This window comes from Dendrobates tinctorius, unplaced genomic scaffold (assembly GCF_039654945.1).
Source record: "Dendrobates tinctorius isolate UK_male_01 unplaced genomic scaffold, ASM3965494v1 ptg000237l, whole genome shotgun sequence".
Classification (NCBI taxonomy): domain Eukaryota; kingdom Metazoa; phylum Chordata; class Amphibia; order Anura; family Dendrobatidae; genus Dendrobates; species Dendrobates tinctorius.
Window position 1 is genome coordinate 2994397 of NW_027361904.1, and position 132234 is coordinate 3126630.

The window sequence follows — 132234 nt, forward strand, 5'->3', positions numbered from 1 at the left end:
ATCCTCCATCCCATAGTCCCGTGCCCATATACCCATCATACATATCCTCCATCCCATAGTCCCGTGCCCATATACCCATCATACATATCCTCCATCCCATAGTCCCATGCCCATATACCCGTCATACATATCCTCCATCCCATAGTCCCGTGCCCATATACCATCATACATATCCTCCATCCCATAGTCCCGTGCCCATATACCCATCATACATATTCGCCATCCCATAGTCCTGTGCCCATATACCCATCATACATATCCTCCATCCCATAGTCCCGTGCCCATATACCCATCATACATATCCTCCATCCCATAGTCCAGTGCCCATATACCCGTCATACATATCCTCCATCCCATAGTCCCGTGCCTATATACCCATCATACATATCCTCCATCCCATAGTCCCATGCCCATATACCCATCATACATATCCTCCATCCCATAGTCCAGTGCCCATATACCCATCATACATATCCGCCATCCCATAGTCCCATGCCCATATACCATCATACATATCCTCCATCCCATAGTCCCGTGCCCATATATCCATCATACATATCCTCCATCCCATAGTCCCATGCCCATATACCCATCATACATATCCTCCATCCCATAGTCCCGTGCCCATATACCATCATACATATCCTCCATCCCATAGTCCCGTGCCCATATACCCGTCATACATATCCTCCATCCCATAGTCCTGTGCCCATATACCCGTCATACATATCCTCCATCCCATAGTCCCCTGCCCATATACCATCATACATATCCTCCATCCCATAGTCCCGTGCCCATATATCCATCATACATATCCTCCATCCCATAGTCCCATGCCCATATACCCATCATACATATCCTCCATCCCATAGTCCCGTGCCCATATACCATCATACATATCCTCCATCCCATAGTCCCATGCCCATATACCATCATACATATCCTCCATCCCATAGTCCCGTGCCCATATATCCATCATACATATCTGCCATCCCATAGTCCCGTGCCCATATACCATCATACATATCCTCCATCCCATAGTCCCGTGCCCATATACCATCATACATATCCTCCATCCCATAGTCCCGTGCCCATATACCATCATACATATCCTCCATCCCATAGTCCCATGCCCATATACCATCATACATATCCTCCATCCCATAGTCCCGTGCCCATATATCCATCATACATATCTGCCATCCCATAGTCCCGTGCCCATATATCCAAACATACACACACACACACACTTTGAGCTTTAGATATTGATACACAAGCCATGAAAAATTTATTTGTTTTAAATAAAAATAAATGCAAAAAAAGCAACAAACATCGAAAAAAACCATGAAAATTAAAAAAAAATACTTTAAAAAATACCAAAAAAAAAAAAGAAAATAAACCAGCCTAGAAATTAAGTTTAAAAAAAAATCTGTAACCAAAAAAGCAGCAAAAAAAACAAGGAAAATTACCAAAAAATACTAATAAAAATTTACCAAAAACATTAAAAAAAAAAACACCTGAAAGAATTTTCAATGCAGTTAAAAAAAAAAGAAAATAAACCAGCATAGAAATTAAAAAAAAAAAACAGTCCGTCTGTACTTACATCACGTCTTCCCGCCCGCACTTGGCCTTGCTGCTCCTGCCGTTCCTCCGGTGGTGGTGGCGTGGTGGAGGATGAGGTCTGAAAATTAAACAAAAAAAATTAACCACATGTGTATATTTTTACCAATCCATACGGAAGCATGGTACTCACTTCTTCTGCCTCTTGCCCTGTCCCGGGGACATATTCGTCACCAGATGAAGACATGCTGCAATAAAAAAAAAAAGATACATAAGTACATAGAAATGTATTGAAATTTCAGCCAGACATTAGGTTTTTCATACTTACATTGGTGCAGCTTGTGCTTTTAGCTGTGTGTCCACTCGTTGAGCAGTCTGTTAAGTATTGTGGAATCCCAGTGCCCACACCATTTTATCACCTTGTTTTAATTTTTTTTTTTACTGTCTAGACCACATTCCAGACGTGTTTATCTTAGAAACGCATGCGCATAAAAACGCAAGCGTGCGCAAGACCATGCGCACGTATGCGCTCCCATAGGCTCCAATGTGGTGTTTTTGCGCATTCCGTGCGCAAGCGTGCGCATGTGTTTTTTTGACGAGACAGGGCGGAACCAAAAATGCAACATGTTGCGTCTGACGCGCCTGGCGCGAAAGACAAAAAAACGCATGCGCACGAAAGCGCAAATATGTGCAAGACCATGCGCAACTCATGTTAATATAGGTGCGCATGCGCACTGGTGCGCACGATGCGCTGCGCACAAAAGCGCAAATGTGAAACCAGCCTTACACACGCGGCTCCACTCACATTACACACGCGGCTCCGCGCACATTACACACGCAGCTCCGCTCCGCGCACATTACACACGCGGCTCCGCTCCGCTCACATTACACACGCGGCTCCGCTCCGCGCACATTACACACGCGGCTCCGCTCCGCGCACATTACACACGCGGCTCCGCTCCGCACACATTACACACGCGGCTCCGCTCCGCACACATTACACACGCGGCTCCGCTCCGCACACATTACACACGAGGCTCCGCTCCGCACACATTACACACGAGGCTCCGCTCCGCACACATTACACACGCGGCTCCGCTCCGCACACATTACACACGCGGCTCCGCTCCGCACACATTACACACGAGGCTCCGCTCCGCACACATTACACACGAGGCTCCGCACACATTACACACGCGGCTCCGCTCCGCGCACATTACAGACGCGGCTCCGCTCCGCACACATTACACACGAGGCTCCGCTCCGCACACATTACACACGAGGCTCCGCTCCGCACACATTACACACGAGGCTCCGCTCCGCGCACATTACACACGCGGCTCCTCTCCGCACACATTACACACGCGGCTCCACTCACATTACACACGCGGCTCCGCGCACATTACACACGCAGCTCCGCTCCGCGCACATTACACACGCGGCTCCGCTCCGCTCACATTACACACGCGGCTCCGCTCCGCGCACATTACACACGCGGCTCCGCTCCGCGCACATTACACACGCGGCTCCGCTCCGCACACATTACACACGCGGCTCCGCTCCGCTCCGCACACATTACACACGCGGCTCCGCTCCGCACACATTACACACGAGGCTCCGCTCCGCACACATTACACACGAGGCTCCGCTCCGCACACATTACACACGCGGCTCCGCTCCGCACACATTACACACGCGGCTCCGCTCCGCACACATTACACACGAGGCTCCGCTCCGCACACATTACACACGAGGCTCCGCTCCGCACACATTACACACGCGGCTCCGCTCCGCGCACATTACAGACGCGGCTCCGCTCCGCACACATTACACACGAGGCTCCGCTCCGCACACATTACACACGCGGCTCCGCGCACATTACACACGCGGCTCCGCGCACATTACACACGCGGCTCCTCTCCGCACACATTACACACGCGGCTCCGCTCACATTACACACGCGGCTCCTCTCCGCACACATTACACACGCGGCTCCGCTCACATTACACACGCGGCTCCGCTCCCCGCACACATTACACACGCGGCTCCGCTCACATTACACACGAGGCTCCGCTCACATTACACACGCGGCTCCGCTCCGCTCACATTACACACGCGGCTCCTCTCCGCACACATTACACACGCGGCTCCGCTCACATTACACACGCGGCTCCGCTCCGCTCACATTACACACACGGCTCCTCTCCGCACACATTACACACGCGGCTCCGCTCCCCGCACACATTACACACGCGGCTCCGCTCACATTACACACGCGGCTCCGCTCCGCACACATTACACACACGGCTCCTCTCCGCACACATTACACACGCGGCTCCGCTCCCCGCACACATTACACACGCGGCTCCGCACACATTACACACGCGGCTCCGCTCCGCACACATTACACACGCGGCTCCGCTCCGCGCACATTACACACGCGGCTCCGCTCCGCGCACATTACACACGCGGCTCCGCTCCGCGCACATTACACACGCGGCTCCGCTCCGCACACATTACACACGAGGCTCCGCTCCGCGCACATTACACACGCGGCTCCGCTCCGCGCACATTACACACGCGGCTCCGCTCCGCGCACATTACACACGCGGCTCCGCTCCGCACACATTACACACGAGGCTCCGCTCCGCGCACATTACACACGCGGCTCCGCTCCGCACACATTACACACGAGGCTCCGCTCCGCGCACATTACACACGCGGCTCCGCTCCGCGCACATTACACACGCGGCTCCGCTCCGCGCACATTACACACGCGGCTCCGCTCCGCACACATTACACACGCGGCTCCGCTCCGCACACATTACACACGCGGCTCCGCTCCGCGCACATTACACACGCGGCTCCGCTCCGCGCACATTACACACGCGGCTCCGCTCCGCGCACATTACACACGCGGCTCCGCTCCGCACACATTACACACGAGGCTCCGCTCCGCACACATTACACACGCGGCTCCGCTCCGCTCACATTACACACGCGGCTCCTCTCCGCACACATTACACACGAGGCTCCGCTCACATTACACACGCGGCTCCGCTCCCCGCACACATTACACACGCGGCTCCGCTCACATTACACACGCGGCTCCGCTCACATTACACACGCGGCTCCGCTCCGCACACATTACACACGCGGCTCCGCTCCGCGCACATTACACACGCGGCTCCGCTCCGCGCACATTACACACGCGGCTCCGCTCCGCGCACATTACACACGCGGCTCCGCTCCGCACACATTACACACGCGGCTCCGCTCCATCCTCCTCTATAATACTAGACATCATCCAGCACAGCAACGTCCTGCAGACACTGAGACACCTGGAGCTCCGCCCCTGATCATGTGACTGCTCCCATGTGACTGATCACATGATTGTGACGTCACGCAGGTCCTGTCCGCACACGGCGGGGCCGCTCTGCAGGTGGAGGTATGTGTGTGCGCTGTGTCTCCTCACCCTGATCTACAGGGGTCGCCCTATTTATAGCCGCCGCCACTCTGCACTGTAGATGGGGGGAAGACAGACTCTGGTTTAGTGATGGAGGACAGATAGTGATAGTTGCTGCAGTTTACGTCCCGTCCAGCGGTGGCGGTAGTGAGTGCAGGTGGTTGGAGTCTGGTCCCGTGTCGGATGACTCTGTACGGAGACTGGAAGCTCCGGGGTTGTGTCTCCTGTACAGAGGAGCACGGCCCTGATACTGAGCGGCTGCAGGGGCCGCTCCTGACGTCAGACATTGCTCACAGGTTTCTACCTTATTGATGGTGGTGACTTGTGGGCTGCAACCTCCCCCGGCCGTGACTAACGCGCCCTCTGCCTTAGTGTTGGCTGTATGTGGGGAAGGGGGTGTCACACCATGGACGCCGCCCACATGACTGAACCAGCCCCGCCGCCATGACTGAACCAGCACCGACACCGCCGCCATGACTGAACCAGCACCGACACCGCCGCCATGACTGAACCAGCACCGACACCGCCACCATGACTGAACCAGCACCGACACCGCCGCCATGACTGAACCAGCACCGACACCGCCCCCATGACTGAACCAGCACCGGCACCGCCCCCATGACTGAACCAGCACCGACACCGCCGCCATGACTGAACCAGCACCGACACCGCTGCCATGACTGAACCAGCACCGACACCGCCCCCATGACTGAACCAGCACCGCCCCCATGACTGAACCAGCACCGACACCGCCGCCATGACTGAACCAGCACCACCCCCATGACTGAACCAGCACCGACACCGCTGCCATGACTGAACCAGCACCGACACCGCCGCCATCACTGAACCAGCATCGGCACCGCCCCCATGACTGAACCAGCACCGGCACCGCCGCCATGACTGAACCAGCACCGACACCGCCGCCATGACTGAACCAGCACCGGCACCGCCCCCATGACTGAACCAGCACCGGCACCGCCCCCATGACTGAACCAGCACCGACACCGCTGCCATGACTGAACCAGCACCGACACCGCCCCCATGACAACCAGCACCGCCCCCATGACTGAACCAGCACCGACACCGCCCCCATGACTGAACCAGCACCACCCCCATGACTGAACCAGCACCGACACCGCCGCCATCACTGAACCAGCACCGGCACCGCCCCCATGACTGAACCGGCACCGCCGCCATGACTGAACCAGCACCGGCACCGCCCCCATGACTGAACCAGCACCGGCACCGCCGCCATGACTGAACCAGCACCGACCCCGCCGCCATGACTGAACCAGCACCGACACCGCCGCCATGACTGAACCAGCACCGACACCGCCCCCATGACTGAACCAGCACCGACACCGCCCCCATGACTGAACCAGCACCGACACCGCTGCCATGACTGAACCAGCACCGGCACCGCCGCCATGACTGAACCAGCACCGGCACCGCCGCCATGACTGAACCAGCACCGACACCGCCGCCATGACTGAACCAGCGCCGCCCCCATGACTGAACCAGCGCCGCCCCCATGACTGAACCAGCGCCGCCCCCATGACTGAACCAGCACCGACACCGCTGCCATGACTGTCCCAGCACCGGCACCGCCGCCATGACTGTCCCAGCACCGGCACCGCCGCCATGACTGAACCAGCACCGACACCGCCGCCATGACTGTCCCAGCACCGGCACCGCCGCCATGACTGAACCAGCACCGACACCGCCGCCATGACTGAACCAGCACCGGCACCGCCGCCATGACTGAACCAGCACCGGCACCGCCGCCATGACTGAACCAGCACCGACACCGCCGCCATGACTGAACCAGCACCGACACCGCAGCCATGACTGAACCAGCACCGACACCGCCGCCATGACTGAACCAGCACTGACACCGCAGCCATGACTGAACCAGCACCGACGCCGACGCCATGACTGAACCAACACCGACGCCGCCGCCATGACTGAACCAGCACCGACACCGCCGCCATGACTGAACCAGCACCGACGCCGCCGCCATGACTGAACCAACACCGACGCCGCCGCCATGACTGAACCAGCACTGACACCGCAGCCATGACTGAACCAGCACTGACACCGCAGCCATGACTGAACCAGCACCGACGCCGCCGCCATGACTGAACCAACACCGACGCCGCCGCCATGACTGAACCAGCACTGACACCGCAGCCATGACTGAACCAGCACCGACACCGCCGCCATGACTGAACCAACACCGACACCGCCCCCATGACTGTCCCAGCACCGGCACCGCCCCCATGACTGTCCCAGCACCGACACCGCCGCCATGACTGAACCAGCATCGACACCGCCGCCATGACTGAACCAGCACCGACACCGCCGCCATGACTGAACCAGCACCGACACCGCCGCCATGACTGAACCAGCACCGACACCGCCGCCATGACTGAACCAGCACCGACACCGCCGCCATGACTGAACCAGCACCGACACCGCCGCCATGACTGAACCAGCACCGACACCGCCGCCATGACTGAACCAACACCGACACCGCCGCCATGACTGAACCAACACTGACACCGCCCCCATGACTGAACCGGCACCGACACCGCCCCCATGACTGAACCGGCACCGCCGCCATGACTGAGCCGGCACCGGCACCGCCGCCATGACTGAACCAGCACCGGCACCGCCGCCATGACTGAACCAGCACTGGCACCGCCGCCATGACTGAGCCAGCACCGACACCGCCCCCATGACTGAACCGGCACCGGCACCGCCGCCATGACTGAACCAGCACCGGCACCGCCGCCATGACTGAACCAGCACCGGCACCGCCGCCATGACTGAGCCAGCACCGACACCGCCGCCATGACTGAACCAGCACCGGCACCGCCGCCATGACTGAACCAGCACCGGCACCGCCGCCATGACTGAACCAGCACCGACACCGCCGCCATGACTGAACCAGCACCGACACCGCAGCCATGACTGAACCAGCACCGACACCGCCGCCATGACTGAACCAGCACCGACACCGCAGCCATGACTGAACCAGCACCGACGCCGACGCCATGACTGAACCAACACCGACGCCGCCGCCATGACTGAACCAGCACCGACACCGCCGCCATGACTGAACCAGCACCGACGCCGCCGCCATGACTGAACCAACACCGACGCCGCCGCCATGACTGAACCAGCACTGACACCGCAGCCATGACTGAACCAGCACCGACACCGCAGCCATGACTGAACCAGCACCGACGCCGCCGCCATGACTGAACCAACACCGACGCCGCCGCCATGACTGAACCAGCACTGACACCGCAGCCATGACTGAACCAGCACCGACACCGCCGCCATGACTGAACCAACACCGACACCGCCCCCATGACTGTCCCAGCACCGGCACCGCCCCCATGACTGTCCCAGCACCGACACCGCCGCCATGACTGAACCAGCATCGACACCGCCGCCATGACTGAACCAGCACCGACACCGCCGCCATGACTGAACCAGCACCGACACCGCCGCCATGACTGAACCAGCACCGACACCGCCGCCATGACTGAACCAGCACCGACACCGCCGCCATGACTGAACCAGCACCGACACCGCCGCCATGACTGAACCAGCACCGACACCGCCGCCATGACTGAACCAACACCGACACCGCCGCCATGACTGAACCAGCACCGACACCGCAGCCATGACTGAACCAGCACCGACACCGCCGCCATGACTGAACCAACACTGACACCGCCCCCATGACTGAACCGGCACCGACACCGCCCCCATGACTGAACCGGCACCGCCGCCATGACTGAGCCGGCACCGGCACCGCCGCCATGACTGAACCAGCACCGGCACCGCCGCCATGACTGAACCAGCACTGGCACCGCCGCCATGACTGAGCCAGCACTGACACCGCCCCCATGACTGAACCGGCACCGCCGCCATGACTGAACCGGCACCGCCATCACTGAACCAGCCCCTGCTCCGCCCCCATGACTGAGCCAGCACCTGCTCCGCCCCCATGACTGAACCCAAATGCCACTGGGGAGAATACAGCTGCTTTTCTCCCTGCAGCGATCGGTCGTGTGCAGTCACCGGGCAGGATGGTAACGCTATTAAGAACCAAAGAAAACCGGTAGGAATGTCAGCGATGGAATATAGACCCATGATTACACCCCAGCAGGTGACGGTGACATTGGTGACGTGGATAAGTGCAGAGTGACACCAAAGACATACGACTGTGAGCGGCAGATCGGCCCCCAGTGGCCCCCGCTCCAGGAGTCACCGGTGCAGACTGCTCCCCGCTGAGGCTCTGACTTCACCCAGGCTTCTTTTCCTTTGTGTATTTCGTCCCTGCTCGTCCCCTTATAAATCTATATATTCCATCCTAGTGTGAGGCGGCGTCTCACAGCTGACGCCCTGCGCCTTGTTAATGAGTGTCATCACCCTGCTGGTACTTCTCACCGTAGTTTTCAGTAGCACAGTGTCGGCCGGAGCCTTCCTTCTGCTGCCGGTGGTCACGTGTGCCGCTACTTAAGAGAAATGAATATTCTGAATATTAAGTATCGGCACACGTGACAGGAACGGTGGCTGACACCGCGCTACTGAAGAGCGATGAATAATCCCGGTGAGTATTCGGGCAGCTGTGCTCTGCTGCTGGCAACGGAGCAGGACGCTGCGAGGAAGCGGAGGAAGGTAAGTGTAATGGTTTTTATTTAATCTTTTCTGATGGGGCCATAGCAGGACCAGGATGGCGTAAATCATACCAGGATGAGGATGGGGCCAATCATACCTGTTGTGAATTCCCTTGCTCAGACTTCTGAGCCAGAGCTCCCTCTGGTGTTTACTGGGAGTAGTGGAGCTGGCCAGTCTGATGGAAGTTTGCCACCTGACGATGATGATTGGGAATCTGGGATTACTGGCTAGGAGCATATAAGTGAGCAGCCTTCCCTTAATGATTGCTGGTGATTTCCTGCTTTTGCATTTTGAGCTCCTCAGTCTCCTGCCTGATCTGAATGGTTTAGTTAAGTGGTTCTTTTGCTAAACCTTTGCATCTGATTTGGTTGCACCTTTTTTTGCTTTCTGCTTTGTTGCAAGGGTTCAGCGTACTCCCTGCTGGGGGCAGCGCTGGGCCCTGCTCCATATGTTAGAGCTTGTGTTAGTTTGTTCAGTCCCCTGTTATATTAGTATCTTTTTTATTTGCTTCCAGTTCATACCAGAGTGCTGATCTAGCGGGAGTGAGGTCGTGTGGCCTCAGGTTTTTTGCATATCAGATGTGTTGGATTTTTTAGGGTTTTTGCGTGATTGCAGACAGTATCTTTTCTGTCCTGTCCTATCTAGACAGTTTGGGCCCCATCATTTGCTCAGTCTATTTTTCTGCCTGTGTTTGACCCTCATCTGGTCTCACCGACAATATATGTTTGGGGGCTATCTATTATTTGGGGGTCTGCTCTGGGGCAATTTAGATTTCACCTTTCTGGCTTTAGGCTTAGTTAGTTCTCCAGCTGTGCTGAGGCATCTAGAGCATCGTAGGTACGCTCCACGGCTGCTGCTAGTTGTGTTGTTAGGATCAGGGGTCTGCAATCTGCTGAGTTACCAACCTCTCTGGTTTCCTGGTGGCTTAGCCTGTTCCTGCCATCCTCCTCGGTGACCCAATCATAACACATACCAGGACCAGGATGGGGCCAATCATACCAGGATGAGGATGGGACCAATCTTACCAGGACCAGGATGGGACCAATCATACCAGGACCAGGATGGGGCCAATCATACCAGGACCAGGATGGGGCCAATCATACCAGGACCAGGATGGGGCCAATCATACCAGGACCAGGATGGGGCCAATCATACCAGGACCAGGATGGGGCCAATCATACCAGGACCAGGATGGGGCCAATCATACCAGGACCAGGATGGGACCAATCATACCAGGTCCAGGATGGGACCAATCTTACCAGGACCAGGATTGGACCAATCTTACCAGGACCAGGATGGGGCCAATCATACCAGGATGAGGAAGGTGTAAATCATACCAGGATGGGACCGATCATACCAGGACCAGGATGGGACCAATCATACCAGGATGGGACCAATCATACCAGGATGAGGAAGGGGTAAATCATACCAGGACCAGGATGGGACCAATTATACCAGGACCAGGTTGGGACCAATCTTACCAGGACCAGGATGGGGCCAATCATACCAGGACCAGGATGGGGCCAATCATACCAGGACTAGGATGGGACCAATCATACCAGGACCAGGATGGGGCCAATCATACCAGGACCAGGATGGGGCCAATCATACCAGGACCAGGATGGGACCAATCATACCAGAATGCCAAAAATAAATGAATATTCATTTCCCTCCATGCCCATGGGCGTGGAATGCAGTGAATATTCATTTCCCTTTAGCGGCGGGCACAGGAGTTAGCCACAGTGTCAGCTCCTGCCTCTTGTGACCCGCTGCTCAGCCAAAACCGCTCCCCACCTCCCTATCACAGCCAGAGCCAGTACATCCGGACTATAAGACGCACCCCCCCCCCCCCCCATTTTCCTCCACATTTTGGAAGAAAAAAAGAGCGTCTTATATTCCCAAAAATACGGTAATATATCACAATCTTTTGGATATGTGCCTTTTGCTATTGATGGTTTATTTATGAATTACCAAATCATTTGACTTATCCTGCCCCTTCCTACATCTGTTGTGCTGTGTTTTGTTTTTTATCCTCTTCTTGCAATCAGGTTTTATGTTTCATTTGTTGTGTAATCATGTTTTTATGTTCAATAGTAAAGTCTTATATTTGTACCTGTTTTATTTGCTTACTTTCTTTGGTTGTGATATTGGTTATGGTGTTCATTGTATGGTTAATATTTATTTTCTATTTCTTTTCCATATAGGTTATTGGTAATGCTATTAACCTGCAGATTAAATGCACCTATATTATCTATCCTATTGCATAGGCCATAGACTGTACATGAAATGCAAAAAACAAGAAAGAGCAACTTACTGTAAGGCCAGGTAAAACTGCCAAAACTTTATTTAGACAATTAAGATAAAGCCAAAATATAAGTATATAAACGATAAAAGGAAAAAAATGCAGGTTAAGGAATTGGTGAGTAAACCTGGACCGTAAGATATATAAAAAAAAAAATTACATGTACAACATATGTGTCAGAGATTAGTGCAGCACGGTGGCTCCATGGTTAGCACTGTACTATACAGCTCTGGCCAAAATTAAGAGCCCACTGCCACAGTGTTATAAAAATCAGCTTCTCTCCGTGTCCGGCAGCCATTCCATTCCAGTGTCAGTTGAATTCCAACCAGAGTCCACCACATTCTACCTAATGTACTTCTGATTAGGTGATCACCTGAACCAAATCTTATTTAATGAAGGAAAGTATAAAAACCCTGCTGTGGAGTTCACAATCCTCCTGCAATAGGACAAGCTGGATGGCAAAACAAGTGCTAGTAATATCCCAAAAGTAATAGGAATGAAAAATAACTTTTAACCATGCCAAAGGAGCTGAAAAGAAAAGTCTTGAGTGAGGAAAAGAAGGGCTCAATTCTGGCTTTACTAGCAGAGGGATACAGTGAGCGTCATGTTGCCTCCATCCTTAAAATTTCTAAGACGGCATTCCATTACAACAAGGTCAAGCAGAAGACATTGGGGACAACGAAGCTACAGACCGGCAGAGGGCGAAAGCGACTCTTCACTCACCGGGATGACTGTCATCTTATTCGAATGTCACTCAGCAACCGCAGGATGACATCAAGTGACCTGCAAAAGGAATGGCAAATGGCAGCTGGGGTGAAGTGCACGGCAAGAACAGTTTGTAATGGACTCCTAAAGGCAGGGATCAAGTCATGTAAAGCTAGAAAAAGCCTTTCATCAATGAGAAGCAAAGGAAAGCCAGGCTGAATTTTGCCAAACACCATAAGGATTGGTCCATAGAGGACTGGAGTAAGGTAATCTTCTCTGATCAGTGTAAGTTTCAGCTTTGCCCAACATCTGGTCTTCTAATGGTTAGACGGAGACCTGGAGAGGCGTACAAGCCCAGTGTTTTGCACCCACTGTGAAATTTGGTGGAGGATCGGTGATGATCTGGGGATGCTTCAGCAAGGCTGGAATTGGGCAGGTTAATCTTTGCGAAGGACGTATGAACCAAGCCGCATACAAGGTTATCCTGGAAAAACAGCCGATTCCTTCTGCTCAGGCAATGTTCCCCAACTCTGAGGACAATGCGCCATGCCACACAGCTAGGTCAATCAATGTGTGGATGAAGGACCCCCACATCAGATCCCTGCCATGGCCACCCAATCTCCAGACCTGAACCCCAGTGAGAACCTCTGGAATGTAATCAAGAGGAAGATGGATAGTCACAAGCCATCACACAAAGAAGAACTGCTGACATATGTCTACCAGGAGCGGCATAAGGTCACCCAAAAGCCGTGTGAGAGACTGGAGGAAAACAGCCAAGACGCAGGAAAGCTGGGATTAACAATCATGGGGATTCCACAGAATATTGATTTCTGAACTCTTCCTGAGGTAAAACATTAGTATTGTTGTTTCTAAATGATTCTGAACTTGTTTTCTTCGCATTATTTGAGGCCGGCATTTTTTTTCTGTTATTTTGACCATTTCTCATTCTCTGAAAATAAATACTAAATTATTGCTTGGAAATTTGGAGACCTGTGGTCAGTAGTTTATAGAATAAAAAAGCAATTTACATTTTACTCAAAAGTATAAAGAGAAAAATCAGACAAAATGAAAATTTTGCAGTGGTCTCTTAATTTTTGCCAGAGTTGTATGTAGGGCAGCACGGTGGCTCGGTGGGTTCAAATCCAACCAAGGACAAGATCTGCAAGGAGTTTGTATGTTCTCCCCATGTTTGCGTGGGTTTCCTCCGGGTTGTCCGGTTTCCTCCCACATTCCAAAGACATAATAGGGAATTTAGATTGTGAGTCCCATCGGGCTTACTGTCCAGGTTTAGAATCATAGAATCATAGAATGGTAGAGTTGGAAGGGACCTCCTGGGCCATCTGGTCCAACCCCCTGCTCAAAGCAGGATTCGCTAAATCATCCCAGACAGATGTCTGTCCAGCCTCTGTTTACTCACCAATCCCCTCATCTGTAGTTTTTTTTCCTTTTGAATGTCTCTATAATTATATTTTGGTTTTATCTTGATTTTCTAAATAAAGTTTTTGCAAATTTTACCTGGCCTTATAGTAAGCTGCTCTATCTTGGTTTTTGCATAACCTGCAGATTAATAGCGTTATTTCTGGTGACCGGTTCCCTTTAAAATCCCCCCATGTAGCATTGTCATTGGAGTTTTATACTATCATGTAACATAGTTTCATAGTCACATTATATTTAAGGTTGAAGGGAGACTTTAAGTCCATCTAGTTCAACCCATATCCTATCCTAACTTGCCCTAACACGGTGATCCAGAGGAAGGAAAAAAACCCCATGTGGCAAACACGAAGCTCCACATTGGGGGAAAAAATTCCTTCCCAACTCCACACACGGCAGACTAGCTCCCTGGATCAACTCCTCTCTCATGAACTGCTCTCCTCAGGTCATTCCACAATATTCCTGTTGGATTTAGGTCAGGATTTTCACTTGGTTATACTAAAACTTTAATTGCTGCCGATCAGCGGCTGCTTATGGTCCACGTCATATTTATTTCCTTCAGATGAAACTGTAGTCAGAAGGAAATAATAGCAAAGCAGCAGTACAGCCCTTTTACATTAGCTAATGTGAGAGAGGCCTTTAGTTGCTTAGACGTTACCTTGGGTTCATTTATGAATACGTATTATACTCCTTGCTGTTGGAGTGTTCTTGTAATTCTCAAAGTTCACATACTTTAGCAACTCGCATACATTTGATATTGGATTATTTTGCTCATATAATAAAATGACACATTCTAATATTTTTGACTTATTTGGCTGATTTGGTTTTTATTTGCTTTTAGGGCTGAAAATGTTGTTTAGATTTAGGTTAAACACTAGATCTCTCAAATCTTTCCATTTCTTATCTCTAGTTAATTTTTGTGGGTTTTTTTTTTTATAACTGATTCTCTTTACAGGATATGAACTTCGTTGTTTTTTTCTAGATATATTTTTCCTGTTTGACTCATAAAAGATGAATAAGGACAGATACAAGATAGTGGAGAGAATATTAAACCTCACCCTGGAGATAATCTTCCATCTTACTGGAGAGGTGAGAGGTTCTGATGTCATCACATGACCTCATTATCTATGGGAATAACAGGGGATATGACCGGAGAGGTGAGAGGTTCTGATGTCATCACATGACCTAATTATCTATGGGAATAACGGAGGATATGACCGGAGAGGTGAGAGGCTCTGATGTCATCACATGACCACATTATATATGGGAATAACAGGGGATATGACCGGAGAGGTGAGAGGCTCTGATGTCATCACATGACCACATTATATATGGGAATAACAGGGGATATGACCGGAGAGGTGAGAGGTTCTGATGTCATCACATGACCTCATCTATGGGAATAACAGGGGATATGACCGGAGAGGTGAGAGGCTCTGATGTCATCACATGACCCCATTATCTATGGGAATAACAGGGGATATGACCGGAGAGGTGAGAGGCTCTGATGTCCTCACATGACCACATTATCTATGGGAATAACCGGAGATATGACCGGAGAGGTGAGAGGCTCTGATGTCATCACATGACCCCATTATCTATGAGAATAACAGGGGATATGACCGGAGAGGTGAGAGGTTCTGATGTCATCACATGACCTCATTATCTATTGGAATAACCGGAGATATGACCGGAGAGGTGAGAGGCTCTGATGTCATCACATGACCTCATTATCTATGGGAATAACCGGAGATATGACCGGAGAGGTGAGAGGCTCTGATGTCATCACATGACCACATTATCTATGGGAATAACCGGAGATATGACCGGAGACGTGAGAGGCTCTGATGTCATCACATGACCACATTATCTATGGGAATAACAGGGGATATGACCGGAGAGGTGAGAGGCTCTGATGTCATCACATGACCACATTATATATGGGAATAACAGGGGATATGACCGGAGAGGTGAGAGGTTCTGATGTCATCACATGACCTCATCTATGGGAATAACAGGGGATATGACCGGAGAGGTGAGAGGCTCTGATGTCATCACATGACCCCATTATCTATGGGAATAACAGGGGATATGACCGGAGAGGTGAGAGGCTCTGATGTCCTCACATGACCACATTATCTATGGGAATAACCGGAGATATGACCGGAGAGGTGAGAGGCTCTGATGTCATCACATGACCCCATTATCTATGAGAATAACAGGGGATATGACCGGAGAGGTGAGAGGTTCTGATGTCATCACATGACCTCATTATCTATTGGAATAACCGGAGATATGACCGGAGAGGTGAGAGGCTCTGATGTCATCACATGACCTCATTATCTATGGGAATAACCGGAGATATGACCGGAGAGGTGAGAGGCTCTGATGTCATCACATGACCACATTATCTATGGGAATAACCGGAGATATGACCGGAGACGTGAGAGGCTCTGATGTCATCACATGACCACATTATCTATGGGAATAACAGGGGATATGACCGGAGAGGTGAGAGGCTCTGATGTCATCACATGACCTCATTATCTATGGGAATAACAGGGGATATGACCGGAGAGGTGAGAGGCTCTGATGTCATCACATGACCACATTATCTATGGGAATAACAGGGGATATGACCGGAGAGGTGAGAGGCTCTGATGTCATCACATGACCTCATTATCTATGGGAATATCAGAGGATATGACCGGAGAGGTAAGAGGCTCTGATGTCATCACATGACCACATTATCTATGGGAATAACAGGGGATATGACCGGAGACGTGAGAGGCTCTGATGTCATCACATGACCACATTATCTATGGGAATAACAGGGGATATGACCGGAGAGGTGAGAGGCTCTGATGTCATCACATGACCACATTATATATGGGAATAACAGGGGATATGACCGGAGAGGTGAGAGGTTCTGATGTCATCACATGACCTCATCTATGGGAATAACAGGGGATATGACCGGAGAGGTGAGAGGCTCTGATGTCATCACATGACCCCATTATCTATGGGAATAACAGGGGATATGACCGGAGAGGTGAGAGGCTCTGATGTCCTCACATGACCACATTATCTATGGGAATAACCGGAGATATGACCGGAGAGGTGAGAGGCTCTGATGTCATCACATGACCCCATTATCTATGAGAATAACAGGGGATATGACCGGAGAGGTGAGAGGTTCTGATGTCATCACATGACCTCATTATCTATTGGAATAACCGGAGATATGACCGGAGAGGTGAGAGGCTCTGATGTCATCACATGACCTCATTATCTATGGGAATAACCGGAGATATGACCGGAGAGGTGAGAGGCTCTGATGTCATCACATGACCACATTATCTATGGGAATAACCGGAGATATGACCGGAGACGTGAGAGGCTCTGATGTCATCACATGACCACATTATCTATGGGAATAACAGGGGATATGACCGGAGAGGTGAGAGGCTCTGATGTCATCACATGACCTCATTATCTATGGGAATAACAGGGGATATGACCGGAGAGGTGAGAGGCTCTGATGTCATCACATGACCTCATTATCTATGGGAATAACGGGATATGACCGGAGAGGTGAGAGGCTCTGATGTCATCACATGACCTCATTATCTATGGGAATATCAGAGGATATGACCGGAGAGGTAAGAGGCTCTGATGTCATCACATGACCTCATCTATGGGAATAACGGGATATGACCGGAGAGGTGAGAGGTTCTGATGTCATCACATGACCCCATTATCTATGGGAATAATAGAGGATATGACCGGAGAGGTGAGAGGTTCTGATGTCATCATATGACCTCATTATCTATGGGAATAACGGGATATGACCGGAGAGGTGAGAGGTTCTGATGTCATCACATGACCTCACTATCTATGGGAATAACGGGATATGACCGGAGAGGTGAGAGGCTCTGATGTCATCACATGACCTCATTATCTATGGGAATAACAGGGGATATGACCGGAGAGGTGAGAGGCTCTGATGTCATCACATGACCTCATTATCTATGGGAATAACAGGGGATATGACCGGAGAGGTGAGAGGCTCTGATGTCATCACATGACCTCATTATCTATGGGAATAACGGGAGATATGGCCGGAGAGGTGAGAGGCTCTGATGTCATCACATGACCTCTTTATCTATGGGAATATCAGGGGATATGACCGGAGAGGTAAGAGGCTCTGATGTCATCACATGACCTAATTATCTATGGGAATAACGGGGTATGACCGGAGAGGTGATGGACTCTGGAGATGTCTGTAGTGATATTATTAATGTCTCCACACTCAGGGTTACACAGTAGTGAAGACCTCTAGTGATCGCTGTCAGGCCCCTGTGTCTGAAGAACGGGGAAGAACCCTGAGCCCAATCCCGGGGCCTCCACCTCACCCCCGAATACTTGAGGACATCAATGACCAGAAGATCCTAGAACTCACCAACAAGATGATTGAGCTGCTGACTGGAGAGGTGACGCTGCTGGGAATGCTGGGACATTATACAGGACAGCACTGGAGAATTCTGGGTGATGACGGTATCATTGTGTGTGTCAGGTTCCTATAAGGTGTCAGGACGTCACCGTCTATCTCTCCGTGGAGGAGTGGGAGTATCTAGAAGGACACAAGGATCGGTACCAGGAGGTGATGATGGAGGAGCACCGGCCCCGCACATCACCAGGTAATAGACAGGACTAAATACGCACGGCCTATAATTCTCTGTATGTAATAATGATGTTAGTCCTGTCTGTGTCTCCTCAGTTCTCTCCAGTAAGAGGACAACCCCAGAGAGATGTCCCGCTCCTCCTCCACAGGACCATCAGGTAGATGGAGATCTCCCTATGATGTGTAGAAGGCTGTGACGTCCTTGTGGTCAGTCTTGTTTTCTCCTCCAGTATTATATGTTTTATACTTGTGTAATGAGAGCGGTGGAGACGGCAGGATCACAGCTGACCACAGACATCACATGTCCGGATCTTCTCACCTTTATTCCCGGGGACTTCTCCGATCATCGGGGACTTTTACAATATTTGTTTTGCAGCTTTTGGATCCAGATAAAGATCTGAACAATATTAATGCTCCAGAGAGAAATGTGAGGGGCGATCAGCGGTGTAAAGAGGAGACCCCTAATGTGAGGGGCGATCAGCGGTGTAAAGAGGAGACCCCTAATGTGAGGGGCGATCATCGGTGTAAAGAGGAGACCCCTAATGTGAGGGGCGATCAGCGGTGTAAAGAGGAGACTCCTAATGTGAGGGGCGATCAGCGGTGTAAAGAGGAGACCCCTAATGTGAGGGGCGATCATCGGTGTAAAGAGGAGACCCCTAATGTGAGGAGCGATCAGCGGTGTAAAGAGGAGACCCCTAATGTGAGTGGCGATCAGCGGTGTGAAGAGAAGACCCCTAATGTGAGGAGCGATCAGCTGTGTAAAGAGGAGACCCCTAATGTGAGGAGCGATCAGCGGTGTAAAGAGGAGACCCCTAATGTGAGGGGCGATCAGCGGTGTAAAGAGGAGACCCCTAATGTGAGGGGTGATCAGCGGTGTAAAGAGGAGACCCCTAATGTGAGTGGCGATCAGCGGTGTAAAGAAGAGACTTGTACAGGTAACCGCCCGGGTGAGTAGTGACTGTGGGATAAGAGGAGAAGTCATAGATTCCTTTCCTTCTCTAAATAAATACCTAGTCCTATTTCCGTTTATCCAGTGTCAGTATGTTTGAGTCCCAGAAATATATTGTGAAATTAATGAAACTGGGGGTGAGAAGTTTCTAGAATGATTGTCCTGCTTAAGTCATTTCATCAGGGGAATGCACAGGACATGAGGTTTGAAAATAGGAAAAAGGATACAGTATTTCCAGGATTCTATCATTGTTTTTGTGTAGATGTGAAGACTCCTTTTTAATCCCAGGGAGATTAAAAGTGTGAAATATCTGCTTGGTTGTACAGTTCTGTTGCTGACTCCTCCATCCTTATATAGTTTTAGACACGTCGTTTCTGGCATTATTCCTCTTACTTGGCCGTATGTAGGGCAAACATTGACACTCTTCTTGGTGTACCGACTGTGAGACTATAATCCATATTTTTATCTACTAGTTTTCTATGTGATTTCCCTTTGGAATTGTAGAGGGGTTATTTTGGTAAGACGATAAAAAAAAACAGGTTCTTAACGTTATCTTGTTTGAAATTAACAAAATCTGTTTTTTGGGGTTTTTTTTGCAGATGATTGTGGTGTTACACTGCATCCATATGAAGAACATGCTGTTATCGCAGATTTGCCTTCAGCCGTTAACATTCAAGATCTGTCGTCTGATGCCTTTAAGCATGTCCTATCTTCTCATTCACCTCTAAATGTTGAGCTAAATGAAAGTCATGTACACGGTGTTAAATGTGAAAGAATTCATACAGGGGAGCAGCTATATTCATGCTCAGAATGTGGGAAATGTTTTACTGAGAATTCGTCTCTGGTTCACCATCAGAAAAGTCACACAGAGGTGAAGCCAATATTGTGTTTAGAATGTGGTAAATGTTTTACCCATAAATCAGATCTTCTTACACATAAAATAATTCATACGGGGAAGAAGCCATTTGCTTGTACTCTATGTGGAAAGTCTTTTAGACAAAAGACAACTCTAATTGTGCATCAGAGAACTCACACAGGGGAGAAGCCATTTTCATGTTCAGAATGTGGGAAATGTTTTACTTCGAAAACTTGTCTTGTTAACCATGAGAGAATTCACACAGGGGAGAAGCCATTTTCTTGTAACATGTGTGGAAAGTGTTTTAGGCAAAAGGCAACTCTAATTGTACATCAGAGAACTCACACTGGGGAGAAGCCATTTTCATGTTCAAAATGTGAGAAATGTTTTACTTGGAAAACACAACTTGTTAAACATAAAAGACTTCACATGGGGGAGAAGCCATTTTCTTGCACCGTGTGTGGAAAGGGTTTCAGGCAAAAGTCAGCTCTAATTGTACATCGAATAATTCACACAGGAAAACCATTTTCATGTCAGGAATGTGGGAAATGTTTTATGCAGAAATCAAAGCTTTTAAAACATCAAAGAGATCACACAGGGGAGAAGCCAATTCCATGTTCAGAATGTGGAAAATGTTTTAATTATAAATCACAGCTTGTTACACATCTAAAAACTCACAGTGGGGAGAAGCCGTTTTCTTGTTCAGAATGTGGAAAAAGCTTTGTTCACAAATACAATTTCGTTAGACATCTGAGAATTCACACAGAGGTGAAGCCATTTTCATGTAATCTATGTGGGAAATGTTTTACTCAAAATTCGTATCTGATTGAACATCAGAAAACTCACACAGGGATGAACACAATTTTATGTTTACAATGTGGGAAATGGTATAGCAGTAAATCCAGTCTAGATGTACATGTAAGAACTCATCACAAAGGGGAGAAGCCGTACTCCTGTCCAGAATGTGCAAAATGTTTTCCTCGGAAATCAGAGCTTGTTAGACATCAAAAAGTTCACACAGGGGAGAAGCCATTTTCATGTTCAGAATGTGAGAAATCTTTTACCCACAAATCAGGTCTTGTTAGACATCAAATAATTCACACAGGAGAAAAGCCATTTTTATGTACCATATGTGGAAAGTGCTTTAACCAAAAGTCATCTTTAATATCACATCAGATATCTCACACAGGAAAACCATTTACCTGTACAGAATGTGGAAAATGTTTTACTTTGGAATCACAGCTTGAAGTACATAAAAAATCTCACACAGGGGAGAAGCCATTTTCATGTTCAGAATGTTCGAAGTGCTTTGTTCACAAATCCGCTCTTGTTAGGCATCTGAGAACTCACACAGGGGAGAAGCCATTTTCATGCACTCTATGTGGAAAGTCTTATCAGCGAAAGTCAAATCTAATTGCACATCAGAGAACTCACACAGAAAAAACATGTCCATAAATGAAGTGCTTGTAGACATCATTGAACTCACACACAGGGAAGATAGCATTCTTTTTTGACTGAGAAACAGTGAAGGAAATAATACAACAGTTATTTAAATATAGTCACACATCATACAAAAGAAATGATGGTTCTCTGTGCCGTTATCAATAAACATCTGTTATCAGCAAATAGAATCTGATAATATCGATATATCAACCATGTACATAGAATATTACACATTAATGTATAACTGTATCCTAAAACTTGTTACCAATTAATAATAAGCTTTTGAATTGAAACCTATATGTGAGATTGTCTTAATTTTTTCCTCTTGAAGGAGCGATATTGCCTCGAAACCTGGGGAGTTGAAAGACATCTCTTCAGCATATTGTGCATAAATATACGACTTGGTGGAAAAAAAATTACCGTATTTTTCGTACTATAAGACGCACTTTTTTCCTAAAAAAAAAAAAAAATTTGAAGGAAAATGGAGGGGTGCGTCTTATAGTCCGGATGTACCGGCCAGCTCTGCGGTGGGTAGGTGGGGGAGCAGCATCAGGGGGAGCAACGGGTCATAGGAGGCTGGAGCCAGGGCTGTGGCTAATGCCTGTGCCTGCTGCTATACAGAAATGAGTATTCATTGCATTCCACACCCAGGGACGTGGAGGGCAATGAATATTAATTTAACCCCCATCCTGGTATGCATGGCCCCATCAGAAAACATTAAAAGAAAAACAAACCATTACACTTACCTTCCCGGCGCTTCCTCACAGCGTCCTGCTCCGATGCCAGCAGCTGCTTCATGCTAGTAAGCAGCACATGGGAGGGGACATCATGCTCTGCTTGCAAGCCGAAGACCAGCTGCTGGAATACTCACGCCAGGACTGTGCGCGCAGAGCGCAGTGAGTATTCATTGCTCTTCAGTAAGTGCGCACAGTGTCAGCTGCCGGCTTCCTTTCTGCTGCCGGCGGTCACGTGTGCCGCTACTTAAGAGAAATTAATATTCATGTGGAGAGAAGTGACCCCTGGCAGCTGCAGGAAGACTCCGGCTGACAGTGTGCTACTGAAGAGCAATGAATACTCTCTGCTCGCACAGTCCTGGCGTGGAGAGCATTGAGTATTCCGGCAGCTGTGCTCTGCTTGTGAGCAGAACATGACATCACTGCCATGCGCAGCTTAGAAGCATAAAGCAGCTGATGGCAACAGATCAGAACTCTGCAAAGGAGCGCCGGGAAGGTAAGTGTAATGGCTTGGTTTTGTTTTTTAAATGTTTTCTGATGGGGCCATGCATACCAGGATGGAGGTGGGGGTCATTTATAAGGATGGGGCCATGCATACCAGGATGGAGGTGGGGGGAATTTATAAGGATGGGGCCATACATACAAGGACCAGGATGGGGGCTAATCATACCAGAATAGGGATGGGGCCATGCATACCAGGATAAGGATGGGGGGCATTTATAAGGATGGGGCCATGCATACAGGACCAGGATGGGGGCTAATCATACCAGAATAGGGTTGGGGCCATACATACTAGCACGATGGGGGTCATGCATACTAGGAGAGGGATGAGGGGAACCATTCCTACCAGGATATGGATGAGGGGGCCATGCACACCAAGATAGGGATGAGGGATTCATGCATACCAAGATAGGGATGAGGAGACCGCTCTAAAACCTAGGTGCGTCTTATAGTCCGAAAAATACGATAGCTCACTTTCTATTTTTTTAATGTTATTTTTTCATAATGTTACTAGCAAAAGAGTCTTAAGGGCCTTTTACACAGCGATATCGCTAAAGCATCACCGGTTTTGTGACGCAACAGCGATATCGGTAGCGATCTCGCTACATGTGACACCTCAGACCGGCCCCCCGCTGGATATCGCTGATCGCGCGAGATCGTCCTGGTCCATTTCTCATCGTAGGCTTCCTGCTGGCGCCGACGAGCGACTCATGGACGCGGGAGGAAGTCGTCATCAGAGCTGCCGTCTGACAGGTATGTAACGACCCCTGCTGCGTCGCTGGTGAGATCTGCCTGTTTGGCAGCTCACTAGCGATGCACCAGCGATCCTGACCGGGTCGTATCATTGTCGGGATCGCTGGTGCATCGCTAAGTGTGACGGGACCCTTAGAGTGAAGGAACATGGAGCTGGTACTGGAGATCTGGCCACCTCAAAAGAAGGTGTCCAAAAGACACAAATACTGTAAAAGGACAATATCTGATTATTTATTTTTAGGGACTCCATTGATTCCATGGTGCTGTACATGTGAAGAGGGTTTGCATACAAAATATGAATATAGATTACAGTGAACAAAGTAACAATGACAGACAGGTACAGAAGGAGAAGGCCCTGCTCTATCAGGGTTACAGTCTACAGAATAACGGGAAAGGAGACATTAGGTTGGGGGATGCAGAAGCTCCGGTGGTGGTGAGAGGCAGCAGGGTCATTATAGGCTGTAAGATTTATTCTAGAGAGAGTTTTTCAAGTTCGGTTTGGAAGTTTCGAATGTGGTGGATAAACTGACGTGTTGGGGCACAAAATTCCAAAGGATGGGTTTATACTCGGGAGAAGCTTTGGAGGCGATTGGGTGAACAATGAACTAGTGTGGAGGAGAGAAGAATGCCTTGGGAGGACCGAAGATTACATGTGGAAGATCTATTGGGAGATTTTTTGGAGATATATAGAAAAGGGAAAGGAGCGGCTTTGTTGGTCAATGTTAGTAGTTTGAACTAGATACATTGGGGAATTGAGAGACAATTTAGGGATTTCCAGAGGAGATGAGCAGAGGAGGAGATAGGTGAATTAAGGGGGCTTTACACATAGTGATATTGCTAGCAATATCGCTAAAGCGTCACCGATTTGGTGACGCAGCAGCGATATTGCTAGCGATATCGCTATGTGTGATACTTACCTCCGACCGGCTCCCCCGCTGTCTGTCGCTGATCACGCGAGATCATGCAGCTCCATTTTTCATCGGGCGCTTCCTGCTGGCGCCGACGAGCGACGCGTGGACGCGAGTGGGAGGACTAAAGGAACGCCGCGTCTTGACAGGTAAGTAACGATCGCTGCTGCGTCGCTACGTCGCTGTGAGAGCTGCCTGTGTGGCAGCTCACTAGCGACCATTTAGCGATGCACCAGCGATCCTGACCAGGTCGTATCGTGGTCGGGATCGCTGGTGCATCACTAAATGTAAAGGGGCCTTTAGTCTGGCTGCAGAGATAAGGACTTTCTGGAGATGTGTGAGATTGTTAATAGGAAGACCACAGAGATGGATATTGCAGAAGTCAAGGCTGAAGATGATGAGGGCACTAGCATTTTGGCAGATTCAGGGTTGAGGAAACGACAGATTCTGGAAATATTTTTGAGTTGGAGGCAGTAGGAGCTGGAAGAGCTTGGATGTGCTGTTTGAAGGACAAGACAAAGTTGAGGGTTACTCCGAGGCAGCCGACTTCCAGTACAGGGAAAGCGTTATGTCATTTATTGTGATTGATCAGGTAGTAGTCATATGATATGGAGGAAGGCTGATGAGTTCAGGTTTGTCCATATTGAGTTTTATGAAGCGAGAGGAGAAGAAGGAGGATATGACTGATAGACACTCTGGGATTCTGGACAGCAGAGAGGTGACATCTGGGTCAGAGAGGTAGATCTGAGTGTCATCAGCATATACTGTAGATGGTACTGGAAGCCATGGAATTTTGAGTTGTGTCGTGCCAAAGGTATAAATGGAGAAGAGTAGGTGTCCCAAGACGACAGAGCACTTGGGAACACTGGGCACTGAAGAACACCAACAAAGAGAGGGAGAGATGAGGAGGTAGTGTCGGAGTGTCAGAGCGAGGAGTGTGGTTGAAGTGAAGGCCACCGTAACAGCGCAGCAGGGGAGGCTGTGTCGGAGGGTGCCAGCCATGTTTCGGTGAGGCCCAGGAAGGATAGGTTTTCATACGTAAAGAGGTTGTGAATAACGTGGAGCTTCTTACAGACAGAACGGATGTTCCAAACATAGAGGGAGGTGGAAGGTCTTTAAAAATGATTACAGGGAACTAGGAGGAGAGAAGCTGAAGGCCAGGACCTCCAAGGTGGTATTTTAAAATACTGCCAGAGCCACGGGAATTGTAGGCAATAAAAAAAGAAGCCATACCAGTAAGGCCATGTGCACACGTTGCGGATTCTGCTGCGGATCCGCAGCGTTTCAGGCTCTGTGGGTCCGCAGCAGCTTTAGGTGCGTTGTAGTACAGTACCATTGTTTGCAATGGTAAACTGAAAAACGCTGTGCACATGCTGTGGATTTTTCCGCGCGGATTTGCTGCAGGTTCAAATCCGCAGCATGTCAATTCTTTGTGCGGAATCCGCAGCGGTTTTACACCTTCTCCATTGTAGAGGTGTGAAACTGCGGGGCTAAACCGCAGGTCTTTTGACCTTTGGATTTACCTGCGGATTTTTCCAAATCCGTGCGGAGAAATCCGCAGCACCTAAAACTACTTGTGCACATAGCCTTAACTAGGAGGAATTATAATCCGAATTAAAAAATGAGTAGATAGGGCGGAGAGGGAGGGGGACCCCATGTGTATCCTGTCGATTGATGCTGAGAAAGCCTTCGACAGGGTACACTGGGATTTCATGTTTCAAGCTCTACAAGGAATTGGCTTGAAAGGAGTAATGCTCCAGAGGATCTCAGCTTTGTATACATGTCCTAGCGCACGAGTTAAGGTGAATGGTGTTCTCTCAGACGCATTCCCCATTAGGAACGGTACGAGGCAAGGATGTCCACTCTCCCCCTTCTATATATATTAACAATGGAGTACCTTGCCACCGCAATACGAAATAACCCCTCAATCAAAGGAGTTAAATTGAGGTCAGAAGAACACAAATTGGCACTTTTCGCGGATGATGTTCTCTTGTATGTCACCTCCCCCACAATAAGCTTACCAAACATTATTTCAGAGCTACATGGATTTGGCCTATTAAGTAATTTTAAAATTAACTCACATAAATCTGAGATTCTGAATATATCATTACAGCCCTCCGTGGTGGAAAAGTTGTGCACCTGCTTCCCCTTTAAATGGCGTTCTGACTCCATCACATATTTGGGAATCAAAATAACACCTAGGGAGTCCAGGCTATATGACACCAATTTCAAGCCTGCCTTACATAAAGCAGAATTGGAGCTAGAAAAATGGCACAAACTCTCGTTATCATGGTTTGGTAGAGCCAATGTAATTAAAATGGCCTTATTGCCACGCCTTCTTTATTATTTCCAAACGATCCCCATATATCTACCTGCCGCCTTAAAAAAGCGATTTCCCAGTTTGTGTGGTCCCATACACGGGCTCGAATATCATACCACCTATTAAGTTGTCCTAAAAGAATGGGTGGAGTTGGCCTACCGGACTTTCTAACTTATAGCCGTGCATCATTGGGAACTTGTATTCTAGATTTATATCATAGCAGGGATAGTAAGAAATGGGTCAGTTTGGAAAGTGATCTTAATGGTAGTGATCCTCAAATTATACTGTGGTCCACGGGGGGTGGGGGGAAGGGGGGAGCCACCTTGCCTTGCCGGACACATGTTGGAGATGCTTACAGGATAAAGGAACGTATGTTCACATATGGTGGGACTGCCCACCTATAAAGAAGTTGTGGTTGTCGATTTTTGATCTCTACAGCAGGCTATCAATATGTCACATTCAACCTACAGTGGAACTTGCACTTTTATCTTTATGTGATATCTCGATTTCCTGGTTTAAGAAGAATCTCCTCAGGCACTTTCTCACGGCTACTCAGAATCTGATCCTCCGGTTTTGGAAGCAAGAGAAATACCCTTCTCGCTCTGAATTTGTTGCAGAACTCAATGATATTTATAGAATGGAGTATTTGCTGATTCAAACCACAGGGAACCCTGACAGATTATATAACACTTGGGCCTCCTGGCTAGCATTCAGGGAAACCCCGGAATTAGATATCTGGCTATCGGGACCTTGATTCATATATAGGATATAGAGGCGTAGCTAGGGTTTCGGTTCAGGGGGGCGAAACTTCTGAGTGGGCCCCTAACTAGGTAACTGTGATTACAACTCGGTGACGCACCCTAATAGTGGATGTAGGAGATGACTGCGCTGTTACTGAAAATAATCCCTATATAAAGACCAACATGGATATTACCGCAATATCGTCAGTGGTAAATACCAGTCCTACAAAACATATAAGTGATTACTGCACAGGTATAGTTGGTGTCTTACCGCTGACGCTCTTTCTGATGGAATTGGTCACTTTTCACATCTTTTCCATCTGGCCCAGACCGACATGACAACTCCTCCAGCCGGGACTCGGCTACATAGAATACAACAACAACACGTTTCACTTCTCATATTCCAGTCCCATCACCATCTATCCCCAACCTGCATAAACCCATCATCCTGCTGATACCCCAATGCTGAGCCTCTGCTGCTGTATGTGTCCCTATTACTACGCCTGATACCCCAATACTGAGCCGCTGCTGCCGTATGTGTCCCTATTACTACATCTGATACCCCAATGCTGAGCCGCTGCTGCCGTATGTGTCCCTATTACTGCACCTGATACCCCAATGCTGAGCCGCTGCTGCCGTATGTGTCCCTATTACTACACCTGATACCCCAATACTGAGCCGCTGCTGCCGTATGTGTCCCTATTACTGCACCTGATACCCCAATGCTGAGCCGCTGCTGCCGTATGTGTCCCTATTACTACATCTGATACCCCAATGCTGAGCCGCTGCTGCCGTATGTGTCCCTATTACTGCACCTGATACCCCAATGCTGAGCCGCTGCTGCCGTATGTGTCCCTATTACTACACCTGATACCCCAATACTGAGCCGCTGCTGCCGTATGTGTCCCTATTACTGCACCTGATACCCCAATGCTGAGCCGCTGCTGCCGTATGTGTCCCTATTACTGCACCTGATACCCCAATACTGAGCCTCCGCTGCTGCTGTATGTGTCCCTATTACTACACCTGATACCTCAATACTGAGCCGCTGCTGCCGTATGTGTCCCTATTACTACACCTGATACCCCAATACTGAGCCTCTGCTGCTGCCGTATGTGTCCCTATTACTGCACCTGATACCCCAATACTGAGCCTCCGCTGCTGCTGTATGTGTCCCTATTACTGCACCTGATACCCCAATGCTGAGCCGCTGCTGCCGTATGTGTCCCTATTACTACATCTGATACCCCAATGCTGAGCCGCTGCTGCCGTATGTGTCCCTATTACTGCACCTGATACCCCAATGCTGAGCCGCTGCTGCCGTATGTGTCCCTATTACTACACCTGATACCCCAATACTGAGCCGCTGCTGCCGTATGTGTCCCTATTACTGCACCTGATACCCCAATGCTGAGCCGCTGCTGCCGTATGTGTCCCTATTACTGCACCTGATACCCCAATACTGAGCCTCCGCTGCTGCTGTATGTGTCCCTATTACTACACCTGATACCTCAATACTGAGCCGCTGCTGCCGTATGTGACCCTATTACTACACCTGATACCCCAATACTGAGCCTCTGCTGCTGCCGTATGTGTCCCTATTACTGCACCTGATACCCCAATACTGAGCCGCTGCTGCCGTATGTGTCCCTATTACTACACCTGATACCCCAATGCTGAGCCGCTGCTGCCGTATGTGTCCCTATTACTACACCTGATACCCCAATACTGAGCCTCAGCTGCTGCTGTACGTATCCCTATTACTACACCTGATACCCCAATACTGAGCCGCTGCTGCCGTATGTGTCCCTATTACTGCACCTGATACCCCAATGCTGAGCCGCTGCTGCTGTATGTATCCTTATTACAGCACCTGATACCCCAATACTGAGCCACTGCTGCCGTATGTGTCCCTATTACTACACCTGATACCCCAATACTGAGCCGCTGCTGCCGTATGTGTCCCTATTACTACACCTGATACCCCAATACTGAGCCGCTGCTGCCGTACATATCCCTATTACTGCACCTGATACCCCAATACTGAGCCGCTGCTGCTGTATGTGTCCCTATTACTGCACCTGATACCCCAATACTGAGCCTCTGCTGCCGTATGTGTCCCTATTACTACACCTGATACCCCAATACTGAGCCTCTGCTGCTGCCGTATGTGTCCTTATTACTGCACCTGTTACCCTCTATACACACACGGCTCTGCTCCACACCCCCTATACACACACAGCTCTGCTCCGTACACCTTGTACACACACGCGGCTCTGTTCCATACACCTTGTACACACGCAGCTCTGTTCCGTGCACCTTGTACACACGCGCCTCTGCTACGTACACGCTGTACGCATGCAGCTCTGCTACGTACACGCTGTACAAACGTGGCTCCACTCCGTACACCTTGTACATACCTGGCTCCGCTCCGTGCACTTGTACACATGTGGCTCTGCTCACTACACCCTGTACACACTCGACTCCGCTCCGTACATGCTGTACACATGCGGCTCCGTTCCGTACACCCTGTACACACATGGTTCTGCTCCGCACACCCCGTACACACGCAGCTCCGCACCATACACCTCGTACACACACGGCTCCACTCCGTACACCTCGCACACACACGACTCTGCTCCGTACACCCCGTACACATGTTTCTGCTCTGTACACCCTGACCCGAACACACTTGGCTCCGCTCCATACACAAACGGCTCTGCTCCTCTGTACACCTCATACATGCATATCTCTGCTCCGTACACCTTCTACACACAAGGCTCCGCTCTGTACACCTCATACACACACAGCTCTGCTACATCCACCCTGTAAACCCCTCCTGAGCCCACACAGAAACTTACTTCACCTCATCCATCACCATGACAACCAGCACAGCAGAGCCCTGCAGCCGCTGAAGCCCCTGATCATGTGACCCCTTGACTCCGCCCCTCCCGTGACCTCATCACAGGTCCTGTCAGCACAGAATAGCCCAGGACGACATTGCTGGCTGTGAGTGGGGGGCGCACTGCTGGCACCGGGGCCCCCCACCGCCTTCTTAGGGGCCCATAGCGGCTGGGCGGCAGAGTAGGGAGATCGATTCTCCCTGCTCTGTCGCAGAATGTAACTGTATGGGCGCGCTGTGCACGCCGATACAGTTACAGTAGTGTAGCTCCGGTGGGCCCCCTCAGAGCTCGGGGCCCGGGGCGACCGCCCCCTCTGCCCCCCCCCAGTAGCTACGCTACTGATAAGATAGCATCAGAAATATTCTGTACACTTTAGATCTTGTTCACTTGGTTTGACCTCTTTGTCTTTGGCTTAAAATGGTCTTCACCAACTTATTATCCCCTCCGTATGGGACGGAGGACACACAAGTGCTCGAGGGGGGTCTGGATTACTTGACCCTCTACTTCTCCCTTTTTTTTCTCTCCCCCTCTCTTCCTTCCTCTTTCCTTTTTCTTTTCTTCCCTCTGACTTCTTTTTAATTTTTTTTTTCCTGTTCTTTCAATGTTGTTCATCAAACCTCTATTGTAATTTTCATGACAATACACAACACAGAGGTTGCTTTGTGTGTGACAATTTTCTGGACTGAATGGTATTAATAGTTGTTATCCCAATTAGAAGATAATATTGGCATTAAGGACGCAACAATGGAATTAATATGCAATGTGTTTTTCATTCAAGAACCAGACGTGATATTGTTGAAAGCAATGGTTCATTTTAATATTGTTAATTCAATAAACATGATTTACACCAAAATAAATAAGAGTATAAAAACAATAAATAAAAATAAACTGTCTAGTAACAAACCAAAGTAATATATCGAATACTCCAGACACCAGCAACATACCAGCGCACCAAATTGCAACCTGTTGCGTTTCGCGCTGGTCGGCGCAGTGTCAAAAGGACGCATGCGCCGCCAAACGCATACCTGCGCACGGCCTGCGTCCCCAGTGCTAAAGATAGGGGACGTAGGACGCATGCAGCGTCATGCGCCCGTAGGCGGAGCTACTGGCGGAGGCACGGCAGGGGGCGGGGCTTAGCGGCGGCCGTGCGCAGGCCGACGCTGCGGCCTTAAACGCAAATGTGAAACCACCCTTACTTGGAGATCGACCCTATATGGCTGCTTCCCACTGTTTTGGACTTTAGGCTCCCATTTTGGTGAGTATTTCCAATTTTTCATGAACATTTCTTTTTTCCACCTCCCATATCTCTGACTCCTCTTCTTCTCTTTTCCGTGCCTCTTCACTATCTCTTGTAACAGGGTCAGTGCCAGAGGATAGGAGAATGGCTGACGTGGTATCGGTATTTAAGAGAGGTGAGAAGGTGGATATAAGCAACTACCATTCGATAAGTCTGACATTATCTGCAAAGCTTTTAGATCATTATAATCATTATAAGAGATGACCTGCAGAAATACAGTCATGGCCAAAAGTGTTGGCACCCTTGAAATTGTTCCAAAAACAATGAAGTTTTTCTGTCAGAATATTATTGCAATTAAACAAGTTTTGCTATACACATGTTTACTTCCTTTGTGTGTATTGAACAACACTAAAAAACAGAAAAAAGGCAAATTGAACATAATTTCACACAAAACCCCATAAAAAGGCCTTACAAAATTGTAAGCACCTTTCCAAAATTTTGGGTAACCAACTTTGTTTCAAGCATGTGATGCTCATTCAAACTCACCTGTGGCAAGAAACAGGTGTGGGCAATATGAAAATCAAAAAAACAGCAATAATTCCAGCGGATGCTTCCTACTTGGCCATAAAATCCATTTTATTTTTATCTTTTAAAATAGTTCCATGTGGCAGAAACCCAAATATATACAGGGGGTCAGAAGAAAAAAAGGGGCACACTGCTGCTTTATGCGTGCAGACTACGCGTTTCGACCTTACTAGGTCTTCTTCTAGGTCTAGAACCACTAAGGACGTCTAACTGGGTGAGCTGGCTATAATTTTTCTTGTTTGAATATGAAAATCACACCTGAAATCAGATAAATAGGGGAGAAGTTGACTCAATCTTTTCATTGTGTGTCTGTGTGTGGCACACTAAGCATAGAACACAGAAAGAGGAGAAGAGAACTGTCTGAGGACTTGAGAACCAAATTTGTTGAACAATATCAACAATCTCAAGGTTACAAGTCCATCTCCAGAGATCTTGATGTCCCTTTGTCCACGGTGTGCAACGTAATCAAGAAGTTTACAACCCATTTCACTAAAGCTAATCTCCCTGGATAAGGATGGCAGAAAAGTTGCAAGCAGGATAGTCCAGATTGTGGATAAGCTCCAGTCAAGTTCCATAGAAATTCAAGTTGTCCTGCAGGCTCATGATGCATTAGTGTCAGCGCAAACTATCCGTCAACATTTGAATGAGAATAAACGCTATGGCAGAGACTCCGGAGGACCCCACTGCTGTGACAGAGACATTAAAAAACTAGACTGCAGTTTGCCAAAATGTATATAAGCCATAAGCCTTCTGGGAAAGAGTCTTGTGTACAGTTGAGACCAAGATAGAGCTCTTTCACACATCATTCTACTGCTTACCAAAAAAGAATGACGACTACAAAGAAATGACACAGTACCTACAGTCAAATATGGTGGAGGTTCAAAGATATTTTGGGGTTGTTTTGCTGCCTCTGCCACTGGGTGCAAGTCATCATGAAATCTGAAGATTACCAAAGGATTTTGGGATTGCAATGTAGTGCCCAATGTCAGAAAGTGGGCTTTATGTCCTAGGTCATCCAGCAGAAAAATGACCTCAAACATACTTCAAGAAGACTCCAGAAATGGATGGACACAAAGAGCTGGAGAGTTCAGAAGTGACAGGAATGAGTCTGGATCTAAATCCCATTGATCACACAAATTGATGTTGGGAGAAGGCGACTTCACATATGAGAGACCAGGAGCAGTTTGTTAAAAGAGTTGTCCGAAATTCCAGCTGAGACGTGTAAGAAACTCAGTGATAGTTATAGGAAGCGGCTGATTGCAGTTATTTATTCCAAAGGTTGTGAAACCAAATATTAATTTGAGGTTGCAAACAATTTTATCCAGCCCATGTTTGGGGTTTTGTGTGAAATTATGTCCAATTTTCCTTGTTTTCCTCTTTTTTTTGTTGTTCCAACCCACACAAAGTAAATAATCCTGTGTATAACAAAACATGTGTAACTGCAATCATTTTCTGGGAGAAATACTTCATTTTCTGAAACAATTTCAATGGTGTCAACACTTTCAGCCGTGACTGTATATCGCAGAGAATAATATAATAACTGACAACCAGCATGGCTTCATAAAAAACAAGATTAAGTTGGGGCTCAGGAACACCAGTGCTGAGATTACTTTGGTCCAACTGGAACTTGTTTCTTGTAAGGCTATAAATCCTGAAAAATCCATTTAAGAATCAACCCTGCTGATGACACAGGTAGTTTACCGTGACTGGGGTGCAGGAAGACAATTAAAGGAAACTGGGGGTTTCGGAGAAGATTCTCACCAATGTCTTATCAGGAGGTGATCTGGGATGGTCAGTATGCCAGTATGGTGCAGATGACCCTCCGAACCCTGGTGAAATGCCCTAAGGAGACACGGTTATTTGTTTCCCACTGAACTGTGTTCACAACTTTTATTAAACCAAAATGTGGTCTTACATTATGTGCCAAATGGTGGAGAAATCGTGACCTCTGCCTAAGACAGCCATGGTCTCTTCCCTAAAAGTGATGACCCTTCCAGAGAATTACTGGAGATATTATTTCATCTGTGGCCGTGCCCAGTAGTTCTGGGAAGCGATTCATCCTAGCGGTGGTAGATTATGCTACTCAGTACCTAGAAGCCACAACACTGTCATCTATTAGGACCGACAAGGTGACTGATGCCCGGAAAAATGTATGTATAGGATTTCCCAAGGAGATACTCACCGGTCAGGGGACCTAGTTCATACCTGTCACAAGTATGTCATGCCAGCCTGGGAGATCTGGGGGTAGAAAATCACTATATATTGTGAATTGCAGATCTTCCGTTTAGCCTGTGTGTTTGCAGCTCCATTGTCAGCTGCTTCTGATCTGGTCATTACCTCTACCTATAAAACCTGGTCAGACCCTCTCTGTCTTGCCAGTGAAAGCTCTGCTTCCATGCTCCTTGGAGACGCTGTGCTGTATTGGACATTGTGTTGCTTTTGGAGATTGTTGTGTGCTGTTTTGGGTGTATGCCTTCCTTTTTATTTCTATTCCCATTTGGTTAGTACCTACCTATCCTTTCCTATATACCTACCTACTCTTAGCTGAGTGTTTTTGTATGTAAGTTGCTTTTTTTGTTATCCCTGTTTGTCTTATGTGTTTATCTGTCCCATGCCTCCTAGGGGAAGGGGAGAGGACAGCGTAGTAAGGTTGGGACTCCGGCCTCTCTACCTTGTAACATACCCCCCAGGACAGGGATCGCTATGGTCCCAGTTGCAAGGACAGTTTGAGGCCCTCCTTCCTTACCAAAGACGGTAACAGCATGTAAGAGAGGCCCAGGATGGTAGTTGTGGCCGAGGACACCAGAGCCTTGGTGTCCCTGCCTCCACCCACAGGAAAATTTTCAGCTCCAACCGGCGTACCTACTTGCAGTCCTGGTTCACCGTCAGGGATTCCACAGCGGTGTTGCACAGCTCCTGTACACTCAGCTTCGGTGCATAGGGTAGAAAGAACGGACACAGATACCGGTTCAGATGCCAAACAAGCGATTTTACTTTTCAACGGTCCCGGGCACATCAGTTACATTACGGTCCACACAGCATTCCTCCTGCACCTTCCCTTTCCTGCTTTCTTTGTCCTGACGCACATTACGGGGTAGTAGCGCCCTAGGCGGTACCGCAGCATCACTTCTGTAGGTGTTATGATTGAGTCACCGAGGAGGAAAAAACAAAAATGCAAGCTCAGCCCAGAAAATCAGAGAGGTTGGAAACTAGCGGATTGCAGACCCCTAATCCTATCACACAACTAGCAGTAGCCGTGGAGTGTTCCTACGGTGATCCTAGACACCTCGTCACAGCCGGAGATCTAAATAAGCCTAAAGAGAGAAATGGGAAAATCTGACTGCCCCAGAGCAGACCCCAAAGCAATAGGCAGCCCCCAACATATAATGACGGTGAAGCAAGATGAAAACACTAACACAGATAGAAAGGATGAGCAAACGATGGGGCCCAAGCTAACTAAAAAGGACAGGACAGAAAAGCTGCTGTCTGCAATCCGAGAAAACCCTGCTAAAAATATTACCAACACAACTGATAAGCAAAAAGGACCCTGAAGTCACTAGACTTCAAACCCTATATCAGCAATCCGAATATTCTGAAAGCAGAGCAAAAGAGAACACTGATCAAGGAATAAGAATCCAGCACACCCCCAGCCGGGGATGGCTGAACTCCAAAACAAGGTAAACAAAACCAAAACTAATAAGTTCAATAGCAGAGCAAAAACTTATCTTTGGGAAGCAGGAATCAGACTGGTCTCAAAGAATCCAGCAGAGAAATCACCAGTCACTCAGAAGGGCGTCGGCTGCCTTATATCCAGTCGGAAGTTCCTGTTACCCAGTCACAATCCACCTGATCAGGTGTTTGGTTTCTTTCATCCAAATCAGCCTCACTACCTTCCTTCACCAGAAGAGGGAGATCCTCGGACACAAAAGGTGAATGAACAGATGAGCTCACAACAGTAGGACCTCAAGACATAGGAGATCCCGTTCATCCGTTTCACCCCGGACTTATAAGCCTCAGCCCTATTTAAGATCTGCCACATTGTGAATCTTCTGCACCCTGCACGACACTTGGACCACATAATTCTCTCCTTGCATTGCTGCTGTGGAACACCATAACTCCTGGGGTGCTTGGGTCTCTTCCAGCACCCGTCTGACTGTGCCTGTGCAATTTTCTTCCAAAGAACGTTTCGTAGCTGCTATGACGTCCTGGCCCTAGAGCCCTTGTGAACACTTCGGGCGTCCTCGCCCTTCTAACCTATTCCTATCTTCTACACTTACTTAACCCATAGCAGCTCCTCCTACCATTAACTCTATATGAACTTCCTATCGGCTATACCTAACAAGGCCCACTAGTATACCCCCATCTAGTGGCCCACTGCAGAACTACACTTACCCAAATCTAGAAACTCTATAGTCTATACTAATAGTGCCCTCCACTAATGAACCCGAAGGATGCACCAGCTTACCCTAATCTATGCATTAACATGTAGAACATTATATAACACAACATATTTCAATCTTACAGGATGGTAACGCATATATGATGTGGCAGTACCAATAAAGCAAACAATGGTAATACACTATAAGTGTAGCAGTACCAGGAATAATTACATATATACATTAGCACTTCTTAAAGGGAGGTGACATTAAAGGGGATGTCTCACTTCACTCCCCTACATGCATGACACCAACTTGATGCAGTGCTTCTACAAGAAAATGCAGACAAAATCTAAGATAGAAACAAAATGAAGAAAGAAGTGCGGTGTGGAACTGTGGACTGAGCTTGGTGAGTTCTTTATAGTTGCATCCACATGTACAGTGAGCAGGAGAAATTTGTGACACTAGTTAACACCAAAGCACCTACACGGACTGAGATGATGATGTTGGAGGAATTTTCCAAGTTACCTGAGAAAGTCATCCATAAGAGGATGAGGCCAAGGCAGCCGAGTAACGCTCTTCGTTCCAAGCCCCGCGGTGTGCCCAGACACGTATGACACTCCTTTGGTGCTGACAACCTACTAAATATATAGGTTCTGCACCTCAGTGATCACTCAAACATTTACTGAGAATCTCCTGTGAGACCAAAATACTTACTACACCCTAGTATGAATACCTGGAGGGGTGTAGTCTCCAACATGGGGTCACTTTTGGAGGTGTTTCCACTGTACTGGTACTACAGGGCAGGGTCAAGACAAAGTATTTTGGTGCCCTAGGCAGATGAATCCAATGGTGCACCCGCCCCACACTCCAAAGCAAAGAAATGGCTCCAAAACTAAGGTAACAGGACCCCTAATGCACATCCCCCATTCCTCTCCGATGGGTTAGGTAGTAAACTCTGATGGCCATTTCCACTAGAATTGTTTCCTTTTTCACAAAAAATGTTATAAAATGTAAAAAAAGGTGTTGTACTTTAGGGATGTGACTTAACAGGGAGCAATTTCACAGTTAGATACTGAATCAATATTTTTTTCTGGCCATTTACACAATACAGGGGACAACATAGTGATCTTCAGCCCTGATGTCCTATATTTTAAATGTAGAACCCAAGGATAATTAAGGAAACCAAGTGTAACTGTAACTGTTTAGTTTCAATTAAGGTGTCCAGCATTTGGCAAATACCCTAATGGAAAATAAATAGACCCTCATTATAAATAAAGTGATATGTCTGATGGTTTTTGCGTCCGTCATGCGACAAGTACAGCTTGCACAAAACTGATGGTGGTTCTAGTGATGTATTCCGGTTCTAGCGACATATTCATGTAGTGATGGTTGTTCTGGTGCTGTACTCATGCAGTGATGATGATTCTGGTGATGTAGTCATCACCTGAACCATCAAAAGTACATGAATACAAAGCCAAAATCATCATCAGTACATAATTAGAACACCAGAGCCATAAATACTTTAGTACATGAATATTGCACCAGAAATATCACCACTAAATGAATACATCACCAGAACCACCTTCAGTACATGAATACATCAATAGAACCACCATCAGTACTTGACTATGTCATCAGAACCACCATCAGTAAATTAATGTTGCCAGAACCTCCATCAGTACTTGAATACGTAAATAGTGTCACGGACACCGGCGGTACTCACCGGCGCGTGCCTGCTCCCCGGCGCATCGCCGCCCCTCAGCATGTCCCTGCGGCTGCTGCTCCCCTCGGGTCCCGGCGCATTCATGCCCGGCGCATGCGCGCCTGCTCTCTCTCCTCCGCAAGGGTTCCTGGGAGCGTTGACCCGGTGGCTCCGCCCCCAACATGGCGGCGCCCACCGGGTATTTCTGCATGGCGTCAACAAAGGTAAGACGCCTGATTATCACAGCGGGTTAGCACTGGCATCCTTGCGCTTAGCGCCGACTCACACCTCAGGTCCCCTGCCTCAGCCGTGCCTGTCAGCTCTGTGCCTCGTCCGTGCTTGTCTGCTCCGTGCCTCTGCTTTGCCTGTCCGTCCTGCCTCAGTCCTGTGTCTGCCGTGCCTGTCTGCTTGGTGCTTCTGCCTTGCCTGTCCGCCTTGCCTCAATCCTGTGTCTGTGGTGCCTGTCTGTCCTGTGTCTCAGCCGTGTTCATTCCCACTCTGGTATCCCTCGTGGTGGGTCCTTATCCCCGGTATCGTCCTATAGACGCCTCCTTATTTTTGTCCTTATTCCCTTTCATCGTAAAGCCCCCGCCAGCCCTGGTCTCTCTGGCTCCGTTGACCCCCCTGTGCCTTCCGTTCCAGAGTACTGCATCAAGTCCTGCCCTCTCGTGCTCACTCTGTTCTGCCCTGAGTTGCCCTTTGGCTCCGGCTGTTGTGGTTCTATCTCCCTTGGGCCTGCTCCTAACACTCCCAGTATAGGGGGTGGTCTTCACCTGGTCCGCTCGCCCTTGGGGGCTCTGGAGCCACGACCCAGAGGGTCCACTCCCGGGTTTTTTCACCAACCAACCCCATCCCTAACAGAATAATCAGGCCATGGATCCCGCTGGAGCCGCGGCCACACAGAAGGAGCTGATATTTTTGCGGGAGAATCAGACGCGTATGATGTCATTCATGAAGTCCATGGACTCCCGACTCTCCGCGCTACAAACTTCTGATCCTGGGAATGCTTCTCAGTTGGCCGGCCTGCAGCAGGAATTGGCCCAGCAGCGAGACACCCAGGCCCATATTCTTAGTTATATGGCCTCGGTGGACGACCGTCTGCTCTCCATGCAGTCGGCCGCTTCATCCTCTGTCCAAACTGTGACTCCTCATCCCCCTCCCCGGTTAGCGAAACCGCCCCTGTACAATGGTGACCCTAAACTGTGTCGGGGGTTCTTGAATCAGTTTCGTCTCCATTTCGAACTGCTGCCACAGCAGTACCCCACAGATCGGGTCAAGGTGGCCTTCATTGTCTCCCACCAGGAGGGAGACGCTCTAGCATGGGTTAATCCCCTCTGGGAGCGTGACGACCCCGTGGTCTCTCAGCTGTCAACCTTCCTGGAGACCTTTCGTCGAGTATTCGATGAGCCGGGTCGCCTCGCTTCTACTACAGAGTCACTTTTTAGCCTCCACCAGGGGTCCCTAACGGTCTGTCAATATGCCATCCGTTTCCGTACCCTATCGTCTGTTCTGGACTGGAACAACGAGGCACTGGTGGGAGCTTTCTGGCGAGGTCTTTCTGGGCGAATAAAGGACGAGTTGGCAGGCCGCGACACCCCAACTGCCTTGGAAGACCTCATTTCGCTTGCCACCCGAATTGATCTCCACTTCCAGGAGCGTGCTCGTGAGAGAAGAATTCCTCGCTCTTCTCTGCCTACCCATAGACCACCCAGTCCTCGGTCCGGGACGTCCACCTCTGCCTCTGCGCCCGAGCCGATGCAAGTAGATCAGCTTAAGCTATCCGAGCAACGTCGCAAGGAGAGACGCACCCAGGGTCTTTGCTTCTATTGCGGGAGTGCGTCCCATTTGCTCCGAGCTTGTCCTGAACGTCCGGAAAACTCCTTCGCCTAGGCCAGGTAAGTGAGGCCTCAATAGATGTATGTGATACCTCTCTACCCCTCACTATGTTTTGTTGCATGTTGGTGGTAAACGTTTCTCGGTCACAGCCTATGTAGATTCGGGCACAGCGGGGAATTTTATTAGGCTCGAGGAGGTTGAGAGATTCTTGGTCCCTGTGAGCTCGTTAGAAAATCCTCGGATCCTTACATCCATTGATGGTAAACCCTTACAGGAGACTGTTACTCAAGCTACACAGGATATAGAGTTTCAAGTGGGAGCTTTACACAGAGAAAAAATTTTGTTTTATGTGTTAGCAAGCATCTCCCATCCTGTTCTTCTTGGCCTTCCTTGGTTGCGAACTCACGAGCCTACCTTGGATTGGCATAATGGTAATATTCTGCGCTGGGGGGATTCCTGCCAGGGGCGGTGTCTGCGGCCGGTGCTTCCCGTAGGTGGTTCCCGTCCCCTTAACATCCCCGCCGGGTTACCCTCAGATTAAGGATCCTTCACAGATGTCTTTGATAAGAGGGAGGCAGAGAACCTTCCTCCGCACCGACCCTACTATTGCCCCATTGATCTCGTCCCGGGTGCCGTCCCGCCTAGAGGGAGAATCTATCCTCTTTTGCCTGCGGAGACCCAAGCCATGTCTGAGTATGTTCAAGAGAATTTAGCTAAAGGCTTCATTCTGAAGTCCTCCTCACCTGCTGGCGCGGGCTTCTTCTTTGTAAAAAAGAAGGACGGTTCCCTTCATCCCTGTATTGACTACAGAGGCCTGAACAACATCACGGTGAAAAACAAATACCCTTTGCCACTCATCCCGGAGCTCTTCAACCGCCTGAGAGGAACGCATGTGTTTACCAAGCTTGACCTTCGTGGAGCCTATAATCTAGTCCGAATTCGCGCTGGGGATGAGTGGAATACCGCATTCAACACGCGTGATGGTCACTATGAGTATTTGGTTATGCCGTTCGGCCTTTGCAACGCTCCTGCCGTCTTTCAGGAATTGATAAACGATATTTTTCGGGACCTTCTTTACTCTAGTGTCGTAGTGTACTTGGACGACATCCTCATCTTTTCTCCGGATCTATCAGCCCACAGATGAGATGTTCGCCAAGTTCTGCAGCGTCTGAGAGAGAATCATCTTTTTGCCAAGCTAGAAAAGTGCATCTTCGAACAGCACTCGTTACCTTTTCTCGGGTATATCGTCTCGGATTCTGGCCTGAAGATGGATCCTGAGAAGGTGTCCGCCGTCCTTAACTGGCCACATCCTCTTTGGGTGAAGGCAATCCAGCGCTTTCTGGGGTTTGCCAATTATTATCGGCAATTTATTCCCCACTTCTCCGCCTTGCCTAAGCCAATCTCAGCCCTCGTTCGTAAGGGAGCCAAACCCAACCTTTGGCCCTCTGAGGCTGAAGACGCCTTCCAGACCCTGAAACGAGAATTTGCTACGGCCTCTGTGCTTCACCGACCGGACGCCAATAAGCCATTCATCCTCGAGGTTGACGCTTCTTCTGTTGGAGCTGGAGCAGTGCTTCTACAGAGATCCGCCACCAGGCGGTTGGTCACCTGTGGCTTCTGCTCCAAAGCCTTCTCCTCCCCCGAGCGCAATTACTCCATTGGGGACAAAGAACTATTATCCATAAAATTGGCTTTGGAGGAATGGCGTTATCTCCTTGAAGCGGCCGTTCATCCTTTCGTCATATTTACCGACCACAAGAATTTGTCCTATGTTCAGTCGGCCCAAAGGCTCAATCCTCGCCAGGCCAGATGGTCCCTGTTCTTTGGGCGTTTCGACTTTGAGCTTCACTTTCGACCTGGAGACAAGAACGTCAAAGCGGATGCTCTATCTAGGTCATTCCAGCCTGTGGACATAGAGGAGAGACCAGCACATATCATTTATCCACCATGAATTATCACCTTTGAACATAACCACCCCACCACCGGGTAAAACCTTTGTGTCAGACTGTGACAGGATGAGAGTCTTACGTTGGGGACATTCCTCCCGAATTGCTGGTCATGCTGGAACCAAGAGGACTCTCTCTCTTATTTCCCGCCATTATTGGTGGCCATCACTTCGCCAAGATGTCTTGGAATTCACTGCCTCCTGCTCATCTTGTGCCAGGAACAAGATTCCACGGCAGCTGCCTTCCGGACTCCTGCAACCGCTGCCTGTGCCTTCGGCCCCTTGGAGCCACATTGCCATGTACTTTATTACTGATCTACCGCATTCCTCTAACTGTTCTGTGATCCTGGTAGTTGTAGATCGGTTTTCTAAAATGGCCCACTTCGTTCCCTTGCCGGGACTGCCTTCTGCTCCAGAGTTGACGAAGATTTTCCTGCACCATGTATTCCAACTTCACGGATTCCCTCAACATATCGTCTCAGATCGTGGGGTCCAATTCACCTCCCATTTTTGGAGGGCTCTCTGCAAGTTAATGAAAGTAACCCTAGACCTGTCTTCTGCTTATCATCCGCAGTCCAATGGTCAAGTGGAGCGAGTCAATCAGGCTCTGACATCCTACCTTCGCCACTTTTCCAATAATCACCAGAACAATTGGGTCTCTCTTCTCCCGTGGGCAGAATTCACCTATAACAATCATCCCAGCGAATCCTCTTCCAAATCTCCGTTTTGTGTAGTCTTTGGGCAACATCCCGGCATTCCCCTTCCCGTTTCCCCCACCTTGGGTGTACCGGCTGCAGACGCTCTGTCCTTGAAATTTTCTAAAATTTGGGAGGACACTAAGGGAGCTCTTGAGAGAGCCAGGGACAAGATGAAGAGGTATGCAGACAAGAAACGCTTGGACGCACCCCCTTATCTTCCGGGCGATAAAGTCTGGCTGTCCTCGCGTTATATCAGGCTTAAGATTCCCTCCTATAAGCTGGGTCCACGTTACATTGGTCCCTTTGAAATCTTGAGGCGTATCAATGACATGGCCTTTAAGTTAAAATTGCCTGCCTCGCTGCGGATCCCTAATACTTTCCATGTATCACTCCTCAAACCAGTAGTGTTTAACCGCTTCCATTCATCTCCTTCTCGCTTTCTCCAACCAAGCAGTTCTGATGATACCTTTGAAATAAGGGATATATTGGCTATGAGGACAGTTAGAGGAAGGACTTTCTTTCTAATTGACTGTAAAGGATTCGGTCCTGAGGAGAGATCTTGGGAGCCTCGGGAGAACATCAATGCTCCTCGTATCATGAGGAGATTCCTCACCAGCCTTAAAGAGGGGGGGAGTAAGGGAGGGGGTACTGTCACGGACACCGCCGGTACTCACCGGCTCGTGCCCGCTCCCTGGCGCATCGCCGCCCCTCAGCACGTCCCTGCGGCTGCTGCTCCCTTCAGGTCCCGGCATGTTCATGCCCGGCACATGCGCGCCTGCTCTTTCTCCTCCGCAAGGGTTCCTGGGAGCGCTGACCCGGTGGCTCCACCCTCAACATGGCGGTGCCCACCGGGTATTTTTGCACGGCGTCAGCAAAGGTAAGACGCCTGATTATCACAGCGGGTTAGCGCTGGCGTCCTTGCGCTTAGCGCCGACTCACACCTCAGGTAACCTGCCTCAGCTGTGCCTGTCAGCTCTGTGCCTCGTCCGTGCCTGTCTGCTCCGTGCCTCTGCCTTGCCTGTCCGCCCTGCCTCAGTCCTGTGTCTGCCGTGCCTGTCTGCTTCGTGCCTCTGCCTTGCCTGTCCGCCCTGCCTCGATCCTGTGTCTGTGGTGCCTGTCTGTCCTGTGTCTCAGCCGTGTTCATCCCCACTCCGGTATCCCTCATGGTGGGTCCTCATCCCCGGTACCATCCTATAGACGCCTCCTTTTTTTTGTCCTTTTTCCCTTTCAACGTAAAGCCCCCGCCAGCCCTGGTCTCTCTGGCTCCGTTGACCCCCCTGTGCCTTCCGTTCCAGAGTACTGCATCCAGTCCTGCCCTCTCGTGCTCACTCTACCCTGCCCTGAGTCGCCCTTTGGCTCCGGCTGTTGTGGTTCTATCTCCCTTGGGCCTGCTCCTAACACTCCCAGTATAGGGTGGTCTTCACCTGGTCCGCTCGCCCTTGGGGGCTCTGGAGCCACGACCCAGAGGGTCCACTCCTGGGTTTTTTCACCAAACTAACCCTATCCCTAACAACTAGAAACACCATAAGTACATGAATACATGACCACAACCAAGAGTACTTGAATACTCAAAGACAAGTCGAAACGCGCGTCGGGCATGAGCAGGGGTTTGTACTGACTGGTCAGCAATGTGTCACTTTCCTATGCATCAGCACTTTTTATGCACTAGCACCTTGTATGCAATAGCACTTTATTGTGTTGGCTGTTTCTAACATATGTGACCTGGCTATCTCATTCTCTATGGTAATCCTGTGATCCATATCAGCAGTCCCTATTTAGGTTTGATTATAGGCTGTACCTATATAATATTATTACTGCTTCCAGAAACAGTGATTCCAGCAGCTGACCAAGTCATTATTACCATCTAAATATAATCTACAGTTGGCCGCTGTCCCCGAGTCCCATAAGGCACCGTGGCAGTCAGTTGCGCAGGCGCAGTTTGTGGCCTCAAGGCCACGAACTGTGCCTGCGCAAGTGACATACACATCTTCGCTATTCCCACGCAGGTGCAGTAACAGCCGCGTCGTTACTACGCATGCGCGAAAATAGCGGTGACGTGTATGTCACTTGCGCCTGCGCAAGTGACATCACGTCACCACTATTCCTGCGCATGCGCAGTAACAGCTACAACTGCGCGCTCTACCCACGCATGCGCGGTAACGACGTGGCTGTTACTGCGCCTGCGTGGGGAACACCACACTCCCAATGCGATAGTTATAAATAAATACATATCAGTATTGCACACTCCATTTGGGATATCTTTGGTCATATATATGTTTATTTTTATATATTTATAGTGTTCCTTTTAGCACAGCTCATGCTTTTGACTTCTATATTGTTGTGTTCTGTAATTATTAGTAACAGCTATATTTTCTGTATACATATACCCTGTTCTTTGTCCATCTGGTGTTTTTTTATAGTGCTATTACAATTGTTGATTATATTATCCGCCAATAAATTATTTTTTTCCTTCTATGATTTGGTTGTGTATCATATTTGGAGATATTTAATTTCAGTGGATGCACAACATCTGCATCTATTTATGAATTTATGTTACCCATGAACAACTGTATCACATGAACCTACTGGGAGTTGTTGTTACCAGCCATCATCAGACTGCGGACCACGCAGGAACCACAGTACTGATGAGAATTAGTCAGTATCGCAAATGAACCCTTACCCCCAGGTACCTTGTAGGTGACCTCTTCCCTGGAGTCATCTCTTTTCCTCTCCATCTTGTCCAGATGCCATGATGACTTTTCACATCCACATCTGTTCTCTGCAGATCTCTCTTTTCTCCAGTCTTTTGCAGCACATACCGACACCGTGCCCTTAAAAATAAGAGGGTGGTTAAAATGCCCTCTGCATAAAAATATCTGTCCATATGATGACCCTACAATAAGCCTCCTATGGTATATGGCCTCCTCACCGGCTCCCATTATCAGCTATAACCGCCACGCCATCTGCCCTTATAAACCATGGCCTATGCCAGAGATGGCGAAGCTTTTAGAGACCGAGTGCCCAAGCTGCAACCCAAAACCCACTTATTCATCTCAAAGTGCCAACACGGCAATTTAACTTCAATACTGAGGTTTTAGTTTAGAAAAAACAACTCCTGCAGAGAGCAGGCGGGGGCAGCAGAGAGCAGGCGGGGGCTACAGAGGGCAAGCGGGGGCAACAGAGAGAAGGCGGGGCTACAGAGGGCAAGCAGGGGGCAACAGAGAGCAGGCGGGGCAGCAGAGAGCAGGCGGGGGCTACAGAGGGCAGGCGGGCAACAGAGAGAAACCCGGCGGGGGCTACAGAGAGCAGGCGGGGGGCAACAGAGAGCAGGCAGGGGCTACAGAGGGCAAGCGGGGGCAACAGATAGCAGGCGGGGCAGCAGAGAGCAGGCGGGGGCTACAGAGGCAGGCGGGCAACAGAGAGCAGGCGGGGCAACAGAGAGCAGGCGGAGGCTACAGAGAGCAGGCGGGGACAACAGAGAGCAGGCGGAGGATACAGAGAGCAGGCGGGGGCGACAGAGAACAGGAGGGCAACAGAGAGCAGGGGGGGCAACAGAGAGCAGGGGGCAACATAGAGCAGAGGGGCAACACAGAGCAGGTGAGCAACAGAGAGCAGGCAAGGGCTACAGAGAGCAGGCGGGGCAACAGAGAGCAGGCAGGGGTAACAGAGAGCAGGGGGGCAACAGAGAACAGGCGGGGGCAACAGAGAGCAGGCGGGGCAACAGAGAGCAGGCAGGGGTAACAGAGAGCAGGGGGGCAACAGAGAACAGGCGGGGGCAACAGAGAGTGGGGGGCAACAGAGAGTTGGCAAGGGCTACAGAGAGCAGACGGGGCAACAGGGAGCAGGCGGGGTAACAGAGAGCGGGGGGGCAACAGAGAGCAGGTGGGGGCAACAGAGAGCAGGGGGAACAGAGAGCAGGCAAGGGCTACAGAGAGCAGGCGGGTACAACAGAGAGCAGGCGAGGGCTACAGAGAGCAGGCGGGCGTAGCAGAGAGCAGGCAAGGGCTACAGAGAGCAGGCGGGTACAACAGAGAGCAGGCGAGGGCTACAGAGAGTAGGCGGGCGCAACAGAGAGAAGGCGAGGGCTACAGAGAGCAGGCGGGTACAACAGAGAGCAGGCGAGGGCTAGAGAGAGCAGGCGGGCGCAACAGAGAGCAGGCGAGGGCTACAGAGAGCAGGCGGGTACAACAGAGCAGGCAAGGGCTACAGAGAGCAGGCGGGGCAACAGAGAGCAGGCGGGGGTAACAGCAAGCAGGGGGGGCAACAGAGAACAGGCAGGGGCAACAGAGAGTAGGGAGGGCAACAGAGAGCTGGCAAGGGCTACAGAGAGCAGACGGGGCAACAGAGAGCAGGCGGGGCAACAGAGAACGGGGGACAACAGAGAGCGGGGATGCAACAGAGAGCAGGGGGGCAACAGAAAGCAGGTGGGGGTAACAGAGAGCAGGGGGGGAACAGAGAGCAGGCAAGGGCTACAAAGAGCAGGCGGGTACAACAGAGAGCAAGCGAGAGCTACAGAGAGCAGGCGGGCGCAACAGAGAGCAGGCAAGGGCTACAGAGAGCAGGCGGGTACAACAGAGAGCAGGCGAGGGCTACAGAGAGCAGGCGGGTGCAACAGAGAGCAGTCGAGGGCTACAGAGAGCAGGCGGGTACAACAGAGCGCAGGTGAGGGCTACAGAGAGCAGGCGGGGCAACAGAGAGCAGGCGGGAGCAGCAGAGAACAAGTGAGAGCAGAGAACAGGCAGGGGCAACAGAGAGCAGGCGTGGGCAACAGAGCAGGCGAGGACAACAGAGAGCGTCCGGGAGCAGAATAGAGCAAGCGAGGGCAACAGAGAGCAAGCTGGGGCAACAGAGAGCAGGCAAGGGCTACAGAGAGCAGGCGGGTACAACAGAGCAGGCGAGGGCTACAGAGAGCAGGTGGACGCAACAGAGAGCAGGCGAGGGCTACAGAGAGCAGACGGATACAACAGAGCAGGCGAGGGCTACAGAGAGCAGGCGAGCGCAACAGAGAGCAGGCGAGGGCTACAGAGAGCAGGCATGTACAACAGAGAGCAGGCGAGGGCTACAGAGAGCAGGCGGGCGCAACAGAGAGCAGGCGAGGGCTACAGAGAGCAAGCGGGTACAACAGAGCAAGCGAGGGCTACAGAGAGCAGGCGAGCGCAACAGAGAGCAGGCGAGGGCTACAGAGAGTAGGTGGGTACAACAGAGAGCAGGCGAGGGCTACAGAGAGCAGGTGGGTACAACAGAGAGCAGGTGAGGGCTACAGAGAGCAGGCGGAGCAACAGAGAGCAGGCGGGAGCAGCAGAGAACAAGTGAGAGCAGAGAACAGGCAGGGGCAACAGAGAGCAGGTGAGGGCAACAGAGCAGACGAGGACAACAGAGAGCGGCCGGGAGCAGCATAGAGCAAGCGAGGGCAACAGAGAGCAGTCTGGGGCAACAGAGAGCAGCCACAGACAGGCGCAGGGGTACCAGACTACAGATATAAAGGAATATGCTTCCTATCCTGGTATTTGCTCTCCACATCCTGGTATATACACCCAATCCTAGCATATGCCCCCCATCCTGGTATATGTTCCCTCCTATCCTGGTATAAGCTCCCCCATCCTAGTATATACATCCCTGTTATGATTGGGTCACCGAGGAGGATAGCAGGACCAGGCTAAGCCACCAGAAAACCAGAGAGTTTGGTAACTAAGCGGATTGCAGACCCCTGATCCTATCCACAAAACTAGCAGTAGCCGTGGAGCGTACCTACGATGATCCTAGACGCCTCGGCACAGCCGGAGAGCTAACTCAGCCTAAAGCAAGAAAGGGGAAATCTAAACTGCCCCGGAGCAGACCCCAAAGGAATAGACAGCCCCTAACATATATTGTCGGTGAGACAAGATGAAAACACAAACGCAGACAGAAAAATAGACTGAGCAAACGATGGGGCCCACACTAACTAGACAGGACTGGAAAGGAAAGACACTCTGCAATTGTTAGGAGTAGCGGAACGCACTAAATATAAAATAACTTAAAGTGCATTCGCCGCCCGGGGTCCACCGTGCAGAAGGTGTTAACACTGCTGCTAGATAATGGCGGATGAACAATATGGCGGTATATCGCACGAGGGTTGAACGTCACCCGGTGTGCAGAGGACGTACTCTGTTAGTTTCACAGAGATGCAAAAGGATAAACTTAAATGCTAAGCCTGTTTGACTGACAGGTCTCAGAGGAGAGCACGCACGGTATATGGTCACAGGAGCTGGGCCCTAGGCAGAGGGTCAGAGTCCGTCTAGACCTACCGTGCATGCGGCGTCGCAACTGTGATCGCCAGTAAGTGCTGCTAGCTACAGCGCGGCGGCAGATGCGGCCGCTAAGTGATAGTGCCGTGTGAGACGTGACACCATCGGACGCAAGTGTAGAGGTGCGATGTGCACTGTGGCCTATGGCTTGCCACTGACTGGCGCTGATTCTTTCTCTAGTTCCCTGTCCACATGCGTAATATCAGAGGGAGGGGAATCATAATAAGTCAGTCACCAGAATCATACATCCGTCACCAATCACACATATAGCTAATAAAGTCTACACTGTGTTCCAAATTATTATGCAAATTGGATTTAAGTGTCATAAAGATGTTATTTTTTGTTTTTCAAATAAACTCATAGATGGTATTGTGTATCAGGGCTCTTTGGATCACTGAAATCAATCTCAAATTCCTGTGATAATTAGTTTACCAGGTGAGCTCAATTAAAGGAAAACTAGTTAAGAATGATGTTCCATATTATTAAGCAGGGCACAGGTTTCAAGGAATTTAGGAAATAAAAAGGATCTCTCTGCTGCTGAAAAGCATCAAATAGTGCAATGCCTTGGTCAAGAGATGAAAACATTAGATATTTCCCAAAAATTTAAACGTGGTCATTGTACTGTTAAGAGATTTGTGGTTGATTCTGAGCACAGACATGTTTGTGCTGATAAAGGCAGAATGAGGAAGGTTTCTGCCAGGCAAGTTCATTGGATTAAGAGAGTGGCTGCTAAAAAGCCATTACAAACCAGCAAACAGATATTTAAAGCTGCTGGTGCCTCTGGAGTCCCTCGAACCTCAAGGTGTAGGATCCTTCAAAGGCTTGCTGTGGTGCATAAATCTACTATTCGGCCACCCCTAAACAGTGTTCACAAGCAGAAATGGTTGCAGTGGGCCCAGACATACATGAAGACTAATTTTCATACAGTCTTGTTTACTGATGAGTGTCGAGCAACCCTGGATGGTCCAGATGGATGGAGTAGTGGATGGTTGGTGGATGGCCAGTATGTCCCAACAAGGCTGCGACGTCAGCAAGGAGGAGGAGTCATGTTTTGGGCCGGAATCATGGGGAAACAGCTGGTAGGGCTCTTTAAGGTTCCTGAAGGTGTGAAAATGACCTCTGCAAAGTATATAGAGTTTCTGACTGACAGCTGTCTTCCATGGTATAAAAAGCAGAAATGTGCCTTCAGGAGCAAAATCCTCTTCATGCATGACAATGCCCCATCTCATGCTGCAAAGAATACCTCGGAGTCATTGACTGCTATAGGCATAAAAGGAGATGAACTCATGGTGTGGCCACCATCTTCCCCTGACCTCAACCCTATAGAGAACCTTTGGAGTATCATCAAGCAAAAGATCTATGAGGGTGGGAGGCAGTTCACATCCAAACAGCAACTCTGGGGGCTATTCTGACTTCATGCAAAGAAATCCAATCAGAAACTCTCCAAAAACTCCCAAGTTCAATGGATGCAAGAATTGTGAAGGTGATGTCACAGAAGGGTTCCTATGTTAACATGTAACTTGGCCTGTTAAGCTATTTAACTCCAAAATATCCTTTTTGTTCAGTGAATGTGACCTCCTAATGCTGCAAATTCCACAAATGAGCTTTTTCAGTTCTTTAAAACAGATCAAATGTTTAGAAATTCTACTGTGCCTAATAATTTGGAACAGTGCAATTTGAGTTTTTATTCATTTTGGAGATTATACTGTTATCATTGGGAGGTTTCTTCAATAAAATTTGATGTATAATCTAACGGGTGATGACTTTTATTAGACTGACTGTCATTTGTACCGACTATTTAGGAAAATCAGAGAAAAATATCATTTGCATAATAATTTGGAACACACTGTATACTAGCGCATAGCCGTGTGGACGTGCGACCCTTTTATAGCCGGGACCTTCCGGAAGCTTCCAGATCCCTGTGATGGACCAATCAGCTCACAAGAAGGACCTGGGCATGTGACTCCCGATCTCCAATGGGAGATCGTCTCGTGAGCATGCTCAGAGCGACGGAGGGACAGCCTCTGGAGCGATTTGCTGCCCGCATTGCCATTGCTGACCCAAAGGTGGCAGCAATAGCCAGTCCCACAGAGCAGGTCTGGTCAAGGCGTCCGGGAAGCCGGGATTACTGAGCAATCTGCTCTGCGGTCGAGAGGCAATGGGAGACCGCAGAATGTGAGGCTCTGGACTCCTGCAGAACCGCTGCAGGAAGCCGACGCCTAACAGCAATCACGCAAAAAACCCTGAAAAATCCAACACGTCTGATGCTCAAAAAACACTGAAGTCACACGACTTCACCCCCACTATATCAGCACTCTGGTATATTCTGAAAGCAAAGCAAAAAGAGACCAATATAGCAGGGGACAGAACAAACTGACACAAGCAGTAACATATGGGCGGTGATCCAGCACAGCCCCAGCCGGAGCTGGCTGACCCGCACAAAGCAGAGATAGACAAAACCAGATCAAATGCAAAAAGATTTGCAAATGAACCATTTAACTGAACCATGCAGGAACAGAGCAGGAGGCATCAGACCTCAGAAGGCACAGGAAGAAAATCATCAGCAGGGATTGAAGGAAGTCAGCTGTCTTAAATACTCCAGTCAGAAACCCCAGATCTCCAATCGTCATTATCAGGTGGCAAGCCTCTGTCAGTCTGACCAGCCCCACTACCTCCAGTAACCACCATAGGGAGCCCAGAAAGAGAATTCACAACACATCCCATCCTAGCATATGCTCCCCCTTCCTGAAGTATGTTCCCAATCCTTGTAAATGTTACTCCATCATTGTATATCTGCCCCCATCCTCATATATGTCTCCCATTCTGCCGGTGAAACTGTTCAATGCAAAGAAAGAAAAAACACAATAAACACTGCTGCTCACCTTCCTCTCCCCCGAGGAGCCGCATCATCTTCTGAAGCTAGCAGCTGATTGCGTCCCGTCACGTGTACTCTGACATCAGCTGCTGGCATCTGATTGGCCAGCAGCATGTGTTGCAGCGCATGGACCCGGCAAGTTCGTGCGCTGCAGTACACCTCAGCTGGATGTGTCCGAGGATGCAGATCCAGCTGAAGTAAGGGCTGGCGTCGGTCCACTGATGCGGAACAGCGATGACGCGAGTGCCCACAGGGAGGTCTTTGCGTGCCCCCTCTGGCACGCGTGCCATAGGTTCATCACCGCTGGCCTATAACATGGCTGTCCCATCGTTTCCATTACACTTTCTATATATCCACACCGTCCCCCCCACCCTCACCATACTAACCCCTCTTCATATTGTACCTCCATTTCACACAGTCTCCATATCTATTCTGTGGCCCTCTTCACACTATGCACTCTTACTGCCCTCTCCAAACTGTAACCACTCCTCTCACTGTCCCCCTACACAGTATGATGGTCACCACAGCTGCCCATGCACTATGATATCCACAGCAAGACCCCAATATATAGTATGGTCACCACTTTAGCCCCCCATATATAGTATTGTTATGGAAATATATTTGTATATGTATTTCCTCTAGATCTCACTTTCCTGCTATAAGCTATATACTGCTATATACCTATGTACTCTTATATACTGCTATATACTCATATACACCCTATATGAGCACAGATACATATTCACAGTTTGAACCTCGTAACTAGTTGGTGGAAATGACCTGCTACCCAGTCTGGGGAGCTGATGTGATCTCATGATAGCATTGTCTTGTGACATTTGTCCCAGACATACAGAAGAGGAAGTTAGGCCAGATGTGCCAGCCGATATTGGAGTCTTGCTGACATTGTAAGACAAGGGGCAGTATATCATCTGATGCTTAAGTCACCTTAGGTTGGACACCCATATATGTTCATGTATTTAAACTGACCAATTAGATAAGAAGTTCAGCCTTTATGTTAATGAGTAACCACTCCTTTGTACGAACTGATAAATCCAAGTATATTCAATAAACTTCCAGAGTTTTTGCTGGAAAGGATTGCTGCTAACTAGGTTTGGCGTCTTTCTTTCCTTGAGCGCTCAATAAGACTCTGTCTAATTAGGACAGGCCACAGCACACACAAGGGTATATCTACCTAATCAAGAATCTATGACAGTAAGATGTTCAAAACAGCCCCCATGAATATTATGAAGGTCCCCACAAAACCCCATACAATATTATGGCCCAGAAATAACACCCCAAAAAGTATGACATTCACCACAGCCCCCTATCCAGTATGGTCACCATAGTCCCCAGTATAATGACCTCCACAGCCCCATTTACAGTATGGTGACCGCAGCTCCTCATATACTTTGCTATCCCCCCTTCACAGCCCCTCATTTCATGGCCCAAAGCACATCCCCTCATTTTATGGCCCCCGGACAGGCGCACATTTCATTGTCAAGTGCACTGCCTCTTATTTTATGCCTCTCTGCACAGCCCCTCATTTTATTCCCTCATCTGCACAACCCGAATTTTATCCCCTCTCCACAGCCCCTCAGTTTATTCCCATCTGCACAGCCCCTCATTTTATGCCTCCCATCTACAGACTCTCATTTTATTCCCCTTATCTGCACAGCCCCTCATTTTACCGCCCTCTGCACAGTCCCTCAGCTTACTTCCCCATTTGCACAGCCAGTCAGTTTATTCTCCCCATCTGCACAGTCCCTCATTTTATCCCCCCCTCTGCCTAGATCCTCAACTTATTCCCTCATCTGCGCAGCCCCTCATTTTATGCCCCCTCTGCACAGACCATGAGTTTCTTTCCCCTCATCTACACAGTCCGTCAGTGTATTCCCCCATCTGCACAGCCCCTCACCTCATTTGAATTCCCCTATCTTCTCAGCCCCTCCACACACTTTATCCCCATCACCACAACCCCCACCTCATTTTAATTCCACCCCATCTGCTCAGCCCCTCCACTCATTTTATTCCCCCATCACCACAGCTCCCACCTCATTTTTATTCCACTCCAATCTGCACAACCCCTTCACTCACTTTATTCCTCACCATCAGCACAGCTCCTCACCTCATTGTAATTACTCCATCTGCACAGCCCCTCTCCTCACTTTATTCCCCCATTAACAGTCTCTCACCTCATTTTATTACCCTCATCAACACAGCCCCTCACTTCATTTTATCCACCCCAATCAGGACAGCCGCTCCCCTAATTTTATTCCCTGTGTGTGCCTTCTCCAACAAGACGCAGGCCAGATGTGGCCTGCGTTTTGCTGTAGATCCCGGAGGAGGGGAGAATACAGCTCCTGTCCAGGGCAGCGCACACAACTATTGTATTTGCATTCGATAGATGCTGGTGAGGACAAGCTGATGATGAAGCTGATGAGGACAGGCTGTCCGCACAATGCCAACTTCATGGATTGGAATGCTTCTTCCACCTGGGGATTCCACCGAACCATGACCGATTTCCTTTCCTGTAAGAGATCGGTCAAAGGGGACAATCTCCCAGCAAAATCAGGTATAAATTTTCTGTAATACCCGATGATGCCGAGGAACGCTCTTACCTGTTTTGTAGAAAGAGGCTGGGGTCAGGTTTGAATGAACTCGATTTTGTTTATTTGGGGTTTGATAAACCAATGGCCAATTACGTACTCCAAGTACTGGGCTTCCTCGAGACTAAACGCACTTTTTTTGGTTCACTGTCAAGCCTGCGGCTCTGAGCGAATTCACTACTGCTCGTACCTGGGACAAATGGATATACCAGTCAGTGCTAAAGATGATAATATCATTCAAATACGCTGGTGCATACTTCTGATGGGGATCTAACACTATGTCCATCAGCCTCTGGAACGTGGCCTGAGCTCCATGTGACCCAAAAGGCAAGACAACATAGTGATAAAGACCCTCTGGCATTATAAAGGCGGTCTTATCTTTTGCTGACTCTGTCAGAGGCACCTGCCAGTAACCCTTGGTCAGATCGAGTGTTGTGAGTGGACCTGCCCCAATTTCTCAATCAGCTCGTCCACCCGGGGCATTGGATAAAGGTCAAATTTGGACAGAGAGCGTTGCTGTCATGACACAACTGTCTGATAACCCCGGACCATAGGCTCGTTCCCTGTCCCTAATACTAGGGTGCTCCCTAGCTCCTCCTGTTCCGCAGGTTACTTCTGAAGGTGAAGATGCAGGAGCCACCACTCTTGCCTTATCTCCTGAATCAGCCTTCCGTCTGTTCTCTTCCCTCACTGAGGGAAGAGGGGTGATGCCGTGCACTGTAGTACACCAACCTGACAAACAAGGCAACACAAACAAGAGCAACTGAAAATACCAGGCATACAAATATTCACTCACATATAACAGAGGAATGCGCCAAGGAGTGGAGGACGGGGAAAAACCAAAGTAGGAGAAGGAAGGGAATTATCACACTTATAAACCCAAGCAACAGTCACAGATAACTCCTCCAAACTCCTCATATAAATACCTCTTCTCAAAGCCATGCAGCATAAGCTAGCTCTGACAATGTGTTTCAGTCAGGACCCAGATTATATAGGGGATAGGAGTGGCTAACCGAGCTCAGCTGAGAGCCTAGACTCCCAGAGCTCCCAACAAGGCCGATTAACCCCTGTTCTGCCAAAATAAATTAACACCATTTAAAAAGGTAAAGTGCTTATTTTTAGCGCAGAAGTGGGAGCAATCAGACTCTGCAGTCTTCTGGCTCCCCTTTGTTGCAGTAACCCCATGACAGTCACTTCTTTACCTCTCTGTTGGCCTCCTCCCAGGCCATTGTCGGAGTGTCCACAGACGATACGACCAGAGTCGCATAAGTAATCAAATACTCTCAGTCTTCCCATACTTTCAGCAGATTTATACGGTACAGTTGGTCGGATTTTCTCTTCCCGGGCTGGTATATCCTGTAATTCACATCCCCAACCTTTTCCCGGACTTCATACGGCATTACCACTTGGCCATGAGCTTAGTTTCTGCTGTAAGCACTAAGACTAATACCCGGTCCCCTTGTTTAAAGGACCTGACATGGCCTTTCCATTATACTTTTGGCTCTGCGCGGTCTGGGCATCCACTAGATGATCTTTCACTATAGGCATGATGGCCGCGATCCAGTCCTGCATACTTTCCACATGCTAGATTATGCTTTTAAGGAGAGTAGGCTACTGTTCTCACATCTCTTTGGCTACGTCCAGCAGTCCCCTAGGATGCCTGCCATATAATACCTGAAAGGGTGAGAATCTCATTGAAGTCTACGGAACCTCGCTGATGGCAAACATTTAATAGGGCAGTAACATGTCCCAATCCCTTCCATCCTTGGAGACCACCTTTTTTATCATGGATTTAAGGGTTTTGTTAAACCTTTCCACTAGACTATCGGTCTGTGGAAGGTACACCAATGTGTGCAATTGTTTTATCTGGAGCAGCCTACACAGTTCCTTTGCCACCTTAGACATAAGGAGAATCTTACTGGTCAGGGAACTCCTTTTAGGTATCCCAAGGTCGGCAGAACATGGCAAACAGCTCCCAGGAGATAAGTTTAGCCGAGCTGTGGCAAAGCAGAATTTCCTCCAGGTAACAAGTGGCATATGTTGGTGGCCACAGGCGGATTTTAATATTGGCCCCACCAGATCCATAGCAAACCGCTCAAAAGGTACCTCTTTAATGGGCAGAGGTACCAATGGACTCGAGAAGCTTGCGCTAGGGGTGGTAAGTTGACACTCTGGACATGATTCCCTCATCCGCCCACCACTGCCCCCTCCAACTTCCCTAATCTCCACCGAGGACTTTGCCACGCACTTCAAAAATAAGACAGACCAAACAAGTCAAGTCTTCATCATTCAACCACCACAACCCCTTTGTATACCAGACCAATGCCCTAACCCCATAACCTCCCTCTCCAACATCACTGTGTCATGATCCAGGATGGGGTTTTGTCTTTGTCCTGTCCTGGTCAGACAGGGGTTAATTGTTTCTGCCTCTCTCTGGCAGAGGGCGACTATTTAGTTGCCAATTGACCTAGGTCTGGTGTCATTTAGTTGACCCCTTGCGTGCCTTGTGCCTGATATCTTGCTGCTTGTTTGGTTTTGACCCGGTCCGTCTCTTCGTTGTGAGTTTGTCTACTGTCTTGCTACTGTATTTGCCCGTTTACTGATCTCTTGCTACATCCTGACTATCCGTTCTGTCTAATCCTTTGGTACTGTCGTGCTATCTCATGTCTTGACCCGGCCTGATCTGGTTTACGTCTCTGTATTTTCCCCTTGGTACTTTGTCCCGTAATTACCCTTCTAGAAGTTTTCCTTCTGCTCCTAGCTCTCTTTAGGCGACGCCCCCAGCAGTCAGGTGATCCAGGTCCTATCTGGCCTGAAGCAATCTCTCTCTGCTCCTGCTTCCTCTGAGAGACCTGTGGCCGGCTCCGCCCCCAGCAGTCACGTGCTTCAGGTCCTGTTTGTCTGAAGCACGCATCTTCACCGCTGCTGCCCCGCTCCACAGGTATCTTTGAGTGCAGTCTGTCTTACTCAGGACATGCGCATTGGCTCAGTGAGCAAGTGCAGTGCGGTGTTCATGATACAATGAAGGCGTGTTTGCTCATCTCCTCTCCAAATCACACCTCATCACTTGTGCACTTAACCCCATCCCACCTCCTCCCCAACCTCACCACTACAATAATCCCATCTCTTAAACCTATCACTATCTTGTGTTACCTTCCCTTCTGCGTTCAAACATGCCACAATCACGCCTATCCTCAAAAAGTCAACCCTCGACCCAACCGCTATGTCCAGCTATCGCCCCATATCTTTGCTTCCATTTGCTTCCAATCTCCTAGAGCAGAATGTCCACGCTGAACTTTCCTCTCCATTTGCATCTAACTCGCTCTTCGACAATCTACAATCTGGGTTCCTTTCCTCATCATTCCACTGAGCCTGTCCTGACCAAATTTACTAATGACCTACTTACAGCCAAGGTGAATGGACAATACTCTATACTCCTGCTTCTAGACCTGTCCTCTGCATTCAACACAGTTGACCACTGCCTCCTACTACAGATCCTCTCCTCCTTTGGCATCAAAGACCTCGCCCTATCCTGGATCTCCTCATACCTTTCCAACCGCACATTTAGCGTCTCCTACTCCCACACTGTTATGATTAGGTAACCGAGGAGGATAGCAGGGGAATAGACTAGGCAACTAGATAACCAGAGAGCTTGGTAACTTAGCAGATTGCAGACCCCTAAACTGACAACACAATTAAAATTAGCCGTGGGACGTACCTACATTGCCCTAGACGCAGCCAAAGAATTAACTAAGCCTAAAGAGAGAAAGGGGAAAGCTAAACTGCCCCGGAGTAGAACCCCAAAGGAATAGATAGCCCCCAAACATATATTGCCGGTGAGACAAGATGAAGCACAAACACAGGCAGAAAATAGAGTAAGCAAATGATGGGGCCCAAAATGTCTAGATAGAACAGGACAGGAAAGATATTGTCTGCAATCACACAAAAAACCCTAAGAAAAATCTAACATGTCTGATATGCAAAAATACTGAGGCCACACGACCTCTCCCCCACTAAATCAGAATTCAGGTGTGAACTGGATGCAAAACAAAAGATACTGATATAACAGGGGATTAGAAATACTGAAAAGACTGACATGAGCTGTGGCATATGGAACAGAGTCCAGCACAGGTCCCAGCAGGGAACAAGGCTGAACTCACACCAGCAAAGCAGAAATCAGAGGAAAGCAAAAAATTGATCAAATGCAAAAAAATTCAAGCATACAAATAACTTATCTGAAAGATGCAGGACAAAGCAGGAGGCAAGCAGACTTCGAAAATGCTCAGTAAGAAAATCAAATCACCGGCAACAACTAAGGGAAGGTTTCTCACTTAAATCTCTCCAGTCTGTAACACCTGACCTCCAATCTTCCTTCTCAGGTGATTGACTTCTGTCAGCCAGACCAGCTCCATTACCAGCAGCAACCACCAGAGGGAGCCCAAACTCAGAAGCCCGGTCAAAAGTGTTCACAACAGTACCCCCCCTTGAGGAGGGGTCACCAAACCCTCACCCAAGCCACCAGGCCGATCAGGATGGGCCCGGTGAAAGGCGCGAACCAATCTCTCGGCATGAATGTCAGAAGCAAACACCCAAGAATTATCCTCCTGACCATAACCTTTCCACTTGACCAAGTACTGGAGTCTCTGTCTAGCCAGACGAGAATCCAATACCTTCTCTACTTCATACTCCAGATTACCCTTAACCAATACAGGATCAGGGGGCACAGCCATGGGAACCACTGGCTCCACAAACCTTTTCAACAAAGATTTATGAAAGACGTTGTGAATCTTAAATGTTCCTGGAAGAGCCAAACGGAAAGAAATGGGCTTAAGGATTTCCAAAATCTTATAAGGTCCAATGAACCTTGGCTTAAATTTTGGAGACGCAACTTACATAGGAATATTTTTTGAGGACAACCAAACCATGTCATCCACTTTAAAGCGGGGACCAATAGTCCTATGCCGGTTGTCAAACCGTTGGGCCTTCTCCTGAGAGTGAGACAACTTATCCACTACTTGATCCCAAATCTGCTGCATTCTCTCTACCACAGAATCAACACCTGGACAGGCCAAAGCCTCCACCTGCCCTGAAGAAGATCGAGGATGAAACCCGAAGTTGCAGAAAAAAAGGAGACATCAAAGTGGCAGAACTAGTCCTATTATTTAGAGCAAATTCAGCCAAGGGCAAAAAAGAGACCCAGTCATCTTGGTCAGCAGACACAAAACATCTCAAATAGGTTTCCAAAGTCTAGTTTGCTCTCTCAGTCTGCCCATTGGTCTGAGGGTGGAACGCAGAGGAGAAGGACAACTGAATTTCCAGTTTGGAACAAAAAGCTCTCCAAAATCTGGAAACAAACTGGACTCCTCTGTCAGACACAATGTTCTCCGGAATACTGTGCAAACGAACCACCTCAAGGGCACCAACTCAGAAGAGGGTGGCAACTTCGGCAGTGGTACAAGATGGACCATCTTGGAAAATCTATCACAGATCACCCAGATAACAGTCAATTTCTGAGAGACAGGGAGGTTGGAAATAAAATGCATTGAGATATGGGTCCATGGCCTCCTGGGAACCGGCAGTGGCACTAACAATCCACTAGAATGAGAACAGGGTTTGGACCAAGAACAAGTCCCACAGGACTGCACAAAATTCCTGACATCACAAGATAAAGCAGGCCACCAAAAAGACCGACTCACCAAATCTCTGGTACCAAAAATACCACCATGACCATGACCAACGCGGAGCAATGAATTTCAGACATTACTTTTCTCCTCAACTGGTCGGGGACATACAATTTCCCCATAGGGCATCGTTCAGGTTTGTCCTCCTGAAATTCCTCCAGGGCAAGTCTCAAATCGGGTGAAATAGCGGAAAGAACCACACCCTCATTTAGAATGGTAGTACTGTAGGCTCAGTCACATCAAGAGAATCCACAAAGAAACTCCTAGAGAGGGCATCCGCCTTAATATTCTTAGTGCCTGGAAAAAAGGAGACCACAAAATTAAAACACGTGAAAAACAAGGCCCACCTAGCCTGGCTAGGATTCAATTGCTTGGCTGATTCAAGATAGATCAAGTTCTTGAGGTCGGTGAGGACCACAACTTGATGTCTCGCTCCCTCCAACCAATGTCTCCACTCTTCAAACGCCCACTTCATAGCCAACAATTCCCGATTCCCCACATCATAATTAGGTTGAGATGGGGAAAATTTTCGAGAAGAGAAGGCACAAGGATTCATCTTAGAGGTTACCGAATCTCTTTGAGACAAAATGGCTTCTACACTAATCGCAGAAGCATCTATCTCCACCTGAAATGGGAGAGAAACATCAGGTTGCCGTAGAACAGGAGCAGAACTGAATCTCCGCTTAAGCTCCTGAAACGCCGAGACAGCCTGTGGAGACCAAATCACCACATCAGAGCCCTTTTTGGTCAAATCGGTCAGTGGTTTAACAACACCAGAAAAAATACTTATAAATTTACGGTAGAAATTAGCAAAACCCAAAAATTTCTGGAGAGCGTTCAAGGAAGTGGGCTGAACCCAATCATAAATAGCCTGTACCTTGGCCGGGTCCATTTCAATAGCAGACGGAGACAAAATGAATCCCAAAAATTAAATTTTTTGTACGCCAAAGAGGCACTTCGATCCCTTATCATACAGAGAATTTTCCCTCAAAATCCGGAACACAGTCCAGACATGTTCCACATGAGAATCCCAATCACTGGAAAAGATCAAAATATCGTCCAAATAAACGATCAAAAACTTATCCACAAAGTCCCGGAAAATATCAATCATGAAAGATTGTAAGACAGAAGGGGCATTAGTGAGCCCAAAAGGCATCACCAGGTACTCAAAATGTCCCTCCGGAGTATTAAACGCAGTCTTCCATTCATCCCCGTGCATGATGCGAATAAGATTATACGCCCCCTCAAGGTCAAGCTTGGTAAACCAGCAGGCACCTTTCACTCTGGAAAATAAATCAGAAATCAGGGGTAACGGGTATTGATATTTAACAGTGATTTTGTTAAGGGAGCGATAGTCAATACAAGGCCTTAATGAACCATCTTTCTTGGCCACAAAAAAAAACAGCACCTAAAAGTGAAGAGGATGGTCTAATATGACCCTTCTCCAATGACTCCTTGACATAAGATCGCATAGCATCATGTTCGGGTACCGATAAGTTGAAAAGTCGACCCTTGGGAAATTTACACTTGGGCATTAACTAAATTGCACAGTCATAACTCCTATGAGGAGGCAAAGACGCAGAGTTACTCTCACTAAATACATCAGAAAAATCAGCCAAATAGTCAGGAATATCATGAGACTGGGGAGAGGTGGAGAAAACAGGAGCGTCACTAGGAACACATTGACAACCCCAACTCACCACAGACACAGACTTCCAATCCAAAACAGGATTATGAGTTTGCAACCAGGGAAAACCCAGAACAATAGTATCAATCAAATTGTGCAACACCAAAAATTTACAATTTTCTTGGTGGTCCGGGGCGACCAGCATTATCACCTGGGTCCAAAACTGGGGTTTATTCTCCACCAAAGGAGTAGCATCAATACCCCTCAAAGGGATAGGAGTCCGCAGGGGTATCATGGGAAAACCACAACACTTAGCAAAGTCTAAATCCATCAGATTCAAAGCTGCTCCTGAATCTAAAAAAGCCTTAGCGGAAAATGTAGACAAAGAGCAGATCAGAGTAACAGAGTAACTGCCAAAAGGAACTTAGCATCACGCCGTTCTGTCTGTATCTGCTTGTCGGCGTGACAATGCATGTGTTTGCGTTAACCCCTTACTCCTTTCCCCCTAATTGAGCTGGGATACTGCTGGCTGTTACCTGTATGGAGCCCGCTCAGTTCCCTGCTCTGCTGCGTAGCTGCACATGTGGTGTTAGGTCTTTGGTCTGCGGCTTGACCATTTGTATGTGCGGTCCCTGGTCGCCGCTGTGGAAGCTGTCCGCGGGTTGTGAGGTCATTTGCAGCTGGTGCATGACTTTCCACGTGTCTAGGCTTGCAGACAATGCCAGGTGCTCTAAGCTGCAGTTCCTGCACTGATTGTGCTGCATTGGTTTCTGTGGGTGCTTAGGGCGTGCGCAGCCACACCTTCCCTGCTTTTATCATGGTTAGTGTGTGTGCTTGAAATGCTGTCCTCAGCCAATTGCTGAGGGGCAGCCCCTTTATAAACTTACCCTGCCCTATGGGTGGGGCGAGAGCTTTTGTCATGACTGCAGCCGCAGATGCCTCCATGCCGAGGGCGTCCCCCGGGGACGCAATATGGACCCTCTATACCACAGAGGCGGACCCAGGCCTACCCGAACTAGGGAAGGGCAGCAACCGGGATACTGTGGCAGCTGAGCATGTGGACAAGAACACGTAGGACTTGATGACACCGCACAACTTCAGGTATAAATAAAGTTTACTTAAAGTAAAGTCACAGTATATAGACAAAACAGGGCTAAACCAGGCTCCCGATTCCACACCTCCCAGAAGGGTACCACCCAGTGGACCCGAAGGCACCATCGGATCACCGAGGCACTCATAAGCGGGACATCGAGACAAAGGCAGGACGTCAGGACACATGAGGTCATCAGGACATCACGACACACGAGGTCATCAGGATATCAGGACACACGAGGTCATCAGGACATCAGGTACACGAGGTCATCAGGATGCAGGCAGGACATCAGGGTCACCTACAGGACATCAGAGTCACCGGCAGACATCAGGCGGGAGTCGTTTGGTTCCGGACATCCAACACGACCTACAGTCACCACTGCAGTCATCCAGCTCCAGGCAGTGGTCATCAGGTTCCAGACTGCGGTCGTCAGGCTTCGGGCATCGGACCTAGGAAGGAACTCAAGCGTGATGGTGCTATTACTGCAGGATTGCTGGGCCTGCATGGAGCTAGCACTGTATGGTAGTCAGAGCACAGAAAAGTAGATGCTCGGCAGGAACACCAGTTACAAGAGTCTCAGAGTCACTGGGTGCGGGGCACCAAACACAGAGGGATTCCAGGAACATAACACAGCAGACAGTTCAGACATGGTCAGGTACGGGATAGGTACAGGATCAGGGATTCAAGCCCGGATACACCGCCTCTGGGGCAGGACAAGGGAACAGGACAAAGCAGGAATCAAGGCAGGGACTTTGGTAACATAACCGAGACAGGCGAGGTCCAGAGACACAGACACGAGACACACATGGCAAGGTCCAGGAGCGTTGTGAGTAGCTCTGGCCCCACCTATAGGGCAGGGTAAGTTTATAAAGGGGCTGCCCCTCAGCAATTGGCTGGGGACAGCATTTCAAGCACACACACTAACCCTGATAAAAGCAGGGGAGATGTGACCGCGTACACCCTAAGCACACACAGAAACCATTGCAGCACAGTCAGTGCAGGAACTGCAGCTTAGAGCACCTGGCATCGTCTGCAAGCCTAGACACACGTGGAAAGTCATGCACCAGCTGCAAATGACCTCACAACCCGCGGACAGCTTCCACAGCGGCGACCAGGGACCACACATGCGAATGGTCAAGCCTCAGAGCAAAGACCTAACACCACATGTGCAGCTACACAGCAGAGCAGGGAACTGAGCGGGCTCCATACAGGTAAAAGCCAGCAGTATCCCAGCTCAATTAGGGGGAAAGGAGTAAGGGGTTAAAGCAAACACATGCATTGTCACGCCGACAAGCATATACAGACAGAACGGCGTGACACTTAGGTTGTACACTGCCCACAGCAAATGTTTGCGCAAAAGGTTTCTCTCATTTAGGGCAGACAGAAATAGTATGAGAGGCGTCTCCACAGAAAAAACACAGCTTATTACGCCTTCTAAACTCCTGACGTTGCGCCTTAGACAAAACTCTATCACATTGCATAGGTTCAGACACTTGTTCAAAAGGTGGCAACACCTCTCGTGTAATCCTGCGTTCACGTAAACGCCGATCAACCTGAATGGCTAATGACATAGAATCGTCAAGACCAGAGGGAACAGGAAATGCCACCATAGTATCTTTTACGGTCTCTGATAAACCCTTCCGAAAGAGAGCTGCCAAGGCACCATCATTCCATGTAGTAAGGACCGCCCACTTTCGGAATTTTTGACAGTACAATTCTGCAGGATCCTGACCCTGGCTCAATGCCAACAGGGTTCTCTCAGCTTGATCAACAGCATTAGGTTCATCATACAACAACCCCAAGGCCTGAAAAAATGCATCCACATTAGTCAGAATAGGATTTTCAGGTGTCAGAGAAAAAGCACAATCCTGGGGATCGCCGCGCAGCAAGGAGATGACAATTTTAACCTGCTGCGCGGAGCTCCCTGACGAGTTAGGCTTCAATGCAAAAAATAATTTACAATTATTCTTAAAATTCAGAAATTTAGACCGATCCCCAGAAAACACATCAGGAGTAGGGATCTTAGCTTCAGCAGCATGTGAATGAGCAAGATAGGCGGAAATTCCCTGCACTTCAGCAGCGAGCTGCTCCACACGATCAGACAATTGCTTCATCTCCATTAAGAAAAAAAAATCCTCCTACGGCCCCAGAGAAAAAGAGGAAAAAATATAAAAAAAATTCTGACACCCCATTTTTTTTTTTTTTTAATATTCTTTCCTTCTTTAGAGTACCCTAGAGTCTACAGTATGGCTGGTGATTCTGTTATGATTGGGTCGCCGAGGAGGAGAACAGGAGAATACACTACAGGAAACCAGAGATGTTGGTAACTAAGCAGATTGCAGATCCCTAAACTGATGCCACAACTAGAATTACAGGAAAGATGTATATCTTTGTACCGTGTTAGCCAGTGGATAGAAAAATATTCAGGATTGAGAGTCCTCAGTAGTTGATACCTTTTAATGGCTAACTGAAAAGATGGTAACACATTGCAAGCTTTCGAGACTACTCAGGTCTCTTCATCAGGCTAGACTAATACAAAATCTGAAGTCACATATTTATGCACAATACAGCCTAGAAAAATTGCAATAGATAAGACAAGTGACGTGAAGCAGAACTATCAATATGGGAGAGGGAGGAACATAAATATAAACATTGGACCAGTTCATAGATAAGGAGTCTGGATGTTTTATGGTCCTCTGATTGGGGTCTAGTTCTGTGTTGCCCCGCAAGGTTTTAAAAGGAAATTCCTTAATTGATGTAAAAAGACATAAATCCATGCGACACATTCATTCCAGCACTGAGAGTGTCAAAGGTCGTCATAAATTTGTACTCCCAAACTCGTCTCTCTCTCTGAGATGTGAAGTTACCTTTCAATACCAGTAATTTCATATCCATGCTGCTGTGATCAGGGATACAGAAATGTTTTGCCACAGGTAGATCCATTCTTTTTTCTCTTACTGTGTGACAATGAGCATTCATCCTTGTTCTAAGCTTTTGCCCTGTCTCCCCCACATACAGACCCCCAGTTGGACATTTAGTACAAATAATTAAGTACACCACATTAGATGTGATGCAGGTGAAAGTACCTGGGATCTTGTAGTCCTGATGTGAGTTGGGGATCTTTATCTTGTCCGTGGTCATTATAAATGGACAGGTTTTACATTTTTTCTGGTTGCAAGGAAAGGTTCCTGCAGCTGTAGGAGAGGACAGGGAGCTTCTGACAATGATGCTTCTTAGATTTGGGGGCTGCCTAAAACACAGCAGTGGGGGGTCTGGAAAAATGGATTGTAATCGGGCATCTTTTTGTAGTAAAGGTTGTAATTTCCGTGCAGCTCCCCTTAGCACTTCCAGATTTGGGTTGTAGGTGACCACTAGAGGCACCCGGCTATTTTCTTCTTTAGCTTTGTAATGTAGCAGGTGATTCCTTGACAATCTGGTGGCTCTTGTAATTTCCCATGGGGTGTACTTAATTATTTGTACTAAATGTCCAACTGGGGGTCTGTATGTGGCGGAGACAGGGCAAAAGCTTAGAACAAGGATGAATGCTCATCGTCACACAATAAGAGAAAAAAGAATGGATCTACCTGTGGCAAAACATTTCTGTATCCCTGATCACAGCAGCGTGGATATGAAATTACTGGTATTGAAAGGTAACTTCAATTCTCAGAGAGAGAGGCGAGTTTGGGAGTACAAATTTATGACGACCTTTGACACTCTCAGTGCTGGAATGAATGTGTCGCATGGATTTATGTCTTTTTACATCAATTAAGGAATTTCCTTTTAAAACCTTGCGGGGGCATCACAGAACTAGACCCCAATCAGAGGACCATAAAACATCCGGACTCCTTATCTATGAACTGGTCCAATGTTTATATTTATGTTTCTCCCTCTCCCATACTGATAGTTCTGCTTCACGTCACTTGTCTTATCTATTGCATTTTTTCTAGGCTGTATTGTGCATAAATATGTGACTTCAGATTTTGTATTAGTCTAGCCTGATGAAGAGACCTGAGTAGTCTCGAAAGCTTGCAATGTGTTACCATCTTTTCAGTTAGCCATTAAAAGGTATCAACTACTGAGGACTCTCAACTAGAATTAGACACTGAGAAGAAATGTGGAGCTCCGCCCCTGATCATGTGACCCCTTCTCCCATGTGACTGATCACATGACTGTGACATCACACAGGTCCTGTTCGCACACAGCTCTGCTGCTCTGCAACTGGAGGTATGTGTGTGCTGTCTCCTCACCCCGATCTACAGGGAGGAGAGAGAGCGACAGACCCCGCACTACACATGGAGGAGAGAGAGTGACAGACACCGCACTGCACATGGAGGAGAGAGAGCGACAGACCCCGCACTACACATGGAGGAGAGAGAGTGACAGACCCCGCACTACACATGGGGGAGAGAGAGCGACAGACCCCGCACTACACATGGGGGAAAGATAGGGTCAGACCCCGCACTACACATGGAGGAGAGAGAGTGACAGACACCGCACTACACATGGAGGAGAGAGAGCGACAGACCCCGCACTACACATGGGGGAGAGAGAGGGACAGACCCCACACTACACATGGGGGAGAGAGAGTGACAGACCCCGCACTACACATGGAGGAGAGAGAGTGACAGACCCCACACTACACATGGAGGAGAGAGAGCGACAGACCCCGCACTACACATGGAGGAGAGAGAGTGACAGACCCCACACTGCACATGGAGGAGAGAGAGTGACAGACCCCGCACTACACATGGAGGAGAGAGAGCGACAGACCCCGCACTACACATGGGGGAGAGAGAGCGACAGACCCCGCACTACACATGGAGGAGAGAGAGTGACAGACCCCACACTACACATGGAGGAGAGAGAGCGACAGACCCCGCACTACACATGGAGGAGAGAGAGCGACAGACCCCGCACTACACATGGAGGAGAGAGAGTGACAGACCCCACACTACACATGGGGGAGAGAGAGTGACAGACCCCACACTACACATGGAGGAGAGAGAGCGACAGACCCCGCACTACACATGGAGGAGAGAGAGTGACAGACCCCACACTACACATGGAGGAGAGAGAGCGACAGACCCCGCACTACACATGGAGGAGAGAGAGCGACAGACCCCGCACTACACATGGAGGAGAGAGAGTGACAGACCCCGCACTACACATGGGGGAAAGATAGGGTCAGACCCCGCACTACACATGGAGGAGAGAGAGTGACAGACACCGCACTACACATGGAGGAGAGAGAGCGACAGACCCCGCACTACACATGGGGGAGAGAGAGCGACAGACCCCGCACTACACATGGAGGAGAGAGAGTGACAGACCCCACACTACACATGGAGGAGAGAGAGCGACAGACCCCGCACTACACATGGAGGAGAGAGAGTGACAGACCCCGCACTACACATGGAGGAGAGAGAGTGACAGACCCCGCACTACACATGGAGGAGAGAGAGCGACAGACCCCGCACTACACATGGGGGAGAGAGAGCGACAGACCCCGCACTACACATGGAGGAGAGAGAGTGACAGACCCCACACTACACATGGAGGAGAGAGAGCGACAGACCCCGCACTACACATGGAGGAGAGAGAGTGACAGACCCCACACTGCACATGGAGGAGAGAGAGTGACAGACCCCGCACTACACATGGAGGAGAGAGAGTGACAGACCCCGCACTACACATGGAGGAGAGAGAGCGACAGACCCCGCACTACACATGGAGGAGAGAGAGCGACAGACCCCGCACTACACATGGAGGAGAGAGAGTGACAGACACCGCACTGCACATGGAGGAGAGAGAGTGACAGACCCCGCACTACACATGGAGGAGAGAGAGTGACAGACCCCGCACTACACATGGAGGAGAGAGAGTGACAGACCCCGCACTACACATGGAGGAGAGAGAGTGACAGACCCCGCACTACACATGGGGGAGAGAGAGCGACAGACCCCGCACTACACATGGAGGAGAGAGAGCGACAGACCCCGCACTACACATGGAGGAGAGAGAGTGACAGACCCCGCACTACACATGGAGGAGAGAGAGTGACAGACCCCGCACTACACATGGAGGAGAGAGAGCGACAGACCCCGCACTACACATGGGGGAAAGATAGGGTCAGACCCCGCACTACACATGGAGGAGAGAGAGTGACAGACCCCACACTGCACATGGAGGAGAGAGAGTGACAGACCCCGCACTACACATGGAGGAGAGAGAGTGACAGACCCCGCACTACACATGGAGGAGAGAGAGCGACAGACCCCGCACTACACATGGAGGAGAGAGAGCGACAGACCCCGCACTACACATGGAGGAGAGAGAGTGACAGACACCGCACTGCACATGGAGGAGAGAGAGTGACAGACCCCGCACTACACATGGAGGAGAGAGAGTGACAGACCCCACACTACACATGGAGGAGAGAGAGTGACAGACCCCGCACTACACATGGAGGAGAGAGAGCGACAGACCCCGCACTACACATGGGGGAGAGAGAGCGACAGACCCCGCACTACACATGGAGGAGAGAGAGTGACAGACACCGCACTGCACATGGAGGAGAGAGAGTGACAGACCCCGCACTACACATGGAGGAGAGAGAGTGACAGACCCCGCACTACACATGGAGGAGAGAGAGCGACAGACCCCGCACTACACATGGAGGAGAGAGAGCGACAGACCCCGCACTACACATGGAGGAGAGAGAGCGACAGACCCCGCACTACACATGGGGGAGAGAGAGCGACAGACCCCGCACTACACATGGGGGAAAGATAGGGTCAGACCCCGCACTACACATGGAGGAGAGAGAGCGACAGACCCCGCACTACACATGGAGGAGAGAGAGTGACAGACCCCGCACTACACATGGAGGAGAGAGAGCGACAGACCCCGCACTACACATGGGGGAAAGATAGGGTCAGACCCCGCACTACACATGGAGGAGAGAGAGCGACAGACCCCGCACTACACATGGAGGAGAGAGAGTGACAGACCCCGCACTACACATGGAGGAGAGAGAGCGACAGACCCCGCACTACACATGGGGGAAAGATAGGGTCAGACCCCGCACTACACATGGAGGAGAGAGAGTGACAGACACCGCACTGCACATGGAGGAGAGAGAGCGACAGACCCCGCACTACACATGGAGGAGAGAGAGTGACAGACCCCGCACTACACATGGAGGAGAGAGAGCGACAGACCCCGCACTACACATGGAGGAGAGAGAGTGACAGACACCGCACTGCACATGGAGGAGAGAGAGTGACAGACCCCGCACTACACATGGAGGAGAGAGAGTGACAGACCCCACACTACACATGGAGGAGAGAGAGTGACAGACCCCGCACTACACATGGAGGAGAGAGAGTGACAGACCCCGCACTACACATGGGGGAGAGAGAGTGACAGACCCCGCACTACACATGGAGGAGAGAGAGTGACAGACACCGCACTGCACATGGAGGAGAGAGAGTGACAGACACCGCACTACACATGGAGGAGAGAGAGTGACAGACCCCGCACTACACATGGAGGAGAGAGAGCGACAGACCCCGCACTACACATGGAGGAGAGAGAGCGACAGACCCCGCACTACACATGGAGGAGAGAGAGCGACAGACCCCGCACTACACATGGGGGAGAGAGAGCGACAGACCCCGCACTACACATGGGGGAAAGATAGGGTCAGACCCCGCACTACACATGGAGGAGAGAGAGCGACAGACCCCGCACTACACATGGAGGAGAGAGAGTGACAGACCCCGCACTACACATGGAGGAGAGAGAGCGACAGACCCCGCACTACACATGGGGGAAAGATAGGGTCAGACCCCGCACTACACATGGAGGAGAGAGAGCGACAGACCCCGCACTACACATGGAGGAGAGAGAGTGACAGACCCCGCACTACACATGGAGGAGAGAGAGCGACAGACCCCGCACTACACATGGGGGAAAGATAGGGTCAGACCCCGCACTACACATGGAGGAGAGAGAGTGACAGACACCGCACTACACATGGAGGAGAGAGAGTGACAGACCCCGCACTACACATGGAGGAGAGAGAGCGACAGACCCCGCACTACACATGGGGGAAAGATAGGGTCAGACCCCGCACTACACATGGAGGAGAGAGAGTGACAGACCCCGCACTACACATGGAGGAGAGAGAGTGACAGACCCCGCACTACACATGGAGGAGAGAGAGCGACAGACCCCGCACTACACATGGAGGAGAGAGAGCGACAGACCCCGCACTACACATGGAGGAGAGAGAGCGACAGACCCCGCACTACACATGGAGGAGAGAGAGTGACAGACACCGCACTGCACATGGAGGAGAGAGAGTGACAGACCCCGCACTACACATGGAGGAGAGAGAGTGACAGACCCCGCACTACACATGGAGGAGAGAGAGTGACAGACACCGCACTGCACATGGAGGAGAGAGAGTGACAGACCCCACACTACACATGGAGGAGAGAGAGTGACAGACCCCGCACTACACATGGAGGAGAGAGAGTGACAGACCCCGCACTACACATGGGGGAGAGAGAGCGACAGACCCCGCACTACACATGGGGGAAAGATAGGGTCAGACCCCGCACTACACATGGAGGAGAGAGAGGGACAGACCCCGCACTACACATGGGGGAGAGAGAGTGACAGACCCCGCACTACACATGGGGGAGAGAGAGCGACAGACCCCGCACTACACATGGAGGAGAGAGAGCGACAGACCCCGCACTACACATGGAGGAGAGAGAGTGACAGACACCGCACTGCACATGGAGGAGAGAGAGTGACAGACCCCACACTACACATGGAGGAGAGAGAGTGACAGACCCCGCACTACACATGGAGGAGAGAGAGTGACAGACCCCGCACTACACATGGGGGAGAGAGAGCGACAGACCCCGCACTACACATGGGGGAAAGATAGGGTCAGACCCCGCACTACACATGGAGGAGAGAGAGGGACAGACCCCGCACTACACATGGGGGAGAGAGAGTGACAGACCCCGCACTACACATGGAGGAGAGAGAGTGACAGACCCCGCACTACACATGGAGGAGAGAGAGTGACAGACACCGCACTGCACATGGAGGAGAGAGAGTGACAGACCCCGCACTACACATGGAGGAGAGAGAGCGACAGACCCCGCACTACACATGGATGAGAGAGAGCGACAGACCCCGCACTACACATGGAGGAGAGAGAGCGACAGACCCCGCACTACACATGGAGGAGAGAGAGTGACAGACACCGCACTGCACATGGAGGAGAGAGAGTGACAGACCCCGCACTACACATGGGGGAAAGATAGGGTCAGACCCCGCACTACACATGGAGGAGAGAGAGCGACAGACCCCGCACTACACATGGAGGAGAGAGAGTGACAGACCCCACACTACACATGGAGGAGAGAGAGTGACAGACCCCGCACTACACATGGAGGAGAGAGAGCGACAGACCCCGCACTACACATGGAGGAGAGAGAGTGACAGACCCCGCACTACACATGGAGGAGAGAGAGCGACAGACCCCGCACTACACATGCAGCAGAGAGCGCGACAGACCCCGCACTACACATGGAGGAGAGAGAGAGTGTCTGTTGTGGCTCGGTGTCTGCAGGTCCCTTCTCAGTATGGCTCTGTAGAGATGGAGGTTCCTGTGTCGTTGAATCTGCTGTATACACTGAGCAGGGAATGGAGGTGTCCAGGCTGTTGTTTCTTTATCTTTTTACTTGTTCAGGGGGACACATGTGTAAAATCTCCGATGTGGCAGAATACCACGTCTTTTTAGTAATGTTGTATTGTAGTGCGGTGGTTATCTAGTTTAACTTTGTAGAACTACAGTTCCCAGACGTAAACAACACAAGTAGAGCAGGGATAGTTGTGCTCTCTAGTCCCTAAGCCCCTAAATTAACTAGTATGCCCTGTATCTAAGGGCACAGTGTAAAATCCTTTTCTTCGTTGGTTCCACAGTTGAGTTTCACCAGCGGGAATCGGCAGCCATTCATCAGATTTCCGGTGTATCCCAAATAATATGGTCGTGGTGAGCTTTTGTATTTTTTTTCTACATAAGATGATTGTGTCTTAAAATAACAATTAAATGTCCATTCCCCCAGTGCTCCCACACAAGTATCTAACAGGTTTTCCCCAACAATCCTGTATTTAATTACCTCCATCGTCCCATCAAAGCCTTAGATAATAACAAAATGAGCAAATACCCTGCAGTAAATAAATAATTATCAGTGGTGCATGAAAATAATATAGGGGACTTGGTTAACATAATTTTGATTAAAAGAGTGTATAAGCCATCCCACCGTGTCAAGGTGACCTTATTCAGGACGGTCCTAACATCTAGTATTAAAACCTTACCATATGTCAAATGGTGTAAATGTGAGTAAGAGCTCTCCAGATTCCCTGCCCCTGCTGTAGAAAAGCCTCCCCACAGCATGATACTGCCACCACCATGTGGGACAGTGGGGATAGTGTTTTCAGGGTGATGTGCTGTGTTAGTTTTCTGGCTCACATAGAGTGTCGCATTCAGCCAAAAATGTTCTACTTTGATCTAATCTGACCAGAGCAACTTCTTCCCCACCCTCGCTGTGTCCCCTACATAGCATTTCTCAAACTGAAATGTCACTTCTGAAGGCTTGCCTTTAAAATTGCTTTCATTTTGCCACTCTTCCACAGAAGGCTAGATTTGTGGAGCATACAACTGATAGTTGTCCTGCGGACACCTGAGCTGTGGATCTCTGCAGCACATCCAGAGTGATCATGTGCTTCTTGGATACTTCTAATTAGTTTTGTCCTAGTTTCGGTGGATGCCGTGTCTTGGTAGGTTTACAGTTGTGCCATCTTGATGTATTGAACAGTACTCCATGAGATCTTCAGAGATTGGACTATTTTTTATAACTTAATCTTCTTTCCTCTTCTCCACAACTTTATCCCTGACCTGTCTGGTGGGCTCCTTGGTTTTCATGATGCTGTTTGACCTCTATAGTTCTCACACAAACCTCTGATTCCAATTACACCCAGCAGGGCACATTGTAATAATTATGTGACTTCTGGAGGAAAAGTTTGTGGGGTATGAATACTTTTTCAATATACTGTATATCATGTGAGCATTGCTACCACTGTCTGGCTATAGCTGTCATTTGAAGGTGTGACATCCTCTGACATTACTTTAACGTGTAACATGGAGGAGCTGTCTTGACAAAGTTATTGGTCTCCTCATCCCAAGCAGAGAGAATCCATTCTCTACTATATATACAGTGATGTTTTAAAGTTTGTGAACTGTTCAGAATTTTGTATATTCCAATAGTCTGAAAAGTAAATTTGGAAATTAAATGAGACAAAATATTAGAACAGTGTTTCCCAACTGTAGTCCTCAAAGTTCCCACCAACAGATCATGTCTTGAGTATTTACTTAGTATTGGCAATTAATTTTCCCGAGGGTCCACATGAGACCATGACTGTCGTGGAGGGTCAAACCAATAGGCTGAATTTAATTCTACTCACTATTAATATCAATATATTATAATTTATTATATTATTGATAATGATATTAATATTTAATATTGAGCAGAATTTAGTTTGCTGACATCCCCCTATACAGCTCTGGCAAAAATTAAGAGACCACTTCACAGTTGTATAAAAATCCGCTTCTCTCCATGTCCGGCAGCCATTCCATTCCAGTGTCAGTTGAATTCCACCCAGAGTCCACCTCATTCTACTTAATGTGCTTCTGATTAGGTGATCACCTGAACCAAATCTTATTTAATGAAGGAAAGTATAAAAAACCCTGCTGTGGTGTTCACAATCCTCTTGCAATAGGACAAGCTGGATGCAAAACAAGTGCTAGTAATGTCCCAAAAGTAATAAGAATGAAAAAATAACTTTTAACCATGCCAAAGAAGTTGAAAAGAAAAGTGTTGAGTGAGGAAAAGAAGGGCTCAGTTCTGGCTTTACTAGCGGAGGGATACAGTGAGCGTCATGTTGCCTCCAGCCTTAAAATTTCTGAGACGGCAGTCCATTACAACAAGGTCAAGCAGTAGAAATTGGGGACAACAAAGCTACAGACCGGCAGAAGGTGAAAACGACTCTCCCACTGACTGGGATGACCGACATCTTATTCGAATGTTACTCAGCAACTGCAGGATGACATCAAGTGACCTACAAAAGGAATGGCAAATGGCAGCTGGGGTGAAGTGCACGGCAAGAACAGTTCGTAACAGGCTCCTAGCGGCACTTCTCAAATCATATAAAGCTAGAAAAAAGCCTTTCATCAATGAGAAGCAAAGGAGAGCCAGGCTGAAGTTTGCCAAACACCATAAGGATTGGACCATACAGGACTGGAGTAAGGTAATCTTCTCTGATGAGTCTAATTTTCAGCTTTGCCCAACACCTGGTCTTCTAATGATTAGACGGAGGCCTGGAGAGGCGTACAAGCCACCGTGTCTTGCACCCACTGTGAAATTTGGTGGAGGATCGGTGATGATCTGGGGATGCTTCAGCAAGGCTGGAATTGGGCAGGTTAATCTTTGCGTAGGACGTATGAACCAAGCTGCCTACAAGGTTATCCTGGAAAAACAGCTGATTCCTTCTGCTCAGGCAATGTTCCTCATACAGCAGGAGCCCCACACAGCCTCCCCCATACACAGCATGAGTCCCACACAGCCTCCCCATATACACCATCACTTTTGCTGGTGCAACCCCCCAACCTACTGTCTCCTTCCCCACCATCCTGTAGCATGTAAGCCCGAAAAGGCAGGGTCCTCTCTCCCCTCTATATCAGTCTGTGATTGTTAGTTTGTTTACTGTAAGTGATATCTGTAATTTGTTTGTAACCCCTTCTCATGTACAGCAACATGGAATCAATGGTGCTATAGAAATAAATAATAATAATAATACAGCATTAGCCCCACACAGCCTCCCCCATATACTGCATGAGCCCCACACAGCCTCCCCCATATACCGCATGAGCCTCACACAGCCTCCCCCATATACCGCATGAGCCCCACACAGCCTCCCCCATATACAGCATGAGCCCCACACAGCCCCCCCATATACTGCATGAGCCCCACACAGCCTCCCCCATATACAACATGAGCCTCACACAGCCTCCCCCATAAACAACATGAGCCCCACACAGCTTCCCCATATACTGCATGAGCCCCACACAGCCTCCCCCATATACAACATGAGCCCCACACAGCTTCCCCATATACAGCATGAGCCCCACACAGCCCCCCCCATATACTGCATGAGCCCCACACAGCCTCCCCCATATACAACATGAGCCTCACGCATCCTCCCCCATATACAGCATGAGCCCCACACAGCCTCCCCATATACTGCATGAGCCCCACACAGCCTCCCCATATACAGCATGAGCCTCACACAGCCTCCCCATATACTGCATGAGCCCCACACAGCCGCCCCCATATACAGCATGAGCCCCACACAGCCTCCCCCATATACTGCATGAGCCCCACACAGCCTCCCCCATATACAGCATGAGCCCCACACAGCCTCCCCCATATACAGCATGAGCCTCACACAGCCTCCACATATACAGCATGAGCCTCACACAGCCTCCCCATATACAGCATGAGCCCCACACAGCCTCCCCATATACAGCATGAGCCTCACACAGCCTCCCCATATACAGCATGAGCCCCACACAGCCTCCCCCATATACAGCATGAGCCCCACACAGCCTCCACATATACAGCATGAGCCTCACACAGCCTCCCCATATACAGCATGAGCCTCACACAGCCTCCCCATATACAGCATGAGCCCCACACAGCCTCCCCATATACAGCATGAGCCTCACACAGCCTCCCCATGTGCAGCATGATGCCGCCATAGCCCCCATGTGCAGCACAACACCCCTATAGCCTCCCCATTTTCAGCAAGATGCCTCCATAGCCTCCCCATGTGCTGCATTTCACCTCCCATAGCCTCCCCATGTGCAGCCTCACACCCCCCATAGCCTCCCCATGTGCAGCCTGACACCCCCATAACCTCTTCATGTGCAGCCTAACAGCCCCATAGCCTCTCCACGTGCAGCCTGTCACCCCCATAGCCTCCCCATGTGCAGCATGATGCCCCCATAGCCTCCCCATGTGCTGCATGTCGCTCCCAAAGCCTCCCCATGCGCAGCATGATGCCCCCATAGCCTCCCCATGTGCTGCATGTCGCCCCCATAGCCTCCCCATGTGCTGCATGTCACCCCCATAGCTTCCACATGTGCTGCATGTCGCCCCCATAGCCTCCCCATGTGCTGCATGTCGCCCCCATAGCCTCCCCATGTGCTGCATGTCGCCCCCATAGCTTCCCCATGTGCTGCATGTCGCCCCATAGCTTCCCCATGTGCTGCATGTCGCCCCCATAGCCTCCCCATGTGCTGCATGTCGCCCCCATAGCCTCCCCATGTGCTGCATGTTGCCCCCATAGCTTCCCCATGTGCTGCATGTCACCCCCATAGCCTCCCCATGTGCTGCATATCGCCCCCATAGCCTCCCCATGTGCTGCATATCACCCCGATAGGCTCCCCATGTGCTGCATGTCGCCCCCATAGCCTCCCCATGTGCTGCATGTCGCCCTCATAGCCTCCCCATGTGCTGCATGTCGCCCCCATAGGCTCCCCATGTGCTGCATGTCGCCCCCATAGCCTCCCCATGTGCTGCATATCGCCCCCATAGCCTCCCCATGTGCTGCATATCGCCCCCATAGCCTCCCCATGTGCTGCATATCGCCCCTATAGCCTCCCCATGTGCTGCATGTCGCCCCCATAGCCTCCCCATGTGCTGCATGTCGCCCCCATAGCCTCCCCATGTCCTGCATGTCGCCCCCATAGCCTCCCCATGTGCTGCATGTCGCCCCCATAGCCTCCCTATGTGCTGCATGTCGCCCCCATAGCCTCCCCATGTGCTGCATGTCGCCCCCATAGCCTCCCCATGTGCTGCATGTCGCCCCCATAGCCTCCCCATGTGCAGCATGTCGCCCCCATAGCCTCCCTATGTGCTGCATGTCACCCCCATAGCCTCCCTATGTGCTGCATGTCGCCCCCATAGCCTCCCCATGTGCTGCATGTCACCCCCATAGCCTCCCCATGTGCTGCATGTCGCCCCCATAGCCTCCCCATGTGCAGCATGTCGCCCCCATAGCCTCTCCATGTGCTGCATGTCGCCCCCATAGCCTCTCCATGTGCTGCATGTCGCCCCCATAGCCTCCCCATGTGCTGCATGTCGCCCCCATAGCCTCCCCATGTGCTGCATGTCGCCCCCATAGCCTCCCCATGTGCTGCATGTCGCCCCCATAGCCTCCCCATGTGCTGCATGTCGCCCCCATAGGCTCCCCATGTGCTGCATGTCGCCCCCATAGCCTCCCCATGTGCTGCATGTCGCCCCCATAGCCTCCCCATGTGCTGCATATCGCCCCCATAGCCTCCCCATGTGCTGCATATCGCCCCTATAGCCTCCCCATGTGCTGCATGTCGCCCCCATAGCCTCCCCATGTGCTGCATGTCGCCCCCATAGCCTCCCCATGTCCTGCATGTCGCCCCCATAGCCTCCCCATGTGCTGCATGTCGCCCCCATAGCCTCCCCATGTGCTGCATGTCGCCCCCATAGCCTCCCCATGTGCTGCATGTCGCCCCCATAGCCTCCCCATGTGCAGCATGTCGCCCCCATAGCCTCTCCATGTGCTGCATGTCGCCCCCATAGCCTCTCCATGTGCTGCATGTCGCCCCCATAGCCTCCCCATGTGCTGAATGTCGCCCCCATAGCCTCCCCATGTGCTGCATGTCGCCCCCATAGCCTCCCCATGTGCTGCATGTCGCCCCCATAGCCTCCCCATGTGCTGCATGTCGCCCCCATAGCCTCCCCATGTGCTGCATGTCGCCCCCATAGCCTCCCCATGTGCTGCATGTCGCCCCCATAGCCTCCCCATGTGCTGCATGTCGCCCCCATAGCCTCCCCATGTGCTGCATGTCGCCCCCATAGCCTCCCCATGTGCTGCATGTCGCCCCCATAGCCTCCCCATGTGCTGCACGTCGCCCCCATAGCCTTCCCATGGGCTGCACGTCGCCCCCATAGCTTCCCCATGGGCTGTACGTCGCCCCCATAGCCTCCCCATGTGCTGCACGTCGCCCCCATAGCCTCCCCATGTGCTGCACGTCGCCCCCATAGCCTCCCCATGTGCTGCACGTCGCCCCCATAGCCTCCCCATGTGCTGCACGTCGCCCCCATAGCCTCTCCATGTGCAGCACGTCGCCCCCATAGCCTCTCCATGTGCTGCACGTCGCCCCCATAGCCTCTCCATGTGCTGCACGTCGCCCCCATAGCCTCCCCATGTGCTGCATGTCGCCCCCATAGCCTCCCCATGTGCTGCATGTCGCCCCCATAGCCTCCCCATGTGCTGCATGTCACCCCCATAGCCTCCCCATGTGCTGCATGTCGCCCCATAGCCTCCCAATGTGCTGCATGTCGCCCCCATAGCCTCCCCATGTGCTGCATGTCACCCCCATAGCCTCCCCATGTGCTGCATGTCGCCCCATAGCCTCCCCATGTGCTGCATGTCACCCCCATAGCCTCCCCATGTGCTGCATGTCGCCCCATAGCCTCCCCATGTGCTGCATGTCGCCCCCTTAGCCTCCCCATGTGCTGCATGTCTCCCCCTTAGCCTCCCCATGTGCTGCATGTCGCCCCCATAGCCTCCCCATGTGCTGCACGTCGCCCCATAGTCTCCCCATGTGCAGCACGTCGCCCCCATAGCCTCTCCATGTGCTGCACGTCGCCCCCATAGCCTCTCCATGTGCTGCATGTTGCCCCCATAGCCTCCCCATGTGCTGCATGTCGCCCCCATAGCCTCCCCATGTGCTGCATGTCGCCCCCATAGCTTCCCCATGTGCTGCATGTCGCCCCCATAGCCTCCCCATGTGCTGCATGTCACCTCCATAGCCTCCCCATGTGCTGCATGTCGCCCCCATAGCCTCCCCATGTGCTGCATGTCGCCCCCATAGCCTCCCCATGTGCTGCATGTCGCCCCCTTAGCCTCCCCATGTGCTGCATGTCGCCCCCTTAGCCTCCCCATGTGCTGCATGTCGCCCCCTTAGCCTCCCCATGTGCTGCATGTCGCCCCCTTAGCCTCCCCATGTGCTGCATGTCGCCCCTTAGCCTCCCCATGTGCTGCATGTCGCCCCCATAGCCTCCCCATGTGCTGCATGTCGCCCCCATAGCCTCCCCATGTGCTGCATGTCGCCCCCATAGCCTCTCCATGTGCTGCATGTAGCCCCCATAGCCTCTCCATGTGCTGCATGTCGCCCCCATAGCCTCCCCATGTGCTGCATGTCGCCCCCATAGCCTCCCCATGTGCAGCACGTCGCCCCCATAGCCTCTCCATGTGCTGCACGTCGCCCCCATAGCCTCCCCATGTGCTGCACGTCGCCCCCATAGCCTCCCCATGTGCTGCATGTCGCCCCATAGCCTCCCCATGTGCTGCATGTCGCCCCCATAGCCTCCCCATGTGCTGCATGTCGCCCCATAGCCTCCCCATGTGCTGCATGTCGCCCCCATAGCCTCCCCATGTGCTGCATGTCGCCCCCATAGCCTCCCCATGTGCTGCATGTCGCCCCCATAGCCTCCCCATGTGCTGCATGTCGCCCCCATAGCCTCCCCATGTGCTGCATGTCGCCCCCATAGCCTCCCCATGTGCTGCATGTCGCCCCCATAGCCTCCCCATGTGCTTCATGTCGCCCCCATAGCCTCCCCATGTGCTGCATGTCGCCCCCATAGCCTCCCCATGTGCTGCATGTCGCCCCATAGCCTCCCCATGTGCTGCACGTCGCCCCCATAGCCTCCCCATGTGCTGCATGTCGCCCCCATAGCCTCCCCATGTGCTGCACGTCGCCCCCATAGCCTCCCCATGTGCTGCATGTCGCCCCCATAGCCTCCCCATGTGCTGCATGTCGCCCCCATAGCCTCCCCATGTGCTGCACGTCGCCCCCATCGCCTCCCCATGTGCTGCATGTCGCCCCCATAGCCTCCCCATGTGCTGCATGTCACCCCCATAGCCTCTCCATGTGCTGCATGTCGCCCCCATAGAATTGCCATGCCCACCCAAACATCCCATACACATGAAAACAAACAACACCACATACTCACCTCTGTTGTTCCCCCTGGCGCTCTCCTGTTTCTGTCTCCGGTGCGCCGACTCTCTGCAGTACACAGTTGATGCGATAACATGACGGCATCGCTTCAGATGTTTCACGCACTGGTGAAGAAAGTCGCCGGAGGCCCCTCCTCCACCAATTATATCAGCGCAGATGGAAACATCGAGCGGGCGGGCACGGTGCGGCCCGTGGACCTCTGGCTTCCAGCCCCACTGCTGTGTTCGGCCCGCGGGCCGGAATGAAACCGCCAGAGGGCCGGATGTGGCCCATGGGCCTCACTTTACCCAGGTCTGGTCCAAAGGATAATCCCATTACCTGTCCATTTCTAAAGAAATTTTGAAAACCTGATTTGTCGTTGTCTCCTGAGGACTAGAGTTGGGGTACGCTGTATTAGACTGTTAATTTTTTAACTAAGAAAAATGATCCAATATCACGTGTGTGAGTAGTAAAAGTATGTGAACCTCTGCTTTCAGTATCTGTTCAGACCCTTGTGCAGCAATAATTGTATCTAAGTGTCAGTAATTACTGATTAGTCCTGTACATCTGATTAGAGGCATTTTATCCCATTTCTCCTTACAAAACCCTTTAAACCCTGTTATGTTGTTTGTTTTTTCCCCATGATCTGCTTTTTTCAGGTCGTTCCACGCCATTTCTGAACTTTTCCTTGGCCAAATTCTTTAACTAGCAAAAAGGAAGGAAGTCCAGCGAAGCAGCAGGTATATATAAAATCCACGATTTATTAGGGTAGGTTACAAATGAATGGAGGTCCCTCCAGAGGCACATAAACCTACGCGGATCAGAATTGTCCGCAGCATTTCCGCAACTCCCTGCCGCGGGGAAAGCACATGCGGAATTTGCAAGCGTTTTTAGCTTGCAGAATGCTAGCGTTTTCCAGGCAATCTGTAACATCGCTTGGAAACGTGATTGACAGGTTGGTCACGCACAAGCATAATGCTTGACTAGTGTGACCAACTGCCTATGCAGCATCAATAGTAAAAGATAGTATGTTAAAATAAATTTTAAAAAAATTAAAAATCGGGATATACTTACCCTCTGTCGGCCCCCGGAGTCCTTCCCGCCCTCATTGGCACTGGCGGCAACTTCCGTTCCCAGGGATGCATTGCGCGAATGACCTCTGATGACGTAGCAGTCACGCGAGACCACTACGTCATCAGAGGTCATTCGTGCAATGCATCCCTGGGAACGGAAGTTGCCGCCAGCGCCAATGAGGGCGGGAAGGACTCCGGGGCCCGACAGAGGGTAAGTATATCCCGATTTTTTATTTTAATACTATTTTTTGCAGGAATATGGTACCCGGGGCATGTAGGAGAGTCTCCCCTCCTCCAGACCCTGGGTACCATCCGCACTTGAAGAGCTCACTTTACGCATGGTGGGCATAGCCACATGCCTAAAGTGAGCGCTTCAATGCAATCCTATGGCAGCGGAATTGCCGCCATTCCGCAGAAATAATGGACTTTCTGTGGATTTTACCGCTATGTGATTCCGCAGCTGTAAAATCCGCAGCATGGGCACAGCAACTGCGGAATCCCATAGGATTGCATGGGAATGCGTTTTTTAAGCGTTTCAGTGGCAGAAAGGCTTAAAAAAAGCAACGTGGGCGCACAGCCTTATGGTTACACAATGCATGTTGGGAACGCATCCTTACGCAGAATGAAGCAACAATCACATGTTAAGAGTGCGACAATCAAAATGGCATCCTCTGATTGATACAGCTGTATAGCAATGAGTCGAAAAGAGATGCTGAAGAAAAACAACAAAAATTAGAGAATAGAATCATATCCTGTTAACACCTGATGGACTTCTGGTGTTTCGCATAAAAATCCAGAGGGATTCTCTATATTCAGGATTATCCTTCTAAAATCACCTCCTCTAACAGGTCTATGAACCTGCTCTATCCCTTTAAAAATCAAGGATGACGCACCTCCCTTATGTACCTGTCCAAAATGACCCGATACCGCCGAGGTGTTCAAAGCCGTGGCACTTACCGCGTCTGATCGGTGTCTTCTAATGCGATTTTAGTGGTCCGATGGTCCGTCCCACGTCCTGAATGTGGCATCATGTAGAGTCTATGAGATAAATTACACCTCTAGTGCTACAATTAATACATTGTTTTATGTGAAAGGTTAATTATTAGATTTGTGTACATGGTTGTAAGAAAAACATTTAATGCTGCCACGTTTAAAAAAAAAAAAAAAACCCTTTAGAGAAAGCCACGTTTCTGAAGTTTAATTCCAATGATATAGAAGAAACATAGGGTATAAGATGGGGCGCAACGTTGGTGATTTTTTTTTTTTTTTGCCACGTACCATTTTTTTTTGGTGAGGTTTTTTTTTTTTGCCACGTACCTGATATCCGTGTTTTTTAATGTGTCCTGGAGTTTGGAATATTGATTCATGATGGTTACATATTTTATGATGCTACGTCCGACCTCATAATACTGAGAACTGTACGGTGGTGAAGAAGTGATTACATTCTTGTGGTTGTGACTCTGATTCTCACTATTGCGTTACTTGTGAGATTTATTTGTCCTTCTGGGATGGAAATTGTTGATACGTGAGACAAGCAAATCACTTCTGTCCACTGACGATGCTTGGTCTATGGCTTTGTTCTAATCAGATTCTCTGTAGCTTCTACGTTTCAATCTATGGAAAATAAATTCGGGTTCTCTGGGAAAAAAATCCTCTGAACTTGTACAATTCCTCTTGGTGAGAATATGTTGCCCTTTGGGAAAGTTCTTAATAATATGTGGTGGATGTCAGGATTCGGAATGAAGGATAGAGTTGCAATTTGTCGATTCCCGGTTGCGAGAGACAATGATGTGACCACTGCGAACACTGTAAACTCACATCTAAAAAATGAATCCGATTAGAATCATGTACATGGGTATGATTAATGGAAGTGGCGAAATTTCTGATTTGCTCCTGGTTGCCGGACCTGACAAAACAGGAGGTCGTCAATATAACGTCCGAACCATTTTAAATTGTCCCTGAATGGATTGTCCTCACTGAATAAAAATTTCTCCTCCCACTAGTGAAAGATGCTATTCAATAATAGAATTAGGTTCAAGTCCACAAACCTTGAAAGCGGGAGCGCCACCTGAGTGCCCGGGTATTTACACTGGCGCACAATTTCCAACCTACTACCCTCCCCCGATAACATCAGTTCATCTGTACATTCATCCACCGCTAATATACTGGATTTCTCCCAATTAACTTCTAAACCCGAAACAGACCCAAATGTTTTAAGGATATTCATGACACCCAACAATGAATTTCCTGAATCCTCCAGAAAGAGCAACACATCATCCGCGTATAGGGAAATTTTTTCCTCTATTGGCCCATACCTGAACCCCCTAACTGAGACCGCTTTCCTTATTGTCTGCATCAAGGGCTCCACTGCCAACGCCATATCAACCTTTAAATCACAATTGTATCCATCCAATTGTTTCATTTATTTTCTCCATTTTTGTTTTTCACATGCTGATTTTTTTTTTAACACCTTCTAACCCTTTTTACAGTAACAGATCTTTGGTTGATTTTTTTTCTAAATAGGAGATTTTTCCTGTTTAACCCAACAAGAATGAATAAAGACAGAGACAAGATGGCAGAGAGGATACTAAACCTCACCCTGGAGATACTTTTCCAGCTTACTGGAGAGGTGAGAGGTTCTGATGTCATCACATGACCTCATTATCTATGGGAATAACAGGGGATATGACCGGAGAGGTGAGAGGCTCTGATGTCATCACATGACCTCATTATCTATGGGAATAACGGGGGATATGACCAGAGAGGTGAGAGGCTCTGATGTCATCACATGACCTCATTATCTATGGGAATAACAGGGGATATGACCGGAGAGGTGAGAGGCTCTGATGTCATCACATGACCTCATTATCTATGGGAATAACAGGTGATATGACCAGAGAGGTGAGAGGCTCTGATGTCATCACATGACCTCATTATCTATGGGAATAACGGGGGATATGACCAGAGAGGTGAGAGGCTCTGATGTCATCACATGACCTCATTATCTATGGGAATAACGGGGGATATGACCAGAGAGGTGAGAGGCTCTGATGTCATCACATGACCTCATTATCTATGGGAATAACAGGGGATATGACCGGAGAGGTGAGAGGCTCTGATGTCATCACATGACCTCATTATCTATGGGAATAACAGGGGATATGACCAGAGAGGTGAGAGCCTCTGATGTCATCACATGACCTCATTATCTATGGGAATAACAGGGGATATGACCAGAGAGGTGAGAGGCTCTGATGTCATCACATGACCTCATTATCTATGGGAATAACGGGATATGACCGGAGAGGTGAGAGGCTCTGATGTCATCACATGACCTCAATATCTATGGGAATAACAGGGGATATGACTGCAGAGGTGAGAGGCTCTGATATCATCACATGACCTCATTATCTATGGGAATAACAGGGGATATGACCGGAGAGGTGATGGACTCTGGAGATGTCTGTAGTGATATTATTAATGTCTCCACACTCAGGATTACACAGTAGTGAAGACCTCTAGTGACCGCTGTCAGGCCCCTGTGTCTGAAGGACAGGGAGGAACCTTGAGCCCAATCCCGGGGCCTCCACCTCACCCCCGTATACATGAGGACATCAATGCCCAGAAGATCCTAGAACTCACCAACAAGATGGTTGAGCTGCTGAATGGAGAGGTGACGCTGCTGGGAATGCTGGGACATTATACAGGACAGCACTGGAGGATTCTGGGTGATGACGGTATCATTGTGTGTGTCAGGTTCCTGTAAGGTGTCAGGACATCACTGTCTATTTCTCCATGGAGGAGTGGGAGTATCTAGAAGGACACAAGGATCGGTACCAGGAGGTGATGATGGAGGAGCACCGGCCCCGCACATCACCAGGTAATAGACGGGACTAAATACACACGGCCTATAATTCTCTGTATGTAATAATGATGTCAGACCGGTCTGTGTCTCCTCAGTTCTCTCCAGTAAGAGGACAACCCCAGAGAGATGTCCCGCTCCTCCTCCACAGGACCATCAGGTAGATAGAGATCTCCCTATGATGTGTAGACGGCTGTGACGTCCTTGTGTTCAGTCTTGTTTTCTCCTCCAGTATTATATGTTTTATACTTGTGTAATGAGAGCGGTGGAGACGGCAGGATCACAGCTGACCACAGACATCACATGTCCGGATCTTCTCACCATTATTCCCGGGGACTTCTCCGATCATCGGGGACTTTTACAATATTTGTTTTGCAGCTTTTGGATCCGGATAAAGATCTGAACCATATTAATGGTCCTGAGAGAAATGTGAGGGGCGATCAGCGGTGTAAAGAGGAGACCCCTAATGTGAGAGGCGATCAGCGGTGTAAAGAGGAGACCCCTAATGTGAGGGGCGATCAGCGGTGTAAAGAGGAGACCCCTAATGTGAGGGGCGATCAGCAGTGTAAAGAGGAGACCCCTAATGTGAGGGGCGATCAGCGGTGTAAAGAGGAGACCCCTAATGTGAGGGGCGATCAGCGGTGTAAAGAGGAGACCCCTAATATGAGGGGTGATCAGCGGTGTAAAGAGGAGACCCCTAATGTGAGGGGCGATCAGCAGTGTAAAGAGGAGACCCCTACAGATATCGGCCCAGGTGAGTAGTGACCACGGAATAAGAGAAGTCACAGATTCTTCTCAATAACTGAATTATACTTTTGTTATGCTGTTTGCTCTGTCAGTTTGTTCATCAGTATATTAATTCCTTCATCAAGGATACAAAAATAAACCTCAATGATAATGTGATACCGATACAGGTGATAACACAGGGTAGCGCCTTTGTATTATTATAGGATGACATGAAGCCTGCCTATGTGATTGAGGCCGAGTTCCATTTCCCATTGTCCACTGTCAGTATGTTTGGGCCCAGAAATGTGATGAAATTGGGGCTGATGGGTTTCTAGAATGATTGGTCTGCTTAAGTCATTTCATCTGTGGTAGCACAGGATATATTGTTTGAAAATATAAAGTTTTTGGGCACCCTAAAACTATTTTTGTACCGGAAATCTACAGATTTGGGTGTTTGTTTGTTTTTTAAATCCCAGTGTGCTCAAATTTGTGAAATATCTGCTTGGTTGTAGTTTTCTGTTGCTGCTTCCTCCATCCTTATAGAGACTTAAGATACTTCGCTTTTGACATCATAAAACATTATTTAACTTGCGTGTAGAGATGGGCGGACACCTGGAAGTTCGGGTCCGGCGGGTTCGGCCAAACAGTTGCTGTGATCGGAGGTATAAAGCTTACCTCCGGTAACTGGTGTCAGCTGATGGGACAACAGCTCCCATCATCATCTGACACCTGCTAGCGCTAATTACTTTGAGAGCAGGAGCGGCAGATGGGAGTATTCATTAGTCGCTCCTGCGCTGTAAATAAATAATTAAAAAAACAAAACATTGTGGATTCCCCTGTATTTTTGCTAATCACCCAGACAAAACTCACAGCTGGGGGCTGCAACCCTCAGCTGTCAGCAAGGCTAGTTATCAAGAATGGAGGGGTCCCCATGCTATTTTTTTAATTATTTAAATAAATAATATAGAATAACGACTTGTGGTCCCCATCATTTTTGACAACCAGCCTTGCTCACGGTGCTAGCGAGGATGTCACCGAGGTCACGGCAGTTCAGCGAGGCTGGAAATGGAGCCTCAGTGACCGGACGTAACCCCGATGACGTCACCACCGGTCCCTGAGGCTGCGCTCATAGCAGTTCAGTCACGAGTGGTTTTCAGCCTGGACAGTCGTATGTTGGCACCGTCCAGGTTGAAAAATGTTTTTCCCTCAGACCTGGATTACGGCGTGGGACAGAACAACGGGCAGGTATGGTATATTGTTGTTTTTTATTTTACTCTTATTACAGGAGAACGAGGGCTTTGCTGGAATTAGGCGTTTAAATAAAAATGGAAAGGTTTGTTTAGTCTTATTTCAAATAAAGGACTTTAATCTGGTTGTGTCTTTATTTACCATACAACTATAGGATTAGTAATGGATAGGTGTCTTATAGATGCCTCTCCATTAGTAAACTGTGGGCTTGATGTCACCTGACGATACAAAGGTGACATCAGCCCCACAAATATGAACCCCATTTGCCACTGCACCGGAATTGGCGCATCTAATAGATGTGCCTTTTCTGGGTAGCTGCAGGCTGCTATTTTTAGGTTGGGGGGACCAATATCCATGGCCCCTTACCAGCCTGAGTATACCAGCCCTCAGCTGTCTGCTTTAGCAAGACTGGTTGTCAAAAACGGGGGGAGACTCCACGTCCTTTTTTAAAATTATTTATTTAAATAAAAAATACGGCGTAGGGAACCCTCTATTCTTCCTAACTAGCGTTACTGAAGCTGACAGCTGAGGGTTGCAGCCCCCAGCTGTGAGTTTTGTCTGGCTGGTTATCAAAAATAGAGGGGAACCCACGCTGTTTTTTTTCAAAAAATTATTTATTTAAAGTGCAGGAGCGGCTATTGAATGCTCCCATCTGCCGCTCCTGCTCTCACTGTAATTAGAGGTAGCAGGTGTCGGATGATGGGATCAGTTGTCCCATCCTTTGACACCAGTGACCAAAGGTAAAGTTTATACCTCCGATCACAGCTGAGTGCTTCCGCTGTCTTTTGTCAGTGTAGGAACCACGGCTCTCTGACTGTCGGGGATGATTTCTCTGCCGATCTTAAGCGGTGTTTTCCGCGCTGCCATGCACATGACAGTGCAACAAACACCTGGTGTTTGGGCAGCCGAACCCGAACAGTAACACGGACTTCCTGGTGAAGTCCGTGTTCGGTGTCCGTGCCCGAACAGTAGGTGTTCGGTATGGACGCTGAACTTTACTGTTTGGGTTCACCCATCTCTACTTACGTGGTATCATGTAGAGCAGCCATGGACACTGTTCTTGATGTACCAACTATGAGACGCTAATATATATTAGAAAATGAGTTATGATATGTAATTTCATGTTGGAATTGTAGAATAATTATCTTGGTAATAAGACCATCTGACCAGTACAATAATTCTGAAGAGTCAGGGGCAAGAATTTATATTGTTTAAAATATACAAAATCTGTTTTATTTTTTAACAGATAATCATGGTGTTATACAGCATACATATGAAGAGCACCCTTTTATTCCAAATATACTCTCAACTCTTTACATCAACGATCCGTCATCTGATGCATGTAAACAAGTCCTATCTCCTAATTCATCGCAGACTGTCGAGGAGGGGCAAATTCACATAAGTTATGTTCAACAACAAATAGCTCACACAGGGCAGAAGACATATTCATGTCCAGAATGTGGGAAATGTTTTTATGAGAATTCATCTCTGATTGCCCATCAGAAAATTCACAAAGAGTTGAAGCCTATTTTATGTTTAGAATGTGGAAAATGTTATAGTACTAAATCAACCCTTGCCGCACATCTAAGAGTTCACACAGGGGAGAAGCCATTTTCATGTTCAGAATGCGAGAAATCTTTTACCCAAAAATCAGATCTTGTTAGACATCAAAAAATTCACACAGGGGAGAAGCCATTTTCTTGTTCCATATGTGGAAAATGTTTTAGACAAAAGACAACTTTAATTGTACATCAAAGAACTCACACAGGGGAGAAGCCATTTTCATGTTCAGAATGTGAAAAATGTTTTGCCCATAAATCAGAACTTGTTAGACATCAAATAATTCACACAGGTAACAAGCCATTTTCTTGTACCTTATGTGGAAAGTGTTTTAGACAAAAGACAACTCTAATTGTACACCAAAGAATTCACACAGGGGAGAAGCCATTTTCTTGTTCAGAATGTGAAAAATCTTTTGCCCAGAAATCAGAACTTGTTAACCATGAAAGAACTCACACAAGGGAGAAGCCATTTTCATGTGTCGAATGTGAGAAATGTTTTGCCCATAAATCAGAACTTGTTAACCATGAAAGGACTCACACCGGGGAGAAGCCATTTTCATGTTCAGAATGTGAGAAATGTTTTACATGGAGATCGGATCTTGTTAACCATAAAAGAATACACACAGGGGAGAAGCCATTTTCTTGTAATATATGTGGAAAATGTTTTAGACAAAAGTCAACTCTAATTGTACATCAGATAATTCACAAAGAAAAGCCATTCTCATGTCAGGAATGTGGAAAATGTTTTATCCACAAATCATATCTCTATCAACATCAAAGTACTCACACAGGGGAGAAGCCATTTTCTTGTTCAGAATGTGAAGAGTGTTTTGATCGAAAATCAGAGCTCATGTTACATCTAAAAACTCATAAAGGGAAGAAGCTATTTTCTTGTTCAGAGTGTGGAAAAGGTTTTGATCACAAATACAATTTTGTTAGACATATGAGAATTCACACAGCGGAGAAGCCATTTTCATGTAATCTATGTGGGAAATCTTTTACTCAGAATTCACATCTTATTGATCATCAGAAAAGTCACACAGGCACGAAGGCTATTTTATGTTCAGAATGTGGGAAATGTTATACCAGTAAATCAAGTCTTGCTGTACATATAAGAATTCATCACAAAGGGGAGAAGCCGTACTCTTGTCCAGAATGTGCAAAATATTTTTCACGGAAATCAGTGCTTGCGGCACATATAAAAATTCACACAGGAGAGAAGTCATTTTCATGTTCGGAATGTGATAAATGTTTTACCCACAAATCAACTCTTGTTAGGCATCAAAGAATTCACACAGGGGAGAAGCCATATTCATGTACTGTATGTGGAAAGTGCTTTACCCAAAAGTCATCTTTAATTTCACATGAGATATCTCACACAGGAAAACCATTTTCATGTCCAGAATGTGGAAAATGTTTTATCTTGGAATCACAGCTTGATTCACATATCAAAACTCACACAGGGGAGAAGCCGTTCTCATGTTCAGAATGTTCAAAGTGTTTTAATATGAAATCACAGCTTGTTGAGCATCTTAAAACTCACACAGGGGAGAAGCCGTTTTCATGTTCTGAATGTGGGAAATGCTTTGCTCACAAATCTGCTATTAATAGACATATGAGTATTCATACAGAGGAGAAGCCATTTTCATGTATTGTGTGACGTATTTAAAGTGAAAGAAATGATGATTAAGAAATCTATCTAATTGCCAATAAGTGGCTGTCATTCAAACAGCAAATAGGATCCAGATACAATATCTATACATCTATCGTACTCAGAATATTATGTATTAATGTACAACTGTATCCTAAAACGTCTTAACAGTAAAATATCTCCTCCAGAACCTGAGCTGATCGTCAGATTGTGTATAAATATATAACTTTGTGAATCTTATTAGTTCACTTTCTATTTCTGAAAATTATCCATAGTTTTACATACTAGGAATAGAGTTTTTGGTGGAAGTATGATGTTGTTTCTGTGCCTCATCAAGAGGTATCATTAGTCTACACCTAGGAGTGGTTGGTACTGGAGATTTGACCACCTCAGAACGAAAGTGTCCACAAGGCACCATACTGCGACAGGACAATATCTGATGCCTAGTTCATTGTACATATAGCGTCTATGACAGTGTGATGTAGAAAGTCAACCTATTCTGAAAAAGTCTTCTAAGTGTGAAGCTGCACTGATGCACAGTGATTGGCCCCCAGCTGCCCTTGTAACTCATCAGCACCCAGAAGGGGTTACAGACTAAGTAAGGGTCGGTTTTGTGGTTCTAACACTTAAATAACATATGTACGAAAAATAAGGAGTTCATGAGTTTAAGAGCTAATGACATGAGCTCAACTTCTAATATTATTAGGTGGTAAAAGGAGCTTTTGGCATATTGGCATACACAGTATGCTCAGTAAGAACCCTATCAATCTCTAGAGTTCAGCCGATCTTTTGAAGTTCAAATTCACTGGCTTCACTGAATTTTCCAAAAGAATGTGATTATTGAGGAATAAATTGACACAAATCGCATAATTAAAAATCATCTAATTGACTGGAAAATATTTATAGAACACTGTGAGTTCCCTACGGAGTCAGTTATGCAAATGGAATCAATTTACTCGGTAATGCAAACACAGCCTTTTTAATGTCCAAATTACAACAACATATGTGGCTAGGGGAAAATGGATCATAACCAGAGGTAACCAACTGTATATTTAACAACACACTGCAGTGTCAGACTTTTTAAATTAAATTCTAGAAACAGTCTAAAAATGATCCCTTTTAGTGGTGCAGACGCATGCATACTGATGTTTTTAGGAAGGCAGTGTCAACAGAAGAAGCCACTGCTTTTTCACACTGTTGGTTGCAATAATTATCCTTGTTTTGGGAGTGTTGCATGCTACAGAACCACTCAGCACCCAGAATATGTTGTGCAGTTATATGTATGTATAATAGGTTCTATGTGAGATGCATGTCCCTAATGCATCAGCCCACAGGCTGCGCCCCTGGGCAGAGGGGACACGATATTCTCCTTTTGTCTGCCCTCCCCCCACCTTTGTAATTCCCACAGTAAACATCGGCAGGCTCCGGCCACCTGCGGCTTTTGTAATGCATGTCTGGCCTGCCGCTTTTTTATTGGCCTGCCCTCTGTATCTGTGTGATATATTCTGTGTCCTGTGAGTAAAGTGTTGTCAGACTGGAAATACGTGGAGAAACAGTGATCTTTTATATGCGCCCATGTAACCAATGAATTCTAGCCAGCGTCATTCATTCAGACTCCAGCCAACGCAGAGCGGACCTCCGAAAACACGGGGTGGTACTGAAAGAGGTACTCCAGCTTGGTAGACCCCGTTACACTGGTGGCAGCAGCGGGATATGATACCCCTTCTACAAGAGGAAAGGAATGAATGGAAAATAACTACCAGAAGTTAAAGAGGACTACATTAAAAGATCTGGTGGAAGCCCGAGGGTTGATCGCCAACAACAAAACAAAAGCGGATTTGATAGCAGCCATCATGGAACACAACAGTGCAGCGCCCCCCAATGTGAATGTGGAGGAGACCGAATTCCAGAGGGAGGTAAAGAACAGACTGGCGTTCTATGGCCCAAACCCTGCAGTAGAGATCATACGAGAGGTGATGGCTGATGTGAGTACTGATCTGAAGGAAAAGATGGCCGAGCGGACCAGGATAGAGCTAGCCAAGATGGAGATGGCAGAGCGGACCAAAGTGGAGCTGGCCAAGATGGAGATGGCAGAGCGGAGAGAGGAGAGTCAGCGAGCAGGGGGAGCTCTGGCCTTCGACCAGGTACCTTCAACAGTAAGCCACAAAAAGATCCACTATAATGCCTTCCGACAGTTGGGGGAGGCAGAGGAAGACATTGATGGCTTTCTGCAGGACTTTGAGAGGCAGTGTGCCCTTCATCAAGTGAAGCCGGAGGAACGGGTTCAGATTCTGGCCAGCAAGCTGACAGGCCGGGCAGCGGACGCCTATCGCACGGTACCTGATGAGGACTGTATGGACTATGAGCGGATCAAAGAAGTGATCTCGGCCCAGTATGCGCTGACACCAGAGGCATACCACCAAAAGTTCCGCGGACTTATAAAATGCGTAACCGATACCCATGCTGAATGGGCCTGTAAATTACGGCGGTCACTGCTACAGTGGGTACAAGGGAGCCAAGCAACCACTAAGGAAGACGTCCTCCAGCTCTTCCTGTTAGAACGATTCTTTAATGGACTAAACCCCGAGACACAGGAATGGCTTCGGGACAGGCAGTCAACGACTCTTGAGGAAGCCGCTCGTCTGGCCGATGAACATGATGCCAGGAGGCCGCAGTTGTCCGGATCAAAGGTGGTCACTAGGGGCCCGCCCATGGACCTGGAGGGCCCCAAACCACCGAAGATTGTAGGGGGACCAGCTAGAAACCTCGCCTACGACAGTCCCCCTGGGGAGCGATGCCACACCTGTCGTCAGCTGGGCCACCTGCAAAGACAATGTCCCAACCAGACTCAGCATACCCAGTGGCCAAAGGCGGGAACAGCTACCTTCAGCCGGGGTGCTGTACACTGCTCCAAGGCGAAGCTGACCCGGCATTGGTGGCTACGACTAACCAAGGGGTGGAAGAGATGGAGGAAGAGCTGCATGAAGTAGACCCTGTGCAGGCAGCCCGGGCAGATAATCGACAACAGCATCGACAGGTCATGTGGGTTAATGGGAAACGTATGCAGGGACTAAGAGATTCTGGGGTAACTTTGACCCTTGTGAAGCCTCATCTCGTCCGGGACCAAGAGAAGACGGACCGGACAGTGGCAGTCCGTGTAGCAGGGGGAGCTATACATCGACTGCCCACTGCCAGGATTCACCTGAACTGGGGAGTCGGGGATGGCCTTGTTGAGGTCGGCATGATGGAGGATTTGCCTGCAGACGTCTTGCTGGGAAATGACTTGGGGCCCATGTTGTCTGCATTCTCGGTGGCCCCTCTGGCTGAGACCTATCCTGTGACCACCTGGAGACAAGCTCGAGCTGCGGAGGCGGAATCACACTCAGAGGAGGCTCAGGTAAGACATCCCAGCCCTACACCTATTCCCATAGCCAGACATTTCTTGGGCCACCCCAGATGAATTTAAGAGGGAGTTACTTGAGGATCCTTCATTAGAGGGATATCGTGGGAAGGCACAGGAGGGAAGAGGAGTAATGGAAGGGGAACAGTTTGTATGGAAGCAGGGACTCCTCTACCGGATCACTGAGCAGCACCACACGGGGACGAGCCCCACTATAAAACAACAGCTGGTAGTTCCCAAGAAGTATAGGCAGGAATTACTGCGAATCTCTCATGATATACCCTTGGCCGGGCACTTCGGCATCAGTCGCACCAGGCATCATCTGACACAAAACTTCTTTTGGCCGGGGGTAACCTATGATGTTCGTCAGTACTGCCAGACCTGTGACAGTTGTCAGCGCATTGGCAAGAGGGGGGATTGATGCAAGGCCAAATTACGCCCCCTCCCCATTGTGGAGGAACCATTTAGCCGAGTAGCGGTCGATCTGATAGGGCCGTTAGCCAAACCCAGTCCGTCCGGGAAAAGGTATATATTGACAGTGGTAGATTATGCCACACGGTATCCAGAGGCGGTTGCGTTACCTAACATACTGGCAGAGACGGTGGCGGCTGCCCTGCTCCAGGTTTTCTCACGGGTTGGATTTCCCCGGGAGATTATCTCGGACCAGGGTACCCAGTTTACAGCAGAGGTGACCAACCAACTGTGGAAGCTGTGTGGTGTAAAGTCCATTAGAAGCGCCCTGTACCACCCGCAAACCAATGGGTTGTGTGAACGCTTTAATGGGACATTAAACAGCTCATTGGGACTTTTACCAGGACCTACAGGGACTGGGAGAAATTTTTGCCACACCTCCTGTTTGCCTATCAGGAGGTGCCCCAAGAATCCACAGGGTTCTCCCCGTTCGAGCTGGTATACGGGAGACGGGTAAGGGGACCCCTAGACTTAGTGCTGGAACACTGGGAAGGGGAGGGCCTCATAGAAGGGGTACCTATTGTACCCTATGTGCTGGAATTCCGGGACCGCCTACAAGAGCTGACCCAGGTTGTACGTGAGAACCTGCAGGCGACCCAGCGGCGCCAGCGCGTATGGTACGATCGGCGGGCCAGAGAGCGCACTTTGGAAATAGGACAGAAGGTCCTGGTGTTAGAGCCCACTAAGCAGAATAAGTTTCAAGCTGCATGGCAGGGGCCCTACCAGGTAGTGGGGAAAATAGCCGACACAACCTATAATGTCGCCGATTGTGACGACCCCAGGGTTATCCGCATGTTCCACGTGAATATGCTGAAGCCCTACCGAGAGCGCCCTGAAGAGGTAGTGGCCATCTGTGCTCCTGAAGCAGAGGATTTAGCCAGACTTCCCTTGCCAGATGTCTTAGGGGAAAGGACTCAGTTTAAAACATGGGACCAGGTACACTTGGGTGAAGACCTAGGCCCCCGGGAGAGACAGCAGGCGGAGGTGTTGTTGAGGCTGCGAAATAGGATGTTTTCATAGACCGGGGTACACTCGCCTGGCACAACACAAGGTTGAGACCCAGGATCAGACCCCCCTACGACAAAACCCCTTCCGCGTCCCTGAGTCTGTATGAGAGGGGATGCGACAAGAGATACAAGAGATGTTGCGTTTAGGGGTCATTGAAGAGTCAGTCCCTGGGCATCCCCCGTAGTGTTAGTGCCCAAGAAGGATGGGACTACACGGTTTTGTGTAGACTATCGTAAGCTCAATGAGAAAACAGTGACGGATGCATACCCCATGCCGCGTGTGGATGAGTTGTTAGACGGCTGGCGGGGGCAAAGTATTTGACCACCATCGATCTATGCAAAGGCTACTGGCAGATTCCCCTTAGTCCTGACGCTATTCCCAAGTCGGCATTTGTCATCCCGTTCGGCTTATTCCAGTTTCGAGTTATGCCATTCGGGATGAAGAATGCCCCGGCGACCTTCCAAAGGCTGGCTCACCGGCTTCTTGATGGTCTCCAGGACTATGCTTGTGCCTACCTGGACGACATCGCCATCTACAGTGCGACATGGGAAGAGCATCTAAATCACCTAGAGACAGTATTGGACAGGATCCACCAGGCCGGAATCACCCTGAACCCAAACAAGTGTCACGTGGGCAAAGCAGAGGTTCAGTATTTAGGGAAGTGGGTGGGAAGTGGGAAACAGCGACCAGAACCAGCCAAGATTGAGGCCATAGCCAAATGGCCCATCCCACGCACTGAAACCCAGGTCATGGCGTTTCTAGGGACAGCGGGGTATTACAGGAAATTTGTTCCCAATTGCAGCAGCGTAGCCAAGCCCCTCACTGATCTGACCTGTAAGAACCAACCCCGCCAGGTAACCTGGACCTCAGAGTGTGAGGAAGCCTTCCGCCAACTAAAGGACGCCCTCACTAATACCCATGTATTGGCCGCACCCAATCCAACTAAACATTTCCTGGTTCACACAGACGCTTCTATGTTTGGATTGGGGGCAATACTGAGCCAAGTCGGGCCGGACGGCCAAGAACAACCGGTAGCTTACCTGAGTCGGAAACTACTGCCCCATGAAGCAAGCTATGCGGCCATCGAGAAGGAGTGCCTGGCGGTAGTATGGGCACTCAAGAAGTTGCAACCATATTTGTATGGACGACAGTTTTCCCTCCTAACGGACCATAGTCCCCTAGTCTGGCTTAATCGGGTTTCCGGAGACAACGCCAGATTGCTGAGATGGAGTTTAGCCCTACAACCTCTGGACTTCACCATCCACCACAGACCCGGCAAACAAAACGGTAACGCCGATGGACTAAGTCGAGAAACGGAACTTGTACCAACCCCATAAACTTTGGTCATCCCCAAACCGATCCGTTGAGGATCAGACTGTGTATGCCGATCGTGTCGCTGAAAAGGGGGAGCCGTGTTACGTGCTACAGAACCACTCAGCACCCACAATATGTTGTGCAGTTATATGTATGTATAAAAGGTTCTATGTGAGATGCATGTCCCTAATTCATGAGCCCACAGGCTGTGCCCCTGGGCAGAGGGGACATGATATTCTCCTTTTGTCCACCCTCCCCCCACCTTTGTAATTCCCACAGTAAACATTGGCAGGCTCCGGCCACCTGCGGCTTTTGTAATGCATGTCTGGCCTGCCGCTTTTCTATTGGCCTGCCCTCTATCTGTGTGATATATTCTGTGTCCTGTGAGTAAAGTGTTGTCAGACTGGAAATACGTGGAGAAGCAGTGATCTTTTATATGCGCCCATGTAACCAAGGAATTCCAGCCAGTGTCATTCATTCAGACTCCAGCCAATGCAGACCTCCGACCTCAGACCTCCGAAAACACGGGGTGGTACTGAAAGAGGGAGGTACTCCAGCTTGGTAGACCCCGTTACAGGAAGTATTTGCATTTTAATGAATGAAGAAGTAATAGCTTTTTTCATAACTAATGATGGGCGAGCGTGTTAAGCAATGCTCGAGGCTCGATCGAGCATTCTGCTGCTCGAGAAGCTTGATACTCGATCAAGTATCCGGGTACTCGGGCGCCAAGTTTGATTTCCCGCACCGCATGTTTGGCGACTTATTTTCAGCCACTAAACATGTAGTGAATGGTCGTCCGCATAGCGTCATGGGGTCTATATTTATCTCATAGTAAATAGTGTCGGGAGAGCTGCAGGAGAAGGGACAGTGTGCTGTACAATGTTTCTTTACCGGATTGTGCAATCTTAAACCAACAACCCTTTTTAGGGTGAATTGAAATAGATTCTATCCTACTGCAGTTAGCTGCATTTCAGGGGGGATTAGCTGCTGTATTAGGAAGAGTGTATTAGGGGCATTTAAAGCAGGGCTGATAGGTTAACGTACCAGCAACAAGGAGTGTTATCCAAACTGCCCCTTTCAGGGCTAATTCTATTAAATTATATTCTCTAATAATACTGCTCATATCTGAAAATAATTTAAGGTTGGGTTGCAGAGTAGTACAAGAAAAAATCCTTTTAGGGACAAATTTCTTCTATTCTCATAATACCGTTCTTAGCTGCGTAGATAATTTAAAATGTGCAAGCCATGTGGTAAGGGGCAGGGGAAGTGGACGTTAATGAAACTACCTGCTGTGTGGGAGCACAAAAAACACTCATACACGAGACCTAGCTTCCTGTCCCACTTTTCAGTGGGGTGCCAAACACTACTGTTGATAAGGAGAAAAAATATATTTTGGCGCACCACTTTATATAAATAATTATTTGTATGAAATAGGGGTGCAACCAAGTAGTCAAACGAAGCTATAATTAAAGAAGAGAAAAAAGTACTACCGGAGAAATGCACACCACAGAAAAATATATATGAAAAATATAAATCACAACAATTTTATTGGCACACAATATAGTTAAAACACACTTAAAACCATAGAACTGTGTCCACAGAGAAAAATTGATACAATAATAACCCCCATGCATGAGAGTAGATAATAAATGACCCTCAATTCACCCGTATCCTAGTGGCTCATGAGGCTAAAGCAATGCATATATATATATATATATATATATAACCTGTCCAATAGGACATGAAAAGCTCGATAGAATAATAATCCCAAAGGTAGAATAATCCCAAGGGGAGAGCAAAGAAAAATATATCAATGAACCGTCTCACCAGTCCAATAATCGATGGATAATATGAACCCAGAAGGAAAGCTCAAACAATGAAAACACCTTCCAAAAATAAAAAAGCCCCAATGTCAGCATATTGCCAGAATAGAGTCAGGAACCCATTGCTCCCAAGGGTCAGAAATCTAAGTGCACCGCAGACATAACTCCACGTGTATCGCCCCCTCAAGTGAGGCTTCGTTGAAGCCAGAGCAGTGAAAGCAGGTTGTGGGTTGGATGGAAGATAATGCTTCCAGTCTATTTCCCAGCACCACCCTGTCTTCCACACTGTCCAGTGTCACTAGTCAAAAGTCTGGACCACATAATCCTCTCCTTGTCCTTCCTCTCATGATGGCTAGTCTCAGGAGATAAGTAACCCCATACTTGGACACTCCGAGGAGCTTTTTACCTTTATGTTTATGGTTTCTTATGGCCTCTCACCATGCAAATTACAAGAGGGACATGAGGAGATTGTGTGCTGTAATGTCCAAATATTTGAGCAGCCGCAGTGAGAAGAAGCAGATGGTGGTGAATAGCAATTACTGTCTCGAAGTGGATGATGAAACACAGTCACCAACAAGTCATGTTAAGACAACAAGTCACGGGGAGGACCAGAGTGAAGATGTGGAAGATGAGGGGGTGGATGATGAAGTCACTCACCCAGCCTGGCAAGTTGGCATGCAGAGCCAGCACAGCAGCTCAGAGGGGGAGGGATCTGTAGTACAGCAACAGGCAGTAAGAGGCAGTGGGGCTGAGAGAGGGAGAGGGTGGTCAAATATTCCCCAGAGCACCCATACACGGCCAGAGCAAAGGCCAAGGGTTTAGGTGTTACCCAGTCTGGCGCTTTTTTACAAAAATTGTGGGAGACTATAGAATGGTAATTTGCAACCTGTGCCATACCAAGCTCAGCAGGGGCCTGACCACTACCAACCTGACCATCAGCATGTTCAGGCACATTTCATCCAAGCACCTGACTAGGTGGGTCAACCACCTGGGACCCCAATCAGTGTCTGTGAGTGACACCACTGCCTCTTTCAATGTGCTATATCCTTGCTAATCCCCTGTCCAGGATGCAGGTGCAGATGCCTCCCGCCCTGCACCTGTTACACATACGCAACCACCATCAGCAACCATGTCCACTTCCTTGTTCTAGCACAGATTTCAGCTGTCCCCACCCCAAACTTTGGAATGCAAGCATAAATACGCCTGCATTCACCCACAGGCCCAAGCACTAAATGGTCACATTTCAAGACTCCTTACCCTGGAAATGTTGCCATTTAGTATTGTGAACACTGAGGCTTTCAGCAACCGTCCCTCAGTACTCACTCCCCAGATGCCACTATTTCTCCTGGAGAGCCGTACCCGCCTTACACCAGCACATGTCCCATAACATAACCCGTGCTCTGACCAATGCAGTTACAGGGAAGGTCCACTGAACAAGTGCATGTGGATAGGGATGCTACGTTTCCCTGATAGCACACTGGATGACCCTAATGGAGACCAGGACAAATTTGGACCCTGGGACCAGACGTGTTACCGACTCCTAGAATTGCGGGCCCAAGTTCCATCAGGGTTTCCTCTCCTATGGCACCTCCTGCACACCCTCATCCTCCTCCAGCATTATCGTCTATATCTGTCGCAAGTTGTAAGCTCTGCCTCGGTAACGTGGAAACAGGCTGTGCTTAAAGGGAATCTGTCACCTCATTTTTCACCTGTGAGCTGCCAGCACCGACATCAGGGGCTTATCTACAGCATTCTGTAATGCTGTAGATAAGCCCCCTATGTAACCTGAAAGATAAGAAAAATGAGATTATACTCACCGGGGGGGGGCGGTCTGGTCCAGCGCCTCCCATCTTCATACGATGCCATCCTCTTCCCTCCTGTCGTGTCTCCGGCGCAGGCGCACTGCTCTGCCCTGTTGAGGGCAGAGCAGAATACTGCAGTGCACAGGCGCCGGACCTTTCCCGGCGCCTGCGCATTGCAGGACTCTGCTCTCAACAGGGCAGAGCAGTGTGCCTGCGCAGGAGCAGCGACGGGAAGGAAAGAAGAGGACGGCATCGTATAAACATGGGAGGTGCCGGACCGCGACACCCATCGGACCGGACCACCCCCCTCCCCTGGAGAGTTTTGAGAACAGTCATCGTGTCAGCATTTTCAGTTGACTGGCGGATGCGCCAATTAGTTATTATTACCCCAGCAGCATGAAAAATCAACTTAAACAGGGAGGGAGCAGTGACTGTGGCCTGTGAGCCTCATATTTGACTCAATTACGTCTAAATTAAATATAAAGATGCATTCATACAAAGGCCCAAATGCACCTCTCGTGTGAATAAATGGACAAAGGACTGGTGGTGTTCTTTCCCCAGGATGGGTTGTAGAAGTTTCCCCCACATGGTTCACAAATTTTCATTGGCAAAGGTCTCCAAGTAGATAAGAAAAATGATTTGAAACCCCTGCTTCAATGTAGTTCAAGCCTAGGGGCTGCCTGATGCCCTGAGCTGCCACAGGAGGAACTGCCGCCCACCTTAGCTGGAGCAAAATCAGAGTCTGATGCCTGAAGGTCCTTGTTGTGCCAGTTGTACCCGGAGTAGTTACCTTGAATACAGGACTCCTTGTTGTTGCCCACAGAAGTTCAACTCCTTCCAAAATGTAAATGTTTTCTGAGGCCCTACTGTACGTGTATTCCAGGGTCAATTGGAGTGTCTCCCTCTAATTTTTGACAGCCTTTGCACATAGTGCATATGCTTTACCAGTCTAGGAGTCCCACTGCTTTGAAATGGGGAAAAAATGTTGTATGAGGCCATCTTTTATCTGTAGTCCATGGTGTATTGCAATCCCTACTTTCAATTTTTGATAGCTCTTGCACTTAGTGCATAGGCTTCACCAGTCAGGGAGTCTCACTTCTTACAATTGGGAAAAAAATCAGAAATCATGATTCATTATTCCTTTTTACTCCTTACTGAAATGGAAAACTGCTGAAAGAGCATGACAATTCTTTCAGTGTTTTTGCACCATTGAAAGCAAAGAGAGTGCAAAAACGCAGCAAAAACTTTGTGTGTGAGCATAGCCTAAGTGGTGGAGGAGACGGTTTTTTATTTCTCTCTTTTTTATTTGACTTCTATGCAAGTCAATATACTGGAAATAATGTTTCATAACCTTTTTTTTCCTGTAAAATTCATTTTATTTTGATTTGATCATTTCATTTTGATTTGATGTGTTTTAATGTCAGTTCCTAAAAGTGGTGTAATACTGTGACAACATTTTTCCCAGCAGCAACTTGGGAGTCAGAGATGCATCCATGCATCTTTCTCATGCTGTTGCCATTCCTTTTCAGCTGTGTTTTCTCACATTTCAGTGATTTTACTTCCCCCCCCCCCGACCTCCTGGGAGTCTCTGCCGGAAAAATGCTTGAGTTTCCCATTGACATCCATTATGCTTGTTACTCGAAATGAGCACTCAAGCATTAAGTAACGAGCATTTCACTACTTGCCTACCACTATTCATAACCTGTCCAAAAATTATCCCTTTAAGTAGGGAGTCAAAACAAGTGTTCTGTTTTGAATGTAAAGAAGTAATGACCCCTCAACTAGAAGTGAAAAAAAAATCCCGTTTTTGAGGTCAGCAACTGATTTGCTAATCACAACATGATTAGGCAGATGCAAGCAATCCAAAAATTATCCCCTTTTTATCTGGAAAAAAAAACAGTTGCTCTGTTTTGAACGTGCAAAAATTATAGATTGTTGTCACCAAGCCTTTTAAATAATATGGCCTATTTTGAAAACAGTTTCTTGAGAGTACTCTAACATGAGAGAATGGTTCTCATTATCAGTAGTTCTGTGTAGCACAACAAAAACTCAACAGGCAGCAAGGAGATATGTGGCTGACGTGACTGCAATGTCAGATCCAGCTATGGTAGTCCTGGCAACAACAGTACTACAGTATAGATGACCTTATGGACAAGAAGTAGATTTCCAGAAGAGTGTGGTCCTTCAGCACTGGCAGCAACAGAACTTTGTGGACAATAGTAAGGCAGACCGACCGTGTGGCTAATTTAATCTTTGGCATCAGCCAACGGTGCAAGAAAGTGCACTGATTCATGCCTTATTTATTTTGACAAATGTTAGGTTTTTCACATGTGTAACAGATAACCTGGACCACTTTGGTGTGACAGATCCACCGGCTACGCTGAACACCCTCTCTGACATTAAATTGGGGGCTGCACATGACAGTATGCTCATATTAAACTTGGCCAGTTATTAACATTTGCTAATTTGTTAAACCAGAAGTCCATGGAATTAGCGGTCAAGGTATCTGAGACATGACGCAGCCTAGTTGTTCAGGTGGTGCATTACTAATAATAATAATAATAATAATAATCTCTTTATATAGCACCAACATAGTCCGCAGCGCTTTACAGACATTATCATTGCTGTCCCCGATGGGGCTCACAATCTAAATTCCCTATCAGTTTGTCTTTGAAATGTGGGAGGAAACCCACGCAAACACAGGGAGAACATACGAACTTCTTGAAGATGTTGTCCTTGGTGGAATTTGAACCCAGGAGGTAGGTTTCTGGCAACATCTGAGTTAATTACAGACACACCTGTGGATGTATTTTAATACACACCTGAAACACACTGCTTCTTTGTGTAGCATCATGAGAAAGTCTAAAGAAATCAGCCAAGATATGAGGAAAACAATCGTGGACTTGCACATGACTGGCTCATCCTTGGGTACAATTTAAAGAAACCTGAAGGTGCCTTGTTCATCTGTACAAACAATTATATGCAAGTACAAGCAAGTTGGGAATGTCCAGCCATCATACCGTTCAGGAAGGAGATGGGTTCCGTGTCCCAGAGTTGAACAGGCTTTGGTCCAACATGTGCAAATCAACCCAAGGACAAAAGCAAAGACTTTGTGAAGATGATGGCAGAAGCGGGTATCCTGTCAAAATCCACAGTGAAACGAGTACTGTATCAACATGGGCTGAAAGACCACTCTGCCAGAAATAAGCCATTACTCCAAAAGAAACATAAAAAAGCCAGATTAATGTTTAAAAATGCACACAGGAACAGAGACCTTAATTTTTGGAGACATGTCCTATGTTCTGAAGAAACTAAAATTGAACTTTTTGGGCATAATGACCATCGTTACATTTGGACGAAAAAAGGAGAAGCTTAGAAGCCTAAGAACACCATCCCAACTGTGAAACACAGTGATGGCAGCATCATGTTGTGGGGTTGTTTGCTTCAGGAGGGACTGGTGCACTTAAAAAATAGATGGCATCATGAGAAAAGAAGATCATGTGGCAATACTGAAGCAACATCTCAAGACATCAGCCAGGAAGTTAAAGCTTGGGCGAAAATGGGTCTTCCAGATGGACAATGATCTGAAGCATACTGCCAAATGGTAACAAAGTGGCTTAAGATTAACAAAGTCAATGTTTTGGAGCGGCCATCACAAAGCTCTGATCTCAATCCTATTGAAAATTTATGGGCAAAGGTGAAAAGGCTGGAGCAAGCAAGGCAACCTACAAACCTGGATCAGTTACACCAGTTTTGTCAGGAGGAATAGACCCAAATTCCAACCAACTATTGTGAGAAGCTTGCGGAAGAATATCCCATACGTGTGATCCAAGTTATTCAGTGTAAGGGCAATGGTACCAAATACTAATGAAATGGATGGAAACTTTGACTTTGCAGTAAATAATAAAAATGCCTTAAAAAGTATAAAAAAGAGATAAATAGCTTGAAAGCAGAATTTACTTCTCGAATTGAAGATGTAGAAAAAGCTCAGGATGATATTCATCATGAACTGCAGGCCTACAGAGATGTCATAACTGAGCATACCTTTAAGATAGAGGAACTTACATCAGGTCTGGAGGACTTGGAGAATTGTAATAGGAGAAATAACATTCGTGTTCGTGGCCTACCTGAATCAATTGGTTTCTCTGACCTAGATTTTTTTAGATGTTCTCGGTGACAGAGAGGACAATTCAATTGAATTTGATAGAATTCATAGGTTTTTATGGCCTAATTCCACATCTGAAACCCCTCCTCGTGATGTTATTTGAAGGGTCCACTACTATAGAGTCAAAGAGGCAATAATGACTGCTGCCAGGAAAAAAGGGAACATAAAGTACGAAGGCCACCAAATTCTGATCGTTTCAGACCTATCCAGGCGTAATTTGTTGCTGCGCAGAGCCCTAAAAACCTTTATTGGACGAATTAAGAGAGAGAGACATTGCATACAGATGGGGATATCCTTTCCAACTAACGGCTTTTAAAGGTGGTAAAACGGTCACTTTCTCACGTATTGGCGACCTGGCCAATTTCCTGGGAACCTTCGATTTACCAGTGCTAGACCTCCCAGAATGGCCTCTGATTCCCGCACTTCCAGAGGCCCCACCGAGATGGTTCAAAGTACAACAATCCAAGAAAAGAAGCAGCAGTAGAAATTCATCGAACATAACCTGATAACCCTATGTTTGCTTTTTTCGCAAAGTTCAAGACTGATCATAATAATTTTCATTGAAAGTTTTGCCTGGTTTGACCTAAATATGTTCAACTTTAGAATAATGCATGGTTGTTCCACAATAACTAACAGGTTCTGTTTACAGTTTTTCTTTCCCATTGAACATGCGGGATGTAGGGGAAGTTTTCATCCATGTGTAATATAGGGACTTATTTAATCTCACCCGATAAATATTTGTAACGTTATATTTTGGCTTGGGTGGCGACTTTACATATGCTCTGCAAGGAATTTTCTTTCATTAGTTTGTTTGGAGGGGAATGTTCGCAAATGTGTGACCTGTTCATTGGAAGGGGATTTTCGGGGAGGGTCCTTGTCCAGTTTAGGCCTTCTTCTTCCTCGAGTGGTGCACAGGTAGTAGATTACCAATGTTGGCACCGGTAGCAAAACTCACAAGGGACGTTTGCTTTTTTACAATGCTTTTTTTCCCCCTTTTTCTCTAACTACCCTTATTTCTATCTGTCTTTCCCACTTTCTTTTCCCTTCCCAATACCCCATCTTATTCGACCACATACTACACTTGGGGATTTTTTCCACAGGTAGACATTCAGAGGCGGTAGGCGTCAGTGGACATCCAGACTATGGCTAAAATTAAATTTTGCTCTTTTAATACAAAGGGGCTCAATATTCCCGAGAAAAGAAGACAGGTATTATACTCTAGTCATAAACAACGAGTCTCAGTACTCTTATTATAGGAGATCCACTTTAAATCTGAATCAGTTCCACAGAGTACATCAAAATACTACCCTAAATGGTGTCATAGCCCAAACCCACATTCCAAATCCAAAGGGGTCTCGATAGCTTTCCACAACTCCTTTATGCCAGAGATCGTTGATTCAGTAATAGATTCTGAGGGCAGATTTATCTTTTTATTAATCTCATGGAGGTCCCGCAAACTTGTAATAGCAAATGTGTACTTTCCAAACCAGGCTCAACAGAGGTTTGGAGCGGAGTGCAAAAGACATCTTGCGGAGTTCGCTGGCTCCTCTCCTGTGATCCTCGGGGGTGATTTCAATGCTCCATTGAACCCCACTGCTGATGTTTCCTCGGGAAAGTCTTCCTACTCCCCTTCCATTATCCAAATAAAAAAAACAGATGTTTAGTCTGAAGCTGGTGGACGTGTGGAGCGTTCTTCATCCTGACTCTAGGCATTTCAGCTTCTTCTCAAGAGCCCAAAATACTTACAGCAGAATTGATTATTTTTTTTATATCACATAGTTTACTCGGTTCGCTAGTGGAGGCTGATATAGGGTCAATATTATGGTCGGATCATGGGCCAATTTACTTTTCCATTATGTTAAATGCCCCAGCTAAATCAGGTTTCTCTTGGCGCTTGAATGAGAACCTTCTCCAGGACCCTCTTTGCAGGTCTGACCTGGAACAGACAATAATCAATTTCAAACTGGATCCATGAGACTGACCCCACGTCCCCCTCTATCAAATGGGAAACATTAAAAAGTGTCCTGAGAGGTGTACTTATTTCTCATGGGGTACGCCTGAAAAGAGCCAGAATCACCAAAATAGTTGAATTATCTAGTAAAATTCCAAAACTAGAAAACCAACATAAACAGGATTTAGACGCCAATACCTTTACACACTTGTCCACGCTGAGGCAAAAGCTGCTGGCTATGATAGATCAGAAGTCACGGCAATTTAGAGAACGCCTCAAGAATCGCTTTTACCAATATGGAAATAAGAGTAGCAAATTATTAATCCCAGTACATCAAATACATACATTCCTTATATCAAAAATAAGGAAGGGAGGAAAGTACCTTTGCACACTTGTCCACGCTGAGGCAAAAGCTGCTGGCTATGATAGATCAGAAGTCACGGCAATTTAGAGAACGCCTCAAGAATCGCTTTTACCAATATGGAAATAAGAGTAGCAAATTATTAATCCCAGTACATCAAATACATACATTCCTTATATCAAAAATAAGGAAGGGAGGAAAGTACATAGCACGAGAGACATTCTATCAAGCTTTAGCGATTATTATAGGGAGCTGTACAACATAGGTGGTCATTATAAAGACTTATCAGTCCATTCACTCCGAGATAAAATTAAATTCTATCTACAACAAACTAATATGTCTTCGATACCAGAGGACAGATTGTTAGAACTAGAAAAAGACTTTTCGTTGAAGGAAGCTTCTCAGACCATTAATGAGCTGAAACATGGAAAGAGTCCAGGCCCAGACGGATATACAGCAGGATTTTACAAGCATTTCTGTGCCTTATTAAGCCCAATATTCCTAAATATGAGTAATTATATTTCATCAGGAGGTTCTTTTTCTTCTTTTTCTTTGCATTCACCGGCTGCCCATATCACCATCATTCCTAAACCTGGTAAAGATCCCTCCACATGTAGCAGTCACCGTCCAATTTCTCTGATAAATTTCGATATTAAACTATACGCAAAGATGATTGCAAAAATATTGTGGCAGGTCTGATTAATCAAGGTCATGTAGGCTTTGTTCCAGGGCGAGAAGTTAGGGATAATACCATACGGACTAGGGCGACCAGAGAGGGGGACCCCATGTGCATCTTGTCGATTGATGCCGAGAAGGCCTTTGATAGGTTACACTGGGAGTTCATATTTCAGACACTGGAGGGAGTGGGTGTATAAGAAAATATGCTCCGTAGAATTTCTGCCTTGTATACATCACCAAGTGCACAAGTTAAAGCTAATGGTGCAATATCAAGTGCATTTCCAATTCGGAATGGCACAAGGTAGGGTTGGCCCCTCTCACCCTTACTCTACATATTAACAATGGAGCATTTGGCTGCAGCAATTCTTAACAATCCTTCAAATAAAGGTCCAAAACTTCAATCAGAAGAACACAAATTGGCACTTTTTGTGGATGATGTCCTTATGTACATTTCCTCTCCGATCACAAGCTTACCAGATAGATTTGGTCGTTTAAGTAACTTCAAAATTAGTTCTCATAAGTCAGAGTTCCTAAACATATCCCTTATAGAGCAGCCGAGTGCCTCGTTTCCTTTTCGATGGCGCCTTGATCATCACCTATTTGGGCGTTAAAATTACAGCTAAGATATCGCAATTATATGACGCAAATTTCAAGGCAACCTTCCATAAAGCGGAGTTAGATTTCGAAAAATGGCACAAGCTGCAGCTTTCTTGGTTGGGCAGGGTCAATGCGAAAAAGATGGACTTATTGCCCCCCATCTCTTATGTTATTTCCAAACAATTCCTTTGTATTTACCTGCCTCCTTTTTCTCACGCCTTAAATAAGCGATTACCAGATTTGTCTGGTCGCATAACAAAAAATAAGAAATGCGTGCTTGGTTAAGTCGGTCAAAGCTGATTGTAGGAGTTGGTCTCCCAGATTTAGCTTTATATAGTTATGCATCGATTTGAACATGTATCTTAGATCTATTTCATAGTAAAGAAAATAAAAAGTGGGTCGGCTTAGGAAATGACCTCAACGGTTGTAACTCCCGAATAATCATTTGGTCTCCAGGAAAGGAGAGGGAGGGCAACGTATCTTTGCCCTTCCTTACCAGAAACATGGTGGCATTCATTAAACGAGGAGGCCGAAATTTAGAAATATCTTCATCCCCTGGTCCTTTAACTAGTATATATGATAATCCGTCTTTTCCAGCCGGATCAAACAAAAAGATCTATCTAAATAAAAATAGAATCTCTCGCTCTATAATTTATGACTACGTGAATAGGACAGGAGTGAAGTCGTTACAGGATATTTTCTTAGATGAGGAGCCACCAATAGGTACTTGGTTCTTTTTTGAACAGTTGAAACGTTTTATAACAAAATTGGCTAAGCAAACTAGTCTCTTTAGAGCATTATCACACTTTGAGACCCTTTTCTTATCCAACACCCCTCCAGACCACACTGTCTCTCTGCTGTATAAACTTTCTCAAGAGGGACAAATTCCCCTTCAAGACTTTCCATTATTTTCCTCTAAGTGGGAGATCGATCTGGGAAGACCTTTATCAACTGAGGACAGAGCAAAGATTCCCTGATATACGTTTAGGTCTTCATTATGCTCGACATCACGAGAGGAGCTATAAGATTCTAACAAGATGGTATAGATGCCCATCGGCTGTGCACTCTATATTTCTGATGGTCCCAGATACATGTTGGAGATGTTTACAAGAGGTGGGCACATTTACTCACATCTGGTGGTATTGCCCGCCTATAAAGAACTTGTGGTTAGCAATCTTTGATCTCTATAATAGATTATCTATCATCAATGTCGGACCTACAATGGAAGTAGCTTTGCTATTCTTAAGTGATATATCAGTCTCCAAGTTCAAGATAGGTCTTCTTAGTCGTTTTCTTACAGCTGTTAGAAACTTGATTCCCAGATATTGGAAGCAGGAGAGGTTCCCTTCACATTCTGAATTTGTTGTGGAGCTTAATAATATTTATAGAATGGAGCAAATGATAGGTCAAATAGTCGGAAACTCGGACAGAGTTTATGGCACTCGGGCTCCCTGCATTGTTTTAAGAGAAACTTCTGAATTGGAATCCTGGGTATTGGGATCTTAAAGCATATTGTTACACCCGGTCCCCGTCCTGGCGCTGCGCCCAGGCCTGCCGCTGTTACACCTGGCCCCCGTCCTGGCGCTGCATCCAGGCCTGCCGCTGCTCTCCGTTCTGGGCACTCACCTCAAGCCTCTCATGCTGCTGCTCAGCGTTCTGTCCTCCCTCCTGCTATTAGGGCATGCCCGCCCGCTCTCTTGCCTTCTTAAAGGGGCGGCGTGCATTATTCAAAAAATGCAATCAACCAATGGCAGCGCACTGGCTGCTATTTCTGGCCTCTCCTCCATAGGGAAAGTGCCGGAGCAACGAGTATCTATCATTGCTACTTCCGGTTCTCATGCTAACCTGTCTGCGCTGCATCTGCAGTCTCTGTGCATTGTCTAATGCTCTCTGTTTCCACAGCATATCAGTATCCTGTGCTACCTGGTTATATCAGCAACCATCTGGGCCTAAGCCATCCCGTTCCGCCCACAGCCATCCGAGTCCAAGGACTGTGTGAAGGTCACTGGAACCGACTCCTTACCAACTAACCGGATCCAGGACCCAGCGCATTGCGGACTCTGCTGTAACTTTTGTTATCCCTTTTGGTCCCGCTGGGACAGCTGCCACGTGTTCGGGGTCTAACTGGCGGTAGCACCTGTGTCCTCTGGGTATTCCATTCTGGCCCTGCCTGAGGGGCTTTACTACGGGTGCCCGGGGCTCACTAGTCACGCCCCCTTCGGAGCCCCCCAGACCGTGGTCCCGAGGTTCCACTTAAAAAATAAAAACGAATGTAAACTTCACCATCTCTGCCTCCGCTTCCATTCGTTACACATATATTTACTTAACATAGATGCCCCTGTAGCTTAGATAAATGGCACTTAGATGACCTTTAGTCTCTGAGTTATTAGTCTGGACTCTTGGGTCCCTTTTGAGTGGTTGGAGATTTCATGTTCTGCCTGGTTTGAGCGGCTTGTGCTCCCTGTTTCTAATATCACATAATTCCCTTCCCCTTTTTCCCTTTTACTCTCTTTCCTTTCTTTTTCTTTTGTAGTCTTTTTATTTTTTCATTAACCTAGATCCCTTTTTCTAGATATCTTCTATAAATGATTGAATATAACAAACGAACAAAAAATATTTCAATATTCTTTTTATTGATTGTTTTGTAAATTGACCAATATTCTGATTATAGCTGGTATAGCAAGTATAAATATAATAGTAGCAGTACAGCTGTGGTTAATAACGCACAGTAGATGTCCTTATGTTCTTTACTTATCAATATTCATGGATTCTGTATCCTACAATGTCATTAATAACCTTGATTTACACAAAAATGCCTTAAAGCATTCTCTGTCTCTCATTATTCTGACATTTGGTAATCTTAATTCACCTAATACGGGAAAGGCCGACCACAAGAAAAGGCCACTCTACAGTTTTACAGAATTGGTCGGGTCCGGGGGGGGGGGGGGGGGGTCAGAAAACTTGAACACACTGTTCAGTACAGATATATATATTTTTCCAGATATTTGTACAATTGTTAATTTTGGAAATAATTTTTTTTTAAAGAAAATGTAAGGAATTTAAAGATTTTTTTTCAGCACTTTAAACAATTTAACCCTTTCTGACCTGCTGTGCTCAGGGGCCACACATGTGGAGTATTGATAACTCTGCAGGGAGCACAAACTATTTTGTTACATTGCAACCTGTGTTTAAATATTTTTGTAATCCGATTTGTGTTTGATGCATCAGCACTAAGTAGTCTTAAGTTGGTGAAGTGAGAAAAATATAGGCATAAATTACATTTATGGGATCAAATAACTAAATATTGGCATGTGCATATGTATTCATCCCTTTTGCAATGAAGCCCCTAAAAAATTCTGATGCAAGCAATTCCCTTCATAAATCATAAGTCACATGCTTAGTGAAGGAATGTCTCCCTGTGGGCGATCTAAGTGCCACATGTCTGTCAGTGTATACACTTTAGCTTTTCTGAAAGACCACAGAGGCCGCAACACCATTAACAAGAGGCACCACTAACCAAACACCACCATAAGACCAAGGAGATCTCAAAACACCACCATGAAGATCATGGAGATCTCCAAATAACCATGAAGACCAAAGAGATCTCCAAACACCACCATGGAGATCAAGGATCTCCAAACAACACCATGAATACCAAGGAGATGTCCAAACAACACCATGAAGACCAAGGAGATCTCCAAACAACACCATGAAGACCAAGGAGATCTCCAAACAACACCATGAAGACCAAGGAGATCTCCAAACAACACCATGAAGACCAAGGAGATCTCCAAACAACACCATGAAGACCAAAGAGATCTCCAAACACCACCATGGAGATCAAGGATCTCCAAACAACGCCACGAATACCAAGGAGATCTCCAAACAACACCATGAAGACTAAGGAGATCTCCAAACATCACCATGAAGACCAAGGAGATCTCCAAACAAGTCAGGGACACAGTTTGAGAAGTACAAGTCAGAGTTGGGTTATAAAAAATATCCGAATCTCTGATGATCCCCAGAGCACCATCAAATCTATTATCATCAAATGGAAAGAATATCGTACCACAACAAACCTGCCAAGAGAGGGCCGGCTCCCACCAAAACTCTCAGCCTATGCAAGGAGGGCATTAATCAGAGAGGCATCACAGAGATCAAAGGTAACCCTGAAGGAGCTGCAAAGTTCTCAAGCAGAGATGGAACACAAAATTGTTACACTTGTTTTGAATTTGCCAAAAGACATATGTGAGGATCCCCAAATGTATGGAGGAAGGTGCTGTTTTCAGGTGAGACCAAAATTAAACTTTTCGTCCACCTAGGTAAACTCTATGTCTGGTGCCAAACTAACACAGCTCCTCACCCCAAGAACACCATCCCGTACCATTTTTTTTCAGCAGCAAGGACAGGTAAAATGGTCCGAGTTGAGGGGAAGATGGATGGTGTGAAATACAGGAATATTCTTGAGCAAAACCTGTTTCAGCCTCTCAGTGATTTGAGACTGGGACGGAGGTTCACCCTCCAACAAGACAATGACCCAAAGCATTCTGCTAATGCAACACATGAGTAGGTTGAATGGAAACATGTAAATGTTCTGGAGTGGCCGAGTCAAAGCCCAGACCTTAATCCAATGGAGAATCTGTGGTCAGACTTGAAGATTGTTGCTCACCAGAGGAAACCATCTAACCAGAAGGAGGTGGAGAAGTTATGCCTTGAGGAATGGGCAAAAATCCCAGTGGAAAGCTCAGAGACTTATCCAAAGTGACTTGCAGCTGTGATTGTGGAAAAAAGGAGGCTCTACAAAGTACTGACTTTAGGGAGGTGAATAGTCATGCACACTCATGTTTTCAGTTATTTTGCCCTATTTGTTGTTTGTATCACTATTATAAAAAGAAAGCCCAATGTTCACAGTTGTCGGCACGTTCTGTACATGAACTGATGCAAACCATAAAAAAACAGTAAAATTCCAGGTTGTGAGGTAGCAAAACATGAATAATGCCAAGGAAGTGAATACTTTTGCAAGCCTCAGTAATAGTTACCTGGTCATACATGCGGTTGGCAACAGTCCACTGTGCAAAATCTTCACCAATTCGGGAGCACTGATTTTCGTGCTAATATGCCAATTACACTTCTCCAAAAAATTCTAAATAATTTTGATAAAAACGATTGTAGTCATGGAAATAAAAGAATTTTGTTTTCATACATTTCAACAAGTGTCGTAGAGAATAATTAAAAACCAATGAAGACCATGTCCAGAGAGATGTTGTTCCCAGCCTGTCAGGATGGTGGGAAAGTATGTCCAACAGCCTGTTAGTGTGAGGGAAAGGTGTTACCGACAGTCTATTAGGATGTTGGGAACACGGTACCCTGAGCCTGTCAGGATGTTGGGAAAGTAATATCCCCAGTCTGTCAGGATGAGGGGAAAGGGTTACTCACAGCCTGTTAGGCTGATGGGAAATTGTTGTTATTCCCCAGGGAGACAGCCTGCATAACCTGATGTCAGCCGCAGTCACAGGGCCCAGAACGCAGGTAACAAGCTGCCTTCTGGATCCTCATCACCCAGTAGGATAACAGCACCAGTTACTGACACAGAGCAGAAGACAAAAAAAAAACTGACTGGCACATCCAGACTAGTGTGAATAGGTGCATACCAGGAGGAGCTACCCCCATATTCACACAGGTCAGGGACCCATCAGACTGAGACCACCTTGACGATGGTTGGTGGGCAGATAATATTTGGCCAAATTTTATGCTAAGCGTCTCATATTTTTTCCTAATACTCCAAAGCCGTATTGCTACTCAAATTTCACATATTCCACACTGACGTGCTTTAGCATAACAGAGTGCAACCTTTTTTTGTATACTGACACAGAGCAGGACCCAGAAGGTTCCTTTTGAGGTTGGGGCCTGTAGGTGATGTTTCAATTTATTTTGAATTTACATCATATTTCAATTCCAATTCTTGCAACATCAGATTTATTTGCAACCCACTGGCCACCAGTTTTTAGATATCATGCTTATGTCACGATCCATTTTTGGATCTGTCAAACTCTGGATTCTCTGATATAACCTTTTTTCCCCCCCGGTGGCCGCTGGTGTTACTGCAACTGTAGTTGGTCTGCTTGTGGGTTTTGCCCCCGGTGGCCGCTGGTATTACTGCATGTTAAGATTAGTCAGCTTCTGGTGACCACTCCCTCCTTCCTATATAAGGTCACCTGGCACACCAACTAGCTGTTGGTAATACTGGTCATTTGGAAGGCAACCTTGCTGAAGAGAGGAGTGATCTGGAGCAGTGCTGTTGCAGCTTATCTGAAGCCTTGGTGTTTCTGCTGGAAGCTGTGTCCGGGTGACGTACTCTGCGGTCCTGTGCATGACTGCAGAGCAAGCTAAGTTTGTTTATTTTTCCCTGTCTGTTATTTTCCCTGGTGTGTTTATTAGTGCAGCGGTGGGACCAGTGTCCGCACTTGCCAGTTCCCTAGTAAGGGATAGGTGCAGGGCAAGTGAGGGACCGAGGTATCCTGGTCGGCGACAGGTTGAAAGAACCTGTACAGGGAACGTGAGAAGAGTCAGGGCTCTTCCTTAGGAGCGTGCAGGAGGTGTCCACTTCCCCGTTCCCTATCATAGGGCCCACCATTGTAATTGTTTCCTCGGTGTCCTCTTGTCTGTCTTGTTGTTTTGTGACCGACCGATCGTCGGGTCCGTCATGCAAAGCCAGACATGCCGTGACAGCTTATTGGTAATACCACCACCACTAGGGTTGATACTACACTTTACAGGAAAGATATGACAGGAAATACCATTTTGCTTTCCTCTGGTTCTCATTCCAAGCACATCTGCTCCACCAATGAGCTGTATATTTAAGAAAGTGGAATGATTAAAGACAGGTTACTAGATAGAGGATATAAGTCTTCCGTCATCATCTATGCGCAAAAACAATTATTTAATGCCCCGATACAAAATTCTATCTGATGCACATAACATAACTTCAATTTCCTCTCTGACTCCCATAACTTTCTACTCCATACAGTAACCCAATTTAATTACATTATTCTTAGGTATTCACCTGTAATAAAATTATGATCGTCTCCATAATAATATTGATGACGGATGTAGGCTGGTAGCCAAGAGGGGCACTTCACTCGGAGACTTGTTGTTTCCCAGCTTGCTCACAAACCACCCACTACATGGCTGTCAATCACAGGCTTCTTCAGATGTGCCGCAGAGCAGATGTAATGTGTGCCGATACGCAGGCGGCAATAAATATTCCTTTTCTTCTTTGTGCCGCCGGCACTCGGATCGGCGCGTTCAGCTGCATAGAAAGACATGGAGCCGCACACTCCGGTCCCGAGTGCCAGCGGCAGTGCCAGGTATTGACATGCGAGACTCGTCCGAGTTTATCTCATGTGAGTATGAGCCCTAATATAGACAACGGCAACGCTGGTTATTCTAGAGGGGCCAAGTATTTTGTCATGGTTCACAAGAAAGACATTTCTAGTCTTTCTTTTTTTGGACTTCAAAGTTTAATCAATCTGTCCGCCGAGGGAGCAACTGGAAAAAAACAGCTCTCAGGGAGGCCTACTCTACTTACATTGGACACGAAACACCCCGCAGGATTGAATTACAGGAAGGACCTTTTCTTTATTAGCTGATATTCATGCAAAAAAATTGTTTCTTTAACCCCATAGTAACAGAGACAATTTTCTACTTAATGACCAGGCCAATTTTTACAATTCTGACCTTTGTCACTTTATGAGCTAATAACCCTGGAGCTTCAACAGATCCCACTGATTCTGAGATTGTTTTCTCGTGACATATTGTATTCCATGCTAGTGGTAACATTTCTTCAATATGACTTGTGTTTATTTCTGGAAAAAAAAAAACAAAAACGAAAATTTGGCAAAAATGTAGAAAATTTTTGCAATTTTCAAACTTTTAATTTTTGTACCTTTAAATCCAGAGAGTTGTGTCACATAAAATAGTTAATAAAAAAACATTTCCCACATGTTCACTTTACATCAGCGCAATTTTGGAAACAAATTTTTTTTTGTTAGGTCGTTATAAGGGTTAAAAGTTGATGAACGATTTCTCATTTTTCCAACAAAACTTACAAAACCATTTTTTTTAAGGACCACATCACATTTGAAGTCACTTTGAGGGGTCTATATGATAGAAAATACCCAAAAGTGGCACCATTCTAAAAACTGCACCCCTCAAGGTGCTCAAAACCACATTCAAGAAGTTTATTAACCCTTCAGGTGCTTCACGAGAACTAAAGCAATGTGGAAGGAAAAACATTTTACTTTTTTCACAAAAAATTTACTTTGGAACCAAACTTTTTTTTTTATTGTCACAAGGGTAATGGGAGAAAATGGACCACAAAATTTGTTGTGCAATTTCTCCTGAGATACCTTGTATATGGGGGAAAGCCACTGTTTGGGCACATGGCAGGGCTCAGAAGGGAGGGAGCACTGTTTGACTTTTTGAATGCAAAATTGGCTGGAATCAATCACAGGCGCCGTGTCTCGTTTGGAGACCCCCTGATGTACCTAACCAATGGAAACCCCCAATGCTAACTCTAACCCTAATACAGCCCTAATCCCAACCCTAACCCCAATATACACCTAACCCTAACCCCAACACTACCCTAAACCCCACACAACCCTAACCCTAGCCCAACCCTAAGCTTGCCCCAACCCTAACCCTAGCTCATCCCTAACCCTAGGCCTAACCCTATCCCAACCTTATCCCTTGCTCTAACCCTAGCCCAACCCTAACACTAGCTCTAACCCTAGTTCCAACCCTAGCCACAACCCTAACCCTAGCTCCAACCCTAACCCTGGTAGCCGAGACCCCAGAGATTTTCCATCGCTGGGGGATGCTATACACTTATTTCTCAGCACCGTTAATAAGAGGAGCTGAGGAATAAGTACCCTTAACTGCGCCATTAAAAGGTGTATTGGCGGTCATTAAGAGGTTAATATTTATTATTTGTTTTCATTTTTCATTAACATTGTGCAGGTAACATACAGTATTTGCACAGTCTTTATTATACAGATAATTTTGTGAGCTCCATTACATTTTGATCCAGAAATAATTGTATTTTTTTATTTTTTCATTCTCACTTTCAATTTTTTTGTGTAATTAATTTGCTTTTTTTCAAGCTCCTCCACATTTATTTCTATACAGATATTTAATTTTCCTGTTTTACTGGTACAACCATCATATTATTTAATCAAGTTCACATTCTCTTTCTCTTACTTTACAAACAACTGTGCGGTTTTCTTCTCCTCTGATAGCAGTGTGTGAATTATGATATAAGCTTGGTCATGCAATCATAGTGTAAGGGGGTACAAAGACTGATACATGCCCCTACCCCCTTACTAATGTCTAACTACTGTATGTATATGTTCTGTTAATATACAGTGATGTATATACGTCAGATAGGGAAAGTGTAGTACCCCAAATCGGACACTAGATGGGGACATATTAGTGTAAAGGAAAGTATCTTCCTGTTGTTAGTCAGTAAGGGCCTAGTGCCCTTGTTGGGCACATAGCTCCGTAACATTAAGCAGATGCCCAGTCATTTGGAGTTCCTTAACAACAGATGTGCAGCTGAAGCAGCAGCTTGACTGCAGTTCAGAGCAGGAGCTTGAGAATTGGTCCTGGACCAGTACAGGGATATAGGTCGCTTGCCATGTGGCAAATCATTGCATGGGCTGATGCCCTTTGTTCTGGGACGAAACGGATGAGGGAACTCCTAGGAGAAGTGAGCTTGTACAGGGAGGATGCTGTGTTATCGCAAGAGGTGGTACGACCCAGTAATGTACTGAAGGATGTAGAAGAAAGCGTAGGGAGAGCGGAGAACGTGGACTGTGTGGAACCTAAAGCTGATGCTGTAACTGACAAGAATGTGCTGCGTCAAGAAAAGAGTAAAGTTCTTCATTGTAAGTTTGAAATGGACTCTGTCTCTTATTGTACAACCACGGAAGCAGCGGAACCTCAGTCAGCTCGATGGGACCCTGATGGTGCAGAAGGTGAAGCAGAAGGTATGCTGCAGAGGGGACTTTGTGTTCATGTGATGGGAGGCCAGGGTGCACCAGAGCCACTTGTCTTAGCCACAATTAGGGCCCTGGCCCTCCCTCACACTAGCATTGGAAAAAAAAAATCACTTTTATTTTTATATGTGTACATTTATTATTTGCTTTTATATTTTGCAAAACCATTCTTACTATGCAATTTGGCACTTGTTTTTTTCTCTATGTATATATTTTTAATTTTTTTCTGTTTTTTTGATTCTGGCCATAATATTATTATTATTTTTTTTTATTATTATAGCGTTATCTATTCCATGGCACTTTACATGTGAAAAGGAGTATACATAATAAAAACAAGTACAGTAATCTTAAACAATACAAGTCATGACTGGTACAGGAGGAGAGAGGACCCTGCCCGCGAGGGCTTACAATCTACAACGGGATGGGTGAGGACACAGTAGGCGAGGGTAGAGCTGGTCGTGCAGCGGTTTGGTCGATCGGTGGTTACTGTAGGTTGTAGGCTTGTCGGAAGAGGTGGGTCTTCAAGTTCTTTTTGAAGGTTTCCATGGTAGGCGAGAGTCTATGTTGTGATAGAGAGTTCCAGAGTAGGGGGGATGCGCGGGAGAAGTCTTGTATGCGATTATGGGAAGAGGAGATAAAAGGGGAATACAGAAGGAGATCTTGTGAGGATCAGAGGTTGCGTGCAGGTAAGTAGCGGGAGATGAGTTCACAATGTATGGAGGAGACAGGTTGCGGATGGCTTTATATGTCATGGATAGGGTTTTGAACTGGAATCTTTGGGTAATGGGGATCCAGTGCAGGGATTGACAGAGGGGAGAGACCAGGGAATAGTGGGGGGACAGGTGGATTAGTTGGGCATAGTTTAGAATAGATTGTAGGGGTGCAAGAGTGTTAGAGGGGAGGCCACAGAGCAGGAGGTTGCAGTAGTCAAGGTGGGAGATGATGAGGGCAAGGACTAAGGTTTTTGCAGATACTTGGTTTAGGAATGTACGGATCCGGGAAATATTTTTGAGTTGAAGTCAGCAGGAAGTGGAAAGGGTTTGGATATGTGGTTTGAAGGAGAGATCAGTGTCAAGGATTACCCCGATATATTGGATTTTATGTGCATTTCGCTGCATGCCTTGCATTTAATTGCTGTATCGTTTTCATGTGTGTTCCTCTCTCCTTTCCAGGCACAGGTTCCAAGTTATAGGCTTTGACTTTGCTGTAACCTACCGTAATTGTCTTTTTTTTTGCTAAGACGATGTATTTTTGTTGGATTGCTACACTTGTGCCTCAGCCTATGACTTAGGGTGTGTATACACCTCAAACATGTCAGGTACGAGGCCTCGCCTTTTAATGTTTTAACCACGTTCTTAAAACTAATTTAATTTTATCCCTGGATGGTTGTGCCAGAATCGTTCCCCGCTCTTCTGTCTACACTCCTGTGATCACCATTGGATACGGCACCCTCAGGAGGAACTCCGGTCTTATTTTCAATTAACAGATTTCCAGTGTGGTAAGCTCCTTCATTCTTCTTCCTCTTCCCTCATTTTGGCCTGTAAATCAGTCTCTCATTCCACCACTAAAATTTGGTGGTGTCTGTGATGACACAACATTTATTCTTAATTATGCCAGACATATTTTTCAGTAGGTCAAGATACATAAGACATTGTTCATATGAGCCTGAAAGTGGACTCTTGAATTGATGCTTGTTAATTTGGTTAATGCCTGCTGACTACCTATTGTATCAGTCCATGCAGCTTGGTGTTTTACAAACACCGAAGGACACAATATGCAGGTTAATTGAACACTCAAACAATGAGAGATACCCTCCTCCCACCGCCCCCCAAACCTGTGGATAATGGACTGATTAAGAGCTGTGGACTATAAGAGGGGATCTGCCTCTGTTTCCAGAGACTGTAGATGATAGTAGCAAAGGCACCATGGCTCCAAATGGAGCAATACAGATTTGATCCACTAGAGAGAGGAATAAAGATTTGATCCATTGCACATCACTGAACCCATGGAGACATTTGGAGAACCTAGATTGTCCCAATCAGTTCAACTGGCCACATACCTCAATGATCTGTCAGCTTCCTAAGCTTGCCGCTAACTCCTCTCTGTCAGTGTCCACCATAAGCGGGGTGCTACTGGTTGGCGTAGTTGGCCCTAGAAGCCCCGAAGTTGCAGATGTTCTAATTCCTAGTGAGTCAGCAAAAAGCTAATACTCTCTCATTTGTACCATCTTGTGTATTTTCTGGGACTGTACTATATGTTGTTTACTGGTGATCCAATAAATTATTACTGCAGGCTGCTACCCTCTCCCTGTGTTGTCTGAGTGGTATTATGCCCACGGGGAAGGAGTACCGGTGTTCAGTGGTATGAGCCTTGGTCCATGTGGTCTTTCTAAAGACAGCCAAGCCAGCGGACGAAATCGCCCACTAACCCTTGTGTCATTGTCGAAGAAAAAAATAAAAAATCTATTAAGACATGTCCAAAGAGGGGACATATCGCCGTCACATTAAACATATGAGATTATGTGGAGAAGTGAGCAAGTAATTATAACTGGGTAAGTGAGAGAGCTGACATTTAAAAATTCATTGAAGTAGGGACCTCCTGCAATGACCAGGTAATTACAACAGGATATTGGCCCTGAGATCCAGTCACTAAGACTAGGATTCGTTTACTCAAAGGTATAGAAGTACACTTCTGAGGCAAAAGCTTCATGTGTTCAAAATGTTTGTCTGTCTGAGACACTTGCAATAAGAAACATGACGATCTACCACCTATAACTTCCAGGGGCAAAGATATCCTGTAAATTGGGGTTCTTATAAAATTCCAACAGACCTAGCACATTCCACAAACAGCCCCCGCATGAGATCTCCAAAGGGAGGTATGTAGACATAGACTTGATCTAATAAAAAGCAGAATTTGGGTTTGATCATTTGCCAGTCCTGAAATGTACAGCTTGTTGTGGGTTCTGTGCATTTTCCTATGGAGCACTTCCCTTCGCTAAGCTCTGAGCCATTTCTATGACATCAGGTTTAGTAATTTTCTTTTCTTATTCTATTTTATTCCATGTAGTTGTACATACCATACTGTTTTGTTCCCATTTTGTATAGTCTATGTACCTTTTTTTTATATAAATACTGCTTATCTTTCCAGATTAAACATATAAAATGTAATAGCTCTGTTCCTCTTGCTCTGTAAACCGCATCCCTGAAGCCATACGCTACCTGTAACGGGTGTCCAATCGGCTTGTATAAATGATTGCTGATGGCAGCTATTAGTTCTTTTTATTGTGGAGTTGGCAGTCACTGTAGCAGGGTATATATACATATGTGGTGTTTGCAGGTACGCAGGATGCAGTGACGAGTCGCGAGACAGTTAGGTGCTTTCTATATTAACGTTTATAAGACCAGAGGGAACTTTCTTCAGACCTGGCCTGATCACCAAAAGCGGTAACACAGGTTGCTTCGCAGGGGGGTTCTAAACAAGCACACACAAAAGGGTAGAACACGACTACTTCCAGCAACAGCCGGTCACTATAGGGTCACGGTATGGCCGACTACGGGTCCTTAATTATAAAGTCAACTTAGCCATCCAGACGTCCCTCACCATTTGGGTTGGCGGTCTTTCGGCGTAGTAGTTGCTGGGCCCAGTTGCTGAGGCGATGCCGAAGACTTCGCGCACTCCGGCGCGCTGATGACACTGGAGCCCCACAGGCTTCGGCGTAGTCCTTGGACGGTTGGGCCGCAGCCCCTGGCCTGGGGCAAGCGGCAGCGATGTGTGGTGGCGAATGACAGGCCACCTGTGCAACTAACGGCTGCGACGAGGAGTCCGTGGTCAGCAGAAGCCTGGCCCCTGCTGCGGACCGGAGCGGGACAGTGGTGGCCGATGGCGGTACTGTACTTGCCGCGGCCACTGGTGAAAACAGGGCAGCTGCAGGTGGCGGGGAACAGGCCGCAGGCGGGAGCGTGACCACAGCGGCCGCGGGTGACCGCAGGTAGGCCACAGGCTGAGGGGAGGCGGCAGCGGCCGCGGGTTGAACTGGAGGCGCAGTGGCCACGGGCTGGAGCGGGGCGGCAATGGCCGCGGGCAGGCCACAGCCGCGGGCTGGAAGGCGGCGGCCGCTGGTCGACGCGGGGCAGCGGTTCTCAGACGGTCGTCTCAGCACCACCCCACTGATGTCCAGGGGAAGTATCCCTCCTGTCTCTGGCCTCCTTCCTGGCTCTGGTGAGTCGCTCTGGCTCTCAGTCGCTCCCACGATCTCCAGCTCCTTCTGTCTCGTTCTGCTGACTCATCGTCCCAGGAATTCCCCTCCTCCTTTATACTGGTCCCTCCCCCAGCCCATCTGTCTGTCACAATGGTCTGTCCCTGAACTCTGTCCCCCGGAAACAGTTTCCCCCAGAACCCAGGTGACAGTCCCCTTGGTTCCGACCCGGACACTCAACGGGGACCCTCTCTCCCACACTCCCCCACCCTGTATGCTCGCCAGTCCTCGGGCGAGGGCTTTAGTAGACTCGAGTTACTCTTTGGAGACGACAGTTCTTGTTGCCATACGAACTGGTCCTGTTCGTAACGTTCAGGGGGTTTGCCAGCTGTTGACCGCTCGGAGCGTCTAAGTTCGACCGGGGTGGAGCTTTCTGAGCTGGTGGATGGCGGTGGGTTGGTCGATTCTGGCAGGCTAACTGGGTCTGTTGCAATGTCATTACTTGGAGAGCCTGCGGATGTGGCTCGGAAGTACTCTTCGTCATCCAGGTCCCAGACCGTTGATGGGGGGTCAGGGACCTGAGTGATCGGCTCGGGTCTCAAGGGATCAGTGGATGCACAGGGGCGCAACATATTTCGGTGCACAGTACAAGTGAAAGGTGCACCATCTCTTTCCGATTGTATTTCACACACAGGCCCGTCGGGGCTTATCCGGCGCAACACTCGGTACGGGTTCTCCTCCCACCGTGGTTCTAACTTGTTTTGGGGGCGTTGATCTAGTATAAGTACCCGATCCCCAGTCTGGAAGTCAATTGGTGGGGGCAGCGCTCCCCCCGGGTGTTCTAGATCATGGAGCTTTGTATGGACGATTCGGTGGAGGGTCTGCAGGCGGTGCCGGTGGTTTCGGACCCACGAGGATACTCAGGTCCAGGGTAGAGGTTCCTCCGGGTTTAACTCCACTTCCATGATTTCTTTGCCTTCCCGTCCAAACAGCAATGAGTAGGGGATGTAACCAGTCACCCGGTGCACCCGGTTATTATATGCCCACACCAGCTCAGGGACGTATTCAGGCCAGCGGGCCTTTCGGTCACTCTCCAGGATACGCAGCATTTGGATTAGTGTCCAATTGAATCGTTCGCAGATCCGTTTCCCTGTGGGTGGTATGGTGTAGTCCGAGACTTATCGATACCGTAGAGATGATGTAGTTCTTCCATGACTTCCTAGGAAGCACGCTCCTTGGTCCGAATGTATTCGTTGCGGGCAGCCGTACACTTGGATAAAGTTTTTACAAATTGCATAGGCGGCTGACTCCGCTGTCTGGTCTCGAGTGGGGGTGACCACGGCAAACTTGGTAAAATGGTCCACCATAATGAGACAATGTTCATACCCCTGATAGGCAGGACCTATGGTCAGATAGTCCACCGTAAGAAACTCCAGAGGGGCTGATGTTACAAAAGTTTTTACAGGGGCTCGTTGCGCGGTGGGTTTAGCGAGCTTGCACGGGCAGCAGGTTCGACAAACTTCTTCTACAGCAGCGTGCTGCAACCATTGTAAAGTTTTTTGAGCACCTAAATGAGCCCCCTTCTCATGAGCTTCTCGGGCCAGTTGGTTGAGGTGGGCTCCAGGCACGATCACCTGCCATATCGTAGCTGACGTGGTTCGTGACATGGCTTTTCGATATAAAAGTCCCTTTTTGATGACTAGTTTTTCCCACTGGCGCAACATCAGCGACATATCTTGGGTCAAAGTCTGTCTCTGTGAGCCCGTGGGCAATTTACCGGTGGCCACCCATCGGCGTAGGAGTCCAACTTCTGTATCTTCCTGTTGCTGCTGAATCCATGTGTCGCGGGGCTGTTCCAGCATCCCTCCTAGGAGTCCCGGATGAGGCGCTTCTTGCGTGTTGACTGCAAGCGCGGCGGTGATGAGGGCAAACGGCATCTCATCTGCTTCTAATTCGTCATCTCGACTTCTTCCTGGGGTGGTGTGTCGGATTCTGGAGAGCGTGTCGGTGTGCACGTTTTCAGCTCCCCGTTTGTAGATGATCTTATAATTGAATTTGGCCATCCGAGCCACCCACCGCTGCTCTAGGGCCCCCAGTTTGGCATTCTCCAAATGGGCTAACCTGTTGTTATCGGTCCGCACTACTACTTCGGAGCCCGCCAGGTACTCTGCGAATCGCTCCGTCATTGCCCACACTACCGCGAGGAGCTCGAGCTTAAAGGAGCTGTAATTGTCCGGGTTGCGTTCTGAGTCGTGCAGCGACCGGCTACCGCAGGCGATCACTTTCACCCGGCCGTCCTGCACCTGTGACAACACAGCTCCTAATCCCTGGAGGCTCCCGTCGGTATGCAGGATGAACGGTTGCAAGAAATCCGCATATGTCAATAGCGGGGCGTCCGAGAGAGCAGCTTTGAGATCTTGAAACGCATCCTTTTGCGGTTGCTGCCACTGGATCTTCCGTCCATTCGCCCTGGCGGGAGCCCCCTTCAGCAGGTCTTGCAGAGCTCAAGCTCGGCATGCAAAATTCTTCACGAACCGACGGTAGTAGCCAGCCAACCCCAAGAAGGCCCGCACGTTCTTCACCGTCTCGGGGGTAGGCCACCCTTGGATGGCAGCAACCTTTTCCAGGGATGGTCGGACGCCCTCTGCCGAGATGGTATGCCCCAGGTATTCAATCTGGGTGCAGAACAGGCGGCATTTCTGGGGCTTTACCTTTAACCCGTACTTCTGCAGCCGGCCGAGCACCTGCCCCAACCGCTTCAGGTGGTCCTCGAACGTGGCAGAATAGATGATATTATCGTCCAGGTATATCAACGTGGCTTCAAAGTTGAGGTCTCCTAGACACCGATCCATCAACCGCTGAAAAGTTCCTGGGGCGTTGGCCAGCCCAAACGGCATCCGATTGAACTCGAACAGTCCCATGGGAAGGATGAATGCCGTCTTGGCCCTGTCCTCCTCCGACATTGGCACTTGCCAGTACCCACTGGCCAGGTCAAGGGTTGAAAAGTACGTCGCGTTCCCCAGTGCGGACAGAGACTCTTCTATGCGGGGCAGTGGATACGAATCCTTGATGGTGCAGGCCAGTAGCGTAGCTACAGGGGGGGCAGAGGGGGCGGTCGCCCGGGCCCCGAGCTCTGAGGGGCCCACTGAGCTATACTACTGTAACTGTATCGGCGTGCACAGCGCACCCATACAGTTACATTCTGCGGCAGAGCAGGGAGAATCGATCTCCCTACTCTGCCGCCCAGCCGCTATGGGCCCCTAAGAAGGCGGTGGGGGGCCCCGGTGCCAGCAGTGCGCCGCCCACCTCACAGCCAGCAACGTCGTCCTGAGCTTTTCTGTGCGCACAGGACCTGTGATGAGGTCACAGGAGGGGCGGAGTCTGAGGGTCACATGATCAGGGGCTTTAGCAGCACAGGGCTCTGCTGTGCTGGTTGTCATGGTGCTGGATGAGGTGAAGTAAGTTTCTGTGTGGGCTCAGGATTGGTTTACAGGGTGGATGTAGCAGAGCTGTGTGTGTATGAGGTGTACAGAGCGGAGCCGTGTGTGTATGGGGTGAGCAGAGCTGTTTGTGTACAGAGCGGAGCCAAGTGTGTACGGGGTGTGCAGAGCAGAGCCGTGTGTGTGCGACGTGTACGGAGTGGAGCCGTGTGTGCAAGGTGTACGGATTTGAGCCGTATGTGTACGAGGTGTATGGTGCAGAGCCGGGTGTGTACGGGGTGTGCGGAGCAGAGTGTGTGTGTACAAGGCGTACAGAGCGGAGCCAGGTGTGTACAAAGTGTACGGAACGGAGCCGCATGTGTACAGCGTGTACGGAGCAGAGCTGTGTGTGTATAGGGGGTGTGGAGCAGAGCCGTGTGTGTATAGGGGGTATCAGGTGCAGTAATAGGGACACATACGGCAGCAGCGGCTCAGTATTGGGGTATCAAGTGTAGTAATAGGGACACATACGGCAGCAGCGGCTCAGTATTGGGGTATCAGGTGGAGTAATAGGGACACATACGGCAGCAGTGGCTCAGCATTGGGGTATCAGGTGCAGAAATTGGGACACATAAGGCAGCAGCGGCTCAGTATTGGGGTATCAGGTGCAGTAATAGGGACACATAAGGCAGCAGCGGCTCAGTACTGGGGTATCAGGTGCAGTAATAGGGACACATACAGCAGCAGCGGCTCAGTATTGGGGTATCAGGTGGAGTAATAGGGACACATACGGCAGCAGTGGCTCAGCATTGGGGTATCAGGTGCAGTAATAGGGACACATACGGCAGCAGCGGCTAAGTATTGGGGTATCAGCTGCAGTAATAGGGACACATGGCAGCAGAGGCTCAGTATTGGGGTATCAGGTGCAGTAATAGGGGCACATACGGCAGCAGCGGCTCAGTATTGGGGTATCAGGTGCAGTAATAGGGACACATACGGCAGCAGAGGCTTAGTATTGGGGTATCAGGTGCAGTAATAGGGACACATACGGCAGCAGAGGCTTAGTATTGGGGTATCAGGTGCAGTAATAGGGACACATAAGGCAGCAGCGGCTCAGTACTGGGGTATCAGGTGCAGTAATAGGGACACATACGGCAGCAGCGGCTAAGTATTGGGGTATCAGGTGGAGTAATAGGGACACATACGGCAGCAGTGGCTCAGCATTGGGGTATCAGGTGCAGTAATAGGGACACATACGGCAGCAGCGGCTAAGTATTGGGGTATCAGCTGCAGTAATAGGGACACATGGCAGCAGAGGCTCAGTATTGGGGTATCAGGTGCAGTAATAGGGGCACATACGGCAGCAGCGGCTCAGTATTGGGGTATCAGGTGCAGTAATAAGGACACATATGGCAGCAGAGGCTCAGTATTGGGGTATCAGGTGCAGTAATAGGGACACATATGGCAGCAGCAGTGGCTCAGCATTGGGGTATCAGGTGCAGTAATAGGGACACATACGGCAGCAGCAGTGGCTCAGCATTGGGGTATCAGGCGCTGTAATAGGGACACATACGGCAGCAGTGGCTCAGCATTGGGGTATCAGGTGCTGTAATAGGGACACATACGGCAGCAGCAGCTCGGTATTGGGGTATCAGGTGCTGTAATAGGGACACATACGGCAGCAGCGGCTCAGTATTGGGGTATCAGGTGCTGTAATAGGGACACATACGGCAGCAGCGGCTCAGCATTGGGGTATCAACAGGATGAGGGGTTTGTGCAGGTTGGGGATACATGGTGATGGGGCTGGAATATGAGAAGTGAAGCGTGTTGTTGTTGTTTTCTCTGTAGCCGAGTCCTGGCTGGAGGAGTTGTCATGTCGGTCTGGGCCAGATGGAAAAGACGTGAAAAGTGACCGATTCCATGAGAAAGAACGTCAGCGGTAAGACACCAACTATACCTGTGCAATAATCACATATGTTTTGTAGGACTGGTATTTACCACTGACCATATTGCGGTAATATCCATGTTGGTCTTTATATAGGGATTATTTTCAGTAACAGCGCAGTCATCTCCTACATCCACTATTAGGGTGTGTCACCGAGTTGTAATCAAAGTTACCTAGTTAGGGGCCCACTCAGAAGTTTCGCCCCCCCTGAACCTAAACCCTAGCTACGCCTCTGGTGCAGGCGTTCAACTTCCGATAATCCACGTAAAAACGCAAAGTACCATCTTTTTTCCCAACCAGGACAATAGGGGCCGCCCAAGGGCTTTGGCTTTCTCGTCTGACCCCCTTCCGGAGCATTTGGGCTAACAGAGTTTTCACTTCCTGGTATAGCTGCGGTGGTATTTGCCGATATCGCTCCCGGATGGGGGCCGCTCCTGCCATGGGGATCCCATGCGTGATGGCCGTGGTACATCCGAAGTCGTCCTCGTGGCTGGCGAAGACACTGTAAAATTGTCCGAGAAGTGTCCTTACTTGGAGAAGCTGGGCTGGCGTTAGGCTGGAAAGTTCAGCCCGCATTCTCTCCAGGATGACTCGACCTTTCTCCTGGGTCGAGGATACGGCAGTCTGTTGGGTTCGTACCGTTACTGCCCAAGGATCTTCGGGCTGCACCTTCAACTGGACCACGGGGTCCGGCAGCATCTCCTCCAAAGGCCTCACTAGTTTGGCCATTTCGGCCCGGGGCTTCAGGGCGATATCTTGGTCTTCCAGGTTGACACAACGCACCAGGACGGTCCCCTCCCGCACCGTGGCCGGGGAGCGGGCTACCAGTATGCCAGGGTGCAGGCGCTCCGAGTAACATGGTTCCACCTGCACCTCCACACCCTCCAGTGGCATCGGGGCACGGATCGGCAGAGCTACCACTGTCTGCCCTGGAGGAAGCATGAGCGGGGGGCGGCTGCCAGCGCGATGACCTTGCCCAGCGCCTCACCCTCCTGGCACTCCTGGAGCACTCGCGCCTCACGCACCAACCACTGGAAGACCTGTCCTTGGGCTGTGCGAGAACCCATGGCTCAGAGTCTCTTGTGTGGGTTCGTTGAGGAGTGTAATGGGGTCTACCCAAGCTGGGGTACCTCTTTCAGTACTACCCCGTGTTTTCGGAGGTCCGCTCTGTGTCTGAATGAATGACGCTGGCTGGAATTCCTTGGTTACATGGGCGCATATAAAAGATCACTGCTTCTCCAGGTATTTCCAGTCTGACAACACTTTACTCACAGGACACAGAATATATCACACAGATACAGAGGGCAGGCCAATAGAAAAGCGGCTGGCCAGACATGCATTACAAAAGTCGCAGGTGGCCGGAGCCTGCCAATGTTTACTGTGGGAATTACAAAGGTGGGGGGAGGGTGGACAAAAAGAGAATATCGTGTCCCCTCTGCCCAGGGGCGCAGCCTGTGGGCTGATGCATTAGGGACATGCATCTCACATAGAACCTTTTATACATACATATAACTGCACAACATATTCTGGGTGCTGAGTGGTTCTGTAACACGTAACACGGCTCCCCTTTTCAGCGACGCGATCGGCATACACAGTCTGATCCTCAACGGATCGGTTTGGGGATGACCGAAGTTTATGGGGTTGGTACAAGTTCCGTTTGTCGACTTAGTCCATCGGTGTTACCATTTTGTATGCCGGGTCTGTGGTGGATGGTGAAGTCCAGAGGTTGTAGGGCTAAACTCCACTGCAGCAATCTGGCGTTGTCTCCGGAGACCCGATTAAGCCAGACTAGGGGATTATGGTCCGTTAGGAGGGAAAACTGTCGTCCATACAAATATGGTTGCAACTTCTTGAGTGCCCATACTACCGCCAGGCACTCCTTCTCGATGGCCGCCTAGCTTACTTCACGGGGCAGTAGTTTTCGACTCAGGTAAGCTACCGGGTGTACTTGGCCGTCCGGCCCGACTTGGCTCAGTACTGCCCCCAATCCAAACATAGAAGCGTCTGTATGAACAAGGAAACGTTTAGTTGGATCGGGTGCGGCCAATATAGGGGTATTGGTGAGGGCGTCCTTTAGTTGGCGGAAGGCTTCCTCACACTCTGTTGTCCAGGTTACCTGGTGGGGTTGGTCATGCGGGTCAAATCACTGAGGGGCTTGGCTACGCTGCTGTAATTGGGAACGAATTTCCTGTAATACCCCGCTGTCCCTAGAAACGCCATGACCTGGGTTTTAGTGCGTGGGATGGGCCATTTGGCTATGGCCTCAATCTTGGCTGGTTCTGGTCGCTGTTTCCCACTTCCCACCCAATGCCCTAAATACTGAACCTCTGCTTTGCCCACGTGACACTTGAAACTTATTCTGCTTAGTGGGCTCTAACACCAGGACTTTCTGTCCTATTTCCAAAGTGCGCTCTCTGGCCCTCCGATCGTACCATACGCGCTGGCGCCGCTGTGTCACCTGCTGGCTCTCACGTACAACCTGGGTCAGCTCCTGTAGGCTGTCCCGGAATTCCAGCACATAGGGTACAATAGGTACCCCTTCTATGAGGCCCTCCCCTTCCCAGTGCTCCAGCACTAAGTCTAGGTGTCCCCTTACCCGTCTCCCAGCTCGAACGGGGAGAACCCCGTGGATTCTTGGGGCACCTCCCGATAGGCAAACAGGAGGTGTGGCAAGAATTTCTCCCAGTCCCTGTAGGTCCTGGTAAAAGTCCCAATGAGCTGTTTTAATGTCCCGTTAAAGCGTTCACACAACCCATTGGTTTGCGGATGGTACGGGGCGCTTCTAATGGACTTTACGCCGCACAGCTTCCACAGTTGGTTGGTCACCTCTGCTGTAAACTGGGTACCCTGGTCCGAGATAATTTCCCAGGGCAATCCAACCCGTGAGAAAACCTGGAGCAGGGCGGCCGCCACCGTCTCTGCCAGTATGCTACAGTTGTGGCCAAAAGTATTGACACCCCTGCAGTTTTGTCAGATAATACTCAGTTTCTTCCTGAAAATGATTGCAAACACAAATTCTTTGGTATTATTATCTTCATTTAATTTGTCTTAAATGAAAAAAACGCATAAAGAATTGTCCTAAAGCCAAATTGGATATAATTCCACACCAAACATAAAAAAGATGGTGGACAAAAGTATTGGCACTGTTCGAAAAATTATGTGATGCTTCTCTAATTTGTGTAATTAACAGCACCTGTAACTTACCTGTGGCACCTAACAGGTGTTGGCAATAACTAAATCACA

At 48.5% G+C, this 132234-nt stretch overlaps 2 protein-coding genes and 1 long non-coding RNA gene across 3 annotated transcripts in view; 2 read left to right on the forward strand and 1 right to left on the reverse strand.

Annotated features, from left to right (window-relative positions):
* The window catches only part of LOC141060419 (uncharacterized), a 5281-nt gene extending 2158 nt beyond the window's left edge, over positions 1 to 3123 (reverse strand). Inside the window, exons 1-3 of the mRNA XM_073556666.1 lie at positions 1889 to 3123; positions 1754 to 1808; positions 1604 to 1681 (exon numbers count right to left, since the gene is read on the reverse strand). Coding sequence (XP_073412767.1) covers positions 1604 to 1681; positions 1754 to 1807 — 132 coding nt within the window. The 5' untranslated portion in view covers position 1808; positions 1889 to 3123. The remainder of the gene's footprint in view (positions 1 to 1603; positions 1682 to 1753; positions 1809 to 1888) is intronic.
* A 1734-nt stretch (positions 3124 to 4857) lies between these two features.
* LOC141060435 (uncharacterized) lies at positions 4858 to 92002 on the forward strand. The gene is made up of 8 exons (XM_073556684.1): positions 4858 to 5008; positions 15142 to 15248; positions 18476 to 18652; positions 18736 to 18859; positions 18940 to 19001; positions 19220 to 19790; positions 20392 to 22068; positions 90177 to 92002. The coding sequence occupies exons 2-8, from the start codon at positions 15171 to 15173 to the stop codon at positions 91814 to 91816; spliced, it is 4329 nt and encodes a 1442-aa protein (XP_073412785.1). The 5' UTR covers positions 4858 to 5008; positions 15142 to 15170; the 3' UTR covers positions 91817 to 92002.
* On the forward strand, positions 67605 to 89977 carry LOC141060437 (uncharacterized). Its single transcript, XR_012222702.1, has 5 exons — positions 67605 to 67722; positions 73507 to 73576; positions 74221 to 74364; positions 82345 to 82425; positions 89841 to 89977. It is a non-coding gene; the product is annotated as an uncharacterized lncRNA (long non-coding RNA).
* Positions 92003 to 132234: the final 40232 nt, after the last annotated feature.

Bases quoted from the DNA above. Each gene is read 5' to 3' on its own strand.
- LOC141060435 (XM_073556684.1), top strand. From the start codon at position 15,171: ATGAATAAGGACAGATACAAGATAGTGGAGAGAATATTAAACCTCACC. The intron at 19,002-19,219 runs GTAGATGGAGAT...TTTGTTTTGCAG, and splicing joins CTCCTCCACAGGACCATCAG to CTTTTGGATCCAGATAAAGA. The intron at 19,791-20,391 runs GTGAGTAGTGAC...TTTTTTTTGCAG, and splicing joins TTGTACAGGTAACCGCCCGG to ATGATTGTGGTGTTACACTG.